Source organism: Pristis pectinata, chromosome 4, assembly GCF_009764475.1.
Source record: "Pristis pectinata isolate sPriPec2 chromosome 4, sPriPec2.1.pri, whole genome shotgun sequence".
NCBI lineage: Eukaryota > Metazoa > Chordata > Chondrichthyes > Rhinopristiformes > Pristidae > Pristis > Pristis pectinata.
Window position 1 is genome coordinate 14,605,635 of NC_067408.1, and position 144,179 is coordinate 14,749,813.

The 144,179-nt window shown below is 41.8% G+C and overlaps 1 protein-coding gene across 2 annotated transcripts; it reads left to right on the forward strand.

The window, feature by feature from the left end:
• The first annotated feature begins 69,845 nt into the window (after nucleotides 1-69,845).
• slc36a1 (solute carrier family 36 member 1) lies at nucleotides 69,846-116,097 on the forward strand. 2 transcript variants are annotated; one of them, XM_052014816.1, is made up of 12 exons: nucleotides 69,846-69,945; nucleotides 70,970-71,194; nucleotides 74,203-74,386; nucleotides 74,873-74,963; nucleotides 80,805-80,893; nucleotides 86,939-87,034; nucleotides 88,204-88,288; nucleotides 89,431-89,649; nucleotides 91,902-92,000; nucleotides 92,543-92,709; nucleotides 94,797-94,966; nucleotides 113,505-116,097. In XM_052014816.1, exons 3-12 carry the CDS (start codon nucleotides 74,232-74,234, stop codon nucleotides 113,762-113,764), a joined length of 1,431 nt encoding a protein of 476 aa, XP_051870776.1. In that variant the 5' UTR covers nucleotides 69,846-69,945; nucleotides 70,970-71,194; nucleotides 74,203-74,231; the 3' UTR covers nucleotides 113,765-116,097. The 2 variants fall into 2 exon arrangements, with proteins under 2 accessions (XP_051870776.1, XP_051870777.1); XM_052014817.1 differs by lacking the exon at nucleotides 70,970-71,194 and having other exon boundaries at nucleotides 69,863-69,945.
• Nucleotides 116,098-144,179: the final 28,082 nt, after the last annotated feature.

The window sequence follows — 144,179 nt, forward strand, 5'->3', positions numbered from 1 at the left end:
ACCTTAAAGGTTAACCACCAGGTCAGATCGGTGGTAAAGAAAGTGAATGCTATGTTGGCATTCATTTCAAGAGGAATAGTGTATAAAAGTAAGGAAGTGTTGATGAGGCTCTACGGGGCACTAGTGAGGTCTCATCTGGAATACTGTGCACAGTTTTGGGCACCATATCTTAGGAAAGATGTGCTGATGTTGGAGAGGGTTCAGAGGAGATTTACGATGATGATTCCCGGAATGAAAGGGCTTACGTATGATGAGCGTTTGTTGGCTCTTGGACTGTACTTACTGGAGTACAGAAGAATGAGAAGGGACCTCATAGAGACATTTAAAATGTTGAAAGGACTGGACAGAGTAGATGTGGCTTGGCTGTTTCCCTTGGTGGGTGAGTCCAGGACCAGAGGGCACAATCTTAGAATTAGAGGGTACAGGTTTAAAACAGAGATGAGGAGAAATTTCTTTAGCCAGAGGGTGGTGAATTTGTGGAATTCCTTGCCAGATACAGCAGTGGAGGCCAGATCATTGGAGGCGTTTAAGGAAGAGATAGATAGATATCTAAATAGTTGGGGTATCAAGGGATATGGGGATAAGGCCGGAAATTGGGGTTAGAATAGTTTTTTTTCACCTGCCCCCCACCCCAATTTCTCATTTCTTTTTCTTTTTTCCCTTTTCCTTGGAGCAGACTCGATGGGCCAAATGGCCTACTTCTGCTCCCTTGTCTTGTGATCTTGTAATATCCACAAAAGGGACAGAGGTATTTAATTTGCAGTGTTTTTGCCACTGTCTCCTTCTGTGTTGAAAAGCAATATATTATACTGTACATCAGTTCAGCCATACTATGCTTTTTCAATGACTTGGGTGCATAGGCTCCAATGCTTAAGGTCTGATGTTAGGAAGGCCTGAATAAAAATTATTATTTAACAAAGAAAGACTTTCCTTTAAACAATTGGGCAATGGGTGACAGCTCACAGGCATACAGAAGTCCTGCTTTGAATCCAGTCACGATTGGGCGGTGAGGCGGTGTTGCCCAAAATGATTCCCTCCATAAAATGCTGCTGGTATGAAGAGTTGATATGGAAAGTAACAAGTGCCAGAGCTAAGAGCAAGATCAGACAAGCAGCTCACCGGGAAATCTCCAAGTTTCAATATAATTTAAGAAAGTTCATGGGACTATGGAGAAATGATCACAAACTCATGATTATTCAACTTCTAGTCTGCATGTGAACACCCACATCTCAGGCCTTTCAGGGTGTAGTCTCCAATTGGTCCAAGCAGTGGGGAGGTGGGGCTAAGCATGGACCAATTGGAACAGGTGGACTCAGAGACAACATCACCAGCTCACTGACCAAATACCTAGGTATACACAACAAATGAAGAATGTTCCTCCATATTCTGCTGCAATTAAACCAACTGACAGAAAGTTTTGAATAAAATCTTTCTCATGTCCATTTTTTCATCCTGAAGCTATTCTTTCTCTCAGATGGTTAATACGAAAGGTAGACTGTTGCAACCATTTTGTGAACTCATTAGTGGAAGACAGGAAGCCAGAGTTATTGAGGATCTTTAAGCAGAATACCCACACAGGTAGAATTTTGTGATAAAGAGAAAGCTGCAATTTGGAGCATGAGAGATATTAGTCTCACCCTTCTAATCTGCACTCTGCAGGATGGAGGGGTGGCAGAGAGGGGGCAGCAAAGAGAAGCTTGTGTGAAATGAACGCTTAATGTAACACAAAGGAAGAAGAGTATAGAAAGTGATGAAGTAAAATTAAAAGAGAAATGAGGTAAACAAAGAGAGGGTATAAATATACATGGCCAAGTCAATTCAGAGAAAATTCAAGTGTGTTTTATTTGTATGAAGGGCATAAGGATAAGAAAGTAAAAAGTAGATCTTATTAGGTACCATGTCACCTTTGTGAATTGGTGGTGGGTGTGGTTCTCATTGCACACCATGTGCCTCTCAGTGTGACAGGGGTGGAACATGAGCTAGTTATGGTAGAATGGCAAATTGAGTGAAACATTGGCACTGTGTCAGGAGGCAAAGGGTAACAGGTTGACAGGTGCTTCTGTGACTGAAATGTTGCCAGCAGAGTTCCACAGGCCTCAGTACTGACCCTTTAGTTCTTGTTATATAAATTCATGATTTTGACTTAAATTTAGGGAGCATGTTAAAGGAGTTTATAGATGATACACAGATTGACTCTGATGCACCTGAGAACATTTCTATCACATACAAACCTTTGATTTCTGTCTATACCTGCAGTCCTCGCATGACCTTTATCCTCCTCCACCTCACTATCTGCTCTAACACTCTGGTTCCCCTCCCCCTGCAAATCTAGTTTAAACCCCCTGGAGCAGCACTAGCAAACCTACCTGCAAGTATGTTAGTCTCCCTCCAGTTCGGGTGCAAACCGTCCCATCCGAACAGGTCCCACCTTCCCTGGAACAAAGCCCAATTGTCCAGAAGCATCAAGCCCTCCCTTCTGCACCATCTCCTTAGCCATGTATTTAGCTGCATTATCTTCCTATTTCTGGCCTCACTAGCACGTGGCACAGGCAGTAATCCTGAGATTGCAACCTTGGAGGTCCTGTCCTTCAACTTTGCACCTAATTCTCTAAACTCTCTTTGCAGAACCTTCTTCCCCTTCTTATCCACGTCATTGGTCCCTACATGGACAACAACATCTGGCTGCTCACCCTCCCTCCTGAGAATATTGAGAACTCGATCCAAGATGTTGCAGACCCTGGCACCAGGGAGGCAACAGACCATCTGGGATTCCCGATCTCTCCCACAGAACCTCCTATCTGTCCCCCTAACTATCGAATCCCCTATCACCACTGCTCTCCTCTTTTCCCTCCTTCCTTTCTGAGCTGAGGGTCCCATCTCGGTGCCAAAATACGCGACCACTACAACTTGTCCCTGGTAGGTTGTCCCCACCAGCAGTATCCAAAATGGTATACTTATTGTTGATGGGAACGGCCATAGGGATGCTCTGCTCTTTCTGTCTATACCCCTTCCCTCTCTTGACAGTCACCCAGCTACCTGCCTCATGACTTTTAGGGGTGACTGTCTCCCTGAAACTCCTGTCTATTTCTGCCACTGTCTCATGAATGATCTGAAGTTCATCCAGCTCCAGCTCCAGCTCCAGTTCCCTAACTCAGTTTGTCAGGAGCTGCAGCTGAATGCACCTTTTACAGGTGTAGTCATCAGGGACAAGTGTGCTGTCCCTGACTTCCCACATACTGCATACGGAGCACATGACTCCCTTAAATGCTGCATTCATTACCTACTCCTAAGTTAATTACATTAATTTAAAAGAACTTACCCGGCCTTACCTCACTGGGAGCAAGCTCGTCCTCAGCCTCTGCCTGCCACACTAATGTGTTCACGGGTTCATGGACCATTTTGAAATCTGATGGCGGAGGGGAGGAAGCTGTTCCTGAAACATTGAGTGTGGGTCTTCAGGCTCCTGTACCTCCTCTCCGATGATAGGAACAGCAAGAGGGTGTCCGGAACGGTGAGGGTCCTTAATGATGGATGTCCCCTTCTTGAGGCACCGCCTCTTGAAGATGTCCTCAATGGTGGGGAAGGTTGTACCCGTGATGAATCCGGCTGAGCCTACAACACTCTGCAGCATCTTTTGATCCTGTACATTGGAGGCTCCATACCAGGCAGTGATGCAACCAGTCAGAATGCTCTCCACCATACATCTGTAGGAATTTGCAAGAGTCTTTGGTGACGTACCAAAGATCTGCCTCTTAAAAACTGAAGGAACTTCATGATTCCAAATGCATTTCCAAGTGTTTCTTTCTTGATAGGTGCATAATTCCATTGTGTTTTGTCAGAGGGTGAGAAGAGAAGTCTTGTTCCCTTGTCAAACGTCTGTTGTGTGGTTTATCACCACTTCACATGCTAATTTCAACAGGCACATACAATTTAACATCACAAACAAGGAGAGTTTCACTGGCTAATCGTTACTCACATTCAACATATGCACTTTGTGTGTCACCTTCTCCACATCCATTCTGCATCCTTTTCAACAGGTGATGCAATGTTATGTGCACTGCTACTGCACTGCATTATTTGCATCAGACTAAACACAAGGTTAGTCTTTTGTCCAAGGTGAGCATCTTCTAAACAGTCAAGTTCAGAATTAAATAGATAGGCCAGAACAAAATGATACAATGTGAGAACTGAGTAAAGTGAGGGGGCAATGTCAGTAGTGGGATGTGTTTAAGTCATAGAGTCATAGAGTACTACAGCACAGAAACAGGCCCTTTGGCCCATCTAGTCCATGCTGACCTGATCTTCTGCCTACTTCCATCTACCTGCACCCGGACCATATCCCTCCAAACCCCTCTCATCCATGTACCTATCCAAACTTCTCTTAAATGTTACAATTGAACTCTCATCTACCACTTCCGCTGGCAGCTTGTTCCACACTCGCACCACCCTCTGAGTGAAGAAGTTACCCCTCAGATTCCCCTTATATATTAGAGAAACAAAGGACTGCAGATGCTGGAATCTAGATGAAAAACACCATGATGCTAGAGGAAGGCCAGGCAGCATAAGGTGCCTGGCCTGCTGAGTTCCTCCAGCATCATGGTGTTTTCCCCTTATATATTTCACCTTTCACCCTAAACCTATGTCCTCTAGTTCTAGTCTCACCCAACCTTAGGGGGAAAAGCCTGCATGAATTCATCCTATCTATACCCCTCATAATTTTGTATACTTCTATAAGATCTCCCCTCATTGTCTTGAGCTCCAGGGAGTAAAGTCTTAACCTACTCAAACTTTCCCTATAACTCAGGTCCTCAAGTCCCAGCAACATCCGTGTAAATTTTCTTTGCACTCTTTCAAGCTTATTGATATCTTTCCTGTAGGTAGGTGACCTGAACAAAAGTGGGCAAAACAGTGTTACTGCATGGAGAGTGCAAAGTCACAAGAAGTAAGACCCGGGTAGTGAACAATATTTGCTCCCTACTTTGCATGACTTGTGCAAAACATTAAATTACCAAAGGCATTCAGAAAATTGGATTTCTCCATTGCCTGCATACAACTGAATGTTAACAAAAGTAATCTGCAATATTGGATCTTCAATGTACAGTAAGGTTACATGAGGTTATTGAGTCTATGGCCAGCATTTTCCAGACCATGATGGATAAAACCTGGACAGAATTAAGATAAGATAAGATAAGATAAGATATCTTTATTAGTCACATGTACATTGAAACACACAGTGAAATGCATCTCTTCGTACAGTGTTCTGGGGCAGCCCGCAAGTGTCGGCACGCTTCCGGCACCAACATAGTATACCCACAACTTCCTAACCCGTACGTCTTTGGAATGTGGGAGGAAACCAGAGCACCCGGAGGAAACCCGCGCAGACACAGGGAGAACATACACACTGCTTACAGACAGTTGCCGGAATTTAACCCAGGCCGCTGGTGCTGTAATAACGTTATACTAACCGCTACACTACTGTGCCTGCCCGTCCCTAGAACTGAGCTTAGCCCTGCTCTATTTCCAGGCTTGAACATATTGATGACTTGCTTAAGGTTGTTGTGATAACCTTCACTTTATGAAACTGTGTCACATGGCTAACCTGCCAACATTGTACAGACCTTCCATCAATCCAGCTTCGAAAATTGGCTGACACAATAGAGAGGTATTTCGTTAAAGCTCTGGTCCAACTGTGTTTATGTTATGTTACTGTAAGAACCCAACACACTATAATCCCAGAAATTAAATGATGTAGATCATACAATCTGCATAGATTTTTTAAAAGAAAGTGCTGGATTTGCCAAAGCACCAGAATGACAAAACTTAAACTTTCCCTCTCTTTTCTACATTTTAGAGGAACCATTCCTGAAACCTTCATCTCTGCTCTTCATTTCTGTACCCTTCCCTTTCTACAGCTCCTTCTTATGTAAGAGATGGCGATGCAGCATCTGCCTTTTTACCTGTTGCAACTACAGTCTCAGCTGCTGTTGCTAATAAATAAGTTACTTCCATTTAAACTACCATCACCAGCAACTCTCGTTTTTGTTTCTTGCCATTACAACTGCATTGTGGCTTTACAAATCATCATTTTCCAGTCAGTCTCTCTTCCTTCCACTGTTCACAACTCTTCCCTTTTGTTCTTTCCTTCCCTTCCACCATTACAACTTTTTAACTTGATAAAATTTGTCAAATCACTAAACTTTTCCAGTTCAAGTGTAAGGATGACAACCTGAATTCTGCTACTGTCTCCACAGAAGCTGCCTGACCTGTCGATTATTTCAAGTATTTTTTGCTTTTGCAATGACTGATTAATTTTTACTTTCCTGGTCTAGATTTTTTGTTTGACTGGGGAGGATTTCTACCTTAGATTGCACTATGACATGGATAGCATTTCAAGGAAACATTCCAAGCTCAATATAGAGAGAGAGCTATCTGTTGATTATTTTGAGATAAAATTCCTCTCGACTTTCTCGTGATTGTAGCTTTGGAAGATTGGCACAAGTGATATAAATGAAGCTTCGGTGAGAGATCTTGAAAGCCCCTTCAGAAACTGTAGTTTTTCTTTCTTCCAAAAGTATATTTCATTCATGAAATAAATATTTAGACAAATAAGACATGATATCGTCTTTATTTACTTCACCAAGCATATCCTTGCAATATTACTGCTACGTCAACATATCATAGAGTCATAGAGTTATACATCACGGAAAGAGGCCCTTCGGCCCAACTCCCCCTTGCTGACCAAGATGTCTACCTGAGCTAGTCCCGTTTGCCTGCATTTGGCGCATCTCCCTCTGAACCTTTCCTATCCATGTACCTGTCTAAATGTCTTTTAAACATTATATTTGTACCCAGCTCTAACACTTCCTCTGGCAGCTCATTCCACACACCACCACCCGCTGTGTGAAAAAGTTGTCCTTTAAATCCCTTTTAAATCTTGTCCCCCTCACCTTAAACATACGCCCTCTAGTTTTAGACTCCCCTACCCTGGGAAAAAGACTGTGACTCTTTACCTTATCCATGCCCCTCATGATTTTATACACCTCTGGAAGATCACCCCTCAGCCTCCTATGCTCCAGGGAAAGAAGTTAAGGTCAAAGTCAAATTGAGTTTATTGTCATGTGCACAAATACATGTGTGCACAGGTGCAATGAAAAACTTACTTGCAGCAGCATCACAGCCATGTAGCATCATATAAGCAGCATTCACAAGAAAAACATAAATAAATTATATACAATTTTTACAAGAAAAGAACACAATTAGAACAAAAAAAAGTCCATTTTAATGCAAAGTGATCAGAGTGGTCATAGTATTGCTTAACTATAGTGGTGATTTGGGTTTTGCAGGTTGGTTCAAGAACCAAATGTTTGAAGGAAAACAACTGCTCTTGAACCTGCTGGTTTGGGACTTCAGGCTTTTGTACCTTCTGCCCAATGGTAGCTGTGAGAAGATGGCATGGCCCAGATGGTGGGGATCTTTGATGATAGATGTTATCTTCTTGAGGTAGTGCCTCCTGTAGATACTACCGATGGTCCCAGCCTATTTAGTCTCTCCTTGTCTCCTCATAACTCAAACCCTCCTGTCCTGGTAACGTCCATATGAATCTTTTCAGCATCTTTTCAAGCTTAATGGCATCCTTCCTAGGGCTGGGCAACCAGAACCACACACAATACCCCAAGTGTGGTCTCACCAATAGCTTGTACAGTTGCAACATGGTGTTCCAACTCCTCTACTCATTACCCTCACTAATGAAGGAAAGCACGCCAAAAGACTTCTCTACCCTACCTACCTGTTTCACCACTTTCAGGGAATTATGTATCTGTACCCCTACATCTCTCTGTTCTACAATGCTCTCCAGTGCCCTATCATTTACAGTTTAAGTCCTGCCCTGTTTTAACTTACTAAAATGCAACACCTCGTACATGTCAGAGTTAAATTCCATCGGCCATTCCTTGTTGATCTCGATCCTGGTGTAATCTTAGACAACCTTCTTCACTGCCCACTATACCACCAGCTTTGGTTTTGTCTGCAAACTTATTATCCACGTTAACTACATTGTCATCCAAATGGATGAACAACAGTAAACCCAGCACTGATTTCTGTGGAATACCACTGATCACAGGTCCCCAATCTGAAAAGCAACCCTCCACTACCACCCTCTGACTCCTACCATCATGCCGACTTTGTAGCTAATTGGCTAGCTTACCCTGGATCCCATGTGATCTAACTATCCAGACTAGCCTACCATGTGGCACCTTAACAAAAATCTTGCTGAAGTCCGTGGAGGCAACACCTTGGTCACCATTTCAAAAAATTCAATGGATTGAATTAACTTCCTCATAACTTATAACAAAATATGGATACAGTAAATTTATATCCATATCCTTCTTGGATATATTTGCTGACTTGGCCTCCACTGTTTCTGTAGCGGGGAATTCCTTAAGTTTCCCACTCCTGATCTTGTTTCTAAATGGCATATCTTGTGTTCTGATGCTTTGACCCCTAGCTCTGGAACCTGCATCCCTCAGGAACATCCTCCCTGTATCTAGTCTGTCTCGCCCTGTTAGAATTTTTTGGTTCTCTATGAGATCCTCTCTCATTTATCTTTACTCTGGTGTAGGACAAATTGTGCTCCATTTCATTGCCTGAAATAAAAATGAATGCTGCTCAATCATCAGTGAACATCCCCAAAAGATCATTAATGAGCACAAGACTGCTGGACCTCAGATACTATCCCAAAGATCAATGTCCTGGAGCTGGGATGATTGATCAATAATAACCACAGAAAATTTCTTTTATGCTGGTTTCACCTTTGATAAAGCTCCTTCTTGCCACGCTTGTTTAAATGCTGCCTTTATGTCTCATTTCATGTTTAGGAATTAGCTCTGTTGTCCACGTTTGGGCCAAGACTGCTAGAAGGTCCGAAGCCAAATTGTCCATGCAGAAACCAAATGAAGCATCAGTGAGCAGGCTACTGGGGTGTAAATGTTGCTTGACAAAACTATCAATGCACCTTCCTTTACATTGTATCTAGGTTGATGGAGACAATAATTGCTTCATTACGTTCATCCTGCATTTTACTGAACAGGAAATTCCTGGGGTAATTTTCACTTTTTTTGGCAGCAACACTGGCAAGGCCAAGAATTATTGTCTATTCTTTCTTGTCCTTGAACTGAAAAACTTGGCAGTCCACTACAGAGGTCAGTTAAGTGTTGACTACATTGATATGTCTGGAGTCACTCATAGGTCAGACAGGGCAGTGTTTCTTCTTAATGAAGCAGGCAGATTTTTCATAGTCACTGTTCTTGTTACTGTCTATTTTGACTTCAGATTTTAAAATGTAAAATCCTTAGCTACTTTGGTGGTATCAACACACCAGAACATTATTCCACCTCTGGATTACAAATGACAAAATAACAATGATATTGTGCTCCTGTCCCTGTGTTGTAGTGACAATAGCGTAGCTTGGCACAAGATGCAATATAGTCTGGAGCACAAGTCTTAACAGAATGTTTTCAGGGTCCATTAACCTTGCTATAACCAACACATTTAGCTGTTTCTTGACATCATGCAAATTGGTTCAAAAGTGGCTTCTGAAATGTTGAAGAACTCAAAAGCATACTGAAAAGGAGAAACACTTCAGCACTTTTGGCTAAAAGTGGTAGGAGTCAAAGTTCAGGTGGTAGAGGATCTTGGGAAAGTGGAACAAGGGTCTTGTTCTATTGTTTCAGTAAGACTTTTTCCTCAATATCATCATTATGATTATTTACACATCAAGCCCCATCATTTCAATTTTCTTCCATCCTTTCTCCCCCTTAATCATTTACTCCCTCCTTATAATCGGCTTTCCCATTTCCTCTAATGAATCATCAGGAAGGATGGCTCAAGCTAGATTGTGCATGAAAGAATGGAAGAATGGTGAGGGAGAACTTTGATAAATTAAAGACCAGAAGGACATCTCCTCTGATTAGATGTCAGTCATGTGGGGCTTAAATTGCTAACTAAGAGTAAATGGAAAGGTTAACAGGAATCTTTTGATGGAGTGAGTTTTTGGAAAGTCAACTGCTTTTTATAAGGAAATGGTAGATTAACAATTAAAGCAGGGAAAAAAAAAATAACAACAGGGGTCTTTGGGATTGACGATGACAACAGGATTCTTTTAAGATGTTTCAGCAAACCACAGGCATAGACACAGTGACCAAACGACCATGTATACTATTAAGATCTTTTCTTTTAAATTGGCAAACCATTTTCACTGAACTTCATGTTGCAGCATGCTCGGAACTGAATGATGGCGAGGAGTTTTTTTCAGTATTCAAAGTACTGGAGACAGTTTTCTTGGTTAGAATGCTATTACTTTAATAAGGTTATAGGTACATTGGTAAAGAGAATTATGCACAATTTATTAATTATCCTTTCACAATTAATGTACAGCAATTAACATGTGAATGAAAGGATTTCAGAATACAGGACAGATCAATGAACTAAAAAAAATTGGTAATATTATAGCAAGAACCTAATGCATCCTAAAGGTACGTTTATAAGGGTTGTAAAAGTTTTAAGTGGTAGAGTGGGGGCTGGACTGCGCAGGCTCAGCGCGGGCAGTTTAAAAAGCCAACCGCCGTATCCAGCGGGCAGCGTCAGAGCGGGCAGCAGAGTGAGAGGGAGCAGAGTGTTCTAGGCTTTGGCTCAAGGGGCTTCAGCATAAAGGGGAGAGGAAAGGTAGGTAACTTGAGTTAAGGAAGGAGTATGAGTGCGGTTTCCTGTACTCAGTGTCAGATGTGGGAGTTCCCAGAGTCTCCCTGACTCCGGGAAGGCTACATCTGCACCCGGTGTGTCGAGCTGCAGCTCCTGAGGGACTGTGTTAAGGAACTGGAGATGCAGCTCGATGACCTTCATCTGGTCAGGGAGAGTGAGAAGGTGATAGAGAGGAGTTATAGGCAGGTGGTCACGCCGGGACCATCGGAATCAGGCATTTGGGTCACAGTCAGGAGGGGGAAGGGAAAGGGAAAGGGGAAGAGGTCAGGTACTAGAGAGTACCCCTGTGGCTGTACCCCTTGACAATAAGTACTCCTGTTTGAGTACTGTTGGGGGAGACAACCTACCTGGGGGAAGCAACAGTGGCAGTGTCTCTGGCACAGAGCCCGGCCCTGTGGCTCAGATGGGTAGGGAAGGAGTGAGGAGGGCACTAGTGATGAGGGACTCTATAGTTAGGTGGGCAGACAGGCGATTCTGTGGACGCAGGAAAGAAACTGGGAAGGTAGTTTGCCTCCCAGGTGCCAGGGTCCGGGATGTTTCTGATCGCGTCCAAGATATCCTGAAGGGGGAGGGAGAACAACCAGAGGTCGTGGTACATATTGGTACCAACGACGTAGGTAGGGAAAGGAATGAGGTCCTGAAAAGAGACTATAGAGAATTAGAAAGGAAGTTGAGAAGCAGGACCTCAAAGGTAGTAATTTCCAGATTACTGCCTGTGCTAAGCAACAGTGGGTATAGGAACAGAATGAGGAGGAGGTTAAATATGTGGTTGAGGGATTGGAGTCAGGAGCAGGGATTCAGTTTTCTGGATCTTTGGGGCCTCTTTTGGTGCAGGTATGACCTGTTCAAAGAGGACAGGTTGCACTTGAATCTCAGGGGGACCAACATACTGGAGGGGAAGTTTGCTAAGGCTACTGGGGAGAGTTTAAACTAGAATTATTGGGGGGTGGGATCCGTACTGGAGAGACTGGGGAAGAGGTGTTTGGCTCTGAAATAGAGGAGGCTAGGAGTAAGTACCATAGGCAGGTGATAGAGAAGGGACGTGTTCAGACAGGCTTGAGATGTGTCTATTTTAACACAAGGAGTGTTGTGAACAAGGCGGATGAGCTTAGAGCTTGGATCGATACTTGGAGCTATGATGTGGTGGCCATTACGGAGACTTGGATGGTTGATTCAAGTGCCGAGTTTTAGATGTTTCAGGAAGGACAGAGAGGGAGGCAAGAGAGGTGGGAGAGTGGCACTGTTGATCAGAAATAGTGTCACGGTTGCAGAAAAGGTGGACGTTGTGGAGGGATTGTCTACGGAGTCGCTGTGAGTGGAGGTTAGGAACAGGAAGGGGTCGATAACGGTGCTGGGTGTTTTTTATAGGCCGCCCAATAGTGACAGGGTTATTGAGGAGCAGATAGGGAAGCAGATCCTAGAAAGGTGTGAGAATAACAGAGTTGTTGTGATGGGGGATTTTAATTTCCCAAACATCGATTGGCATCTCCAGACAGTGAGGTGTTTAGACGGGGTGGAGTTTGTTAGGTGTGTTCAGGAAGGGTTCTTGACACAGTATGTAGATAGACCTACAAGAGGAGAGGCTGTGCTTGATCAGATATTGGGTAATGAACCTGGTCAGGTGTCAGATCTCTCAGTGGGCGAACATTTTGGTGATAGTGATCATAATTCTATCTCCTTTACATTAGCACTGGAGAGGGATAGGAACAGACAGGCTAGAAAGGTGTTTACTTGGAGTAAAGGGAATTATGAGGCTCTCAGGCAGGAAATTGGAAGATTAAATTGGGAACAGATGTTCTCTGGGAAAAGTACAGAAGATATGTGACAAATATTCAGGGGATATTTGTGTGGAGCTCTGCACAGGCATGTTCCGATGAGACAGGGGAGTCATGATAGGATACAGGAACCGTGGTGTACGAAGGCTATAATAAATCTAGTCAAAAGGAAAAGAAAAGCATACAAAAGGTACAGAGAGGTAGGTAGTGTTAGAGATCTGGAGGAGTACAAGGCTAAAAGGAAGGAACTTAAAAAAGAGATTAGGAGAGCCAGAAGGAGACATGAGAAGGCCTTGGCGGGCAGGATTAAGGAAAACCCCAAGGCGTTCTACAAGTATGTAAAGAGTAAGAGAATGAAATGCGAAAGAATAGGGCCTATCAAGTGCAGCAGTGGGAAAGTGTGTATGGATCTGGAAGAAATAGCGGAGGTACTTAATGAATACTTTACATCAGTATTCACCATGGTAAAAGATCTGGGGGATTGTAGTGGGGACTTGCAGTAGCCTGAAAAGCTTGAGCATGTAGATATTAGAAAAGAGGTGGTGCTGAAACTTTTGGAGAGCATCAAGTTAGATAAGTCGCCGGGACCGGATGAGATGTACCCCAGGTTGTTGTGGGAGGCGAGGGAGGAGATTGCGGAGCCTCTGATAATGACCTTTGTGTCGTCCATGGAGACGGGAGGGGTTCCGGAAGATTGGAGGGTTGTGGATGTTGTTCCCTTATTCAAGAAGGGGAGTAGGGATAGCCCAGGAAATTATAGACTGGTGAGTCTTACCTCAGTGGTTGGTAAGCTGATGGAGAAGATCCTGAGAGGCAGGATTTATGAACATTTGGAGAGGTATAATATGGTTAGGAATAGTCAGCATGGCTTTATTACGGGCAGGTCCTGAGTTACGAGCCTGATTGAATTTTTTGAGGATGTGACTAAGCATATCGATGAAGGGAAAGCAGTAGATGTAGTGTATATGGATTTCAGCAAGGCGTTTGATAAGGTACCCCATGCAAAGCTTATGGAGAAGGTGAGGAGACATCGGATCCAAGGGGACATTGCGGTGTGGATCCAGAACTGGCTGGCCCACTGAAGGCAAAGAGTGGTTGTTGAAGGGTCGTATTCTCAGTGGAGGTCGGTGACCAGTGGTGTACCTCAGGGATCTGTACTGGGACCCTTACTATTTGTGATTTTTATAAATGACCTGGATGAGGAAGTGGAGGGATGGGTTAGTAAGTTTGCGGATGACACGAAGGTTGAGGGTGTTGTGGCTAGTTTGGAGGGCTGTCAGAGGTTACAGAGGGACATAGATAAGATACAGAGTTGGGCTGAGAAGTGGCAGATGCAGTTCAACCCAGATAAGTGTGAAGTGGTTCATTTTGGTAGGTCAAATATGTTGGCGGAATATAGTCTTAATGGTAGGACTCTTGGCAGTGTGGAGGATCAGAGAGATCCCTGGATCTGAGTCCACAGGACGCTCAAAGCGGCTGCGCAGGTTGACTCTGTGGTTAAGAAGGCATATGGTGTATTGTCCTTCATAAATAGGGGAATTGAATTTAGGAGCCGTGAGGTATTGTTGCAGCTGAATAGGTCCCCGGTCAGACCCCACTTGTCGCCTCACTACAGGAAAGATGTGGAAGCCATAGAGAGGGTGCAGAGGAGATTTACAAGGATGCTGCCTGGAATGCAGAGCATTCCTTATGAAAGCAGGTTGAGGGAACTCGGCCTTTTCTCCTTGGAGAGACGGAGGATGAGGGGGGACCTGACTGAGGTGTATAAGATGATGAGAGGTATTGATAGGGTAGATAGTCAAAGGCTTTTCCCCAGGGCTGAATTGGTGGCACAAGAGGACATAGGTTTGAGGTGCTGGGAAGTAGATATAGAAGAGATGTCAGGGGTAAGTTTTTGACTCAGAGAGTGGTGAGTGTGTGGAATGGGCTGCCGGAAACGGTGGTGGAGGCTGATATGATAGGGTCTTTCAAGATACTGTTAGATAGGTATATGGAGCTGAGTAAAATAGAGGGTTATGGGTAAGCCTAGTAATTTCTAGGGCAGGGACATGTTTGGCACAGCTTTGTGGGCCGAAGGGCCTGAATTGTGCTGTAATTGTTCTATGTTCTATCCTAAATGGGTGTGTCAAGAACTATTGCCTCAAAGAGAAGACAATAATCAGCCTGTGAATTTTTGGTTTTCTTCTGTATGTTATGCAGCTTGAAGGTTAAAGTAGACATTAGCACAGCCAACTTGTTTCCCACCACTCGACAGGATAACTGTTGCAGAGTAATAGCCATTTATTAGAAAGGATGCGAAAGGTGGTTGGACAATCTCATACGTTGCTTCTTGGGAAGTTTCCTGAAATACAAATGTTTTGTTTAAAGACAAATTAATCTTTTGATTTGTCTGGGACACTACTTTCAGTATAGACATGACTGTTTAATTCATTTCTATCCTAATTTCTAATTCAAATATCAATTCTTATGGCCCTCCAAACATTAACAATCATTATTATTACTCAACAATATTTTTGACTTGATATTGACATGAAATTCCTCTTTTTTGATCCGGGTGCCGAGGGAGAGACTTGGACCCTTTGACGAAGATTTTGTGCAACTTAGCCGGTGACATTGATAAGAATAAGTACTGGCAAAAAACAAACTGCAGGAGGAATTCAACAGGTCTGGCAGAAACTGTAGAGGGAATGAGTAGCAGCATCTGTTTTTGTTTGAGACCCTTCATCTGGACTGAATGAGTAGAAGGGAGATAGCAAGTATAAAGAGGTGAGGGGAAGGGGTGAGGCAAGAGCTGGCAAGCAATAGGTGGATCCAGGTGAGGAGGGGTGATTGGCAGATCGGGGGAACAGTGGAAGTAGTGGCAGGAAGTGGGAGGTGATAGCTGGAGGCAACTAATGGCAGCAGATGATGAAATATGATTGGAAAGGAAGGTGGAGCAGGTAACTAAGTAAGGGAGGTGGGGTGGACAGATGGGAACAGTGTGGGGAGGGGACCCAGTGGGAGGAGTGTGCGAGTGATGGGCAGATGGAGTGGATAGAGGAGGAGAAAGAAACAGGGTGACCAGGAGCTTGGGGGTGGGGTTGGGTGTGTGTAGGAGGAACTGAGTAGTTCAGGAGGAGAGGGAAAGGGACTGAGGGGGAGCGGGTTACTCTCAGTTGGAGAATTCAATGTTCATGCTGTCGGGTTGTAGACCACCCAGGTGGAATAGGAGGTGCTGTTTCTCTAGTTTGCGTTTGGCCTCACCCTGGCAGTGGAGGAGGCCGAGGACAGACTGGTTGGTGTGGGAACGGGGAAGGGAATTGAAATGGCTTACAACTGGGAGCTCCAGAATGTCCTCGCGGATGGAAAACGGGTGCTCGGCAAAGTGGTTGCCTAGTCTGCGTTTGGTCTCACCAATGTAGAGACCACATCAAGAGCACCAAATGCAATAAACAGAGTTGAAGTATGTGAATCTCTGCCTCACTTGGAAGGGCTGTTTAGGTCCTTGGATCGTGGTGAGGGAGGAGGTGTAGGGACAAGTGTTACACCTTCTATACTTGCAAGGGAAAGGGCCTGAGGAGAGGGAGGGATGGGTTTGGGGGAGGGTGGGGGGATAAATAGTGGCTTTAGGGGACCTGAGGGGGAAGATAGAACCTCACTTCAAAATCCCATCTGAAAGATGGCATCTCCACTAATATATCAGCTCCTCAGAAGTAACACTGACATATCAACCTAAGCTTCTCTGTAAGATTTTCGTATTTACAGATTGTGCAAACATAAGCTCATGACTGAAAGGTAAGAGTGCTCTTGAACTCTATCAGAAATGTATATTCAACAACAAAAAAAAGGAAATTGTGATTTGAACCCCTCAGCCCTTTTGGTGTAATTGCGCAGGGCATGTGGTAGTGCATCTTACAGATATGGCTCTTTTATGTTGTGATCATAAATCATAATACATACAAATGTAAGCAGTGATTTATTGGAACTTATTCTGAGCCTATAGCTTCCATTAAACTGTGCATCTTGGCAAGACTGTGCATCCTTTCTATGCATATATTTCAAAAGCTGCATTACGTGCATAGAATTTTATCTGGCGCTGAGGGGATCAGACCACGACCTGCAATTTGTTTGCAGTTATGAGGCAAGTACGAGCAGATTCATTGATAGCAATTAATCTGCTGGTACTTGTCTGATAACAGCAAATGAAAGACAGATTGTGGGGGAAAGCAACTAATGGGTTTTGGGTTTTAATCCATAGTTCTACTCTCATTTGAAAAGTACATTCGAAGAGGCACTGGTTTGAGAACAATACCAATTACCCTTTGTAGTATTTACCTGGGGAAATGTTCAATGCTAGGAATTATAGTTGCAAACAGAAAAATACACACATTTTCTGTGATTGACCTGTGATTCACTTTCCTTCAAAATGTGACTAGGATTCTGTGGTGTACCAAAAATGGACTCAATTTTGTAATGAGTTAGAGAGCCACTGTCTTCACTGATCATATTTGTACCAACATGTTGTTATGTAATGGATAGTGGAGATTCCTTTAGATCTGGGTATGAGACTGGAGCCAAACCAACACAAACGCTCTGCAAGACCAGCAGGATCTGGTGAAGTTCCATCGTTATCCATTGCAAACACAGCATTGCCCTAAGCCACTCAGCACCGCCACTACCCCTTCCGCTCCCCACTGCCCCTCCCCCTGCCTCAATGAACCTGAAATTTCTGTGAGGGCTTTTCAAATGTTTGACCAGTTTTCCTTCCGCTTTCACTGGTCCCCTTCCAAAACTGTGCCACAGCACTGCTGTGGAAATTCTACTTGATTTTCACATAATCTTTTTCTCTGTAGGTATAAGTCACAGCTGTGCCAAATAGGGAAAAATAATGTTGAATAAAAACGTTCCGTAACACTCACTGGACTGAAGAGAATCAACTCCATTCAAGTTGTACTTGCGGTACGAATATATACCCCATCGATAATCAAACTTTAATTGGGGTTGCTCCATGCATTTTTGTCATTCCAGTGTAATGTAGTCTATGATGCTCTTGGTGAGTTGCTTTATTATGGTTTGGTATAACCTTAATCTTTACTTAATTTTTGGCATCTGTCTTGTTGGCCATGTATGAATGAAATATTGTAATAGTCCCAGTTTATGGTGCTCTAGAGTTAACTGGAGAACATGTTATTACTTTAACAATTCCACTTTGTGGGTGCTGCAATACAGTTTTGTTAATCGAATTGAAAGTTGTTTTATTAGAATCCTACCGATTTATTCCAGTGAGGAAAAAAGCAGAGAACATAATAGAATATACTTTGCACAAAAGACTTTGACATTTGTATCATGTTAGCAAACTGTACAGAACATATTGTTTTTGGTTAGTTGGTACAGATGTTGCTATGGTTCTAATTGACTGAAGATTAGATATGATGTTTGAAATATTAATCCAATGAATTACTCAAATTATGACAATTATTGGAAATTTATAAGAGTTAAAGTACATAGATTGACCAATAAGTTTTTTTATACTGTAGCTGGTTATGTGAAAGATTAATTTTAGGTCGAGTATGATAACAATGCAGGCAAAGAGCAGATTTTTTGATAATCCCCACGTCGATCATATTTGTCAAAGTCAAAGTCAGAGTTTATTGTCATATGTACAAGTACATGTATGCACAGGTGCAATGAAAAACTTACTTGCAGCAGCATCACATGGACTTAGACTGACTTTATGTGCATAGGTTAAATATAACTATCCTCTGCTCATTACAGTTTTCTGGAGAATTCTCCTTTCTCTTACATGAGGCTGTTGTAGTTTTCTGTTTCTTATAAATACACCATTTTTTTCAAAGAAGTATGCCCCAGCCCACATCCACTTCATTGGTAGACGCTGTGATACATTTGAATATAAGAGTAGAACAAGAAATGAACTTATTGATAGATCCATCCTAATTAGAATAGGCATTAATTCCTAGAAGACATATAACCAGCACTTTGTTCCATACTGACAAGTATCATCTTAGATTAGTAATATCCAAACACGAGGACCTTAACATTTGTATCATGTTGGAGGAAATATTAAACTTACAGTATTGATGTAACAAGGTGACTCACGATTCAGCGTTTGCATACATCGAAATCACATTGGAAAGAAGCAGGGCAGGAAACCGCCACCAAAAGAGAAATTTCTTATAAAGTCTTATTTCAGCCTAAGACAATTAAACATAAAATAGCAGAAGTTATTCTTAATACGCTTCACTGTTAAATGAAACCCATTGAAATTTCAATTCAACTTCTTCCTGCGGTCAACGTACTGAGCAAGAGAGTGGAGGTCATCTCACAACTCTTAACTAAATCATAGACACTTTTGAAACATGAAAAATGGTGCCACACAACGTAGAGGGTGTTGTCACTGTGAATTCAGGACTTCCTTGCCACAGCAAACTGTGCAATGGTCACTTCTACCAATGTGGCATCTGCCACAGGTAGATTGGTGAGGGACAAAGTCTTATAGATTCACTCACCACCTACAGACCCAGTCTGTCCGCTGTGTTCCATGTCTTATTCAAGGGTGAAGCCACTCTTGGTCCTGGATGTTGAAGCCACCCAGTCAGATTACATTCTGTGCCCTTGTTATTTTCAGTGCTTCTTCCAAGTATCGTTCAACTTAGAGGAGCACTGCTTCATCTGTTGAGAGAGCGTGGAAGGTGGAAATCAGGAGGTGGTTTCCTTGCCCAAGTTTCACCTGATGGCTTGAGATTTGAGGGCACCATGGCTACTCACGGCTGCCTGTATATCATTGTGCCATCCCTTTGGTGGGTCTTCCTGCTGATGGGGAAAGACGTATCCAGAGAGATGGAGAAATCTGTCCATTAGGTTTGCTTCTGTGTTAGAAAACTGCTTGACTGGTCTGTGAATCAGTAGCCCCAGTTTAGTACCAGTTCTCTAATGTCTGTGAGAAGGACTTTGCAAGGTTGAATGGGCTGGGAGGGACTTTGCTGTGTCCAAACTCTATCCCTAGTGGACAACTGATTTTGTGCCTCCTCTGACCATAGTAGTCATTGTATAGCCCAGTGACTTGCTAGAGTTCTGTGGAAGGGTCTTCAACCTAAAGTGTTAACATTGTTTCTCTTTCTATAGATACTGCCTGACCTGCTGAGTTTTTCCCACATTTTCTATTTTTATTTCAATCCCTTGTTTGATAGCTATCTCATGATACACATGTTGAATTTCTCAGAATCACATAGAAGTTACAACATGGAAGCAGGCCACTCGGTCCATCAAGTCCTTGCTGGCTCCATATAAAAGCAGCCCAACTTATCCCACTCTTCCATCCTGCAATTTTTACTTTTCAAGTACTCTTCCAGTTCTTTATTGAATGGCCTGGTTAAATCCACCTCTATTGCCAGGAGTACATTGCAGATCCCAAGCATCCATAAAACCATAGAACCATACAGCACAAAACAGGCCCTTCGGCCCACCATGTTGTGCCGTCCATCAAACCACCCTCACACTACCTAACCCCTTCCTCCCGCATATCCCTCCATCTCACATTCCTCCATGTGCTTATCCAACAAACTCTTGAACCTGTCCAATGTATCTGCCTCCACCACCACCCCAGGTAATGCATTCCATGCACCAACCACTCTCTGGGTGAAAAACTTCCCCCTGACATCTCCCCTGAACCTCCCACCCATAACCTTAAAGCCATGACCTCTCGTCTTGAGCATTGGTGCCCTGGGAAGGAGGCGCTGACTGTCTACTCTATCTATTCCTCTCAATATTTTATATACCTCTATCATGTCTCCTCTCATCCTCCTCCTTTCCAGTGAATAAAGGCCTAGCACCTTAAGCCTTTGCTCATATTCCATACGCTCTAATCCAGGCAGCATCCTGGTAAATCTCCTCTGCACCCTCTCCAACGCCTCCACATCCTTCCTATAATGAGGCGACCAGAACTGAACACAGTACTCTAAGTGTGGCCTAACTAGAGTTTTGTAAAGCTGCATCATCACCTCGCGGCTCTAAAACTCAATCCCACGACTTATGAAAGCCAACATCCCATTGACCTTCTTAACTGCTCTTTCCACCTGTGAGGTAACTTTCAATGAACTGTGAATATGAACCCCCAGATCCCTCTGCTCCTCTACACTGCCAAGTACCTTGCCATTTACCCTGTACTCTGCCCTGGAGTTTGTCCTTCCAAAGTGTACCACCTCACACTTCTCCGGATTGAACTCCATCTGCCACTTGTCAGCCCAGCTCTGCATCCTATCAATATCCCTCTGTAAGTTCCGACAGCCCTCCACACTATTCACAACACCGCCGATCTTAGTGTCGTCCGCAAACTTACTAACCCAGCCTTCCACCCCTTCATCTAAGTCATTAATAAATATCACAAAAAGTAGAGGTCCCAAAACCGATCCCTGTGGGACACCACTAGTCACTGCCCTCCAATCCAAGGGCACTCCTTCCACCTCAACCCTCTGCCTTCTACATGCAAGCCGATTCCTAATCAACACAGCCAAGCTTCCCTGGATCCCTTGGCCTCTGACCTTCTGAAGAAGCCTACCATGAGGAACCTTATCAAACGCCTTACTAAAATCCATGTAAACCACATCCACCGCACTGCCCTCATCAATCTTCCTGGTCACCTCCTCAAAGAACTCTATCAGGCTTGTGAGGCAAGATCTTCCCTTCACAAAGCCATGCTGGCTGTCCCTAATCAGTCCATGATTCTCCAGGTGTTCATAAATCCTATCCCTTAGAATCCTTTCTAACAGCTTACCCACCGCAGACATGAGACTCACCGGTCTATAATTCCCTGGCCTATCCCTATTACCTTTTTTGAACAAGGGGACAACATTTGCAAGCCTCCAATCCTCTGGCACCATCCCCATGGACAACGAGGACTCAAAGATCCTTACCAGCGGTTCAACAATCTCCTCCCTAGCCTCTCGAAGCAGCCTGGGGAAAATCCCGTCAGGCCCCGGAGATTTTTCTGTCTTAATATTACTTAACAACTTCAACATATCCTCTCTCTTGATATCTACAACCTCGAGAACATTACCCTTACCAGCACTCCCTTCCGCGTCATCAAGACCCCTCTCCCTGGTGAATACCGAAGAGAAGTACTCATTGAGAACTTCTCCCACTTCCGCCGCCTCCAGGCACATTCTCCCACCTTTGTCTTTAATTGGACCTACCTTTACCCTAGCCATCCTCCTACCCTTCAAGTACGTGAAAAAGGCCTTGGGATTTTCCTTAACCCTACTAGCCAACGCCTTTTCATGTCCCCTTCTAGCTCTCCTCAGCCCATTCTTAAGTTCCTTCCTCGCTACCCTATATTCCTCACGGGCCCTGTCTGAACCTTGCTGCTTATTCCTCATGTACGCTACCTTCTTCTCCCTAACTCGTCGTTCCACCTCTCTTGTCACCCACAGTTCCTTCACCCTGCCATTCCTTCTCTGCCTCACCGGGACATATTTATCCCTAACATCCTGCATAAGATCCCTGAACATCGACCACATCTCCATGGTACATTTTCCTTCAAAAAGGACATCCCAATTTACACTCCCAAGTTCTCTCCTTATAGCCTCATAGTTTGCCCTTCCCCAATTAAAAATCCTCTTGTCCTCTCTGCACCTGTCCCTGTCCATAACAATTTTAAAGGTTATGGAGCAATGGTCACTGTCCCCCAAATGCTCACCCACCAATAGATCCTTCACCTGTCCCGGTTCATTTCCTAAAACTAGATCTAGCATGGCATTCCCTCTAGTCGGCCTGTCAACATACTGCGTCAGGAATCCCTCCTGGACACATTTAACAAATTCCGTCCCATCTAAACCTTTGGCACTAAGCAGGTTCCAGTCTATATTTGGGAAGTTGAAGTCTCCCATTATAACAACCCTGTTATTTTTGCTTCTCTCCAAACACTGCCTGCCAGTCTGCTCCTCTATATCTCTACTGCTACCGGGGGGCCTATAGAATACTGCTAGTAGAGTAACTGCTCCTTTCTTGTTCCTTTATTCCACCCATACGGACTCTAGAGATGATCCTTCTACAACATCCATCTTTTCCACAGCCGTGACAGTGTCCCTGACCAGTATCGCCACCCCTCCTCCTCTTCTCCCCCCTTCCCTATCCCTCTTAAAACACCGAAAACCAGGAATATTCAATATCCACTCCTCTCCTGACGTCAGTCACGTCTTAGTAAAAGCCCCACAATATTATAATCCCCCATACTTATCCAAGCCCTCAGTTCATCTCCCTTATTCCTGACACTTCTTGCATTTAAGTAAACACACTTCAGTCCATCTACCTTACTACTTTTATAGCCTGTATTCTGCTTCTCCTTCCCCAAAGCCTCTCTACCTGTTTGATCTAACTTTTCCCCATCCCCTTCTTCCTCTGACCTACTCCTCCGGTTCCCTTCCCCCTCACAAACTAGTTTAAACCCTCCCGAACCGCCCTAGTAAACCTAGCCGCAAGGATATTGGCCCCCTTCTGGTTCGGGTGTAACCTGTCCTCTCTGTACAGGTCCCACCTTCCCGAGAAGAGATCCCAATGATCCAGAAATCTAAAATCCTCCCTCCTGCACCAGCTTCTCAGCCACACATTTATCTGCCACCTCCTCCTATTCCTACCTTCACTATCGCGTGGCCACTGGCAGCAATCCCGAGATTGCTACCCTTGAGGTCCTGTTCCTCAATTTTCTGCCTAGCTCCCTGAACTCACTCTTCAGGACCTCATCCCCCTTCCTACCTCTGTCGTTGGTGCCAACATGGACCACAATTTCTGGCTGCTCTCCCTCCGCTCTAGAATCCTGTGGACCCAACTCAGTGACATCACCAGACCCTGGCACCTGGGAGGCAACATACCATCCGGGATTCATGCTCACTGCCACAGAACCTCCTATCTGTTTCCCTGACTATCGAGTCCCCTATCACTACCACATGTCTCTTTCCCATCCTTCCCTTCTGAGCAGCAGGACCAGTCCCAGTGCCAGAGACCTGGTAACTGAAGCTAGGCCCCTGCAGGTCATCCCCCTCAACAGCTTCCAAGGCAGAAAACTTGTTACTGAGGGGAACAGCCCCCGGGGTTCCCTGCTCTGTCTGCCTGCCTGAATTCTTCTTCCTCTTCCCTCCCCTGACAGTCACCATTGAAAAATCATGTTTTTCTTTCTTTTACAACTCAACATTGTGCATGCTATTTCATAAATCATGTACTCCAAGAAATCCATACATAACTATCTTGTAAAAGTTGGGAGAATTTAGCCACATCCCCAGTGGCTGAATAATCAGCAGCACAATTTATAAGGCAATCAGCTCAAAAACCACATCACATATGTGACATTAGACGTCAACCAACCTGCCAGAATGAATGGGATAAATATTCACTTACCTTCATTCCCCAGAGGAAGCTTTTCACTTGAGCAGACCATTTAACAGTGACTTTTCCTGGTAACTTAATAGGATCTGGTACAATTGAGAGTGACTTGATCTTAACTGGGTCATGGTTCGTGCTGCAGTCATCCCAGTATATGGCATTTGACTAAGAGTAGGATAATAAATACAAACGGCATAACTGACTCTGATCATAAGCAAACTTGTTTTTACTTCTAATCGAACGATAGATTGTATTGAACAAACCACTACTAAGCCCTTTGCTGTTTTATTCAAGACTTCATAAAGGTACAGTATCTCATGGAAAGAACAAAACATCAATACAAGATAAATAAAAGCTTAATTTAACATGTTTTTCTTGTCTGACGTTTCACACCTTGATTTTTACATATAATGATACATTTCACATGTGATACATTAAGTATAGAGGACATCTATTTCCAGAAAGCAGTGAGAGCAAGATGTACAAAATACCCATTCCAAAAATAAAAGCAGAGTACACGAGATACTCACATAGGTAGGATGTAGTTGTACACTCTCTGTACAAGTAAGAGCATAATTAGCACTTTATCTTTTCCAGTCAGAAAAAAAACTATTCTAAGCATATCCATTCCCAATTTTCATGAGCACACTGGTAGGGCTTTTTACTTAATAAGTCCTTTTAATTTACCAGAACCAGTTTATCATTCAGTGACCTCATTTATCGACCAACAAGATTGTACCAACCATGGTCCATTTGTTATTTATACAGATATCCCCTGTTCTACGTATGTCTAAATTTTTTCTAAAATTATAACACAGTATTCACAAATATTCCTAAATTCTGATTCTTAACACCATCTGATTGGAGCCCTTAAACAATGAATTGGCAGTGATGGTAGTTACAGAAGGTTGAAGTCCATTTAGATAAATTTTAGGAACAGTTTCAAATATATTTCAAGTAGTATGTACCCTTGCTTATTAATTAATAAAAACTTCAACAGGTAAGTGTGTTGAAAGATAGAACTATAATGAGAGCCTGCTTTTCTCCACAGATGTTGTCTGGCCTGCTGAGTTCCTCCAGCATCATCGTGTTTTTCATCTTCTTCCAGCATCTGCAGTCCTTTGTTTCTCTACTATAATGAGAGCCTTTATCTTACATGCAGAATGGATTTTCTTTGAACTACCTGGTTGTGCGATATTTTACAACAGTTGTCAATTTCAGTCATTCATTTGCTTTTCTTTAATATTCATTCATTTTTCAGGTTTGAAGTGTCACTGGCAGGATAGCGTTTATTGCCCATTCTTATTGACATTGAACTGTCTGGCTTTCTGGCCATTGTCAACTACATTAACTGATGAACCACATTGATGAGAATGGAACCACATGTAGGTCTAATGAGGTAGCTTTGTGGTCATCATTACTAGCAACCAGTTTAAACAAAAAAAAATTATTAATTGCATTTAACTTCCACTTGTGGGATTTAAACCTGGATCTCAAAAATACCACATCACCAAGTACTAGGTCAGTAATTTAACCACTGTACCCACCACCATTCTAGTATTACATGCTAACCAATGGAATGCTGTGGTCTCCTCCTGAACTGCTCTTGCTACATGGATTTTATAATCTTTTTGGATCACTCTGTCTGATTTCAATTTATCTTCAGAGTCCCTGACAGGATTCCAACAGCTTTCTGACCTCCTGATTTCTTTTAATAAAAAACTTTAAGTGGCTTCAGGAAGCAAAGAAATGTTTCTTTATTCCTTTACACTTGACTCATAACACCACCTTATACTCCAAGTACTTCCATACTGAGCTCTAGAGTTACAAAAGTTCAGGCTTCCGTGGAAATAGATTCTTCACCTCCTATCCTGAGCAAGCTACCTATCAACAAATGGCTTCTTAATCAAAGAGACAAGCTTCCAGACACAATCCTTTTATTTTTGATGGAATACTAACCACTTTGTTGAATCGATTACTTACAGTCCTCATCTGGCAGAGCAAGTAAATGACCAGGAAAATGACATTGAACGAAGAGCCATCTTCCTTTGACTTCAGAGATTGTTGGTTTGTTTGGTTTGCTGGCCTGTTTTATGCCTCATTGTGAATGGGTGTCATTTGGGGTGTAACCAATAGTCATGAAGATGGTTTTTCATTTCCTTGTTGATTCAAGTTTAGTCAGTGAGTAGGTATTTAATATATATTTAGATTCCAAACCACTTTTCTACACTGCCAATATTTTTTTCTTGACACTGTACTTAAACTTATTCAATTGCTCTAATTAAAGTGTTCCCATCCTCCCCCAAAACTCTTGTGGCAGACTGACAAACCACCTCAGATAAAACTGTATGAAATGCTGCACATCATTATCAATGCATATAATCTGGGGATTCACCTATCTCCTGCTGGAGTTACAGAGAAAGGCTCAAAGGTTTATAATATGTTCTGAGCCAAGCTACTTAAACAAATACTATGTGATTGTTGTATGCTTTTTTGTGAGTTTTGTGGTCAAGGTGATGAATACGTCTTGATTTAGGTGATGGAAATTAGGGATGATTAAGTTAAGAGGTGAAAAATGTATTGGTCAAGGCTGGGGAAGATGAATTGATTAAGGTAGTGGGCTGGGTAAAGTCGAGGACTTCCAGAGAACATTGGAAAAGTTCCTCACAAGAACTTGTTGAAACTCACAGATTGAAGGGAGCTTATTTTCTTCATCCAAAAACTGGCTAAGTGACAAGGAAGAAAGAGTAGATATGAAAGTTAGGTACTTAAAATAGCAGAATGTTTCTACTGGAGTCCTACAAGAAGTTGTGTTGTCACCAGGTCTATTTGCTATGTTTATAAATAACTTGATTAATGAGATATAAGGACCCATATTTAATTTATACATAATTTTAGAAGGTAAGGAGATCAAGGTTTAGACTGATGAAGGCTTTCAAGACATTAAAGGAAACTAATAGAGCAGATAGGGGAAGAAGTAATTCTGTTGCTCAGGAAATCTAGAACTAGAAAACATATTCTACAAATTATTTAACGTCTTCAGGAATGAAATTAGGAAACACTTCTACACTCCAGTGACTTGGATGGTAGATATATGGATCTGTCCTGCAAGTGGTAAATGATACAAGGGCTGACTGTTTTTCCTTCAATCTGAAATTAACAAACTTTTGTAAAGGTATTAGGGGAAATGGGGTTTTCAGGAGTTTGTTATGCTGGCATTTGTTACAGCATCTCCTGCATTACAAAGAGCCTTTCATTGGCTTTATTTTTTTTCAGATCAATACAGTTTATTTTAACACAGTTTTCCTTTTAATCATAGTGACCAAAACCTATGTCATCAACTGATCTTCAGACTCTTCGTACTTCTGTTCTATCTTCTCTTGCCAACTGTGGCACCTGCGATACTAACAGCAATGCATCTCCAGTTACCTGCAGTGATGACATTGTCCACATTCTTGTCTTTCAGCTCACTGTTCACCTTATTCATTCAATCATCATTGGCTTCAGTCCCAAAGCTGTCAAGTACTTTCTTGATGTCCTTTGAAGTTGGGTCTTGATTGCTACCTAAGCCAGTAAGATGTGACATAATGCATTGTGAGGAATGAGGCAGGGAAAGCGCTTGCATTTCCTCAGGCACACACTCGGCAATAAAAAGTGAAGTGCTTTGAGAAGTGCATTGCTCAACAACCTTTCAGAGTCAGCGATTAAATAAATCCAACAGTTAAATACCTGCATTTCTGCAGGGGCTTTCGTGATTCCTCATTGCAACTTTGTCAATATTACTTGTGCCAATTTTCCTCCAAACATACAATCAGAAGAATTCCACCTCAAAATAATTAATGGAATAATTTTTCCATAGGTTGAACTCAGAATGTAAATGGAGATACTCTTCAGGTCATTGCTCATTCTGGGATGTGGACTTATCTGTAGGAGTGGACAAAAAGTCAAACACCTATGATGTTATAATAAAAGCAGAAATTGCTGCAAGTACTCAGCTAACGTTTGTGAAGGGTTTAATGTAATTAGGATCAGGTTGACGTCCTTTCACCAGAACTGGAAAACTTACAGATGTGACAGATGGTTTTCCAGGTACAAAGTTGTTAGGGTTGGAAGGAAGAAAGAACAAGAGAGAAGGTCAGTGAATGGGTGGAAGGAACAAAAGACCAATTGACAGAAGCAATGGTGGTGCAAAGACATAAAGCAGTGGTAATGGCAAAAGTAAAGAAACACAAGATGAGTTTTGGTGACAATGGTAATGTAGATGGCCATAACTAATTAGCAATAGTGATAGTTGATGTTTGAAAATGGCTCTGATCTGAAAATGTGCAAAGCAGCAGCGAGTTCAGAGACTGCAAAGTGCTTAATCGAGAAACAGGACGTTGGTCTTTCAATCCAGATTGATCTTCGTTGGAACAGTTTAGGAGGCCAAGGATAAACAATTCAGAGGTCAAAGAGAGACTGGTGCATTAAATTAAAATGACAGGTGACTGAAAGCTTTTGCTTTCATAGACGTAATAGAGGTGTTCATTACACTATAACCCACCCATATTTCATCTTCCCAGGGGAGAAATGTTATCATGATCAGGGAAAACATTATCGTGAATTGAATGAAATACAAGTAAATCACAGTTTCACCTGAAAAGAGGGTTTGGAGCTTGCACGGTAATTGGGCAGTAATGTAACATGTTATAACTGCTACTTCTGCTCTCACCAGCCCCCTCTCCTCAGACACAACAGAGATAGAGTTCCCTTGGTCCCCACCTTTCAACCAATCAGCCTCCACATCCAGCACATCATCTTTTGTCACTTCCGCCGACTCCATCAGAATACCACCACCAGTCGCATCTTCCCCTCCCTGCCCCTTGCTGCATTCCACAGGGAACATTCTCTCTGTGACTCCCTGGTTCGTTCATCCCTTCCTACCCACCCCTCCTCATCCCCTAGAACTTTCCCCTGCAACCATAGGAGGTGCAACCTCCCTCACCACCATCCAAGGACGTAAACAGGCCTTCCAGGAGAACATAGAACACTACAGCACAGTACAGGCCTTTTGGCCCACAATGTTGTGCCGACATTTTATCCTGCTCTAAGATCTATCTAACCCTTCCCTCCCACATAGCCCCCTATTTTTCTATCATTCATGTGTCTATCTAAGAGTCTCTTAAATATCACTAACGTATTTGCCTCCACAACCTCTGCAGGCAGTGCATTCCACACACCAACCACTCTCTGTGTAAAAAACTTACCCCTGATATCTCCCTTATACCTTCCTCCAATCACCTTAAAATTATGTCCCTTTGTGTTAGCCATTGTGGCCCTGGGAAAAAGTCTCTTACTGTCCACTCGATCTATGCCTCTTATCATCTTGTACACCTCTATCAAGTCCCCTCTCATCTTTCTCTCCAAAGAGAAAAGCCCGAGCTCACTCAACCTATCCTCATAAGACAAAGTCTTCATTCCAGGCAACTTCCTGGTAAATCTCCTCTGACCCTCTCTAAAGCTTCCACATCCAGGCAGACATTCATGTGAAATTCCTCCAAATAGGTCTATTACATTTGGTGCTCTCAATGTGGCCTCTTCTACACCAGCGAGACCAAACATAGACTGGGCGAATGTTTTGCAGAGCACCTGTGCTCTGTCCTCAAGGGCCATCTTGAGCTTTTGGTTACATGTCATTTCAACTCCCTTTCCCATTCCCACACCGACCTGTCTGTCCTTGGCCTTCTCCACTGTCACGCTGAGGCCAAACACAAACTTGAAGAACAGCACGAATGGGTAATCTCCAACCCAATGGTATACATAGAACATAGAACATCGAACAGTACAGCACGGGATAGGCCATTCGGCCCACGATGTTCTGCTGATCTTGATGCCCATTTATACTAAATGTCCTCCTCCTGTGTATCATCCATATCCCTCTATTTCCTTCACATTCATGTGTCTATCTAAAAGCCTCTTAAACTCCACCAAACTACCTGCTTCCATTACTACCTCTGGTAACCTACCCCAAGCACCTACAACTCTCTGCATAAAACATTTGCCCCTCATGTCACCTTTAAATTTCCCACCTCTAACCTTAAAAGCATGTCCTCCGGTGTTTGACATTTCTGTCCTGGGGAAAAGATTCCGACTGTCTACCCTATCTATGACCCTCATAGTTTTAAAAACCTCTATCAGGTCTCCCGTCAGCCTCTTGACACTCTAGGGAGAACAGCCCAAGTTTGTTCAACCTACGCTCCATCCATAACCGCGATCTGCATCTCCCCATTGCCAGTCACTTCAACTCCCCCTCCCACTCCATCACTGCTATTGTCAGTGCTCGACCTCCTCCACTGCCGGGAGAAATCCAAACACAAACTGGAGCAACAATGCCTCATTTACTGTCTTGGGACCTTCCAGCCTAATGGGATGAACATCGAATTCTCCCACTTTAAGTAAACCAATCACCCCCTCCCCAACTTACCTCTTATTTTCTTCCTTCCTAGCCTATCTCTCTTTTATTTCCTTGCCTTTTTTGCTCTCTCTCCTTTTCTTCTCCTCCCCTCCCCCCATGCCCCCTTCCTCCATAACTTTTACCCATCCCCCAGTGCATCTGCTCTCCCTTCCTCTCCAGTATCTGCCCATCACTATCTGTTACTTGCACCTATCACCACCCTGTACCCACCCCGCATCCCCTCTTTTGTCCACCTATCACTGCTCTGTTTCTCCCCCCCCCCCTATAGATTGGGCTTCCCCTTTTCCTATCTGCAGTCCTGAAGAAGGATCCTGACCCGAAACGTTGACCGTCTGCTTTTCCCCACGGATGCTGCCTGGCCTGCTGAGTTCCTCCAGCATCTTGTTTTTCTAGCTTAAGAGGTTAATGCTTATGGACTATAACCAGTGAAGGAAAAGGTAGAAACTATCCCCCAAAGCCATAAAGCCTGGGATATGGCACAGCCCAGGGTTGGTGCATGGTTCCTTCCCAGTTTTGTGATTGTGCTCACAGCATTGTATCACTAACTGCAAAGCTCGTGAAAAGGATGTGGAACAAGGAACCGCAAAGTACCCATGATGAACACAGGAGAAGATTGGCCTGTGAAGGTCTCCTTTCTGATTACATTGCCACATGCATGTTGTAATTGTCATGTGAAGTTCCGTTGTGATGCAAAAGCAGTAAGAAGCCACATGATGGATGGTGGATAAGAAAACAACCAATGCTTTTGTTTCTTGAGCAACACACACAAAATGCTGGAGGAACTCAGCAGGTCAGGCAGCATCAATGGAGGGAAATAAAAAGTTGATGTTTTGGGTTGAGACCCTTCATGCTCTCCCACAAAGAATAAACCCAATTTTCCACAAATCAAGAAGGAGAACTTGGAAGAATGTTTGGAATCATTAAATTTCATGAGTCTTTATAAGACATCTTCACCCCAGTAGCTCATCAGAAACTGCTGATGACATTCAGTTTCAAATCATCAATATTTAAAATAACAGTATCAAAAGTTCAAAGATGGGCAATGCTTCTACTGCAGGAGACCAATACAATAAGCATCAGAAGTTCCAAGCAGAAAGCTGCTGAGGATGTTAGGTCAAGGCTACCTACCTTTCACCAAGCTGCTTTTACCTATTATCTCTCCCCTCACTGGCCTCCATTACCTTCAGATCAAGAAACTGCTCTCACCCCCATGACTCCATTGTCTCCTCGCCCCTCAGATATGAGTTATACTGAAGATTTAAGTTTTAAAAATATACTTTAATCTCATGGAAACAAAGTGCTTACAATCAGATGTATTCCAGATATGATTGTTTAATTTCTGCTGCCTTTATAAAATGTACAAAGGAATCCTTGTTCTAATGAATTCCAAAGGTTACCAGAATTTTTCCTAGATATTCCCCTAAGCTGGTTGAAAGCTGGGAATTGAGATGATGTCTCTTTCATACACCACCCTTAGTTGAATTTGACATGCATAATGCCACAGTTTGAATTACTTCCCACTGACTTTTAGAATTCTGACTTTCTGGCTTTCCTTCTAAACTCTTATTCTTGCACTAATGGAAATGTGTTTTGATGTTTTATTTTGTATCTTCCCATGTACTAACTACTATTGATCAATTCACACTTCTGAAATCTTGTTTATAATTGCATGTGAAAAGTCCTACATGCCCTCATGATTTGTCTCTTCTTTCTCCCTCTCTGCTTTGAACAAGACATTTCTGTTCATTATTGCAGCCAGTTCCATGCCAACTCGATGAACTAATTGTGATTTCAGGCAAATACAGTAACTGCAATGGGAGGGGGATTCCAAATATATTTTTTGAGTGAGAGAGCTCATTAAACTGAGACAAACTTCCTGGAGTCACTCATGAGTTTGCAATTTTTAAATTCATTTACAAGATCTGGATGTCATTGAGAAGGCCAACATACAGTATGTTGCCCAACCCTAATTGCTCTTTTGAAGGCAGAGGTGCACAGCTTTCTTGAACTATCTGAGCCAAGTGCAGCCCTGAAAATAACTAAAACATCTGTATAGTCTAAGTAAGTAATTGAAGCAGTAAAGCCTCAACTTCTTACAACTTATTTAACTAAATCAGAATCAGGTTTATTATCACTGAAATATTTCATGAAATTTGTTGTTTTGCAGCAGCAGCACAGCGCAAGACATAAAAATTACAGTAAGTTACAAAAATAAATAAATATTGCAAAAGAGGAACATTGAGGTGGTGTTCACGGATTCATGAACCATTCAGAAATCTGATGGCGGAGGGGAAGAAGCTGTTTCTGAAGTGTTGGGTGTGGGTCTTAGTCTCCTGTACATCTTCCCTGATGGTAGTAAAGTGAAGAGGGCATGTCCCAGATAGTGAGGGTCCTTAATGATATATGTCGCCTTCACGAGACACTGCCTCTTGAAGATGTCCTCGATGGCAGGGAGGGTCAAATACTTTTGATATTATAAAAAAAGCAGAAATTGCTGCAAGTACTCAGCTAATGTTTGTGAAGAGTTTAATGTAATTAGGATCAGGTTGACGTCCTTCACCAGAGTTGGAAAACTTACAGATGTGACAGATGGTTTTCCAGGTACAAAGTTGTTGGGGTTGGAAGGAAGAAAGAACAAGAGAGAAGGTCAGTGAATGGGTGGAAGGAACAAAAGACCAATTGACAGAAGAAATGGTGGTGCAAAGACATAAAGCAGTGGTAATGGCAAAAGTAAAGAAACACAAGATGAGTTTTGGTTGCGACGGTAGTGTAGATGGCCGTAACTAATTAGCAATAGCGATAATTGATATTTGAAAATGGCTCTGATCTGAAAATGTGCAAAGCAGCAGCGAGTTCAGAGACTGCAAAGTGCTTAATCGAGAAACAGGACGTTGGTCTTTCAATCCAGATTGATCTTCGTTGGAACAGTTTAGGAGGCCAAGGATAAACAATTCAGAGGTCAAAGAGAGACTGGTGCATTAAATTAAAATGACAGGTGACTGAAAGCTTTTGCTTTCATAGACTCAATAGAGGTGTTGATTACACTATATCCCACACATATTTCATCTTCCTAGGGGAGAAATGTTATCATGATCAGGGATAACACTTTAGTGAATTGAATGAAATACAAGTAAATCACAGTTTCACCTGAAAAGAGGGTTTGGAGCTTGCACGGTAATTGGGCAGTAATGTAACATGTTATAACTGCTACTTCTGCTCTCACCAGCCCCCTCTCCTCAGACACAACAAAGATAGAGTTCCCTTGGTCCCCACCTTTCAACCAATCAGCCTCCACATCCAGCACATCATCTTTTGTCACTTCCGCCAGCTCCAGCAGAATCCACCACCAGTCGCATCTTCCTCTCCCTGCCCCTTGCTGCTTTCCACAGGGAACATTCTCTCTGTGTCTCCCTGGTTCGGTCATCCCTTCCTACCCACCCCTCCCCATCCTCTGTCACTTTCCCCTGTGAGCATAGGAGGTGTAACCTCCTCAGTCACCACCATCCAAGGACCTAAACAGTCCTTCCAGGAGAGGCAGAGATTCACGTGCAATTCCTCCAAATGGGTCTATTACATTCAGTGCTCTCAATGTGGCCTCTTCTACACCAGCGAGACCAAGCATAGACTTGGCGAATGTTTTGCAGAGCACCTGTGCTCTGCCCTCAAGGGCCATCTTGAGCTTTTGGTTACATGTCATTTCAACTCCTCTTCCTATTCCCACACTAACCTGTCTGTCCTTGGCCTTCTCCACTGCCACACTGAGGCCAAACACAAACTTGAAGAACAGCATGAAAGGGCAGTCTACAATCCAATGGTAGACATAGGACATAGAACATTGAACAGTACAGCACTGGGCAGGCCATTTGGCCCATGATGTTCTGCTGATCTTGATGCCCATTTATACTAAATGTCCTCCTCCTGTGTATCATCCATATCCCTCTATTTCCTTCACATTCATGTGTCTATCTAAAATCCTCTTAAACTCCACCAAACTACCTGCTTCCACAACTACCTCTGGTAACCTATTCCAGGCACCTACCACTCTCTGTGTAAACATCTTGCCCCTCACCTCACCTTTAAACCAACCCTGTCTATCCTTAAATCATGTCCTCTGGTGTTTGACATTTCTGTCCTGGGGAAAAGATTCTGACCGTCTACCCTATCTATGACCCTCATAGTTTTAAAAACCTCTATCAGGTCTCCCGTCAGCCTCTTGACACTCTAGGGAGAACAGCCCAAGTTTGTTCAACCTACGCTCCATCCATAACCGCGATCTGCATCTCCCCATTGCCAGTCACTTCAACTCCCCCTCCCACTCCATCACTGCTATTGTCAGTGCTCGACCTCCTCCACTGCCGGGAGAAATCCAAACACAAACTGGAGCAACAATGCCTCATTTACTGTCTTGGGACCTTCCAGCCTAATGGGATGAACATCGAATTCTCCCACTTTAAGTAAACCAATCACCCCCTCCCCAACTTACCTCTTATTTTCTTCCTTCCTAGCCTATCTCTCTTTTATTTCCTTGCCTTTTTTGCTCTCTCTCCTTTTCTTCTCCTCCCCTCCCCCCATGCCCCCTTCCTCCATAACTTTTACCCATCCCCCAGTGCATCTGCTCTCCCTTCCTCTCCAGTATCTGCCCATCACTATCTGTTACTTGCACCTATCACCACCCTGTACCCACCCCGCATCCCCTCTTTTGTCCACCTATCACTGCTCTGTTTCTCCCCCCCCCCTATAGATTGGGCTTCCCCTTTTCCTATCTGCAGTCCTGAAGAAGGATCCTGACCCGAAACGTTGACCGTCTGCTTTTCCCCACGGATGCTGCCTGGCCTGCTGAGTTCCTCCAGCATCTTGTTTTTCTAGCTTAAGAGGTTAATGCTTATGGACTATAACCAGTGAAGGAAAAGGTAGAAACTATCCCCCAAAGCCATAAAGCCTGGGATATGGCACAGCCCAGGGTTGGTGCATGGTTCCTTCCCAGTTTTGTGATTGTGCTCACAGCATTGTATCACTAACTGCAAAGCTCGTGAAAAGGATGTGGAACAAGGAACCGCAAAGTACACATGATGAACACAGGAGAAGATTGGCCTGTGAAGGTCTCCTTTCTGATTACATTGCCACATGCATGTTGAAATTGTCATGTGAAGTTCCATTGTGATGCAAAAGCAGTAAGAAGCCACATGATGGATGGTGGATAAGAAAACAACCAATGCTTTTGTTTCTTGAGCAACACACACAAAATGCTGGAGGAACTCAGCAGGTCAGGCAGCATCAATGGAGGGAAATAAACAGTTGACGTTTTGGGTTGAGACCCTTCATGCTCTCCCACAAAGAATAAACCCAATTTTCCACAAATCAAGAAGGAGAACTTGGAAGAATGTTTGGAATCATTAAATTTCATGAGTCTTTATAAGACATCTTCACCCCAGTAGCTCATCAGAAACTGCTGATGACATTCAGTTTCAAATCATCAATATTTAAAAATAACAGTATCAAAAGTTCAAAGATGGGCAATGCTTCTACTGCAGGAGACCAATACAATAAGCATCAGAAGTTCCAAGCAGAAAGCTGCTGAGGATGTTAGGTCAAGGCTACCTACCTTTCACCAAGCTGCTTTTACCTATTATCTCTCCCCTCACTGGCCTCCATTACCTTCAGATCAAGAAACTCCTCTCACCCCTGTGATTCCATTGTCTCCTCGCTCCTCAGATATGAGTTATTACTGAAGATTTAAATTTTTAAAATATACTTTAATCTGATGGAAACAAAGTGCCTGCATTCAGATACATTCCAGATATGATTGTTTAATTTCTGTAGCCTTTATGAAGCGTACAAAGGAATCCTTGTTCTAATGAATTCCAAAGGTTACCAGAATTTTTCCTAGATATTCCTCTAAGCTGGTTGAAAGCTGGGAATTGAGAAGATCTCTCTTTCATACACCACCCTTAGTTGAATTTGACATGCATAATGCCACAGTTTGAATTACTTCCCACTGACTTTTAGAATTTTGACTTTCCGACTGTCCTCCTAAACTCTTATCTTTGCTCTAATGGAAATGTGTTTTGATGTTTTATTTTGTATTTTCCCATGTACTACTATTGATCAATTCACACTTCTGAAATCTTGTTTATAATTGCATGTGAAAAGTCCTACATGCCCTCATGGTTTGTCTCTTCTTTCTCCCTCTCTGCTTTGAACAAGACATTTCTGTTCATTATTGCAGCCAGTTCCATGCCAACTCGATGAACTAATTGTGATTTCAGGCAAATGCAGTAACTGCAATGGGAGGGGGATTCCAAATATATTTTTTGAGTGAGAGAGCTCATGAAACTGAGACAAACTTCCTGGAGTCACTAGTGAGTTTGCAATTTTTAAATTCATTTACAAGATCTGGATGTCATTGAGAAGGCCAACATACAGTATGTTGCCCAACCCTAATTGCTCTTTAGAAGGCAGAGGTGCACAGCTTCCTTGAACTATCTGAGCCAAGTGCAGCCCTGAAAATAACTAAAATATCTGTACAGTCTAAGTAAGTAATTGAAGCAGTAAAGCCTCAACTTCTTACAACTTATTTAAATAAATCAGAATCAGGTTTGTTATCACTGACATATTTCATGAAATTTGTTGTTTTGCAGCAGCAGTACAGTGCAAGACATAAAAATTACTGTAAGTTAAAAAATAAATTAATATTGTAAAAGAGGAATAATGAGGTGGTGTTCACGGATTCATGAACCATTCAGAAATCTGATGGCAGAGGGGAAGAAGCTGTTTCTGAATTGTTGGGTGTGGGTCTTCAAGCTCCTGTATATCCTCCATGATGGTGGTAATGTGAAGAGGGCATGTCACGAATGGTGAGGGTCCTTAATGATGGATGCCACCTTCTTGAGACACCGCCTGTTGAAGATGTCCTCGATTGTGGGGAGGGTATGCCCATGATGGAGCTGGCTGAGTCTACAACCCACTGCAGCCTCTTTCAATCCTGTGCATTAGAGCCTCCAAACCAGGCAGTGATGGAACCAGTCAGAATGCTCTCCACTGTACATCTGTAGAAATTTGCAAAAGTCTTTGATGACATACCGAATGATTTGAATGAACGTGCTAAGGGTATGGTTGATAAATTTGCTGATGACTTATTGCTAGGTTGGAAATTACAGAATGAAAATGACATTAAGAGGCTACAAAGGAATACAACTCTGATAAGGTACATCAAATAACTGGGAAAGGTGACAGAGTATCATTGTACATTGAGAGGGAAGTTGAATACAAAAGTAGGATAGTTATATAGTGCATTGTTGAGACTGTCAGGAGTATTGCACACAGAATTAATCTCCTTATTTAAGGAAGGATGTAAATACACTGGAAGCATTTCAGGAAGATTTATTGGACTCATAACTGGAATGGACAGTTTGCTTTATGGGGGAAGAATGAACAGCTGCTGGAGTTGAGGATAGAGGGAGGCAATTTGATTGAAACAGGTTAGATATAAGGTGGATGTCTCCTCTTGTGGTTGAACCTAGAACAAGGGTTACTGCTTACAAATAAAGTGTTACCTATTAAAAAATTTTCTTTTTTTTCCCCAGTTCTTGAGTCATAGCACATGGAATATGGAATAAAGAACATTACAGAACAGGACAGACCATTTGGCCCACGATGTTGTGTTGATCTTGATGCCAATTTATACAAAATAGAGAGTCTTTAGAACTCTCTTTTTCAAAGGGTGGTGGAAGCAGAGCTTTTGAATATGTTGTAGGGGAAAGAATAGTGAGGGCTAATAACTAGTAAATAGGGAGGTGGATTGTGCTAATGTGGTAACAGGGAACTGCAGACAAGTTTAAGAGTAGCGTCATGGGCTGCAGCAATAACAACACCAAATTTTCAGGATCTTCATTAGTTATGTTATAGCGTGCACCTATTGTTGTAATAGGAAACTGGATTTACTGTTAGACTTGTGGATAATCATTTTTTATCAATCAAGGCAATCAAGGCTGCGTTTGCTCCTTCATTGTCTTTCTGTAGTCTCCGTTCTGTTATCCAAACCCAGTTTTACTATTAATCAAGTTTCTGTGTAATCTTGTCAGCTGAGAATGTAAAAGCTGTACCAAATATGTGCTTAGGTAGATCAGCTTTGGCTGGTCTCCTAGTGTGCACCAGATTTTGATAAATCGTCCGTTATTTCGAACACCAACTCCGTGTGTTCTTTCCATTTGCTCCTACAAATATTTTTAAAGCACTATTAGATAGATTCTTCATAAGCAAAAGGTGAAAGGTTACCAGGGGTAGAAGGTAATGTGGAGTAAGGAGTATAGTCAGATCAGCCATGAGCTTATTATATGGCAGAGCAAGTTTAAGTGGCCCACTCCTGCTCTCCTTATGTAAGTTGAATATTTAACTGATGTTCTAAAAACGATCATCCTTTCTATATAATTATTTGACATTCAAGTAAAGAAAGTTTAATGAAATCAGTCAATTAGAACATAAGAACATAAGAAAATAGGAACAGGACTAGGCTACTTGGACCCACCATTTAATAGGACCATGGCTGATCTGCCCCAGGCCCCATCTCCTCTTCAGTGCCAGTCTCCCATAGCCCTTAATTCCCTGATCTTTCAAAACTTTGTCTACTTCCTCTTTAAATACTGTTAATGATCTGGGCTCCACAACCCTCTTGTGCAGAGAAATCTGAATATTCACCACCCTCTGCAAGAAAAAGGTCCTATGTACCCTAGTTTGAATGGCTGCCCCCTAACGTTGTAACTATGACCTCTCACTTAAGATTCTCCTACTTGTGGAAGAACTTAGTTCTGCCTCCCCTTGTGATCTTATATGTTTCAGTAAGATCACCCCTCATTCTTTCAACCCCTGAGAACTTCGATCCAATTTCTTTAGCTGCTGGTGATAAGACATCCCTTTTTATCCTAGGAATTAGCCAAGTGAATCTCTTTTGGACACTGCCCAAAACCAAGATCGTGAATGATACTTCAGGTGTGGCTGCACCAGTACCCAGTATAATTATAGAACATAGAATATAGAACAGTACAGCACAATACAGGCCCTTCGGCCCACAATGTTGTGCCGACCTTTAAACCTCGCCTAAGACTATCTAACCCCTTCCTCCCACATATCCCTCTATTTTAAATTCCTCCTTATGCCTATTTAGTAATCTCTTCAATTTGACCAATGTACCTGCCTCCACCACCGCCCCAGGCAGCGCACTCCATGCCCCAATCACTCTCTGGGTAAAAAACCTTCCTCTGATATCTCCCTTGAACTTCCCACCCATTACTTTAAAGCTTTTGTATTGAGCATTAGTGCCCTGGGAAAGAGGCGCTGGCTGTCTACTCTATCTATTCTGCTTAATATTTTGTACAGCTCTATCATGTCTCCTCTCATCCTCCTTCTCTCCAAAACCCTAGCTCCCTTAGTCTCTCCTCATAATGCATACTCTCTAAACCAGGCAGCATCCTGGTAAATTATAATAATATTTTCCTATTTCTAAACCCCAACCCTCTTGAAATGAAAGCCAATATGCTGCCATTTGCCTTCCTAACTACTTGCTGCACCTGCCTGATAATGTCTTGTAAGAACACCTACATCCCCAATATTCCGCTCATCTGCAATCATTCTCCATTTAAATAATAGTCTGCCTTTAGGTTCCCTATACTGAAGTGCATGGCCTCACGCTATCCCACATTAAGCTCCATTTACCAAGTTTTCACCCACTCATTTAACCTATTTATATCCGTTTGAGGTTCCAAATACCCTCATTGTAACATGCCTTCCTATCTGTTTTCATGTCATCAGCAAACTTGGATGATTTGCACTCTACCATCCTCCAGGTCATTATTATTAACCATCAATCTTACCTCATATGCTTGTAGTTTTGGCAATGTTTCCCCAGTGTTTTGTAACCATGCCAACTTTGCTTCATCAAAGTTAATTTTATTGTGTCAAAATCATAAGACAGTTTGTGAAGAATAGCTTCAAAATATACGCATCTTTCCAGAGCACATCACGGGAGGACAAAATAAGGCATGGAGATTAGGTTGAGACCTAGATCCATTGGGATTCAGCCTCTGTTATCTTTTTGAGGGGCTTTACTTATCCCAAACATTACTAGTGCAGTGAGGATATTCAAGCAAAATTAAATCAGAAGTTTTCCCTTTCTTATGCACTAAGTGAACTAACGTTAAAACTGACAAGATAAAATATTTCCTATCTTGGGCAGCCAGTTCTGTCATCAAATAATTCACAAGTTAGATTAAGCTCTTTCAAGGACATCATAAACTTTTCTCTAAACTTGCACAGTAGTTTCCCTCTGTCCCAGACTCAGAAGAATCTCAAATTGATAACCGAAGCAGGTTGTCGACTCTGATTTTGATTTGTCCTGGAGATTTGACCATATGACATCTGATAATATGACATAGTCTACAAGATGCTTAAGTACATGGCATTTGATCACTTGACATGTGCTGATTTTATTATTATTGCACTTAACTTAGTTGTTATGTTTTGTTACAGTATTATCCTTTTCAAGTTCCCAACCAGACATTTGACATTTTATCACGTGATAAAATCTTCACTTGAGACGTGTATCATTGGTGGCACAGTGGTATAGATGGTGGAGCTGCTGCCTCATAGCACCAGAAACCCAGATTCAATCCTGACCTTGGGTGCTGTCTGTGTGGAGATTATATGTTCTCTCTGTTACTGCATGGGTTTCTTCCAGATTTTCTCCTACAGCCCAAAGGTGTGCAAGTTGGAAGGATAATTGGCCACTGTAAATTGTCCCCAACAGGTGAGTGGTAGAATCTGGGCAGAGTTAATGAGAATGTAGGGGGAATAAAAAAGAAATAATTGGTGCAGGATTAGTATAAATGAGTGGTTGATAGAATGATTGTGGTGGACTGAAGAGCCTGTTTCTGTGCTGTTTCTCTCTGTGACCCTATAACTATGACATTATGTGACTCTTAAATCACAGGAACATAATAGAATGATTAATTTAGCTGAAGACTATTTTTACCAAGTTTCTACATTATTGACAGTAATGAGAAATGCTCAGCTTGAAGATACTCTGTGTTGTTTATTTTGGCATTAAAAGAACATTAACGCTGATTGTGAAAATTGCATATGGTGCAAGACCTCCTCACGCAAAGTTCACAGAAAGGCTTTGTTGAGTTTTGTCACATTGAAACTGATATTACTGGTTTTGGCATGACACGCCCTATTGCCAACAGATAGCCCAGTACATGTGACACTTGCAAACAACCTTCAAAAGGACATAGTATATGGAAGCAATACTCTTCCAGCTGCAGGGGAGTGTTGTCACTGAATGAGAGGATGCTACAATGATGGGAATGAATGGAAAATTTTCCCAAAGGATCAGAAAGACTCAGGCAAGCTAGTGAAGCTAGGTTCTCCAGAAGGCAAGTTCTTTAAGAAGGAGCCATAATCACCCTCCAGGACTACAGCTATGTGATCCTGTCAGTAGGTCACTAAAGAGGTCTTTGTGGAGACATGAATGCATTTCTATGATTGTCTCCATTTTGGGGCAGCCTGCTATATAGTCAAGTCCCCAGGCCCATTCTGTCTGTTTCTGTTGGTTGAAGACAAAATAGATGAAGTCTCCTCTCCTCAAGCGTGGAACGTGGGTGACTTCCCTAGTGAAGTGAGCACCAGAAATGTGAGATGTAACGGAGATCATCAGCAATAACTTGCGATGGCTAGAAACCTGAGAGTGAGAACAACCCTGACCTCCAGAAGCAAAGGAGTCAAGCCACACAAGTGAACTTGTATCTAGGTCACAGTCAGGGCAAAGAATGCAATTTGAATGTTTGTCTCAGGGAAAATGAGGTTAATAAAAATTCTTCAGATCAGTGAGGTTGAAAATTTCATGTAGATGAATTTTCATGTTTCACCTCTGTTTGCACCATTTTTGGGGGTGGGGAGAGTTAAAAGCTGAAATAAAATGGATAAAGGGATAAAACACCATTGAAAAATGGGAGACTAGTTTCTTAATAGGTGCTAAGACCTGGAGATGTGAGCAAAACTGATCTACTCTGGCTTGACAGACCAACCTCCCCTCCACTCAAACCACTAATTCTGTCTCCACTTCCCGCTATCTCAGGAAAACAGCCAACTTAATCAAGGACCTCTCCCACCCCAGACATTCTCTTTTCTCCCCTATCCCGTCAGCAGAAGGTACAAAAGCCTGAAAGCGCGTCCTCTAGGCTTAAGGACAGATTCTATCCCACCATTATCAGACTCTTGAACGGACCTCACGTACTCTAAAAGATGAACTCTCGAACTCTTGATCTCCCAATTTCCCTCATCTTGGCCCTTGGACTTTACTTATCTACCTGCACTGCACTTTCTTTGTAATTGTAACACTATATTCTGCATTCTGTTTTCTTTTTACTGCCTCAATATAATTATGTATGGCATGAACTGTCTGGATCACACACCAAACAAAATCTTTTCACTGTTTCTCGGTATGTCTGACAATAATAAACCAATACCAATAGTAAAAGTCATGCTTTAACAAGTGCTTTGCTCAATATTTATTTTAATACAACTTTGTCCATTTTAAAATACACAGAATGTTATACAAATTATATAGAACCAAGACAAAAACTAAGGCCTCATCCTGTCAACAAACAAAATAATTCATTTCACTGATTTCAACATGCCATCACATACTCTTTCCCTCCCCCACACCCTATAGTCTCACTTCTCCCATTATAGTCTGATATTTTCTCTTTCCCTCACTTGGATTCCTTTGAATCATGAAGTTACAAGATGAGTTTCTTCATCTGTGATGCCATTTGCTTCTCGCCCTCTTAATGAAGTGGTGTTTCCTGAACATGGGACGAATTGGGATCATAGATCCAGAGGAAATTCATGATATGAAATAATGCCACCATTTGACACATTGTGTCCATGCTGGTTGAAATAGAGCTACCCAGCTAATTCCACCTTCCAGTACCGGGTCTGCATCACTGCAGTGCATGGCTCTTCAAATATATAGCCACTGACATTTTAAATGTGGTGAGGGGTTCTACTTCAGTCATCCTTCCAGCCAATGAATTCCAGACCTCCAGCACCCTCTCCCTACTAATCCTTCTACCAATTACTACATTTCCACAAATCCTGGGTTGTTGTTCCTCTGCTAAGAGATTATTTCCTATTCTGGTCAGACCATACTTGAAGTATTGTGTTCAGTTCTGGTCGCCTCATTATAGAAAGGATGTGGAAGCTTTCAAGAGAGTGCAGAGGAGATTTACTTGGATGTTGCCTGGATTGCAGACCATGTCTTATGAGGATAGGTTGAGCAAGTTAGGGCTTTTCTCTATGGAGAGAAGGAGGATGAGAGGTGACTTGATAGAGGTGTACAAGACGATAAGAGGCATAGATTGAATGCACAGTCAGAAACTTTTTCCCAGGGCAACAATGGCTAACATGAGGGGACATAATTTTAAGGTGATTGGAGGAAGGTATAAGGGGTACGTCAGGGGTAAGTTTTTTACACAGAGAGTGGTGGGTGCGTGGAACGCACTGCTGGCAGTGGTCGTTGGGGCAGACACATTAGGGACATTTAAGAGACTCTTAGATAGACACACAAATGATAGAAAAATAGGGGGCTATGTGGGAGGGAAGAGTTAGATAGATCTTAGAGCAGGATAAAATGTCAGCACAACATTGTGGGCCGAAGAACCTGTACTGTGCTGTAGTGTTCTATGTTCTATGTATTCTACCTGTACCTGTCACAATCTGTATGCTTTCACACACAATCATAATTTTGTACACTTCAGCCAAGTCTCCCCTCAGCAATCTCCATGCCAAAGAAAAGATCTCCAACATATCCATTCTTTCCTTAGAGTTAAAATGACCCAATGCAAGCAATCTCCTCATACATGTGCTGTGCACAGTCTCCAATGCAATCACATTGCACGTAGTACTCAAGCTGTAGTCTGACCAACGTGGCATCCGGTTCTAGCAAAACCTCCCTGCTTTTATTTTTTATGCTTTGGTTAATAATCACCTTATCACCTATTGCCCTGACCTACTACCTTTAAGAATCTGTGAACTACAAACATGTTATTCTGCATCCTCTGTGTTTAAATCTAAATCATGAATATATATTACAAAAATCAAGAGACTGAGTACTGTGCCGTGTGTAACGCCATTGGCAACAGCCTTCCAGTGACAAAAACTCTGTTAGTCTTTATACTTTGCCTCGTGCCACAGAACCAATTTGGAATTCACTTTGTCACTGTCCTTGTTTAATTGCATGACTGGTCTATCATGTAGCACCTTGTGAAAGGTCTTGCTGAAATCCATGCAGATAACATCAAACGTACTGTATTCGTTAATTTTCCATGTGTTGACATAGGATGTGTTGTCAGTTTCAGTGTGTCAATACACAGCAAAACTGAACAAAGCTGTTCTGTGCAGCTTGCAAGAAAACCTTTGTCAAGTTTCTACCTTATTGACAGTATCGAGAAATGCTCAGCTAAAATTTCCAACATGCTGCTTATTTTGGGATTAAAACAGCAAGATAGATTACCTTATTGCTGATTGTGAAAGCTGTACATGGAGCAAGATCTTTGTTGCAAAGTTCACTGAAAATCTTTGTATTGTTTCACTCTGTAATGTCAAACAGGAGACACAAATGGTTGCAGATGCTGGAATCTGGAGCAAAAATAAACTGCTGGAAGAACTCAGTGGGTCAAGCAGCATCTGTGGAGGGAAAGAAATGTTCAACATTTCGGGTCGAGACCTTCTTTCAGGACACTTAACCTGAAATATCGACTCTCCCTTTACCTCCACAGATGCTGCTCGACCCATTAAGTTCTTGCCACAGTTTATTTCTTGCTCCAGATTCCACCGTCTGTAGTCGCCTGTGTAATGCCACACTGAAACTTACATCAATGGTTTCGGCAAGATGCATCCTATGGTCCATGTGTAGCCCAGTACTTGCAATATTTGCAACCGACTTTTATGGGTGCATACTAGATCGAAGCAACACTCTTCCAACTACAGGGGAGTGCTACTTCTGAATAAATGGATGAGGCGATGATAGGAATGATTGGAAAGTATCTGGCATGCAAATGACATGAGGTTCCACATAGTAGGTTGCTCTGAAAGGTTAGATCACATGGAATCCAGGGAGAGCTGGCTAATTGGATACACAATTAGCTTGATGGTAGGAAGCAGAGGGTGATGGTGGGAGGTTGTTTCTCAGACTGGAGGCCCGTGACTAGTGGTGTGCCTCAGGGGTCAGTGCTGGGCCCATTGTTGTGTGTCATCTATATCAATGATTTGGATGAGAATGTACAGGGCATGGTTAGTAAGTTTGCAGATGACACTAAGATAGGTGGTATAGTGGATAGTGAAGCAGGTTATCAAAAATTACAGGGAGATCTTGATCAGCTGAGTAAGTGGGCTGAGGAGTTTAATTCAGATAAGTGTGAGGTGCTGCATTTTGGAAAGTCAAATCAAGGCAGGACTTTCACAGTGAATGGCAGGGCCCTGGGGAGTGTTGTAGAACAGAGGGATCTTGGAGTTCAGGTACGTGGTTCCCTGACAGTGGATTCACAGGTAGACAGGGTGGTGAAGAAGTCTTTTGGCACGCTGGCCTTCATCAGTCAGGGCATTGAGTATTGAAGTTGGGAGGTCATGGTGCGGTTGTACACGATGCTGTTGAGGCCGCACAGGGAGTATTGTGTTCAGTTTTGGTCGTCCTGCTATAGGAAGGATGTTATTAAACTGGAGAGAATGCTTAAAAGATTTACAAGGATGTTGCCAGGATTTGAGGGACTGAGTTATAGGGAAAGGTTGGACAGGCTACAACTTTTTACCTTGGAGCATAGGAGACTGAGAGGTGATCTTATTGAGGTCTATAAAAATCATGAGGAGCTTGGATACAGTGAATGACCTCAGTCTTTTTGCCAGGGTTGGGGAATCAAGAATTAGAGGGCATAGATTTAAGGTGAGAGGGAAAAGATTTAATAGGAACTTGAAGGCCAACTTTTTTACACAGAGGGTGGTACATATGTGGAATGAGCTGCCAGAGGAAGTGGTTGAGGCAGGTACAATAACAACTTTTAAAAGACATTTGGACAGGTACATGGATAGGAAAGGTTCAGAAGTTTATGGGCCAAATGCTGTCAAATGGCACGAGCTAGCATGGCCATCTTGGGCAGCATGGACCAGTTGGTCTGAAGGGCCTCTTTCCATGCTATATGTTTCTATGACTCTATAACATGGCCTGCCAAATGGAGCCAACTGGGTGTAGTTGGGAACACAGTGCCACAGATGTGAGCCTGTCAAAGGATACCAACATTGGTTCACTTATTCTTCAGTGAATTTGGAGGATTTTGTAGACAAATAGTCAGTGGTGCCTTTCAACTGCCTTGAGGAACCTCCTGTAAGTAGTTCAAGTGTCAGAAGCATATGGAAGGGCAGGGATGTCTCAACCTTGGTTGTCATCTTTATGCCTGGTTGTCTGAGGTTTTGACTTTCAAACATCCCTTTCCTCAAGCGACCAAAGGCTGTGCTGGAGCATTGAATGCAATGGTGAATTTTGTCAGTGGTGTCTTCCTTTGTCAACAGGTGACTCCCAGGATATGGAAAGCATAGAACATAGAATATAGAACATCAAACAGTACATCACAGGAACAGGCCCTTTGGCCCACGATGTTGTGCTGAACTAATTAGCTAATGACACCTAATCCCTTCTGTCTGCACATGGTCCATATCCCTTCATTCTCTGCATATTCATTTGGCTATCTAGGAGCCTCTTAAACACCTCTATCATGTCTGCTTCCAACACCACCCCTGGCAGTGCCTTCTAGGCACCCACCACTCTCTGCTTAAAAAAACTTTCCCCCTCTCATCTTAAATACATGCCCTCTAATATTAGACATTTCAACCCCAGGAAAAAGATACCGGCTATCTACTCTATCTATGTCTCTCATAATTTTATAAACTTCTATCAGTCCTCCTCTTGGCCTCCAATGCTCCAGAAAAAAACAATCCTAGTTTGTCCAACCTCTAGTCCAGGTTTTCCATATTTTCCCCATGAGAAACATGACAAGCAGTCTATGTTTTCATAGTTTCCCCATGAACCTTCATTTTTGGAGGGTAGTGTTGTAGATGGAGGCAGGTAGGTGGAGAATCTTGGTCTTGCAGATGTTGCAGATGCTGTGAATGTGTCCTATACTTCATGTACTTCAGTGACAGAGTCTCAGCAAACGCAAATGCAAGCAAATATCGTGTCCTGCAGTTCGTCTGCTGAAGGTCAGGTGCCCTTCATTTTGGAATGCAATTGCCAGAACTTAAGTTGAACAAGTTCCCATTAGACCTGATGAATAGCTCAATCCCTGTGAGCAATTAGCCAAGCAGATGCAGCCTGGTTAATACTTGCATAGAAGGCCATCTGGAAATAGCAGTTGCGGTGGAAAATATGATATGAAATTATTGAGAAACTCAAGTGACATTTTCTGTGCTTTCAAAAAAGTAATTCTGTAGGGGGAGTCCTGGGGAACCTACCACCATGTAACCTTTCTCATTGTGGGCAGGCAGGGTGCCAGCTCCACTGGAAGTATTGCCAAGAAGTTTGCTAAAAGTGACTGCTTTCAAGACAAGTCAGCTGTGTTGACTGCTTTTTTATTTGCTTTACGATAAAAATGCATTTATATTGGAATAATTGCTATGGTGACATTTTGCCTACCGGAGACATGTTTTGCCTTAAAATATATAAAAAGCGCTCATGATAATAATCACATTTAATGTGACCATTTGAATCTTATAAATAGAAATCAAAATATATGTATATACATAGATTTGCATTGTGCTTTTCAGGACATCAGGATGTCTTTGGATGTTCTGCACTAATGAAGTTCTTTCTGAATTCTACCCAAGGTGGCTCTGTTGGAATTATGGTTGTCAATTTACACTCAGCAGGCATCCATGAACAATAATATCTCTATAGGCACATGGGACTAGCTCAGATAAACATCTTGATTGGTATGGATGAGTTGGGCTGAAGGGCCTGTTTCTGTTCTGTACAACTCTATGACTCTGTAATAATGTCTTGATAATGACCTAGAAATTGTATTGCAGCAAAAAAGGCACGATATGACTGCGCTGGAGAGAGTGCAGAAGAGATTCATCAGGATGTTGCTTGGAACCTGTGGGGAGATAGGCTGGGTTTGTTTTTCCTGGAGCATAGGAGTCTCAGGAATGAACTGACAGAGGTGTATAAAATTATGACAGGGATAGATAGGGTAGATAATGGGGTATTGGTATTGGTTTATTATTGTCACTTATACCGAGGTACAGTGAAAAACTTGTCTTGCATACTGATCGTACAGATCAATTCATTACACAGTGCATTGAAGTAGTAGAGTCCATTGAGGTAGTAATAGTTAGTGACATAGAATTTAAATTTAAAAGTGTAGAATGATTATAGAATGAGTAGATCTGCAGAGAGCAGCTTGCAATGAGTGGCCACGCTCCAGCACCATCTTGCTACCAACAGGGCATAGGTTTTAAGGTGAGAGGTAGGAGGTGCAGAGGGGAATTTTCTCATACAGAGGGTGGATGGAATCTGGGAAATATCTCCTGAAGAGGGGTTGGAAACAGATACCCTCATGACCTTTAAAAACATTGAGATAAGTACTTGAATTGCCAAGACATGGAAGTCTATAGACCTAATTCAGGTAAATGGGATTAATGCAGATTGGTACATGAAAATTATGGGCCGAAGATCCTGTTTCTATGATGTACGATCCTATGAGCTTATGGCAAGCTTAGCAATAGTTGGTAACTCAACAAAAAGCAAACTGCTGGAAAAACTCAATGGGTCAAGCGGCATCTGTGGAGGAAAATGGAAGGTCAATGTTTTGGGTGGAGACCCAATGTTTGGGTGTAGAGGGAAGATAGCCAGTATGTAGGAGTGAGAGGGAGTGTTAAGACATAGACGATAGGTGGAACCAGGTAAGGTAAAGAAAAATTCGGCAGATGGAACCGGGTGGGAGAGGGAATAAGAAGGGTGAACCAAGAGAGAAGCACAGCTGAATAGGCATGTGGGTGAGGAGCAGAAGGAATCATGTGCGGAAGGGTAATGAGAGGGGGAAGCATGAAAAAGGTGAATAAAGGGGGAGAGAATCTTGGTACATTGGTGGGAGTGGGAAAGAAACACAGGAGGTGTGGGTTAACTGAAATTGAAAGATTCAATGCACATACCATTGGGTTGTAGAATACCCAAGCGGAATAAGAGTTCTAGTTTGCATTTGGCCTCATGCATGCAACCAGAAGCTCAAGATGGCCATTGCGCTGAGGGTGCAGGTGCACTGCAAAATGGTTGCCTAGTCTACGCTTAGTCCCGCTGATGTAGAGGAGGCCACATCACGAGCAGTAGGCCAGGCTGGAGGAGATGCATGTAAGACCCTGCCTCACCCGGACGGCTGTTTGGGTCCCTGGATGATGGTGAGGGAAGAGGTGAAGGGAGAGGTGTTGCTCTTCAAACGGTTGCAAGGGAAAGAGGAAATGGGAAGGGATGAGTAGGAAGGGACGAGTGAACCAGGGAGTCACAGAGAGAGTGGTCCCTGTGCTAAGCAGAAAGGTGGGGGGAGAGGGGAAGATATGTCTAGTGTTGAGATCCCGTTGGAGCTGACTGGAATGGCAAAGGATGATATGCTGGATGCAGAGGCTTGTGAGTGAAAGGTGAGGACCAAGGGAATTCTATCTCTATTCTGTTTGGGGGTGGGGGTGGGGGTGGTGGTGGGACGGGGTGGTGTGGTGAGAGTCGACCGTCTTCCCATTGCCACCATTGGGGAGGAGATACAGGAGTCTGAAGACTCACACTCAACGATTCAGGAACAACTTCTTCCTCTCCACCATCAGATTTCAGAACAGTGCATGAACACTACTTCGTTATTCCTTTTTTTTGCACTATTTATTTACTTTTGTAATTTATAGCAATTTTATACCTTTGCACTGTATTGCTGCCCCAAAACAACAAATTTCACATCATGTAAGTCAGTGATAATAATTTTGATTCTAATTCTAGTTCTTATGGGAAATGGAGGAGATGCATGAGAGGGCTCTATCCACTACAGCAAAGGGGAGTCACATTTCCTGAAGAAGGATGACACTTCCGAAGTCCTGGTGTAGAAAGCCTTATCTTGAGAATAGATGTGGCAGAGAGATGGAAAAGAAACTGAGAGAAAGGGATGGCATCCTTACAGGAGGGTTGGAGGAAGTGTAGTCAATGTAGCTGTGGGTTTATAACAGATATTGGTGGATAGTCTGTCGCCTGAGATAGACACAGCGAGATCTGCAAATGAGAAGTATCAGAAATAGTCCAAGTGAATTTTAGGGCAGGTAGAAGTTGGTAGCAAAGGTTGTTTGTCCCTTTGATGAGGGACAATTGATGAGTTTTGACAACCGATGAAGGAAACTTATGAGTCCTGAACGGATTAGGAAGCAGCACCAATGAGTTCATCGATGTAGCAGAGGAAGAGTTGGGGAGTGGTGCCAGAGTAGGTTGGAACAATGACTATTCCACGTAGCCAACAAAAAGAGGCACAGCTGGGGCCCATATGAGTGCCAATGACTACATGTTTGATTTATGAAAAGTGGGAGGAATTGAAAGAGAAGCTGCTGAGGGTAAGAACAGGTTCTGTCAGGCAGATGAGAGTATTAGCAGAGGGGAACTGTTTGAATCTTTGTTCCAGAAAGAAGCAGAGGGCACTAAGATCCTCCAGATGGGGGATGAAAGTGACGTGGTTGTGGTGGGAATTGGAACTTATCAAAATGGTGCAAGGCATGAGAGTTGTCCAAGATGTAAGGGATAATAAGTCCAAGGGATTTGGAGCAGGACATTTGAAAAGACGTGAGTCTCTATGCATGAGCTTGTGAGTTTCACCTTCCAAGAGTCTAAACGAGGCACATTTGCAAATTGTTACCAGTTGATTGGCTTATTAACAGCAGCAAATAAAGGAAAGGCATGTATCAGTAGAGTAGCTATTGTGTGAGTGGGCCAGTGTTAAAGTGGGGACTGAGGCTTTGGCTCAAGAGGCTTCAGTGAAAAGAGGTGAAGGTAAGTCCCTGGTAGGTTCCTTTCTTTGCTTTGGTGTTCCCTTTAGTGCCAGGATAGAGTAGTGAGAATGTAGTATGTTCAGCTTGTGAGATGTGGGAGTTCTGGGAGATATCCAGTCTCCCTGATGACTACATCTGCATGCAGTGCATCCAGCTGCAGATCCTTACAGATGGTGTAAGGGAACTGGAGCTGCAGCTGGATGACCTTTGGCTCCTATAGGATACTGAGGAGTACATAAATAAGAGCTACAGGGAGGCAGTCACTCCTAAGCTGCAGGAGGCAGGTAGTTGGGTGATTGTCAGGAGAAGGATAGCGAATAGGTAGGTAGTGTAGAGTACCCCTGTGGCTGTTTCCCTCAATAACAAGTATACTGCTTTGGGTGGTGGTGGTGGTGGTGGTGGTGGTGGTGGGGGGAAATGACCTACCAGGGGAAAGCTGCAGTGACCAGGTCTCTGGCACTCAGTCTGGTCATGCTGTGCAGAAGTGGGGGAGGGAGGGGATAGAAGAGGAGGGTGGTAGTGATAGGGGATTCCATAGTAAGGGGAGCAGACAGGACTTTCTGTGGATGTGAAAGACTCCTGGATGGTATGTTGCCTTCTAGGTGCCAGGATCAGGGATGTCTTGGATTGGGCCCACAGCATTCTGAAGGGGGTGGGTGAACAGCCAGAGGCTGTGCTACATATTGGTACCAATTATATAGGTAGGAAAAGAGATGAGGTTCTGAAGAGGGAGATTAGGGAGCTAGGTAGGAAACTGAAAAGCAGGACCTCAAGGGTAGTAATTTCTGGACTGCTGTCTGTGCCAGTGAGGGTAAGAACAGGATGATCTGGTAGATGACTATGTGGCTGAGGAACTGGGGCAGGGCTTCAGATTTGTTGATCATTGGGATCTCTTCTGGGGAAGGTACAACTTGTACAAAAGGAGATGGGTAACATCTGAACTGGAGGGAGACCAACATTCTTGTGGGCAGGTTTGCTAGAACTGTTGGACAGGGTTTAAACTAGTTTGGTAGGGGGATGGGATCCAGAATGATAGGTCAGAGGTTGGTGCATCTACTGTACAAGTAGATGTGGAGTGTAGAAAGACTGAGGAAGGATAGGCATTTGAAAGGGTAAAATTGCAGTCAGTTGGATGGACTGAAGTGTGACTACTTTAATGGGAGAAGTATCAGGAAGAAGGGTGATGAACTTAGAGCATTGGTAAGCATGGAACTATGATGTGGTGCCATTACAGAGACTTGGCTGTTGCAAGGGCAGGAATGGCTGCTGGATATTCTGGGTTTAGATGCTTCAAAAGGGACAGGGTTGGAGGTAAGAGGTGGGGGAGTGGCTTTGCTGATCAGGGACAGTGTCACAGCTGTAGAAAGGGAGGATGTCCTGGAGGGATCGTCCACTGAGTCAGTGTGGGTGGAAGTCAGAAACAGGAGGGGAGTGATCACTCTATTGGGAATATTCTACATACCCCCTTTCTTCCCCCCCCCCCCCCCCATAGCAGCAGCAGACACTAAGGAGCAGATCAGGAATCAGATTTGAGAGGTGAAAAAATAACGGTTGTTGTCATGGGTGATTTCAACTTCCCTAATTGATTGGCACCTCCTTAGTGTAAAGGGGATAGATGGGGCAGAGTTTGTTAGATGTGTCCAGGAAGGATTCCTGACACAATGTGCACAGGCCAACTAGAGGAGAGGCCATACTGGACTTCATATTAGGCAATGAGCCTGATCAGGTTTCAGATCTCCTGGTGGGAAAGCATTTTGGAGATAGTGACCATAACCCCTTGACCTTTACCATAGCTTTGGAAAGGGATAGGAGCAATGATATGGGAAAGTATTTAATGGGGGGGGGGGAGGGGAGGAAGGATGGTGAAATTATGATGCTATTATGCAGGAACTTGGGAGTGTAAATTGGGAACAGATGTTCTTGGGGAAGTGCACAATGGAAATGTGGAGGTTGTTCAGGGAGTACTTGCATGGTGTTCAGGATAGGTTTGTCCCATTGAGGCAGGGAAGGGATGGTAGTGAAGGAACTGTGGTTGATGAGATGTAGAATATCTTGTCAAGAGGAAGAAAGAAGCTTACCTGAGGTTTAGAAAGCATGGACCAGATAGGGCTCTGGAGAGTTACAAGTTAGCCAGGAGGGAGCTTAAGAATGAGCTAAAAGGGGTCATGAGCAGGCCTTGGCAAGTAGGATCAAGGTAAATCCCAAGGTGTTCTACACATGTGAAGAATAGGAGGATAACTAGAGTGAGGGTAGGACCAATCAGGGATAAGAGGAAACAGTGCCTGGAGTCAGAAGAGGTCCTTAATGAATACTTTGCTTCAGTATTCACCAGTGAGAGACCTTGATGATTGAGGATGGTGTATAACAGGCTGATATGCTAGGGCATCTCAATATGAAGAGGATGTGCTAGAGCTTCTGAAAAACATAGGTAATTCTCTGGGGCTGGATGGGATATATCCAGGTTATTATGGGAAGTGAGGGAAGAGATTGCTGCACCTGTGGCAACTATCTTTGTCTTCACTGGCCACAGGAGTAGTGCCAGATGATTGGAGGGTGGCAAATGTTATTCCTCCTTTCAAGTAAGGGAGTAGGGACAACCCTGGGAATTACAGACCAGTGAGTCTTCAGTGGTGGGCAAATTACTGGAGAAGATTCTTAGAGACAGTATTTATGGTCATTTGGAGAAGCATAGGCTGATTAGGGACAGTCAGCATGGCTTTGAGGGGCAAGTCATACTTCAAGACCTTGAATGACTTCTTTGAGGATGTGACAAAGCACATTGAAGTTAGAGCAGTGGATGTTGTGTACATGGCTTTTAGTAAGACATTTGATAAGGTTCCTCATGGAAGACTCATTCAGAAAGTCAGGAGGCATGGGATCCAGGGAAACTTGGCTGTGGATTCAGAATGGATTCACTCATAGACAAGGTGTTGTTGAACCTTGAGGTGTAGGTCTTCAGGCTCCTGTACCTCCTGCCTGATGGTAACATTGAGAAGATGGCAAAGCCCAGATAGTGGGAGTCCCCAATGATGGATGTTGTCTTCCTGAGACATTGCCTCTTATAGATGTCCTCAATAGTGGAGAGAGTTATACCTGTGATGGAACTGGCTAAGTCCACCACACTCTATAGCCCCTTGCATTCTTGTGCATTGGAGTTTCCATACCTGGCCATGGTGCAAATAGTTTGAATGCCTTTTACTGTACACATGGAGGAATTTGCCAGAGTTTTTGACATGCCAAATTTCCTTCTACTTCTAAAAATAGATGCTGGTGTGCTGCCTTAATAGTTGCATTTGTGTGTTGGGCCCAGGATCAATCCTGAGATGTTGACACTAGGAACTTGAAGCTGTTCACTTTCCACCACAGACTCCTTCAATGAGGACCATGTGTTCTCCTGACTTCCCCCTTCTTAAAGTCCACAATCAGTTCCTTGGTCTTGCTGACACTGAATATGAGGTTGTTGTTACAACACCACTCAACCTGCTGACCTATATCACCCTTGTGTCATTCTGCCAATAAACAATCTGATTCTGACTGCTTAGTGTCAAAGGGAAGTCAGACAGGATGGTAAAGACATGGCAGGGGTGGGAGATGGGGTGAACTGTGGGGCCAGAGGAGGGTAGTGGGGGAGAGGGCTGGGGGGGGAGTGTGGGAGAGAGGGTAATGGAGTGGGGGAAAGGAGGGAGTCAAGGGTGATGTTGGTTCAGGGCATGGGATATGGGATCAGAGGAGGTGGGGGGGGGGTGGATTCATGGAGGATGGGTTAGAGCAGGAGGGCCCCTATGGAGCCAGGCAGGAAAGTGAGGAGACCCCTTTTGTGTCTAATTAGAAAAAGCAAGGCATGGAGTTGTGGAAGAGAAAGGGACAGAAGGTACTGACATCTAGTGGACCTGGTAGAATAGAGGATGCAAGGGAAAACTCTGGGGAGGACTGGTTAACTCAGACTGGGTTAACAACTTCCAGCATTCAATGTCAATTTACATGTTTGCTTATTGCCACAATTCAGCTTGAACAAGGGCAATTTGCTAATATCCACCACTATTGCTTCAGTGGGTAGGGAAATGCCCTGGGCTGTTGATTAGTTTAGGTGTAAGGTTTTCCATATTGCAATAATTCAGTAAATTACATCATTCAATGGAACTTTCAATATGTTATTTGAAACATGAACAGTTCAAGACTGGAAATGATTCACTTGACAGTGAGTCAAATTCTCCTGAAAGCAGAATAGGAGTAAATGGGTAAATTTTGGATGGGGAGGTACCATGAAGGTTGGTGCTGCAGCTCCAGCTGTTCATAATCTATCAATGATTTGGATGAGGAGATTAAGCTAGTGGATCCAAATTTGCTGATGATACTAAGCTTGGTGGCTCAAAGATTGTGGGAGGATTCAAAGCCTTCAGGGTTATGTCAACAGGATAAGTAAATGGGGGAGGGCATGCCTGGTGCAATACAATGTTGGAAGATTTGAAGTCTTCCACTTTGATAGAAAAAAATAAAATGGCAGAGTATTTTTAAATGGCAAGATTGAAAGGTATTGGTGCTCTGAGGAACCAAGCTATCTTTGTAAACAAATCATTTAAACTTAACATGCAGATATGGCAAATAATTAGGAAGGCAAACAGTATGTTGGCCTTCATTGAAAGGTGATTAAGAACACAGATGTCTTACTAAAATTGTATAGGGTTGTGGTGACACCACACTTGAAATGATGGCTACACAAGGAAGGATATACATGCAGTGAAAGCTTCGCAACAGGTTAAGCAGACTTGGTCTACACTCTGTAGAATTCAGAATGAGAAGTGATTTCATTGAAAATGTACACATTTTGTAATGGGACAAGAGGGTCAATGCTGCAGTGATGTTTCCTCTGACTGTGGTGTCTATCTCAAAATAAAGCCATTCCCCCCATAGGATAGTGAATCTTTAGAATTCTTGACCCAAAGGAATATGGGATTTGTGCAGGAAAATTGGATTGAGGCCGTAAGCTGAGGTATAGCCATGACATTGATGAACCTCAGTGCAAGCATGAGGCACTGAATGGGCTATTCTTGCTTCTGCTTATGTTCTGACATCATGTAGAGCAAGTCAGCTAATGATAAGGTAAGTTAATGTTTCAGGAGTAACCTCTTTAATGATCTAGCTCCAAAGTTTTGGCTAGTTCTTGGGTGCCTTTCATTGTTCTGATCTTGATATTAATCTCTAACCAAACTGAATTTATCTGATCAAGGGCAGATCTCATGAACAGTACCTGTAATTATATTGAGTATAGGTAGCAGAATAGAGTCTAACTTCAGAATTGGGTTTATTATCACTGATATGTCATGAAATTGGTGGTTTTGTGGCAGCAGTACAGTGCAAGACAAATTACTATAAAGTCACAAATAAATGGTGCAAAAGAGGAATATTGAGGTAGTGTTTGTAGGTTCATGAACCATTCAGAAATCTGATGGCAGAAGGAAGAAATTGTTCCTGAAAAATTGTGTGGGTTTTCAGGCTTCTGTACTTTCTCCCTGATGGTAACAACCTAGAGGGCATGTTCTGGGTGATGAGGGTCCTTAATGATGCCACCTTGAGGCACCACCTCTTGAAGATATCCTCTATGGTGGGGAGTGTTGTGCCTGTGATGGAGCTGGCTGAGTCTACAACTCTGCAGCCTCTTTCAATCTCCACTGCATGTGGGTAGCCAAGCCTGGGGTTAACATGGAGGAGGCAACTACATACTATCACTCCCTGATTTGGTTGGCAAAAAATGTTAAGTACCATGTCAGATAGGTATAAAAATGCAAATCAATCTCCAATGATGTAATTGCCATTTGATCTGCTATTCTGGCCTCAATCTTGAGATTAATAGTAACAGCTTCCCCCATGAGGCCAAACATATTGGACAGGAATTGCATTCATAAGTGTTTAAGATATTGTAACCTTTTAATGGATCAACTGTCTCTGGTTTTGCCTCCCCACACCCACCCCAGTAGTGTATTCTATTTGCTGGTATTCCAGTGCATGGAGTTCTCAACTCAATGTTGGAGACTGCATGTTTTCTGGCATTTTGGAATGTGCAGAGGTACAGACTGAAGCTCAGTGCAGCCACAGCAGGGACTGTAACAGGAATGCCTCACTTTTGGGTCCTTCCACATTCAATGCTGAGGGGCTGGAATCTGCATAAAACCTCTCTCATTAATCACTTGGGGGGGGGGGGTGGGTGGTGGTGGTGGGGAAACACCACTGGGTTTAGGAACAGCTACTTTCCTACAATCATCAGGTTCTCTAATGGGCCTGCACAACTGGAATCCTACCTCAGCAACAGAAAACTACAGACCCCCTCTTGCACTGTTTCAAATTGTGTTTTTGTACTAATGCCTTGCAGGTTTTCTGCATTTTCTTGTATAATTTGTATATAACTTGCTATCTGAATCTGTCTGTGATGCTTCCGCAAGCAAGTTTTTCATGGTACCTGAACCTCAAGTTGTGCATGATAATAAACTTGACTCATAAAAGCTGATGTCATACCTTAATCTAATTCTTGTAAGCAAATATAATGTTTGAAAATTTTATGTAAATTTCTGGAAAAATACATTCAATTTAGCTTTGTCTTATTTAAAAACCTGGCTTCTTCAAATATTGGATCTGTGGAAACCACCTCTTCAAATCTAACTAAACAATTGATTCTCCCTTGTTCCTGCCAAAGTTACCTTGGACATTCTGATACCAAAAAGTTAGACTGTGACCTTTAAGGACATTAACTTTCAATTTTTAATATTTTACCTGTTCACATTGGAGGTTGAATGTGAAACTATGACAGCCTGTTTTCCACATTGCCCATTGAGAGACATAATGGGCAGAAGAAAGGTAGCCTGAAAACTCACTGGACATGCTTCCTTGCAATCCTGACATTGGTAGTGACTTCCATTGTGCTTCCTGACCAATCCCCATTGGAATTTAGAACAGAACTTAAGGCAGCAAAGCCCTTGATCCAATTTGTGCTTTGTAGCAAAGGGCACATGTGTTCCCTGCTCTCTCTGGTCCTAGTTATACAGCATGGAAACAGGCCCTTGGGCCCAACTAGTCCATGCCAACCAAGATGCCCCATCCAAGCTAGTCACATTTGACAGTATTTGGCCCATAACCTTCTAAACCTTTCTTATCCACGTACCTGTCCAACTGTCTTTTGAAAGTTATTATTGTACCTGTCTCAATCACTTCCTCTGGCAGCTCGTTCCATATACATACCATCCTGGGTGTAAAACAAAGTTGCCTCTCAAGAGTTGATTAAATCTTTCTCCTCTTGCCTTAAACCTATGGCCTCTAATTCTTGATTCCCCAACCCTGGGGGGAAAAAGACAGTGTATTCACCCTATCTATGCCTCCCATGATCTTATACACCTTGATAACATCACCTCTCAGTCTCCTATGTTCCAAGGAATAAAGTCCCAGCTTGTCCAACCTCTCCCTATAATTCAGTCCCTCAAGTCCTGGCAACATCCTTGTGAATCTTTTTTCTGTACTCCTTACCTTGTGAATCTTTTTTCTGTACTCCTTACCTTGTGAATCTTTTTTCTGTACTCCTTACCTTGTGAATCTTTTTTCTGTACTCCTTACCTTGTGAATCTTTTTTCTGTACTCCTTACCTTGTGAATCTTTTTTCTGTACTCCTTACCTTGTGAATCTTTTTTCTGTACTCCTTACCTTGTGAATCTTTTTTCTGTACTCCTTACCTTGTGAATCTTTTTTCTGTACTCCTTACCTTGTGAATCTTTTTTCTGTACTCCTTACCTTGTGAATCTTTTTTCTGTACTCCTTACCTTGTGAATCTTTTTTCTGTACTCCTTACCTTGTGAATCTTTTTTCTGTACTCCTTACCTTGTGAATCTTTTTTCTGTACTCCTTACCTTGTGAATCTTTTTTCTGTACTCCTTACCTTGTGAATCTTTTTTCTGTACTCCTTACCTTGTGAATCTTTTTTCTGTACTCCTTACCTTGTGAATCTTTTTTCTGTACTCCTTACCTTGTGAATCTTTTTTCTGTACTCCTTACCTTGTGAATCTTTTTTCTGTACTCCTTACCTTGTGAATCTTTTTTCTGTACTCCTTACCTTGTGAATCTTTTTTCTGTACTCCTTACCTTGTGAATCTTTTTTCCTTCCTAGAGCAGAGAGACCAAAACTGAATGCGATACTTCAAGTGTGGCCTCACCAGCATCCTATACAACTGCACCATAACCTAACTTTTATACTTGATGCCCTGACTGATGAAGGTCAGCGTGCCAAAAGACTTCACCACCACCCTGTCTACCTGTGACTCCACTTTCAGTGAAGCATGTTCTTGTACTCCAAGGTCCCTCTGTTTTACAACACTCCCTAGGGCCCTGTTGTTCACTGTGAAAGTCCTACCTGGATTTGACTTTCCAAAATGCAGCACCTCACACTTATTCAACTTAAACTCCATTTGCCATTCCTCAGCCCACTTACTCAGCTGATCAAGACCTCCCTGTAAATTTTGATAACCACCTTCATTCTCCATTATACCACCTATTTTAGTGTCATCTACAAACTTACCAACCATGCCCTGTACCACCTTATCCAAATCGTTGATATAGATGACAAACAACAATGGACCCGGCACACTACTAGTCACAGGCCTCCAGTCCAAGAAACAACCTTCCACCATCACCCTCCGCTTTCTACCATCAAGCCAATTGTGAATCCAATTAGCCAGCTCTCCCTGGATTCTGTGATCTAACTTTCCAGAGTAGCTTACCATGTGGAACCTTATCAAAGGCCTAACTGAAGTCCATGTTGACTACATCTAATGTCCTGGCCTCATCAACCTTCTTGGTCACTTCATCAAAAAAACTCAATCAAATTCGTAAGACATGATTTCCCACGCACAAAACCTTGCTGACTAGCCCTAATCAACCCTCGTCTTTCCAGATGCATGTATATCTTATCCTTCAGAATCCTCTTCAGTAACTTACTCGTCACAGTTGTTAGACTTACTGGTCTATATTTCCCAGGTATTTCTTTGCAGCCCTTCTTAAATAAAGGCGCAATATTTGCTACCCTCCAGTCTACCGGCGCCTCACCCGTGGCTAACGATATGCAAATATCTCAGCCAGGGCTCCTACAGTTTGTTCTCTAGACACCCACAGTGTTCTTGGATATACCTAGTCAGGCCCAGGAGATTTGTCCACCTTCATACCTTTTAAGATACCCAGCACAACTATTCCCAAGACCTCATTTACTTTTCCTAGTTCTGAAGTCTTCATGTCTTTCTACATGGTAAAAACAGAAGAGAAATATTCATTAAGGACCTTGCCCATTTCCTGTGGCTCCACACAAAGGTGTCCCCTTGAGTTTTTGAGGGGTGCTATTCTCTCTCTAGTTACTTTTTCCCTCAATATACATAAACTCCCTGGATTTTCTTTAATCTTCTCTGCCAAAGATATCTCATGCCCCTTTCTGCCCTCCTGATTTCTTTGAGTACAGTCCTGCTTCCCCTTACTTCTCCAGGGATTTGCTTAATCCCAGCTGCCTGTCTCTGACCCATACTTTTTACTGGCCAGGCCCTCAATATCTGTCGTCGTCCAGGGTTCCCTAATCCTACCAGCCTTGCCCTTCACTCTAACAGGAACATGTAGACTTTGGTCTAGAACAACAGTCCCTTGTGTAATGTGACTGAGCTGAAAAAGGCTAATCCAAGCTAAAACAGGGCCATAATACTTATTTTTTCTCATTTTGTTTAAAATGAGCCATTACTTACACAGTCACCTCATATATGATTGAAAGACACTCATGAAAGTTACTTTAATAAAAGTACCATTGGTATAAATACAGTAGTTAAAATGATTCAAATTGCAAAGTGAAATGTGGTGCTCATTCATGTCTGCTGTATATAATGTTTCCACAAGGTCTTTTAAGATATCTCTAAAGCTTTGTGGTCACTGTTGCTTCAAGGTCATGACTACACAGTTGCTGTCCAGTCAGAATATCGTGAGTCATGGTTCAGGGTTCTAGTTAGATTGATTTGAGGAAACTGAGTTTCTTTTCCTCAGTTCACTTCAGAACACATGCAAAGATTGTCTTGTCTAGGATCCAATTTTCCTTTTACTTGACTGCAAATTCTAAAGCAAGTCTTCTGAATGTGTTTGAGCTGTAAGTGAAACTAGTTAAAATATTGCCAGAGCATATGAAATACTACCATCTGTCTTTTCAGGCTAATGTCTCTGCTAAAATAGTGAACAGAGATAACAGTCAACAAGAGAATTAGCATTCATCCACTTGTAATCTTTAGGTATTGATCAGAGATAATGAACACCTTTTTAAAAAAAAATCCAATATATTACAGATCAAAATTAAGATAAGATTTTTGAATGGGATTGCAGAAATGTATTTTTAAAAGTCAAAATTTGGCAGTGGCTACAATTTCTCATGTACAACATTACAAAGAGAAGTGAAAGCCTTTTATGTTCCATATTGCTGACTTCCAGTGCCAAAAAGGGGATTTATCTTGCTGTGGGAGTATCATAATAGGAGAAGCAATCTGACTGAATAATCTGACTCCGTTCTGCTATTCAATTAGACAGAATTCTAGCTTCATCTGTACTGGTTTGGTACCTCTTAATAAAAATTTATAAATCCTACATTTGATGTTGTCAACTGAGCAAACCTCAACAGCATTTTTTTTTGTGGGGAGTGGGAATCCAAGATTTCCACTGCTGATTGTCCTCTGGCTCCTTGTTAATTGACCTTACAAAAGCAGGTGAGACCCCTGGCTTAATGCAAAATGCCTCAAATATCACTCACCACAACAGAACCACACAGCACTTCCTCAAAATACTCAAGGGTAAATGGAATCTATTCCCATTAGTGAATGGTTCAAGGACCAGGCAATATACAAAGTGGATTTCAGGGAAAACTTTTTTACTCAGAACATTGTTAGGATTTGGAATTCTCTGTCCATAAGGAAACAGAATCAATGCCTTCAAAGGACATTGGATAAGTACTTAAAAGAGAATAATTTACAGAGTTATGGGGAAAGAATTGGGGAATGGGAATGAGGGGATTGGTTTATAAGCAGAGAGGGTTGACTCGGTAGGTCAAATGGCTTCATAGAGTCATACACCACAGAAACAGGCCCTTCAGCCCATCTGGTCCAAGCTGCCCATCCAAGCTAGTCCCATTTGCCAGCATTTGGCCCAGAACCTTCTAAACCTTTCCTATCCGTGTACATACCCAATTGCCTTTTAAACGTTCTTTTTCTTGTAAAAATTGTGTATAATTTATGTTTAATATGTCTTTTTCTTGTGAATGCTGCTCATATGATGCTAAGTTTTTCATTGCACCTGTGCATATGTGTACATAGAACATAGAACAGTACAGCCCATTATGGGCCCTTCGGCCCACAATGTTGTGCTGACTTATATAAACCTTATCCCCGTTTAATCTATCCCCCTCTCTACTCCACCTCCCATAACCCTCTACTTATCTTTCATCCATGTGCCTATCTAATAGTCTCTTAAATGACCCTATCGTATCAACCCCCTCCACCTCTGCTTCCACCCCCCCCCCCCCCCCCCCAGCAGTGCTTACCAGGCACCCACCACTTTGTGTGTGTTTTAAAAAAAAACCCTACCTCTGACATCTCCCCTGAACTTTCCATCATGCACCTTAAACAGGTGACCTCTGGTATTGACTAATGCCACCTTGGGGGAAAAGATGCTGGCTGTCCACTCTGTATATGCCTTTTATAATCTTATATACCTCTATCAAGTCTCCTCTCATCCTCTGTCATTCCAAAGAAAAAAGCCCTAACTCGCTCAACCCAGGTAATATCCTTGTAAATCTCCTCTGCACCCTCTCCAAAGCTTCCACATCCTTCCTATAATGTGGTGACCAGAACTGAACACAATATTCCAAGTGTGGTCTAATCAGATTCTTTTTGAGCTGCAATATTACCTCTCAGCTCTTGAACTCATTCCCCGACTAATGAAGGCCAGCACACCATACACTTTCTTAACCACCCTATCCACTTGTGCAGCAACTTTGAGGGATCTATGTACTTGGACCCCAAGCTCTCTGTTTCTCCACACTGCTAAGAATCCTGCCATTAACCTTGTAATCTGCCTTCAAATTAGATCTTCCAAAGTGTATCACTTCGCACTTTTCCAGGTTGAACTCCATCTGCCACTTCTCAGCCCAGCTCTGCATCCTATCAATGTCCCGTTGTAACCCTTGACAACCTTCTACACTATCCACAACACTACCAACCTTCATGTCATCTGCAAACTTACTAACCCACCCTTCCACATCCTCATCCAAATCATTTATATAAATCACAAAGAGCAGGGGTCCCAGAACAGATCCCTGCAGAACACCACTAATCACCAACCTCCAGGTCAAATACTCTCCTTCTGCAACCACCCTCTGCCTTCTGTGGGCAAGCCAATTTCAAATCCACAAAGCCAATTTTCTATGCATGTCATACGTCTTTCTGAATGACCCTACCATGGGGAACCTTGTCAAACGCCTTGTTAAAATTCATATATACCACATCCACTGCATTACCTTCATCAATTTGTCTTGCCACTTCCTCAAAAAACTCTTAGGCTCGTGAGACACCTTTCCTTCACAAAGCCATGCTGACTATCCCTAATAAGAATTTGCTTCTCCAAATGTTCATTAATCCTGTCCCTATGAATTGTCTCCAACAGTTTGCCCACCACTGATGTAAAACTCTGGTCTTTAATTCCTGGGATTATCCCTTTTATCTTCCTTGAACAATGGAACAACGTTTGCTATCCTCCAATCCTCCGGTACCACTCCTGTGGCCAGGGAGGACACAAAGATCATTGTTAATGCTCCAGCAATCTCTTCCCATAGTAACTTGGGTATATCCTGTCCGTCCCCAGAGATTTATCTGTCCGAATGCTTTTTATTAGCTCCAACACTGCTTCTTCCTTAACCTCTACATGCTCCAACACACTTGCCTGTTCGGCGCTAACCTCACTTTCATCTAAGTCCCTCTCCCTAGTGAACACTGAAGCAAAATATTCATTTAAGACCTCCCCTACCTCCTTCGCCTCCAGATATATTATCCCCCCTTATCCCTGAGCGGTCCTACCCACTCCCTAGTCATCCTCTTGTTCCTCACGTGTGGAGAATGCCTTAGGGTTTTCCTTATCCCTACTTGCCAAGGCCTTCTCATGTCCCCTTCCAGCTTTCCTAAGTCCCCTCTTAAGCTCCTTCCTGCCCATCTTATAACTCTCAAGAGCCCTATCTGATCTTTGCTTCCTAAACCTTATATTTCCTTCTTCCTCTTGACTAAAGCTTCCACCTCTTGTTAACCATGGTTCCTTCACCCTACCATCCTTTCCCTGTCTGTGGGACAAACCTATCTAGAACCCCACGTTAGTGGTCCCTCAACAACCTCCACATTTCTGCAGTGCATTTACCAAGAACATCTGTTCCCAGTTTACGCTCCTGAGTTCTTGCCTAATATCATCATAATTTGCCCTCCCTCAATTAAATATTTTCCCATAATGCCTGCTATCTTTATCCATGGCTATGCTAAAGGTTATGGAGATGTGGTCACTATCTCCAAAATGCTCGCCCACTGAGAGGTCTTTCACCTGACCAGGTTCAATGCTCAATACCAGATCCAGCATAGCCTCTCCTCTGGTCGGCCTGCCTACATACTGTGTCAGGAATTCTTCCTGCACACACCTAACAAATTCTGTCCCATCTGAACCTTTTGCACTAAGGAGGTGCCAATCAGTATTAGGGAAGTTGAAGTCACCCATGACAACAGCCCTGTTATTTTTGCACCTTTCCAAAATCTGCCTACTTATCTGCTACTCAGTGTCCCAATGGCTATTTGGAGGCCTACAGAATACTCCCAATAGAGGGATTGCTCCCTTCCTGTTTCTGACTTCCACCAACGGTGACTCAATAGACGATCCTTCTATGATCCTGCGATTCTTCCTACAGCTGTGATATTATCCCTGATGAGCAATGCCACCCCCCACCCCTTCTACCCCCTTCCCTATCCCTTTTGAGACATCTAAACCCCAGAACCTCAATCAGCCACTTCTGCCCTTGCGACAGCTAAGTCGCTGTAATGGCCACAGTATCGTAATTCCATGTACTGATCCATGCTCTAAGTTCATCCCCCTTATTCTTAACACTTCTCGCATTAAGGTAAACACATTTCAACCCATCTAACTGATTGAATTTATACCCTATCCCTTGCCTATCCTTCCTCACCTTCTCTGTACACATCACATCTATTTCGACGCCAACTGATCCATCTTCTAATCTAACAATCTGGTTCCTATCCCCCTGCCAACCTAGTTTAAAGCCTCCCTAACAGCTCTAGCAAACCTGCCCGCAAGGACATTGGTCCCTCTCCTGTTCAGATGTAACCCGTTCCTTTCCTGCAGGTCATACCTACCCCAGAAGAGATCCCAATGATCCACAGATCTGAATCCTGGCCCACTTCCCACCCCCCCACCCCCGGCACCAACTCTTCAGCCACTCATTAGTCTGACGTACTTGTGCATATGACAATAAACTCAACTTTGACTTTAACCACTTCCTCTGGCAGCTCATTCTGCATATGTACCACCCTTTGTGTAAAAGAGCTGCCCCTCAAATCCCTATTTAATCTTTGCCTTCTCATCTTAAACCTATGCCCTCTAGTTCTTGATTCCCCAATGCTGGGAAAAAGACTTAAGTGCATTTACCCTATCTATACCACCTCTATAAGATCACCTCTCAGTCTCCTGTGCTCCCAAGTCCTAACTTGTCCAACCTCTCCTTATAAGTCAGTCTCCCAAGTTCTGACAACATCCTTGTAAATCCTTTCTGCACTCTTTCCAGTTTAATAACATCTTTCCTATAGCAGGATGACCAAAACTGAACGCAATACTTCGATTACGGCCTCACCAGCATCGTGTACAACTGCACCATGACCTCCCAACTTTTATACTCAATGCCCTGCCTGATGAAGGCCAGCGTGCCAAAAGCCGCCTTCGCCACCATCTACCTGCACCTCCTGTATTGAAACAATTCCATGACTCCATGATTTCCTTTTGTGCTTTGGGCCACATGCTCTGCCACTTCACGAGGCACGGTGCATACATCACTGGTCATGCACTTGGTTAGTGGGTGTAGATGTAACGTGTGTGCGCACGACTACGTGACGTGTATTTGTTGATTTATAGTTTTCTGCTTTTGAGTAAGTTCAACAAAGCCACTAAGTTCTTGAAGCCATCTATTAAGGTGAGCACCAACCTGTTATTATGTGTGGCCACTGGTAAAGCCCCTGACAGCAGATATTGTGATCGGGGCAGATGGGCACAGAGTGCTGGGTACATGTGATGCAGGAAAGATTCCAGTCTCTGTGAGCCTGGCACTACGGAATGTTCTAATCTCTATAAACCATGTGAAAACATTAAAAAATCCCTCTCTCTGTGCTTGTTGTTTCCAGAGGTCACAGTTTATTAATGCATTTTAAAACTACAGTATTATGTGCCTCTGCCACACCGTTTACATTTTATTTATTAATTTATGACGTGGATGTCTTTGGAAAGCCAGCAGTTATTGCCCATTCCCAATTGCCCCCAAGAAGGTAGTGGTGAGCTTGAAGCCCTGCAGGCCTCCCACAATGTCTTTGAGCAAGGAGTTCCAGAATAGTGGGCTATGTGGGAGGGAAGGGTTAGATAGATCTTAGAGCAGAACAAAATGTTGACACAACATTGTGGACCGAAGGGCCTGTATTGTGCTGTAGTGTTCTATGTTCTAATTTAGACTCAGTGACGATGAAGAAACAGCAAAATATTTCCAAATCAGAATGCTGTGCAACTTGAGGGGAACCCTGCAAGGGTGATGTTCCCAGGTACCATTTTGGTGTTCAAGGCAGTGAGTTTGGAAGGAGCTGTCACTGTATCCACTGTGTGTTGATGGTGAAGGGAGTAAATGTTTTTAGTGCCACCAATCAAGCGCTGTCCTTTCTCTTGATAGTATTTTGTTGACCTTCTTGAACCGTGCCTTACTTCCAGTTTATAGTAATCTGTTAATTTTAAGAATTCAGACACTGCCAAAGTTCCATTTTGCAGGCTGTGCATTATTTTTAACTCTGACTTTGATCTCGTCCAGGGTCAACTGGTTCTTTTGTTGTGGTTTCATGTTGCAAGAAGGCTGTTTTGGTTTCATGAAGCTCTTAAATTCAATCACATGATTTAAAATTGCATTGAGGCAAGACACAGAAGTAGGCCATTCAGCCCAGCCAATCGGTTTTACAAAAGCTTACCCCTGCTCACTGACCCTTAAGCTGTATCATATGATTCTGATATTCCATTTTCCTTCTCTTCCATTCCTTTAAATATGTTTCTTTAACCATGTTTTTAACCATCTTTCCCAATTTCTTCTTACGTTTGAAGCATCAATTTTTTTTATATATAAGTCAATAATCTGCAGATGTCGGAAATCTGAAGTAAAAACATAATACTGCAAACACTCAGCTGTTCAGGAAGTGGAATGGAAACAGTTAACGTTTCAGGTTGAACATCCTTCATCCGAACATCAGAGGATTTTTTCACATACTCCTCCACTGAAATATCTTGTTATACTAGAAATGCCATGTGAAGAATGCAGCTATTTGTTGTTAGTGATAAGAGATCAAATTTCTGGCCTGAAAGATTTCAAATTCACCTAAATTCAAAAGTCTCAGGTATGAACATTCAATACTTATATTTTGCATAGATAAATTAGACCATACAGATCTCATTTAAAATACCAAAGTTGAAAGTCAAAGTCGAGTTTATGGCCATACGCACAAGTACATGTCTGCACAGGTGCATTGTAGAGCTTACTTGCAGCAGCATCACAGGCACATAGCATCAGATACACAGCATACACAAGAAAAACAACATAAATTATACAAGAAAGAACACAATTAGAACAAAACGAAGTCCATTGTAGAGCAAAATGGTCATAGTGTTGCTATACTCAGGAAGTGATTAGGGTTGTGGAGGTTGGTTCAAGAACCCAGTGGTTGAAGGGAAATAGCTGTTCCTAAACCTGGTGGTGTGGGACATCAGACTTCTGTACCTTCTGCCTAATGGTAGCTGCGAGAAGATGGCATAGCCCAGATGGTGGGGATCTTTGACAGATGTTGCCTTCTTGAGGCAGCACCTCATGTAGATACTTTTAATGATGGGGAGAGATGTGCCAGTAAGTTATTGGGCTGAGTCCACTACCCTTTCAACAATTCCTTTCCCCCACAGATGCTGCTTGAGCAACTGAGTTCCTCCAGCAGATTGTTGCACTGGAACCTTCAATGTGGTGAATCCAGAACTTTGGGCTGTTACTCCAGTTACCTGCCTCTGATGTCCATAAGGTAGAGGGGCAGAATTAAGCCATTCTGCCCATCAAGTCTGCTCCACCATTCAATCGTGGCTAATTTTTTTTCAACCCATTCTCTCACCACCTCCCTGTAACCCTTAACCCCCCTGCCAATCAAGAACCTTTCAATTACTTGGCCTCCACAGTCCTCCACGGCAACATATTCCAAATTCACCACCCTCTGCTTCCTCCTCACCTCAGTTTTAGAGGGTCATACCTTTATTCTGATGCTGTGCCCTTGGATCCTAGACTCTCCTACTGATGGAAACATCCTCCCCACACCCACTCTACCAAGGCCTTTCCATATCCGGTAGGCTTCCATGAGATCCCCCCCCCCCCCCCCCCCCCCCCGGCAGATCTGTCTCGCAGAAGCCGGAGCGATCCCGGAAGAAGAATAACTGGTGATCATCAGTGCCGAGGCAGTCAAACCTTTCCTGCTCGGTCTTTTTGACGCTGGAGCCACTGTGTCTGCCCAACCCTTCCAGGGCACATCCCTCCAGGAGTAACACGATCACGTCATTACTGATCCATTTCTGGGAATTGTATTGGTTTATTATTGTCACTTGTACCGCAGTGAAAAATTTGCCTTGCATAGTGTTCCAACAGATCAATTCATTACACAGTGCATTGAGGTAGAACAGGGTAAAAACAATAACAGAATACAGAGTAAAGTGTCAAAGAACATTATTAGGAATACTTACTGACATAGAATTTAAATTTAAAAGAGTAGAACGATTACAGTAAAAGTAATGAGTGGATCTGCAGAGACGCTCCATTGTGAGCCAGGGGAACTCAATGCTCCTTTCCCCCAGTCACATTTAACCAAGACTCGAGTCCTGGCGAAGGGCGCCGACCCTCCACAGACGTTGCCTGACCCGCTGAGCCCCTCCTGCACCTTGCCCATCCCACCCCCACCATCCACACACGGCCCCCACTCCCCTCCCTCCCTCCCTCACCGCCAGTTCCGGTCAGCTGACCGGCACGTGACAATGCGCGGCACGTGACCCTCCCGGCTCCTCGCCGGGGGTGAAGCCGGTTCTGCTGAGGGCGATGCCGGAGTTGGGGCTGAAATGAGCAGAGAGGTGAGTACTGTGGTCACCCCCCCCCCCCCCCTTCCCTGCAGGTGAGGGGCTGCACAGCACCGTCTGGCTGAAGGGCTCTGATAGGTTTGCTGTTTATCCCCTTCCTCAATCTCCTTGCCCACTGACCTCCCCTCCTGGCGTTGTTTCACTTTCCACAGTTCTCAGGCTAAAATTTAGATCCTTTCCTCGTCTCCATCCTCCCATTTCCTTCCTGTTTAAACCTATTCAAATCCGTGCTGTCATCCTGATTTCCTTTGCTCCAATGTTGACGGCTGTGTCTTCAGCCACGAAGTGTCCAAACACTGGAATTGCTCCTAAAAACCTGCTCTCTTCCTTCTGAACGATCCTGAAAAGTCTCCACAGATTGTTCTCCTGTTTTAATATTTGCTTTAAAGTGTTACATTCAGAAGACCAACCTTCACTGATATTGTACCAAATAATACTACAGCAATGTTTGATAATGCTGTAGTATCATTTGGTACAATATCAGTGAAGGTTATCTTAATGTAAATGCAATGTTACAAGACGCAGACGTTATTTAGGGGAGAAACAATGAACACTTTAAGTTATTAATGTATGTTTTCTTGATTTCAAATTGTCAAATCTTGAATTTCACAATTGGTAATGTACCTGAGGAGGGCTTACAGAACACAGATTGAGTTTGCAGTTTTTGTTTTGTCTCCAGTTATTGTATGATTTCTTTTTATCTCGGACTTGCCTCTAGTTGCCCTCTTATTTACCTTCCTAGATTTGTCCATTGAATTACCAGTATAAATATAGCAAAGAGAACAGACAAAGCTATCCATGTGGTTACAGTTCTTGTCTTAGTTTTTGTTTTGAATATAGGATCAGAAGAATTGCTGACGCTGTTAATGTCAGTTGTCTGAGGCAGAAGGTTGTGGGTTCACAGCCCATTGCTGACATTTGAGCATGAATCTCGGCTGCACCATATTGGAGTGTTGCATTGTTGAAGGTGCTTTCTGTCAAATGTGATGTTAAACTACAATTCTATATGCCCCCTCAGGTGAACTAGGATCCTCTGGAACTATTTTGAACAGGATCAGGGGAGCTGGCTGAATACAGTTGGAGAGCAACTCTCATATTGTTTTTAAAGATGTAGTATTCCTCCATAAGGTTCATTTAAAGTAACCTCTCGCTGTTTGGTTCATTCTACAAATACATAGAACAGTGCAAAGTTCCTGTACTGTGGACAAACTGGTTTGAAAAATTTATTCTTGGCTACTCCAGTGTAAGTATTCTTTCAAATGCATGCTAAGGCTTGTGACCACTGAAATTACTTCTACCTGTCTACAAATTTGTAAACTTATTCTTTTGCTTATTCTGTAGTTCTAAAGTTTTTTTCATTTTATTTACTATCAAATTTTTGCATTCTATTTGCCGTTCTAAAATTTGTCAGTTGCTTAATGCTCCTTGATAACATTTTTCAATAGTTTTTATTGTAGAGATGTAGTTGTTAACCAAACTATGTTCAGAGGTGCCAGATATCTCGTATGGTAGTTTGGTTAATAGTAATAGGCTGCATAAAATCCTACCAAAAGTTCTAATGCTGTTTGAGCTCCTGTGAGCAGTGAATTTTGTATTCTCGTGATATAACCTCTACTTGTTTATTGATTTGTTACTTTTTTTTGCTTGTTTCTGATCTTCTAAATCATAATCTCATTTTGATTCTTGGCTGATTTAAAGTCTATTTGGAACAATATCAAACTGGAAGATTATTGTAAGAGGTACCATGTAAATTCAGTTTAGAGCTGTATTAGAAAGTGATCTCTTGCTGTTAAATTTCATTTCTCTAGATTTTTTATGCCATATGGGGGGGGGGGGGGGATCTTAATAGCAAGAGACCATATTTTGAATAAGAGTTTAAAATGAATATAGCATGGTTTCTCTTCCATCTTAAAATTGTTCCAAATGGACTTCAATAGGCCAAGAATCAAACTTGGACCTGTAAGAAAAAAATTATTTGAAGAAATATCCAACTTTATGCAAGTTAAATAGAAATCAACTTTAAATCTGGCTAAGCAGAGGTTTATTGACAGGGTAGTGGTGAGGAAGGAGGCAAATGCACAGGTGTTGCAGTTCCTACGGTTGTAGGTGAAAGTGCTGGGGATGAGCAGGAGGGGTGGGTGGGAAGGGATGAGCAGACCAGAGAATCTGAGAGTGGTCCTTGTAGAAAGGGGGAGAGGGGAAAATATGGTTGGTGGCAGGATCCCGTTGGAGCTGGCAGAAGTGGCGAAAGATGATGTGCTGGATGCAGAGGCCAGTGGGCTGAAAGGTGAGGATCAGGCGAACTCTATCTCCGTTCTGTCTGGGGAGAGGTGTGGTGAGAGCAGACACACAGGAATTGCCAGTGAGGGCTCCATCAACTACGGGAGAGGGGAATAGAACCATAGAACAACTACAGCACAGAAAACAGGCCATTCGGCCCTTCTAGTCTGTGCCGAAACATTATTCGGCTAGTCCCATTTACCTGCCCCCAGCCCATTACCCCTCCAGACCCCTCTCGTCCATGTATCTATCCAATTTACTCTTAAGAGCGAGCCCGCATTTACCACATCAGATGGCAGCCCATTCCACACTCTCACCACTCTTTGAGTGAAGAAGTTCCCTCTAATGTTCCCCCTAAACCTTTCCCCTTTCACCCTAAAGCCATGTCCTCTCGTACTTGTATGTTTCCTGAAGGATGGCATTTCGGAATTCCAAGAGTGGAAAGGCTCCTCTTGCAAAGAGATGTGGTTGATGGGGAGAAACTGAGAGAATATATCAGTGGATAGTTTATCTCCTGAGATGGAGACGAAGATCCAGAAAAGGAAAAGTCTCAGAAATAGTCCACGTGAATTTAAGGGCAAGGTGGAAGTCGATGGTGAAGGTGATAAAATTGACAAGTTCTGCAGTAAGCAGCGCCAATGCAGTCGTCCATGTAGTAGAGAAAATGTCAGGGAGGGGTGCCTTTATCTTTACCCTTTCCCCTCCTGGCTCCATCTGGCTAATTCATTTCTACTTAATGCCTACCTGCCTTTGCCTCACCCCTCCCTTTTACTTCTGCACTGGCTATCTTCCCTCTGAAATGTCGACCATCCCTTTTCCTCCACAGATGCTACCTGACCTGCTGAGTTCTTCTAGCAGTTTGCTTCAGATTTCAGCATTTGCTGTGTCTTATCTCCATGTTGGAGGGTGTTATTTATCTAGACTTCAAGAAGACATCTGAAAATCCCCTTGGGATACCTTAAGTGAAAGCTTATGTACTTAAAGGCAATTTATTGATCCATTTGGGAAATTGATAATGGCAGGGGACAGGGTAGGATTAGTGGGTTAATTGATTGCCTTGTGCCTCTCACTTCTACTAAATTTTGAAATCGCTTTGATGATGACATGGCATATTTTGAAATTTGCCAGTAAGTGCAGAGACGAAATGAGGTTATCGATTGTGAAGAGCAAATTGGATCAGCTGTACAGAAAAAGGATACTGAAAGGTAGAGGAATGGGGACCTTGAAGTGCATGACCCCTCAAGGTAGAAGTATAGACAAATGGCATGTATAAGATACTCATGGTACTTCATTGGTGGAAATGTGGAATACAGACGTGGAGCGATAATGCTAGAACAATTTTTTTTTAAAAAGGCATAGTTAGCGAATTGTTTACATTTCTAATAATATTATAGGAATCTGATAATACTGGAAGGATGTTAAACTTTAATTTTACATGAATATATTAGGCCTGAATTCCACTGCTTCAATACATGACATAAATATTCATGCAGGAAGATGTGAGAAACCATCATGGTGAGTTTGGAGGAATAATGGCTAATTACGCGAATAATGAAGAAAACCTGGAAATGAGAGACAATGCAGTGTCTCATTTAAATGAATGCTATAAATAATATAGAAACGGTTAGGAGTTTTCAACATGCATTTTCTTTTGTGGTGGCAAGGATTTGGAAATACATTTTGCAGTTAATCTGAAATGTTGCATGAATACCATCATATTTATATCCCCATATCCCCTCAGAACTTGTATTTCCCACCCCTACACTTCAAAAGAAAATGGGGGTGGGGGGGAAGTGGGCCTGATGAGTTTGCTCTGAGACCTGGCATACACTTGATTAGCTAATTGGCCACCTTTGTCTTGAGGAAAAAAATGCAATACTGAAACACTGCTCAGTTGGGGAACAAAGTGCTGTGTTTTCCGATAATAAATTTAAAGCCACACATTCTATAGTTACATTCAAATATCTTTAGCTTTCAGCAGTTACCGAAAGGCTATCACCATGTCGACCAAAAGGCTGAAAAATGAAGATTACAATGATTATAGCTCAATGGAAAACAGCCCAGACAATGACAGCTTGCATTCTTCACCTGACATTTCAGGATCACAACATAATCTGGGAAATTACCAGCGTCTAAATGAAAAAACTGGCACAACGTAAGTGTCACAAATGTTTGAAACAAACCCCTATGCCTTGTATCTCCATTCTATTTGTCAATCGATTTTTGGGTAGGAGAACTCCTTTTCTTTCGTCTGTGGGTGATCTGTTTGGTTTGATTGGGGGGAAAAATAATATTTCGCAGATTGTTTTTGGGACTAGACTTGCAGATGACTGGTTAGCTAATTAGAAATTGGGATGATGGATGTGAATGAGAATAAGCTTTGACGAGGCTATTAGAACTGAGTGTGAATGTTTCAGAGGTTTATTTTGAAACAATTAACAAAATGAGTTTGTGTAGTTTGAAATCTTTTCTTACATTGTGTGATCTCCTGTGAAGAAATTTACATAGAGCTAAGCAACTGCAATTTTGCTTTTGAATTGTGGATTCACTTTGTTTCTGAAGGTTCAGTTATGGCTGGGCTTTGTGATCAGAGTAAGGTGAATTGTATGGAAACAGCTTAGTCATTTTCTTACCTTTTCAGGTGCACTGAGACGTTAATTCACTTGTTGAAAGGCAACATAGGAACAGGGCTCCTCGGCCTTCCTCTGGCTGTGAAGAATGCGGGTATTGTGGTGAGATACTTTTTTTTTGTGTGGTATTACCTGAATGGCATTCTGTAATTCATTTTATGCCCAGTACATTCTTGGTATTAAATGCAATAATCCTGATGTGTAAATGTTTTGGGATTGTTAATTGTATCTTAGAATCACATTATGATCTGAAATTCCCCGATACATACTGTGCATGTATGTGAAGTTGTTACTTGTAGTAAGTTTGTCATTTTTAATGCAGAAAGGAAATTAATTTGAGCAATGAGCGATGGGTGGTCTGCAAGGAGGAAGTCACCTGAATATGTAAATGACAGAGCTGAACCAGCAAGCAGACAAAGAGTACATAGAATCTGAATAATTTCTGAGATCGTTACAATGATTTATTTCACTTGCAAAACATGAGTCACTGGTGTTCATTAAAAATGGCTACTGTTTAATCAATTACCAGTTATTTACTTATAATCAATTACTTATCAATTTGTATGCAAATAAGCTGGACAAATTTCTGCTTGGGTTCCTTCATTTCCCTTTTGTGACTTGGCTTTCTGAAGTTAACCCATTGTTGAAATTCTTTGCCATTGTATTTGTATTGTTTATTTGGTGGGAGGAGAAAAATGTTTCACTTTATTGAATGTTGAGAGTGTTGTGGCCAATATCTAAATTAAGAATTGTTAAAGCCACATTGACCTCCAGCTTCCAATTTCACCACTCCTCACTTGAGTGGGGTGGGGGGGGGGGGGGGGCGTGTGTGTGGGTGAATAATGTTGTTTTTTCCTTATTCTTCAATTGTTTAGGGCTCACTTGTTCTGATTGACAGTCTGATCCTGGTCCAGCTGTCTTTTGTTCACCACGGTTTTGAAGAGAGATGAATGCCAGGTGAAAGCACATTGAGGACAGAAACATTCATCTAAGGCTTTCAATGTGGCAGTCCAACTTTGTAAAGAACACAGCACACCTTGCTCATTTCCATAACTTAATTCTGCCAGTTTGTTGCCTGATTCAACATATTTCAAAATGATGCTATTCTTCCATACCAGCCTCACATCCTAAAGCCTTTGCCCAGTAATCCTGGCTGGTTTTATTAATTCTACATGCTTAAGTTGGCCTGGAAGTGGTTGTGAGCTTTGAACTAGTGTGGTTCTTGCTCTTTTCGGACTAGATAAGGCAGTTTGACCTGTTAATGATATATACAAAGAGAATGTAGTAGCAGTGGTAAGTTTGTGTAGTTGTCTTTTTGATCGTAGAAGTCCCATTGCCAAGAGTTGTTATCTATAAGTTTGATTTGCATCTGTGCATTTTAAAGAAATTGCATGTTGCAGCTTTTGTTTTGGAGCAGATGAGTGACAGACTTTGTCAGTTGGGCCTATTACTGTCCTGGATGTTTTGCATCAAATCCCCAGTACAGAGAGCACTTGGTTCAGCTGGTCTATTGTGTTCTTTCTCCCTCGTGTTTACCTAGCTTTTGAATTAGCCTCAACCACTTCCAATTGCATATTCTACTTCTCATCACTCTTTTTGACTAGGAAAATGATGGGATCTATTATATGGAAGTGGTAATAGGGAGAATAATAGTAGGACTGGGCAGAGTCAACATAGACTTACGGAAGGGAAAGCATGTTTGATAAATATTTGTTTGAGATTGTAGCTAGCAGAATAGGTAAAGCTAGACAACCTAGTTTAAACCTTGAAGGCCTTAAGCTCATGTGGCACCTTCTCAAACAAAATTAGAGTGCATGGTATTAGGAATGCCACCACAGATGGAGGGTTGGTTGATGGATGGAAAAACAGTGGGAATAAACATGTCTTTCCCAGATTGGGAAGCTGTGACACAGGGATCATTACATCCCAGTTGTTTACAATCTACATTAATGATTTGGGAATGGGGATCATGTTTATTGATGGTGCAAAACTAGGTGGCTGTAAGAAAGATGCAGCGAGGACTATCAGTAACTTTGAGTGGCAAGGACATTATAGATGGAATATAATATGTTAAAATGTATGATCATCCAGTCAAAATAGTAAGGTAGGGCACTTTTACATGGAAAGAAATTTGAAAGGTGTTGACCTAAGGGTCCTTGTACGCATGAGTTAGTTGATATTTCTAATTCAGCAAGTAAGTAGAAAGGCAAACAGACATTGCAAGCAGATTTGAGAGAAAAGTCGATGTATCTTGCTCCTTTTTATATCGACCCCATGTGAAATGGCATCTGAAATATTGTATATGGGTCTGACCTCGAGGAAGGATATGTCAACAATTGCAGTGAAAAATCACAGGATTTATTCCTAGATGGTGGATTAGAACATGGAACAGTACAGGACCAGGCCCAGGATGTCTGTGCTGACCATGGTGCCAGTCTGCCTGCATGTGGTCTATATCCATCAATTCCCTTGTTCATGTGTCTATCTAATGCCTCTGAAATGTTGCTCTCATATCTAAGATAAGATATCTTTATTAGTCACATGTACATCGAAACACACAGTGAAATACCTCTTTTTGAGTAGTGTGTTCTGGGGCAGCCCACAAGTGTTGCCATGCTTCCGGTGCCAACATAGCATGCCCACATCTTCCCAACCCGTACGTCTTTGGAATGTGGGAGGAAACTGGAGCACCTGGAGGAAACCCGTGCAGTCGAGGGGAGAACGTACAAACTCTTTATATACAGTGGCAGGAATTGAACCTGGGTCGCTGGCACTGTAAAGCGTTATGCTAACCGCTATACTACCATGCCTGCTTCTGCTACTTTCCCTGGCAGTGCATTCCAGGCACTTGCTACTTAGTGTTTGTAAAAAAAAAAAACACCTCATTTGGTAAATCTCCTTTAAAGTTTCCCCCTCTCGTCTTTTAAAGCTATGCGTTCTAGTATTTGCCGTTTCCATCATGGGGGAGGAGGTAGGCTCTGACTATCCACCTTGTCTATGCCTCTCATAATTTTATATCCTCCTATCAAGGTATTGGTGAGGCTGCATTTGCAATATTCAGTTTTGCTCACCCTGCTATAGGAAAGATGGCATTAAGCTGGAAAGAGTGAGTGCAGAAGAGATTTACAAGGATGTTTCCAGGACTTGAGGGACTGAGTTATGAAGAGGTTGAACAGGTTGGGACTTTATTCATTGGAGTGTAAGAGAATGAGGGGTGATCTTAGAAGTGTATAAAATCATGAGGGGCATAGATGGGATGAATTGCCCAGTCTTCTTCCCAGGGTTGGGGAATCAAGAACAACAGGACATGGGTTTAGGGTGAGAGGGGAGAGATTTAATAGGAATCTGAAGGGCAACTTTTTCACCCAGAGGGTGGTCTATATATGGAATGAGCTGCCAGAGGAAGTGGTTGAGAAAGGTACATTAACAACATTTAAAAGGAACTTGGACAGGTACATGAATTGGAAAGGTTCAGAGGGATTTGGGCCAAACACTGGCAAATGGGATTCATGGTCAGCATGGACCAGTTGGGCTGAAGGGCCTGTTTCTGTGCTGTATGATTCTGGCTCTATCAGAGTCATACAGCACAGAATACAATACAAGTCTGTGTAACCATTCCTTGTAGTTCATGCTCTCCAATCTAGTCAACATTCTGGTGAACCCCCTTCTGCACTCTCCTCAAATCCTCCACATCATTCCTGTAATGCAGTGACCAGAATTGTACACAATGCTCCAAATGTGGCCTTAAAGTTTTATACAACTGCAACTTGATTTCCCAATGTTTATACTCAACACCCCAAATGATGAAGGCACACATGCTTTGTGCTGCCTTTACTTTTCCTATCTACTTGTGCAGCCACTTTCAGGGAGTTTATGGACTTGCACTCTGAGATTCCATGCTCCTAAGGGCCCTGCCATTTACTGTGTCCTTGCATTCGACCTTCCAAAGTACGACACCTCGCACTTGTCTGGATTAAGTTCCATCCACCATTACGTTGCACACATTTCCAACTAGCCTATATCTTGCTGAATCCCTTGACAACTTTTCTTACTATCCACAACTCTGCCAATTTTTGTGTTGTGTGCAAACTTGCTAATCAGCCTACCTACATTTTATCACAAACGAGAGATCCCAGCACTTATCCTTGCAGAACACCACTAGTCACAGTTAGAATAACACTACCCTCTGTTTTCCATGGCCAAGCCAGTTTTGAATCCAATCTATCAAGTCTCCATGGATCCCATGTGCCTTAATCTTCTGAATCAGCCTACCATGAGGGACCTTGTTGACAGCTTTACTAATGTCCATGTATACAACATCCACTGCCCTACCCTCATCAATCATCTTCGACACCTCCTCAAATAACTCAATCAAGTTATGAGACGTGACCTACCCCGTACAAAGCCATGCTGACTATCTCTAACAAGTCCATGCTTTTCCAGATGTGAATATATCCTGTCCCTAAGAATTTTCCCAAATAATTTCACTATCACTGATGTAAGGGTCACCAGCCTATAATTTCCTGGTTTGTGTCTCCTGCCCTTCTTAAGCAGAAGAACTATATTAGTTCTTCTCCAGTGCTCTGGGACTTTGCCTGTGGTTAAAGATCTCTGTCAAGGCCCCAGCAATCTTCTCTCTTGCCTCTCTCATTAACGGGATAGATCCCATCCGTCCCTGTGGACTTGTGCGCCTTAACACTCTTCAAGAAACCCAACACTGCCTCCTTGATATCAACATACCCCTTCCTGATCTCGCTTTCCTCCGTGTCCTTGTTGGTGAATACTGATGCAAAGTACTCGTTTAATACCTTGCCTACTTCCTCTGGCTCAAGGCATAAATTCTTGCCTTTGTCCTTGAGTGGTCCTACCCTCTCCCTAGTTACCCTCTTATTTTCAATGTATGTATAAAATGCCTTGGGATTCTCCTTAAACTTTCTCACTAAGGACATTTCATGGCCCCTTTTAGTCCTCCTGATTTCCTGTTCAAGTTCTCTCCTGCTTCCTTTATATCCTTCAAAGGTCCTGTCTGATTTCGGCTTCCTTTTCCTTGACTAAATTTACAATATTTCTCATCGTCCTAGGTTCCCGAACCTTGTCATCCTTGTTCGTCTCCCTCTTGGGAACGTGTTGGCCCTGGATCCTGACCAGTTGGCCTTCAACCAACTCCCATTTGTCAGATGTGGACTTGCCCAATAGCAGCTGCTCCCAATGAGGAGAGATTAAAGAGACTGGGTCTATGCTGTTGAATCTAGAAAAATGGTTGGTGATCTCATTGAAACATGCTCTGCCCAACTCTGTAGCCTTTGACAACTCTCCTTGTTATCTACAATTGGTACTTTAACAATCTGCTGTTTTGGTTTTTGTATTATTGCTTCATATTTTTGCAATTGCATCCATCCAAATGAATGAAGATCCGTAACAAACTCACTTGAGTTGTAAAGGATGGAACGGTCTTATTAAAAGCTTACAAGGAATGGTCATTTATTGATGTTTTGGTACTGTCACCTCCATGTCAGTCCAAGCCTGTTGTCTAGATCTGTTAGCTCTTAGTGCTACGGCAAATGATTATGGTCATGCAATGTAACTGAAAAGTGCAAATTTCATTTTCATGGTTACTTATTACTTTGTAGAATACTGACAAATGGGCTGCCACAGAAAGTGAGTTGGCCACAAAAAAGCAAGTGACAGGAACTAGAGATATGAGATTGACCCACTTCTTGATTCAATTTAGAACAGGCACTGAGTAGCATTGAGTGATTAACTGTGCCTCTCCTTTAAGCCTTTTCTTCAATCATGTTGCTCCTTTTGTACTTCAACACAAGTTGTTTGCTTGAAGGTTTGAGGAGATATGTACCTAATGATATTCTAAATCTCATAGCACTTGTCAGCAGATATGAGGCTGGTGTGTAATTTGTTTTAATTCCCTTTTCTGTTGGTCCACAGCTTGGTCCAATCAGCATGATTGTCATGGGAGTGGTGGCTGTGCACTGTATGCAAATGCTGGTCAAATCCAGTCACCATCTATGTGCTAAGTAAGTTGTGGTTATATTAATGTTCTCCTGCAATGGGCATGTTTCTGATCTGTAATGCTTTTGATTTGGAGATCTATAAAAGAACTCTCATTTTAAATGCAACACTAAAATGATTTTGAGCTAATTATTATAAATGAGTTCATAATTTTAATGGTGTGGGACGCATCTGTCTTGTAGATTGAAGTGAGGTGAGTCACTTGCTCGGTGCTTAGCCTCTGATCTCCAAGTAACCATTACATCTTGTAGCTGAATGGTAGACCTTGGACTTCCCCTGCTCCTCACCCTGCCCACTCAGACTCTCTTGTGGAGATAATTGCCCAATACCTGTTTTTCTTTCATCGGATGTGGGTGTCACGGGCAAGACTGATGTTTATTTCCTATTTGTTCACCCCATTTTTAGGAGTTCTACATTTTTTTTTGCCTCACGACGTTCCTTCATTATCATCGACTGGTACAGGGGTTGCTGACAAAGACCTCCATTTAGATGCATTTACCTGACGGAATCTTGGTGGGCCTCTGTATCCTGGAGGTGCCCAGTAAAGTGTGGCAGGGTCTCTGCAGTGAGTGGGCCTCTGGTGGAGTACTGTCAGGCCCTGAGCCTCCTCCAAACCTGACCAGTCTTGGTAGAAGGCAAAGTGAATGCAGAGCTGTCGCTTCGCTCAGAACTATCGCTGAAGCAGAGCTTTGCATCAAAGCTGTTGAGGGATTTTGGTTCTTTAAATGCTTGAAATTCAAAAAGCATATCCTTTAATAATTGTGTTTTACTGATTTTAAAAATTTAAACAGAAAAGAAGAATAATGGAAAATAAATCTACCTTCCCATTCCACAGGCTAGGAATACCATTGAAATGTATTACATCTTCCGTTCTGTGTCACATTTGTCCTGGCATGAGATCTGATGGTCAGGTTTTCCCTGACCTGTGCTAGGAATATCCCAGCAAAACTGCTACGCTGCTGGAATCCAACGATGGGGAATAGTGGTACAAGGCTGGTAGATGTGGCTGAATGCCAGCAGTCCCAAAAGGAAACTTCTGGCTACAGTCAACAGAGATGGTCCAATTATATTTCCAAGTGAGCATTGTGCAGGAGAACCTGTGGGTGGTGCTGCCCTTGCCCTTCTGATTGGTAGAGGTCATGAATTTGGGAGCTCTATTCGAAGTATTGACAAGTTACTGTAGTGCATCTTGTGGAGAATACTGTGGTCACATTACAGTGGAGCATTGGGATTAGAATGGTGGATGGTACCGATCCAGCAGTTGCTTTGTGCTCATAATATTGAGCTGCTTCAAGATGCTGCATTCATCCAGAGAGATGCAGAATATCTGTTCACATTTCTGGCTTATACCTTGTAAGTACTGAAAAGGTTTTGGAGTTGAGAGGCAAGTTTGTAAAATTTTGAGAAGCAGAGAGAGGATAGCCAGCCGGTATCTTTTTCTCCAGGTTGAAATGTTTAATACTAGAGGGCATGCATTTAAGGTGAGGGAGGAAAGTTTGAAGGAGATGTGCAGGCAAGTTTTTTTGTGTGGTGGATGCCTGGAATGTGCTGCCAGGGCTGGTGGTGGAGGCAGATATGATAGAGGCACTCAGGCACATGAATATGCAGAGAATGGAGGGATATGGACCATGTGCAGGCAGAAAGGATTAGTTTAATTAGGCATCATTAGCTTAATTAGTTCAGTACAACTTCGTGGGCCAAAGGGCCTGTTCCTGTGCTGTACTGTTCAATGTCTGTCCTATAAGTCGCCTAGTGTGGAATGTCCAGCCTCCGATTTGCCCTTGTGAATGACTAAATGATGGTCCAACTAAGTTTCTGATTAGTGGTGATCTTTCGTAAGCCCATTCAAATATTGAAGTCATGGAATCACACAACATGGAACCAGTCATTTGGTCCACCAGTTCCAGATTGAACACTAAGCAACTGTCTCCTCCAATGCTGCAATAATCCTGTTCTTTTTCCCCCTCTCACATCAATTCCCACCCACCTGACTCTCCCCTACCAGCCATCCACAGCAGGGATGATGTACCATGGCCAATTAACCTGCCAGCCAGCACACCTTTGACATGTGGGAGGTAATTGGAGCACCTGGAGGTAGCCCATGTGAGAACACATATACAGACAGCAAGCTCTGGATTTGAGGCTGTGCCACTATGCTGCATTCAATGAATAATTTGCCATTGATAATCCCTATGAGAGAAAGAGGTTAGATTATGTTTCTGTAAGTGGGCAGAATAAATGGGGTAGATGGAGTCAAAAATTTCACTTTGAAAGAATAGTATAAGGATTGTTGGAAACCATTTTGGCTTTTGATCAGGAAGTAGAATTGGTTTGCATGGGGTTGAAAATAATGAGCAGAAAGCATCAGTAAGAGTAGTATATTGAGGGCAATTGGCATGGATGGAGGATAGCTTCAGCAAATATATTAGGGATGTCTTCAAATTAGCTGCTCTGGACATTGTCAATTAAGAAATAAAGGGTTGTAACAAAATTGACCTTGATCTTTATTAGCCTCTTTATTATCAAATCTTTGTTATTAGGGAAAATCAAATTGTCCAAGGCAGACTTGAGGATGAGTCCATGGAATACATTTAAATTTCCCAGAACATTACATTATGGCCCTAATTGGGAAACAGGCTATTTTAGATGTGTTCATTTGTTAAGGAATTAATCGGTAATGTCACAGTAAAGAATTCTCTGGGGAAATCGTGGAGATTTTCACTTTTGATTCAGTAACAAGTCCAAAGCAGCTGTCTTAAATGTAAAGACAATTACAAAAGTGTGATGAATGAGTTAAAGGAGATGGGGATATTTAAAGATATGATGGTAGATGAGCTGTGAGAGATGTAAAGAAATACTTAATTCTTAATGAAATGTAATGGATCCGAGGGAAAAAATTGATCTGTGCATGGTTAAGGATGTTGCATTGAAAGGAAAGAACAGTCAACTTGCAGGGAATAGTGGTAGGCCTAAGGACTGAAGAATTTTAGAAACAGGGTGACTTAATCAGCACCTAGAAAGATGTGATCAGGCAGAGTCAGCAGAGCTTTATCAAAGGGAATTCTTTTTTTTAAAAAAAAATTAAGACGGGAGTTCTTTGACAATTTGAATGGCAGGTTGAAACAGGGAAGCATGTCTGTGTATTTGGATTTCTGAAAGTGTATGTAGAAATTTACCATTCCTAATAGAGGCTCATGAGGTGAGGGTAATTAAAGTAGACAGCAAATATCAGGGATAAATGGGCCATCTTCAGGTTGAACACCTGTAACTGGAGTGCCACAGGAATCAGTGCTGTGGCCTTGGCTATCAACAGTCTCTCTAGATGAGGACTTTGAAGAAACTGAATGTAATGTGTCCAAAGATAGGTGGGGAAAATAAGGATTTGATCTTCCAAGTGATATAGATAGGTTTAGTGGGTAAAATGATAGATGAATTGTATAGTGAAGTGTTATCTGTTTTGAGAAAATATAAATAAAGTTTAAATGGCAGGGGACTTAAATGTTGGTATTCAGAGAGTCTGATTCCAGAAATAGCTTTCAGGTATGGCAGGTAACTAATGAGGCAAGTGAAACCTTGGCCTTTGTCACGTGAGGGATGGAACACTGGAGTAAGGAAACCCTGTTGCATCTGCATTGGGAGTGTACCAAATTTTGGAAAACTCCTTGCAGTTTTGCTTGCCTCAATTAGTGATGGATTTACTTTAAACTGAATATTTGATACAATCTTGGTAAAGTGGTGTTCTGTGTAGAAAGATAGAGCAGATTAGGCCGGTGATCCTGAGGTTAGAAGATGCGAGGTGATCTCATTGAAATAATATTCTGAAAGGGTTTGACAAAGTAATTGTTATGCAAATGTTTCTCTCGAATCTCTTTAGATGGGGAAGAATTTCTTTGGAGGTTGTCAATCTTTGGAATTCTGTACCCTGGAGAGCTGTAGATTGAGTCATTAATTATATCCGAATCTGATATTTTAAATTGTAAGAAAGCAAGGGCTATGTAGATTGAGCTGGAAGGTGTCGATATAAATATCACATTGGTCACAATCTGACTGTTGATGCAGAGCTGAGAGAGTGTTTCTTGGGTAGCTTTGTAACTACTCAGTCCCCTGTCTCGATTGTTGCTCATCCACTTTGCTCATTGATTCCCTCGGTATCTGCAGATCTCTGCCTTGAATGTACCCCGGGTGTCAGCAAGGCTCGACATGGAGAATTCTAAAGATTTGCACCCCTCTGCATAATTTTTCTCATCTTGGTGCTAAATGAGCACCTATTTATTCCGAGGGCGAGCTTCATACCTCTGCTCCTTATTTAGAGGAAATGGTTTGCCATTTACCCTGCATCTCAAAATTGTATACATCTCAATTGTATTGAGTGTCACTGCCCTCTTAATAACCTGAATGTTTGCAGCTATTATTGCTTGGATTGCTTAACTATCTAAAGAATGAAAATTGGACTTAAAAGCTGTAATTATTAATTGCCTGAAGACAATAGAGGTGAAGTTAATCTTCAACAATTAAAATCTTTCTTTCTAGTAGGTATGATTTGGTGGTCACATAGAAATTTCTTCAGCCAACTCATTGACTTTCTAATAGACTGTTTGGTGCCAAATATTCAAAATACTGCTGTGATATATTATGGTCAGCAGCTCTGAAATTGCAGGACTTGTGGAACTTGAGGGGACATTAGAATTTAGTACTGGTTCAACACATGGTTTTTATGTACAGGATTAGGATCAGTATCTCTGCAGTCACTGAAAGTTAGCTGACTGGTCACTAGAGATAAGCTGATGCCTCCAAAATTGGATAGAAAGAACAAGAAATGTTAGACCATAAACCAAATCTGTCTGCTTCTGAATTGCAAGGACATTGCAGCCTTTATTGTTTCTCATTTCCCAGCCCCAGCTGCTCCCCCCCACAACCCCCCCCCCCCCCCCCCCCCCCGAGTTAGTACTTCTAACATCTATTGTGATTACACATAAGGGTTTGGATGTTCTTCAACACATTATGCAGTGTTGTACAGGTTTGAAGAAATGTTAGTATCTAAAACTGTATCATGCTGGGTGATATGGGATTAGTTGTTTAATTCTTAAGTGAAAATAGCATTGAAATAAGGAGGTAAATCCATACAGCTCTCAAACCTGATATCAAGTCTTTGGCTTTAACTTGCTATGATTCAATGGGATGTATTTCAGCTCAACTGAATACTAACTTTCCCAATCATTAATTTGAGTTGTCAAAAGCTTGTACTAAAAGTCATTTGTTTTTGAGTGTAACCTTCAGGAAAAACTACACACAACTTGAAGTTCATTTTGAGGGTGGTCTCTTGTACTAACCAAGATGTGCTGCTAATGCTTTTTTAATTGCTACCTGAACAATTGTTTGGAATGGTTTTGTTCTTTTGAGGCATTTATCTAAATTTTTAAAACACTGTTCCAGTAAAGTTGCATGAATTCTCATTTTATTTTGTTGATGTGTATTGCTTGCAGTTTGCCAATGTGAAAAGCATAGTTATTGGAGGTGCTATTTTCTTGGTTGTGTTAATGGAAGCCAGCCTCCCCTCCATGACCTATGACTATACTTCTCATTGCCTCGGTAAAGCAGCCAGCAAAATCAGACCCTACCCACACCGAACATTCTTTCTTCTCCCCTCTCCCATTGGGTAGATGATACAAAAGCCTGAAAGCACGTACCACCAGGTTCAAGGAGAGCTTCTATCCCACTGTTATAAGACAACTGAACCATTCCCTAATATGATAAGATGGACTCTTGACCTCATAATCTACCTCATTCTGACCTTGCACCTTATTGTCTACCTGCACTGCACTTTCTGTAGCTGCTACACTTTATTCTGTATTCTGTTATTGCTTTCCCTTGTACTATCTCAATGCACTGTATTGAATTGATCTGAACAGTATGCAAGACAAGTTTGTCCACTGTACCTCAGTACATGGGACAATACTAAACCAATTCCAAAAGGGTCTTCTGTTGAAATTGTATTAGGAATGTATATTTGGGATACTGTTTTTCTAAATATTGTTTCTAAATGTATATAGATTACATAAGCCATTTCTGGATTATGGAAATGTTGTGATGTGCAGTTTGGAAGAATCCCCCAACTTGTGGCTCCGGAAGTATTCAAATTTTGGAAGGTATTTAAATCTATTGAGAAAATTATTGGAGCTCATTTGTTAATGCAATGTGAAACAAGTGGTAGCATGCAAATAAGATTATTGGGCCAGACTTGATGCCAGCAGCAAGCTACTCCTGTTTACTGCTGACATTGGGTAAAAGTATTGGTCTGCCTTTGATTCCTGAGGTCCTGTTTTAAATATGCAAGTAATACAGTCACATAAATGGGCCACAATATCAGGGGTACAAAAGCATTCCAAAATCTGTTAACTCAATAAAACCAAGATTTACATTATTACTCTTAAGAGATTGTCTTAAATGTTGACTTATTTAATAGCTTAAAACTATAAAAGCATCTCAAGTAGTTTATAGATATATATAGATATGTATTCAGAGTTAACTTTGCCCATTCCAATAATGGATTGAGTTTGCTTTTCCATGCTTAGCAAACAGATTTCCCCATCATAAGTACTGCAGAATTCAGCAAGTTTTAAGCTCTGGAATCTGACAACAGAGCTTGATCAGAATGTCCTGTACTTATTAAGCAGAAGGAAGCCAATTGGCCCATGTTCATGCCAGTTCCCAACAGAGGAATCCTGTTAGTCCCATCTTCAGTCCCTTCCCACTTCTGTCACACTGCAACTGTTCTCTCTCTCATGCCCATCAAACCTCTAATTCTTTTGCCATTTACCTACACTGAGGTAACTTGCAGTAACCATTTAACTTACCTACATATCCTCGGGATGTGAGAAGAAGCGGAGCACCCAGCAGAAACCCATACGGTCATTAAAGTAATTGCAAACTCCACACAGACAACACCCTAAATCAGGATTGAACTTGAATCCCTGTAACTGTGAAGCATGTTTCCCAGCAAGTTCCAGGCCCCAAGTTTTTTTTTTAACTTGATGCTGAAAAATGTTTGTTCTTGCCTTGTTTCTCACCCAATCCCGTACTCCTTGGATACTACTATTTTTCCCTGCTTCCCCCATTGCGAGCACTTACGACCCATATTTTGTAATACATCTCCCAAACTACCAAACAGTTAAGGGCTGAGTTACTAGTCCCCTTTTGTGGGGATAGGGGGTGGGAAGTGGTGAGTGGGTAGTCTCATAGTTACATTAATACTTTTGGTTTTAAGTGCAATTAGCCAAAGCACTTCCTGTTAATAGTTGCTTGTATTGTCTGGCAGGTGGTTCGTGGAGTTCTTCTTGATTCTAACTCAGCTGGGGTTTTGCTGTGTTTACTTTGTATTTCTTGCTGATAACATTAAACAGGTAGGTGTTACTTTAAGGACTACTTAAAATATTACAGTGAAGCCTTTGTTTATCATTGCACAAGAAGCTGTTTAGCAGCTTGGATAGCATATGGTATGCCTGCCTTTATTAGTTGAGGTATTGAGTTCAAGAGTTAGGTTATATTGCAGCTTCATAAAACTTTGCTTAGGCTGCATCTGAAGTATTGCATTCAATTCTGGTTGCCCCATTATAGGAAGGATGTTTAGGCTTTGGAGAGGATGCAAAAGAGGTAGTGCATTGAAAATCACAACTTGCTGCATTATTGCCCCTAGTATTGGTGACCTGGTAAAGCAACTCAGTTTCTCATCGTTTACTGTGAAGGGTCTTCAAAATCATGAATTTGTTTTATCAAGTCTTTTAGCTTCCTCTGCTATGAAAAGAGCAATGCCAGCTTTCCCAGTCTCTTAACATAAGTCATTCCTAGTGCCATGCTTGTGTCCTCTCTGTGACCTGTAGAATAGAGAGAGGGTGGTGGTGGAGTCAAATATGATAGGTTTTTAAGAGGCCCTTACATAGGCACATGAGTATGCAGAGAATGGAGGGATAATGATTATATGCAGGCAGAAGGGATTCCATTTAATTAGGCTTCATTAGCTTAATTAGTTTGGCACAACACTGCACTGAAGGGCCTATTTCTGTGCTTACTGTTCTATGTAATCAATGGCTATGGTGTATTTGGATATTCGGAAGGCTTTGATAGTCCCACGCAGGAGGTTAGTCAAAAAGTTAAAACACCGAGATGGGCATACGTTTACTGACGTGAAAGCAGAGTGGGAATCAACAGATCGTCCTCAGGCTGGGAGGCTATGACTAGTGACATAACGTGGAGATTGGTGCTCCGGCCCCAGCTATTCACAATCTATATCAATATGGCAGGGGGACCAAATGGTATTTCCAAGACACAAAAAATGTAGACCCTTCCATAAATATAAAGTAGGTCCCTGAGAGCAAAATTGATATAGATTGCCTCACAAACAGCTCCTTGCACTGGATTTCTGCGTGGTCCTCTTACTTGGCCATGAGGTTCTCATTACCATGAGAAGTGTCTCCTCCACTGTAGAATAGTGCAAAACAAATGTACATTAAATGTTTGACTTTAAAGTCTAACTTTTTACTTTTAGGTGGTGGATGCAGCAAATATTACAAGCAATGACTGTAGTCTAAACATCTCCACTATTGAATATGGAAGTATGGACAACCGACTATACATGCTGAGCTTTCTGCCATTCATCATTCTGTTGGTCTTCATTCAAAACCTGAAGTACCTGGCTCCTTTGTCAATGCTAGCCAACCTAGCTATGCTTGTGAGCCTCATTTTGATTTATATCCACCTCTTTGCTGTGAGTAGTCTGAATTTATTTTCCTACACGTGACTTAATTTTACTTTTGTCGTGGTTTTAAAATAACCCCATGGTTCAAGTGTCTAGGAATCACTTTTTAAAACTAAGTGGTAAAAATCTCAAACTTCTGGTAAAACTTAATATGAAATGTTAGTGTTTTAATCCTACTGTTGCTTGGTTTAACCGTATTTGTACAAACCTCAGTGTCTTTGTTTTCATTGTTTGCCACTTGAAATTGTGGCCATGCCCAAAAAAATATTTCATTGTGTATCAACTGTACTATTTTACATTTTGGAATCAAGTGCTAATCCAAATAGATAATTTTGGCCAAAGATGCAAGTTTGGAATAGTTGGGTTTCGTAGCTTAAAGATTTTTTTTTGATACATGATCAAATGTATTTCTGAGTTCATTATCTTATATAATTATGTTTTCAGAAGTACAATTTGCTTCAACTGAGTTAAGTCAAGTTTTGAAAATTTAATGTCAATAAAATATTGAGGTGCATGTGGGGTTTTTATTTGGGAAAGCAGAAGTTGCAAAGATGCTTGGCTGCAGTATCATTTTGTCTCTTGGGACAGAACTAGCAAAACATGCTTTAACAGTTAACTTGGTAAATCAAAGTAAACTATAGGACATTCTTGTAGGAAATTGCATAATTTGATTCATTTTAAATTGGTCCAAATGGGGCAACCATCTTGGCCTTCTATATGATTTAACTAGAAATACAAGGCCTCATATAGACAGTTGATAGCACAGATACAGGCCCTTCAGCCCACCGACTCCATGTCGACAACATTGTCCACCTGGCTAGTCCCAATTTCCTGCGTTCGGCCCATATCGCTCCAGGTCCCTCCTTTTATCTGAATAAATTTAATATTCACAATAAGGTCTTGCCAACACCCTGTACAAATGCAACAAAACCTCCCTATTTTTAAACTCCAACTTATTTGCAATAAAGGGCAAAATGGCATTTGCCTTTTTAACTGGTTGGACTGCCTGTTAGCTTTTTGTGATTCATGCACTAAAACACAGATCCCTCTGTGCTACATTCACTTGCAGCCTCTCTCCATTTAGATAATCTGCCTTTTGATTTATCAGAGTGCATGACCTCACTTCCCCACCTTAAACTACATATGTCAGTCTTTTCCCCACACAATCTACCTAAATCATTTTGCAAAATCACTATCCTTATCACACAAGCTTTTCCACCTACTTTCATATCATGGGCAAATTTGGACACCTTCCAAACTGTCCTTCCTCCAAATCCTTAATGTAAAAACTAAACCGTTGTAGGGCAAGAACTGATTCCTGCAATACTCCACTAGTTATCTCCTTCCAATCTGAAAAGATTTATTCCAACTCTTTTTTATGAGACAGCCACCTTTCAATCCATTCTAACACACTTCCTCTGATACCATGGGCTTTTAATATATGGACCACCCTCTTACATGGCACCTTGTTAAATGCCTTTTGAAATCTAGATACACTGCATCTTCAGGTAGCCCTCAATCAACTCTCCCTGTTATATCCTCAAAGGATTGGAGTATATTTGTCAAACTTAATTTACCTTCCATAAAAGCATGTTGACTAGGTTTAATTATATTCAGCCTTTCTAAATGATTAGATATTTCCTTTGATCATTGACTCTAGCATCTTGCCAAAAATGGCTGTTAAACTAACTGACCTGTAGTTCCCTGCCTTCTGTCTTTTTTTTGAACGAGGGAGTCATGTTGGCTGTTTTCCAATCTTCTGATACCCTTGTGGAGTTTGGCGATTTTATGAAAAATTTGAACTAATTGGTCTATTATCTTTGCAGCCACTTCCTTTCACACCCTAGCATGCAATCCATTGGGTCCTGGCTACTTGTCTGCCTTTAGCCCTTCCTGAGTTTTTTCCAATACCTCATCCCTTGTAATTTGGATGTTTGTAAGTTCTACCATGTTGTTTGAAATTAGCCAGTCTGATATCTTAGCAAAGTCTTCCATGGTATTCAACATATCTGCCATTTCTTTACTGTTATTAATTCACCAGCCTCCTCCTCTAGAGGCCCCATATTTACCTTAATCACCTTCTTCCTACTTGTATGTTCATAGAAACTAATGCTATTTGTTTTAATACTACATCCATCAGCATCTAACTGTCCTTCCTTGCATGACGATCCTCTTTCCTGAATTTAATCTTGAGTATGAATTTATGAATGTTGTGAAAATTATAAGCATTAAATCTAATGCATCATTCTTAATTATTGCAGAATATTTCTCATACGACAGATCTGACAAAAGTGGGTGATTGGAAATCTTTTGCAATGTTTTTTGGGACAGCTATATTTGCATTTGAAGGCATTGGTGTGGTGAGTGAAAGATAATTATGTCAATGGTGGTATTGCTAGTCTCTTCAATATATGATTGATTGAAATTACATATCCTATTTCTATAGTTAACCCTGCAGTTAACAAAACTGTAGCCTGAGCAACTGCTTCAGTAGTCATTGGTTTGGTACACTTTGCACAACCTTTCCTAAATTTAGAGTTTTGTATCCATTTGATAAACACTACTATCAAACTTTTTTGTCTTGGCTTAAGCATGTCTAACTAAAGTAGCGTAAATTGGGCTGACCTGATGCACCAGATATAATGTACTTAAAGGCCAGGGAGGGACTTCAAAAAGTGTGGCTACTATTGTAATGTGGAAAACACAATGTGTACATTACGAAATCTCGGCAACAATGTGGTAATTGACAAACCAGCTGCAGGGTGTATTTAAGATTTTCCACCATCAATGATTCGTCAACATTTACGACTATTCTGTCCCCACCCCAATTAAGAACTTTTGCAGCACTGGTAGTGACTGTATACTGAACTTGTCTAAGATGTATTTTCATTCATTATTTAAGGTACTTCCACTTGAAAACCAGATGCAGAGACCACATAAATTTCCAGCAATTCTGTATTCAGCTATGTCATTTGTGACATTGTTGTATGTAAGCATAGGAATTTTGGGATACACTTGCTTTGGAGATGAAATTAAAGGAAGCGTAACACTCAATTTGCCACCCTGCTGGTAGGTGATCATTAGCATTGCCAGTCTTGGGCTTGATGACTAATTATTTTGATCTCCTGTTTTTAGTCTAGAAGATGCATTGTATTTTTGTTCAGTATTTTGATGGCTTCCCTTTGTTGGAACATTTTATGGACAGATTTTAACAACCAGATTGGTGTATTTTTTTCCTATCCAAAATGGGACTTCTGGGCAATTTTCAAACTAAGACTTCTGGATTGTTTTTTTTTTTGAACAGGTATTTGCATGTGAAGTCAGTTATCTAAAATTTCTTGTTAGTTTTGAAATAGATGCCTTTCTTTTGAAAAGGCTATTGTAGATCTGAGTAAACCTGTAACAGTCTGGAATTTAAAGTTTTTTCATCTAAGGTTTTTTTTCACTTAAATGCTCTTAGGCTGTCAGGTCTTTCGAGCCTGCCCCACCATTCAATATGATCATGACTCATTAGTGTCGCATGGATTGATATGAAATCTTGTTTATTGGTGATGTGGCATTGGGCAGTTGAACAAGGACATACAGACATTGCAAAATAACAAATTGCATATTCCATAAGTTATTGAATTATGTTTAAATTGCATCATTCAAGATTTATTCTTAAAGCTTCTTGCCTATTCCAAAGAGACGTGGCCTTGAAGGTGATATTTTTGTCTAGAGATGTGGCAGACTGAAATTTTCTGCCCATCTTTGTATTGTTGCCACCTGGTTAATCAAGATCTATAAAATGTAATTTAAAATGTAACCATTGTCTGACCGTTTCCTATATCAGTAATGTTAGACACCTGAACTATAAATAGTGAGACAGATTTAAATTGTACCATCATAGCCAGAGAATTTAGTTTTGCTTGAATTATCACATCTAAATAATCACCAATAGTGGTCATGAAACTACCAGATTGTCATAATGACCTGGATAGAAGAAATCAGTCTTTCCCAAAGTGAGCTTCGTGTAACATGGACCCATAATGAAATGACCTTGTGGGAAAATTCAATTCAAGGGCACGTGCAATGAATTAAAATAACTGACCTGTGTGAAAGCAACAAGATGATATGATATTTGCTCCTTGTGCTGTTTAATGCAGTTACATTTTGAAGAGTTAAGATTTTAAGTGCTGGCACCTGACAGATGGACAGAGGGTAATCTTTCCACATTAAAATTCTAGTATTAAAGAAAATGGCCATTTAAACAAAAATGAGGTGAAAGTAGCTCGATGCTCATCTTAACACCCCTTGTAAGAAGGGTGGATGGAGAATTCGCAGAAATGAGTGTCAGCTAATATGGTATTCATTTGATCCTACAAACAAAGGAACTAGGAAGTGTCAAGGGTGTTAAACTTGCTAGTTAGTTTTCACTGACACTGGTATTTTGGAATGCAACATTCAATATATGTACAGCCGTGATGGCACACAGTTGGTACTGAAAGTTAAAATTCTGTCACAACCCTACATTGGCAACCACCTGAGGGAGCTATATCCCATACAACTGACAATCGTGCTGAGCTATTAACTGTATCGCTAGTCATTCAGTATTCCTGTGCAGCTGACATTCAACCCAATATTGTGCATAAAGGGCTGCTCAACCAAGACTGACTGGCAAACCAATGATATATATTATGTTTGTATTGATGAGAACAAAAACAGTTCTGCCATTCATGCTGTCTTTATGGCTGTGATGTTCTGTCCATTATGTTGTTCTTCCCTCAACTTGAATGGCCAAAATTAAAAAAAGATGCTGAATTAAATAAATATGGAGGGATTGTTTTAAGTGCATGGTACCCTCTTCATAACAGACCAGAACATACCAGCAGTAGGATGGTTTGCCATATGCTATACCAGGCATCATTACATAAAATATGGAGTATATTTACAGATGAATATTGCAATGCTTGAATTAAGATGAGATGGAATTCACTACCTCATGTTTAAAATAACACAGAAAAAGTCTTCTGGATGCTTTCCTGTGCCAAATAATACTGCATCCAGTTAAGTGGTATTGTTCCTACTTCATTGTAACAATTATATTGGGAAGTGGGGGGGGGGAGGAGAAAATTGAAAACTCCACTAGAGTTTAATTGTTTACCTTTTTGTGCTAGGTTGTACCAGTCGGTGAAGATTTTGTATTCTTTCGGAATCTTCATAACCTATGCCGTCCAGTTTTTTGTTGCAGCAGAGATACTTGTCCCACTTGCAGCAGTCAGGGTCTCTGAACGCTGGAAGTTGTGGGTCAACCTGGCGATTCGAACTGCTCTCGTCATTCTGACATGTAAGTAAATTTCTTTGAAGGGGAGGGTTTACAAGGTGTTTAGAAACATAGAAAGTTGGAGCAGGAGTCGGCCATTTGGCCCTTTGCAGCTGCTTCCCCGTGTAATGTGATCATGGCTGATTATCCACCTTCCTGAAAATATTTAATGACAACCTTTGCTGCCTTCTTGGTAGAGAATTCCACAGGTTCACCACCTTCTGGGTGAAAAAATTTTTCCTGATCTTTGACATAAATGGCATCTGTCCAATTTGTAAAAATCACATCTAAGCCTCTTTGTATCCTCCTTGGAGCTCATATGCACTTATCCCTTTTGTTCCACACTGTTCATTACCTACCACCTAGAAAAAGGCCCTTTGTTTCCTAGAGCAACAAACAATCTGCTGGAGGAACTCTGGGTCAAGCAGCATCTCTGGGAGGAGAGGAATTGTCGATGTGTAGGGTTGAAACCTTATATCAGGACCAGATTCCAGCATCTGAGGTCTCTTGTGTCTCCTTTTGTTTCTGAAACCACTTTAATCTCTTAACCAATTCACACTGTGCCAGTCTAAAACAACATGCAGATACTGGAAATCTAAAACCAAAAAAAACAAAATGTTTGAAGTACTCAGCAGGTTAGGCTGCATCTGTGGGAAGAGAAATAGTCAATGTTCTGACAAAGGGTCTCTGACCTGAAACATTGACTCTTTTTCTTCCCACAGATGCTGCCTGACCTGCTGAGTACTTCCAGCATTTTCTGTTTTTGGTTTAGATTTCTATCATCTGCAGGTTTTAATTTTTCACTTGCCTATTACCCTTACCACAACATGCCCTGCCACCAAATTGCATATTATCAGCAAACTTGGAAACCTTGTGTTTTCTTCTCAGTCATTGATGTAAATGGTAAACCATTGAGGGCCAAGAACTGATCCCTGGGGTACTTGAGTAGTTACAATCTTCCAGCCTGAAAAAGACCCATTAACTCTAACTCTCTATTTTTTTTGTGACAGACAGTTTTCAGTCCATGCTACGCACTTCCAACAATACTCTGGGTTCTTAGTTGATGCACCAGACTCTTGTTTCTTTTCTGCTAAAGAAAATTGCAAAAGAGCATAGTGACACAACATCAGGGCAGTGTTAATTTTGTTTAATCTTGAAGCAGGCACAAATTCAGCTTGGCAGTTTTGGATGCGTTTGTATTATATGAACCTGTTATTTTCCCTTGCAAAGAATTAGCAGGTAATAAACAGCACTGGTTCAGAAAGACAGTACAAATTGGACAGAAGGACCTTCAGAAGGAATAGGAGTAAATTTTGCATATGGAATTTGATTTTTAAAAAAAGACTGCAAATTTTTGGAATTTAATATAACTATGGATGAAGCTGAAGTAATCAAGTGGTGAGCTATAGTTCTTCAATAAATGGGCATGCTATCAATTGAAAAGTGAATGGAGAGTTATATTATTCAATACTTTAATCTTTACACTGGTCCTTATGGAGAACTAAGACAAAAGAAAGCATTCAAAGTCCAGAAGCAGTGCAGATTAGATGATCCCCAAATGAGGAGATGGTTGTGAAGGAGAGAAATTTTGCCTGTGTCCACCTCCCTTTTCTCATTTTCTAAAACTTTGTTCAGATTTCTTGCAGCTTCTATGTCTAAAACCAATTGGGTTTCCATATTTGCTACAACAGTATAATGATACTTGGTCAAAATGATGTCTATGGGTTCTGGGTCTCCAAGCCTCTGTCCAGTTAAGTAGGTCTGACCTTGCCTGATTTTTTTATATTGTTGCTCTTATAGCACAGATTGCACCCTCCCATGGGTCATAAGGTTTTGGGCTGAAGTCCTGCTTGAGTACTTGAGAGCATCCAGTGTGGCATTGAGGGAGTCTGCATTGTTGGAAATGCAGGTCTTTTAAGTAAGGCTCTGCCCACCTCCTTTGGATAGAAAAGATTTCTAAGGAGTTAATTTCCATATTGACAGTTATATAAAAACCATAATTAATATTTTGGTGCTCGGAGAGCACCTTCTCACAGTTCCAGTGACCTAGATTCGATCCTTACTGCAGTGCTGTCTGTGAGTTTGCACATTCTCCATGTGACCACTCAGGTTTTCCTTGAGTGCTCCAGTTTCCTTCCACATCCCAAAAATAAGTGGTAGAATAATGGGAATGGAGGGGGGAGAGGGGCATTTGATGGGAATGTGAGGAGAATTAATGTAACGTGGGTAGGGTTAATATAATGGTTGGCATGGACTCAATGGGCCAAAGGGCCTATTTCTGACGTCAGTGATAATAAATTTGATTCAGTTGTTTGTAGCTGTGATTTTCTACATTACAACAGACACTGCATTTAAGAGCATTTCAGTTATTTGTAAAACACATATGGATTTCTTTGGGCTATGAAAAATGCCCTATAAATACATATCTTTGTCTTTTGAGTCGGTTAGTAAACCTCCTGAATTGGAACTCTCTCACTCCTACTTAAACTCTAGAGCCCTCTCATCCTTGGCCTATTATTTTTATCTACATATTGTCTTGTGATAGAAAAATAACTATTGAAATTTAAGAACAAGTATCTAAGTTATTATGAGGTTGTTAAGATGGGAAACTTGAAGACTGAAGTAAGAAAAATGGGTGTGTAGAAAGCTTTCTTGAGTCCTAACACCTTTTTGTAATCTTGACCCAGTTGTGCCATATTTTGCTTTGCTGCAGAGCTGTCACCTTGCATTGGTTGCAAGGCCCTCTAGAAGGCACTGTTGTACTGTTTAACTGCAGTTAGCTATATTTTGCAGTTTAAAACTGTACTAGATTTTCTTTGGTGATTAGTAAAGAGCCAACTGGATAAACAATATCAGTGTTATTCCTGCTTCATTTTGAAAGTTAGCTGAAGCAATATAAACAAAAAAAAATCCTTCAGCAAAATGATCAGAAATTAGTCAGTTCCCAGGCTGCTTCAAAATTTCCTGCCATGTGTTGTGAGAGCACTTCAAATGCTTGACAGGTATTTATTTTGTTCCTTGGCAAGACAAGCAATTATTATCCATTTTTAATTAATGTCAGAGTTAGTGGTAGTTTTTCAAATAGTAGTATGAGTCAACCACATTGGATCTGGCATCTCAGCTCAGACTTTGTAAAGGCATCAGATTTTCTTCCTTGTAGGACATGGGTGGACCAGACTTTAATTTTAAAATAATTACACTGTCAACTTGGTGGTTATGATTACTAATGTTAGTATTTAATTCACTTTAAGTTTCTTTTCCCTTTTGTAGGGCTTTGAACTCTCGAAGCCCAGCTCTCTGGAAACTTGTCCAGTGATTTAACCACTGTACTACCATGCTTTCTTTGTTCTTGTGATTATATATCTAATTGGTGCAGAATATAGCAATTTTGTCTTTGCAAATTATTTCAGATCTGGATTCTCTTTTTAGATGCATGCAGGTGTTGGCCTCACCTGGCCCAGATCTGTTTCACAAAGCTCCATTGTGGTAGGCTGCCTTCAAGAAATGCTGCAAATTATATTTTGCATAAATGGTTGGAAAGTTGGAACAGTCAAAGTGCAGTGAGCTTGACATGGGGAGATGTAGACTCAACCAGTGCAACGGGAGCTTTGTTTAAAAGCCTGGTCAATTGAGTAGGAAATGAGTGGTATGTGGCAGCCAGGGCTAGGGGATCGATGAAGGGAAAGTTTAATAGGTCTATGTTGTTTGGTTTTGTCAGTATGGTTATACATTGGAGACAAAAAGATATTTCCTCATAGGATTAACGAACCTAGGGTATGATTAGTAAATAGTTGAACTAAAACCAGATTAAGCCTCCTGGATTGCCTTGGTGATTCTTCATGGTTAGCTTAACTTGAGCTATGTAACTATTTTACATTATCTGGGGTTGAAGGAAAGAAGCAAGATATCAATGTTTTTATCGGATGAGGGAAATTTAAAAAGACTAGAGTGAACTGTAGAAATTTATTGAAGACTTTAAGCCTAGTAGTGGTAGTGTTGGAGATGTTGAGGATGGATTTCAAAAACTAAGCTAATTCTTTTAGCCTTCTATTATGTTATAGAAGCACATGAAAATCGGCAGTGAGAAATGTTCACATCTGGACAGAGAGCAGAACTAGTACTAGTCAAAGTTTGGCATTTCAATTGTGATTTTAATCAGAATATTTCAAACACATTTGCTGTCAGTGGTAGATTGTTTTATTAAACTTCTTTTACGATATTGTAGCCACTCTCATCAGGAGAAAACAATATTTTGAAGCTAATTTGTTGCAAAAGTCCAAAGTGACAAAATATTTAAAACTGATGTGTGATTAGTTTCGGAAAGGTATTTTAAAGTTATCTTTGGTATCCCCTGCAATTAAATCTATTCTATGTGTGTAATATCTAGCTTGCTTATGTCTATTATTGCAATATCCACTCCTGAAGTGAAAGGCTAGAATTCCTGGCAGTTTAGTTTACTTATTTATAAATGGTGAATTTCTGCTCATCTAGCTTGGGTAGTACTTTTGAACAAAAATGAACTATGTTGTACAAAAACAAGGTCAATTTACTGTGAAATAATTGACGCACTGACCTGCCAATATTAATCCCTCAGTAAAACCATTTTGTTAATTTGGTTTCATTTTGGTTTAGTATTGTCACATGTACCGAGAAACAGTAAAAACTTAGTTTTGCAAGCCATCCGTCCAGATCATTTCAAAATGTAAGTACTTTGAGGTAGTACAAGGGAAAAGCAATAACAATATAGAATAGTATTACTGTTACAGAGTGGAGTGCAAGTAGGCAATAAGGTGCAAGGACCATTTCGAGGTAGATTGAGGACGAGTTCCTCTTTAACGTACAAGAGGTCCATTCAGTAGTCTTATAATAGCAGGATAGAAGCTGTCCTTGAGCCTGGTAGTGCATGTTTTCAAGCTTTTGTATCTTCTGCCCGATGGAAAGGGGGGAGAATAAAGAATGTCTGGGATGGGAGGGGTCTTTGATTATGCTGGCTGCTTTACTGAGGCAGCGAGAAGTGCAGACAGAGTCCATGGAGGGGAGGCTGCTTTTCATGATGGACTGAACTATGTCCCCGACTCTGAATTTCTTGCAGTCTTGGGCAGAACAGTTGCCATACGGATGTGATGCACCCATATAGGATGTTTCAGTGGTTCATCTATAAAAATTAGTGAAGGTGAATAGGGACATGCTGAATTTCCTTAGCCTTCTGAGGAAGTAGATGCACTGGTGTTCTTTCTTGGCCATAGCGTCTATGTGGTTGGACTAGAACAAGCTATTGGTGATGTAATTATTGTTTGATGAAACTTATTGGGCAGAAAGAGGATGTTGTTCATTCTCTGTTATACATAATCCCCACCCATCCCCATGCAGGTAAGGCTGACTATTATTTTCAATAACTGCAACTTTAGGAACTTCACACAATTCCTTTGGAAAGATTATGAACAAAAAACATGTGATCTGATGCTAGATTTAGTTTTTGGGAAGAAAACTAAGCAAGTGGAAGGGTGTATTTGTGGGAGTGATCATAATTCAGTTTGATTTAGCATAACTATGGGAAAGGATGAGTAAAAGCATAAAGGTTCTTAACCGATTGAGGTGATTTAGTAAAATTGCCAAGAAAGGGCTACTTCAAGACCAATGTCTTGGAGTAGGACATTTAAGGGTTCAGGATAACATATTTCCACAAAAGAACAGCACTGCCAGATCTAAATTCATCAAGATGACAGAGCACAATGGAATAAGACAAAGAAGGAAAGCTTATGTCAGACACAAATTTAATGCATTGGAAAACTTAGAGCACAGAAAACTTCGCAGTGAAATCAGAAGGAAAGTTTGAAAACTGAGGTATGGATTAAAATCAAGATTAAAAACAAAGGTTTCAGCACAAAGAACAAGAGGGTAACCAAAGACACGGTCTATTAGGAATACAAAAGATAGGCTCCATGTGAATGCAAAGGCTGTGGAAAAGGTTTTTGAATATTTTGAGACCTTTTCAAAAAAAAGTGATAATACTGATGTGGGTTAAAGTGGATGATACTGAAACTGGTGAGGTAAAGATGGCAAAATGAAGTGTTAAGGGATTTAACATCTCTGAAAATGGGTAGAAATGAGTTCCAAACCTGTTAAAAACAAAACAAGGGAGGAGATTGTTTGAGTTTGCTCTGGATACAGGATTGGTGTAAGAGGATTAGATCACTAATGTTGTGCTGTCTTTTAAAAAGAGGAAAGGATAAGCCATTCTGAGAACATACCCATCCTCAAGGATGGTAAGACCCAGCATGTGAGTGCTAAAGAAAAGACTCAAGCATTCACAGTCATGTTCAGCCAGACATGCCAAATAGAGATCCATCCTGGCTTCCTCTTGAGATCCCCACAATCACAGAAGTCGATGTCAGCCTATTCAATTTACTGCACGTGATATCAAAAAATGGATGAGAGCATGAGATACAGAAAAGACTGAGACAGAACAACATCCCGGTTGTGGTACTGAAGACCTGTGCTCCAGAACTATCCAAATTGTGCATGTACAGTTACAATACTGGCATCTGCCCTGCAATGGGGAAAGCTGTCCAGCTATTCAAAAACAAAAGCAGGGTGAGTCTAATATGACTATCACCCAGTCAATGTACTCAATTATCAACAGTGTTGGAAGCCATCAAGGAGAATGCTCACAGGTGGCACTTACTCACCAGTAATTTATTCACCAGTGTTCATTCCAGACCTTGACGCAGCTTTGGTTTTAACATGGACCACAAAGCTCAATTCCATATGAGAGTGAGTGCCCTGACTTTGAAGGCATTGGGTGTGGCTTCAAAAAACCCTGTTTAAAATTGAAGTCAAGGAACATCAAGGAGAAAACATTCCAGTTAGTGGCACCATACATTGACTACCATTACTATCCTCTTGTTATGCAGAGGCCAATTATCCCAACTCCAAGATATCACTACAGGAGTTCCTTGGATAAGTGTCCTAGGTCCAGCCATCTACAGCTGCTTTATTATGGACCGACCTCAACAAATAAAGCAGTCTATGCCTGCATGCAGCAGGACCTAGACAACATTCAGACATGGGCTGGTACATGGCAAGTGATTTGTGCCGTAGGAATGTTGGGCATTTACCATTTCCAGTAAGGGAGATTCTAATTGCATACCCTAGATGTTCAATTGCTTAGAAATTTCTAGTGGTTTGAATTTCTGCAGTCATCTTGGTCAGTAACTTCAGCCATGTCAAGTGTGCCAAAGCCAATAGCACCTGTCTTATTGAGGCATAGAGATGCTGAATTTTTATAATTTTTACATTTGCACCAAAAACAAGTCATAGCATTTGCTTGCTCTCCAACCCTCGCTTGTATATTAAAATTACATAGCCATATCTGCAGGAAGATATGAAGGTTGATTAGTTTCTAATGTAATCATATGTTGAATTAGTGGACAAGATAGAAGTGACAAAGTGGCAGTGGCTGTACAGTAAGGACATTTTGTGGCTCACATACCTGAGATCAATACATTTAATATTCACATCATCAAAGAATCAAGAGCTTTGCAAGTCCACAGGCTGTGAGAAAAGTCAGCAAGAGGCCTGCATTTGCTAAATTTACCCATGTCGTCTTGTCTGGCTACCCTCTTTTTACCCCAGACTCTTTTCTAATTATCTGCATATGTATAACATTCACAATAAATTGAGCAACAATCGTCCAGAATTTGCACTCAGTCTTAAAAGATGCCAATAATCAGAAGTTACGTTTAAAACAAAAAACAAAATGATGGCATCAGTTATCCAAGCATCAAAGCTACTAAAATTTAAAACTTCACTAGGTGTGTAGGCCTAGTTTGTTTTTATATGGCACTTCATGTCATTAATACAATCTCATTTTAATAAAAGATCAAGGATCCAGCAAGATCTTGAAGCTTGTATTTTCCCATCTAAAATACAACCTGATTGTAACTTCTGAAATTGTTTGACATCTGGAATGCAATTCACAATTGTGACTGAGCCAGTTTTTGTAATTTACACTTTGGATATGAACACCAGATAGGAGGGGGAAAGAATTTAAGTCCTCTTTGTTCAGGATGGTTGGGTGTAAAAAAGATCAGGGTGGGGGTGGTGGGGTGCGGGGGAAGAAACACTGATTTCAACTGGTAATGGTTAGCAGGTTTTATATGTAAAATAAAATCTCTCAGCCGCAAGGTCAATGCAGAAAGGTGACTTGGTCAATCTCCAAGTGAACTGCTGAGAGAGACTGGGTCAATAAGAAAAAGTTGTCTCATCAGCAGACTGACCCCTCTCAAGATGGTCATGAAGATACAGGGTACAGCTTGTAGCATAGAGGACTTGAGAGAAAAGGCCTGAGTATCATGGTGTCAGTTATCATATTAAGTACGCTCTAATCTCTCAATCATAAGTAAAGGCATATTAAATTTAAATTTTATTTACAGCGTGGTAACAGGCCCTTCTGGCCCAACGAGTCCGCGCCGCCCATTTTAAACCCCAAATTAACCTACCTGTACATCTTTAGAATGTGGGAGGAAAACCGGAGCACCCGGCAGAAACCCACGCAGACACGGGAGAACGTACAAACTCCTTACTGACAGCGACGGGAATCGAACCCCGATCGCTGGCGCTGTATCACCACAGTGAGTCTCTTGTCTTTGTTAAATATCTGTATCAGGCTTTTGTACAATTGGCAATAATTCACTGCAGCTGTGGTAAATGTAGATAGGGGAGGGGGAGACACCAGTTTTAGAATAGATATTCCACTTGAAGAACATAGAACAATTACAGCACAATTTAGGCCCTTCGGCCCACAAAGCTGTGCTGAACATGTCCCTGCCCTAGAAATTACTAGGCTTACCCATAGCCCTCTATTTTACTCAGCTCCATGTACCTATCTAACAGTCTGTTGAAAGACCCTATCGTATCAGCCTCCACCACCGTTTCCGGCAGCCCATTCCACGCACTCACCACTCTGAGTAAAAAAAAACTTACCCCTGACATCTCCTCTATATCTACTCCCCAGCACCTTAAACCTATGTCCTCTTGTGGCCACCAGTTCAGCCCTGCGGGAAAAGCCTCTGACTATCTACCTTATCAATACCTCTCATCATCTTATACACCTCAGTCAGGTCCCCCCCTCATCCTCCGTCTCTCCAAGGAGAAAAGGCCGAGTTCCCTCAACCTGCTTTCATAAGGCATGCTCTGCATTCCAGGCAGCATCCTTGTAAATCTCCTCTGCACCCTCTCTATGGCTTCCACATCTTTCCTGTAGTGAGGCGACCAGAACTGAGCACAATACTCCAAGTGGGGTCTGACCAGGGACCTATACAGCTGCAACAATACCTCCTGGCTCCTAAATTCAATTCCCCTATTTATGAAGGACAATACACCATATGCCGCCTTAACCACAGAGTCAACCTGCACAGCTGCTTTGAGCATCCTATGGACTCGAACCCCAAGATCCTTCTGATCCTCCACACTACCAAGAGTCCTACCATTAATACTATATTCTGCCAACATATTTGACCTACCAAAGTGAACCACTTCACACTTATCTGGGTGGAACTACATCTGCCACTTCTCAGCCCAACTCTGTATCCTACCTGTGTCCCTCTGTAACCTCTGACAACCCTCCAAACTATCCACAACACCCCCAACCTTTGTGTCATCTGCAAACTTACTAACCCACCCCTCCATTTCCTCATCCAGGTCGTTTATAAAAATCTCAAATAGTAAGGGTCCCAGTACAGATCCCTGAGGTACACCACTGGTCACCGACCTCCACTCACCCTTCAACAACCACTCTTTGCCTTCAGTGGGCCAGCCAGTTCTGGATCCACACTGCAATGTCCCCTTGGATCCCATGTCTCCTCACCTTCTCCATAAGCTTTGCATGGGGTACCTTATCAAACGCCTTGCTGAAATCCATATACACTACATCTACTGCTCTCTCTTCATCGATGTGCTTAGTCACATCCTCAAAAAATTCAATCAGGCTCATAAGGCAGGACCTGCCCTTAACAAAGCCATGCTGACTATTCCTAATCATATTATACCTCTCCAAATATTCATAAATCTTGCCTCTTGGGATCTTCTCTATCAGCTTACCAACCACTGAGGTAAGACTCACCAGTCTATAATTTCCTGGGCTATCCCTACTCCCCTTCTTGAATAAGGGAACAACATCCACAACCCTCCAATCTTCCGGAACCTCTCCCGTCTCCATGGACGACACAAAGATCATTGTCAGAGGCTCTGCAATCTCCTCCCTCGCCTCCCACAGCAACCTGGGGTACATCTCATCTGGTCCCAGCGACTTATCTAACTTGATGCTTTCCAAAAGTTTCAGCACCAGCTCTTTTCTTATATCTACATGCTCAAGCTTTTCAGGCCGCTGCAAGTCCCCACTACAATCCCCCAGATCTTTTTCGTGGTGAATACTGACCTAAAGTATTCATTAAGTACCTCCGCTATTTCTTCTGGATCCATACACACTTTCCCACTGCTGCACTTGATAGGCCCTATCCTTTCGCATTTCATCCTGTTACTCTTCACATACTTGTAGAACGCCTTGGGGTTTTCCTTAATCCTGCCTGCCAAGGCCTTCTCATGTCTCCTTCTGGCTCTCCTAATCTCTTTCTTAAGTTCCTTCCTTTTAACCTTGTACTCCTCCAGATCTCTAACATTACCTAGCACTCTGTACCTTTTGTAAGCTTTTCTTTTCCTTTTGACTAGATTTATTATAGCCTTCGTACACCATGGTTCCTGTATCCTGTCATGACTCCCCTGTGTCATCGGAACATGTCTATGCAGAGCTCCACACAAATATCCCCTGAATATTTGCCACATATCTTCCGTACTTTTCCCAGAGAACATCTGTTCCCAATTTAATCTTCCAATTTCCTGCCTGAGAGCCTCATAATTCCCTTTACTCCAAGTAAACACCTTTCTAGCCTGTCTGTTCCTATCCCTCTCCAGTGCTAACGTAAAGGAGATAGAATTATGATCACTATCACCAAAATGTTCACCCACTGAGAGATCTGACACCTGACCAGGTTCATTACCCAATATCAAATCAAGCACAGCCTCTCCTCTTGTAGGTCTATCTACATACTGTGTCAAGAACCCTTCCTGAACACACCTAACAAACTCCACCCCATCTGAACCCCTCACTGTCTGGAGATGCCAGTCGATGTTTGGGAAAGTAAAATCCCCCATCACAACAACTCTGTTATTCTCACACCTTTCTAGGATCTGCTTCCCTATCTGCTCCTCAATAACCCTGTCACTATTGGGCGGCCTATTTTAAAAAAAAAACACCCAGCGCTATTATCGACCCCTTCCTGTTCCTCACCTCCACCCACAGAGACTCCGTAGACAATCCCTCCACAACATCCACTTTTTCTGCAGCCGTGACACTATCTCTGATCAACAGTACCACTCCCCCACCTCTCTTGCCTCCCTCCCTGTCCTTCCTGAAACATCTAAAACCCGGCACTTGAATCAACCATTCCAGCCCTGGAGCCATCCAAGTCTCCGTAATGGCCACCACATCATAGCTCCAAGTATCGATCTAAGCTCATCTGCCCTGTTCACAACACTCCTTGCATTAAAATAGACACATCTCAAGCCTGTCTGAACACGTCCCTTCTCTATCACCTGCCTATGGTACTTACTCCTAGCTTCCTCTGTTTGAGAGCCAAACACCTCTTCCCCAGTCTCTCCAGTATGGATCCCACCCCCCAACAATTCTAGTTTAAACTCTCCCCAGTAGCCTTAGCAAACCTTCCCGCCAGTATGTTGTATGAGGTTAAGTCTGGTTACAAGCAGGGTATTAGTTTACTGCTCAATACTTAAATACCACAGTGCTTTGCTTTCAGATTTGAGACTTTTTCCAATTTTGTTGCTGTTCAAAGGGAAACTTTAAACTGTTGGGCACATGGTTGTTAGTGATGGATAGTGAGATTTGTTGAGAATACGGCTATGAAAAAATGTCTCATTTTAAAGCAATAAAATTCATTGATGTCTTGTTCCAACAATGTTTTATCAATGAACCAAAGAATACAGTTTTTGTTGCTGGGAAGTGATAATGTATTGGAAATTATTTCTACTTTCCATAATCCTATCCTGTCACACACAGGAATGTGGTGATGTGAAGTCTCCCCAAATGATCCCAGTTTATGTCAAATTCTTTTCACCTTATTCCAATGCGCTTGGGATTATTAGTCTCACAAATCCCTGTCAGTGACATTTATGGAGTAGTTGAGTGTTATTGTACCTTTTTTAAAAGGATATGTTTTGTTCAAAATCACTGGGACCAACTTGCATCCTATTGTTTGTTGTCCTGTCATTTTACTTCATCACTATCCATTTTACAATGGGACCTTGACAATGAGAGGTTTGACAACCAACTAGACCAAGATCATGGAAACATAAATCTTTTAAGTACTCTGGGAGTGGGCATGTGAACCCAAAATAAACCCAATACTTCTAATTAAAGCAAATCCTAATCCAACTGGAGTATTTTGGACAGTGCGTTATTGGTTGAGGAAGTAATGCCAAACAAGGGATGTATGATTTAACATTTCTGAGATATTGGAAAAGTATGTTTCTCTAGTCAAAATTGGAAGTTTCTAATCCTTGGTGCAATTTATTCAAATCCTTAAACCAGAAACAATAGTCACACTTGAGGCTGAGAGAAACCATTGCCTTCCTTCTGTCATTTCTTGTTTGGATGAGTTACAAGGTAGTGAAAGGGGAACTTTGAATACTTGTTTCCCAAATAGATTGGAAGTGCACTTTTAATTTTCATTTTAAAATGATGAAATTGTAGTGGCTGGAAAAGAAAGAACATGCTCTACCAACAATTGCAGAATATGTAATGTTATCCAGCCTATTCAAACCAGGGAGGAAATTTTCATGTCTGCTGCAAACTTACTAATGAATTGAAAGAGTAAACAACTGCAACTGCCATTGCCCTTGAAGGTTTGATCAGATGGTTGCTAGTCAAAGGTTTTGAGTCAGCTGCAGATCTTCATACCCTCACTCTAGTGTTTTGCTTTTGATGTGTCTTTGTAAGTCAAGAAGTTGTCCAGCTCTGTCTCTCAGAAGCTGTACACCGATTTATAACATACCACGCCAGCCAACTGTGCAGTGCAAAGGTGTGTTATGTCTGGGGAGAAAATGCGATTGCCTGCAATCCATTCCATTTCACCTCAAGTTCAAGCACGTGCATCTCTCTTCTCCAGAGTTATAGAGCTGAAATCTTCTATCTGGGGTCATTTCACTGAGCTGGCAGCACCCTGGTGAAAGTGTCTATGGATGTTGAGCAAATGAAGCAGCCCATGCTTGCATGCGCCATGACCTAGATAGCATTTAGCTATTGGCAGATAAATGTCAGGTAACATGTCACAAAAGTGCAAGGTGGTTACAGTTACCAGCACTATAGAGTCTAACCACCAATCCTTGATAGTAATTGCATTACTATAGCAGAGTTCCTCCATCACCAATGTATTGGAGGTCACCATTGACCAGAAACTCAACTAGACCAGCCACACAATGACAGTGGCTTTCAGTGCAGGTCAGAGTTTAAGTATCCTGCAACAAGTGACCTCCCTCCTGCCATAACCATAAGACAAAGGGGCAGAAATCGGCCATTCAGCCCATTGAGTCTGCTCCGCCATTCTATCATAAGCTGATCCATTCTCCCATTTGGCCCCACTCCCCTGCCTTCTCACCATAACCTTTGATGCCCTGGCTACTCAGATACCTATCAATCTCTGCCTTAAATACACCCAATGATTTTGCCTCCACAGCCGCCCATAGCAACAAATTCGTCTCAGGGCCCTTCCATTATCTACAAGGCACGAGTCAGGAGCATGATGTATTCTTCACTTGGTTAAATGATTGCAACTCAAATAAATCTCAAGAAGTTTGATACCATCCAGGGCGAAGCAGCATATTTGATTCAGATCTCATCTGCTGCCTTCAACTTTCATTCCCTCCTCCAATGGGATGCAGTAACTACATTGGTACCATCTACAAAATGCACTGCAGTTATTCACCCAGGTCTCCAGGTGCACATTCCAAACCCACTCCTTCCACCACCAGGCAGAACAAGGGTAGCATTAAAACACCACCATCTGTCAGTTGTCACGCTATCTTGATATAGAAAGACATTAACAGTCCTTCTATGTTGCTTTGTGTAATTCTTGGAACTCCCTACAAAGCAACAGAGTGGGAGTAAATTCACCAGAAGAACTGCAGCAGTTCAAGAAGACCTGTCACTGCCACTTTCACAAAGGCAGATTAGAATGGACAATAAATGCTGGCCTTGCTAATTGATGACCAGATCTCAGAAAACAAATGAATAAATAATAAATATCCAACACAATTATTTGGAGGCATTTATGATGTGGATTCAGGTCTACGCTGCTTCAATAGAAATAAACCTTGAGCTTATCTGTGCATTGAATAGAAAATCAGGGTTAGAACATTAAATCATTTCAGTATATTGTAAAGAGCCTGTATTTTAATTCTGGGCAGTTAGTAAAGCAGAGCTCCTCTGTTGTTATCCTTCCTGCAGCCTTGGTCAAATTGCTAGCTAAGGTGGGGTCATTAATGAGAATTGAGGGAGCTTGTCAAATATGGTGGAAATGGGAAAGGTGTGTGTAATCCTAATGTCTTGTATGAACTCGGTTCCACGTGGCAACCCTTAAAGCTTTAACTCAGCTCCTGGCTCCATCTTTCCCCTCCCTCTCTTTTTCCTTCTGTCTTTTTCATTGTGTGGGAATGGAACCAGAATGTTAAACCCCTCCAGCGCTTTTCAGCATTCAGTGAGTTCGTATCTGATCTGTAACCCAATTCCATTTAGCAGTCTTTGTCCCATCTCCTTTCATGTTTTTGGTAAGTGGAGTTGATTGATCTTGGATTTAGAATTAACCATTGACTCAGAATAAGTTGCTATTGAAGAGTGTTTTAAACCCATCATATTTTCTAAGAAGTGCTTCCTAATTTCAAAGCACTGGGGGAAAAAGTCCTCATCCTCATCCTCATCTGCACACACTTGATCATTTTGTCTTACTATTTTGAAATCTTCAATCAAATGACCTCTTAATCTTCTAAATTCCAGACAATATAACTCTGGAATATGCTATCACTTTTACGGTATATTACTCTGCACTGCCTTCTATGACAAGTATTTTCTTCTTAATAAGTGGTGTCCAGAGCTCCCACACAGCATACCAGAGCATTTTTGCATGGCTGTACCTTAATCTCCTTGTTACCAGTCCTCCTAAATGCAAAAACTCATTCCATTTTTTAAAAAAAAAGACACATGCTGGAAATACTCAGCAGGTTAGACAAACCTGTTGAGTATTTCCAGCATTTTTTGACTTTGTTTCTGATTTCCAGCATCTGCAGTTTTTTTTATTTCTAATTAGCATTCCATTAACATTTTGACCATATTTAATGATCACAAAATTGGTGGTCCAGATTGTGTTCAATGTGTTCCATGCCTTGGGTTTGCTGCCTATGACTACATTAATCCTTTGTGGCTTGCTGTCCAATTGAGCTGGAGGCCTGGTGTGGATGCCACAAGTGGTGAGTAGGACCCTTGTGGTGGAACTTAACTCTACCACCAGCTTGATGGTGTCAAAGTCCTTTTCAACTGTTCTGCTCACAGATGCTGCTCGACCCACTGAGTTCCTCCAACAGATTGCTTATCGCTCCAAATTCCAGCATCTGCAGTCTTCTTGTGTCTCCTAATTAAATTAAGACAAAAACATGCAACTTAACTTTTCCATCCAGTTTGCAGTAGATACTTCAGCTGATGTGAGGCTGACAGGCCAGAAGTGATGTATTCCAGCCCGTCAGCTCAGCACAAGTGAACACTACCCCTGGGCCATACCAGGAGGTTTGATAAGGAAGCATTGGATCTTAAACGTGGTCAGTGCTTCTGTGTTGCAGTGCGCAGGTGTGGAAGTCAGGATTGTGTTAATCAGCCAAAGCTGAGCATAATTGGGCCATTAAATTTGATTTCATTGTACATCCCATTTGAGCAATTATTATAGATTATGCCCCTGATCTTTTTGGATCTTCAGTGCTTCTGGCCTTTCACTATTTAAAAGGTAATGTCTATCCTTTTCTTGCCTCCAAAACAGTCTCATTTGCCTACATTGAATTTTTTTGTTGCAGTTTTACTGACTTGCTTAATCTATTAACTCATAATTCAATGATTCTACCTCCACTTAAAGTATCGCCAATCAATGTTGTTGGCAAAACTGAATACATTGGTTGACAAGCAAAAGGACGCAGAGGCTAGAAATCGGAAATGGATGTAATTAAAATTTAAAATAAATTTAAATGGCCTATAAATTATGGGACATTAATATATCAATTGACATGAAGAAAGTACAACACAGTATGCCAGCCATGGCTGGTATTAGGCTAAAAGGGCCAGAAACTGTGTATTCCACTTTCCTCAAAATGACTGAGCATTACCCCTGGACTCAGTTCTGATCCCAATGACATAACAGGAGGCCAACATGGTATTTGCTCTCAAGCACATTCCAAATGTTTGTGCTGCATTGTGCATGTATAGAAATTCAGAACGTGCTGGACCACTCTATTTCTGATAATTTCTGTTCCATCATCTAATTCTTTGAATATTTGTGATTTGTTATTGTACTAAGTAATCTTCTATAATTTTGTCTTCTGCCTGGATCTAACTCAATTATATTTTAATGCTTGGTATGAAATTCAAAGTAAATAAAAGTGCTATTTGAGTGATCAAAATAACAGTTAGTCAAAAGAGGTTTTAAAAAATACTTCATAGTCATATGCACAAGTACATGTATGCATAGGTACAATGAAAAACTTGTAGCATCATCATGGGCACATAGCATTAGATACACAATATTCACAAGAAAAACATAAATGAAACAATTTTTACAAGAGAATGCAATTAGAACAAAAAAAAAGTCCATTGTAGTGCAAAGTGATCAAAGTGGTTATAACATTGCTACACTGAGGTAGTGATTAAGGTTGTGCAGGTTAGTTCAAGAACCGAATAGTTGAAGGGAAGTAGCTGTTCTTGAACCAGGTGGTGTGGGACTTCAGGTTTCTGTACCTCCTGCCTGATGGTAGCTGTGAGAAGGTGGCATAGCCTGGATGATGAGGATCGTTAATAATAGATGATGCCTTCTTGAGGCAGAGCCTCATGTAGATACTACTAATGGTGAGGAGGGATGTGCCTGTGATGTATTGGGCAGAGTCCACTACTCCCTGCATTCCTGCACATTTGAATTGCTGTACCAGACCATGATGCAACCAGTCAGGATACTTTCAACCGTACATCTGTAGAAGTTTGTTAGAGTATTCAGTGATTTACTGAACCTCCTTAACCTTCTAAGAAAGGGAAGATGCTGGTGTGCCTTCCTTGTGATTGCATCTATGTGTTGGGCCCAGGACTGATCATCTGATATGTTAACGCCCAGGAATTTAAAGCTGCTGACCCTCTCCACCTCAAATCCACCAATGTAGACTGGCGGATGTTCGCCCTCCTTCCCCTTCCTGAAGTCAGCAATCAATTCTTTAGTTTTACTGACGTTGAGTGAGAAGTCATTGTTTCACCACCACTCAACCAGGTGTCCTTTCTCACTCCAGTATGCTAACTCATCGCCACCTTTGATGCCATTGATTACTTCCAGTCTGTGTTTAAAATTGGGACATCCATTAATTGTTGTGGTTTTGGAGCTCAGAGTTACAAACCTGAAGTTAATTCTTCAAACCTTCAAGCTACCATATTTACAACCTTCTGGATATTAACTTCTCTGCCTGTGATCTGATCTCATCCAAACTCTGTCTGGTCATAATTTGGAAGAGGCTATTACATATCGTATTCTAACAGTTTCACACTGAGATACCTTTTCTACAAAATGAGGAAACATAAAACAAGGTCATCTAGCTAAGAAAAGCTTTATGGCATTTGGTTTCCAAAATCGACTTCACTTTTAGGACACCATTATTCATTGCATATGACATTTTTGCTAGTTGTTAACCCCAATTCCAGTAAATTAAATGTTAGACTTAAAATGACAATTTTAGGTATATTTTCTTTCCTCAACTTTGTTTTTGTATTTGGATCAGCTAAATAGCAGTACTTTTGTCTTTGGCGACAAACTCAAGCTCCACTACTCAGCCTTAAGCATGTGACCTAGGTGATAATCGATGCGGCTAGAGTATTACCAGAAGAGTCACCTTTCAGATAAGTTGTCAAATTGAGACCATGCCTATCTTAAGTGAATATAACTTTCTGAGACACTGTTCAAAAAGCTGAGTTGTCATCATCTCATCCCAACTAGAATTTAATTTCCAAGAAGTGCAAGCATTATCATTGATTGTGGTGGGCCCACAATATGTTTAAATTGGCTGACATATTTACCACACAACAGACTGCACACCAAAAGTAGTTACATGGCTGCAAAATGATTTGTCCTGTAGGTGTAATGATGTATATTAAGCTTGTAACTTCTCTCCCTTTATTCTCAATGTATTTTTGTTTTTACAGGTCTCTTGGCAATCCTGATACCCCGTTTGGAAATTGTTATCTCATTAGTTGGGTCAGTTAGCAGCAGCACTCTGGCATTAATCATCCCCCCACTTCTCGAAATTATTACTTTCCAAAGTGGAGGTATACACTGGTGGATCATTACCAAAAACATCTTGATCAGCGTGGTGGGCTTGTTAGGATTTTTGATGGGAACCTATGTGTCTATTGAACAGCTGCTTTTTCAAACAGAAGCTATGACCAATGTCACTCATAGTTAGTTAGGTTTTATTCCATTACTTTGTGTCCTAAATCATCTGGATTTGTTTTCCAGAAGCACTTTACTATGAGTTCTGTGCAGATTAATAAGTAACAATATGCACATAACTTATCTGGTTTTTAAGGCAGGAGCAAAAGTTGTTTTGGGGGAAAATGTATGTAGTTTTATTTTCCTGATTTTAGTTTTTGACAGTTATAGATGGAAATTTCCATGCTCATAATTCTAGCTGAAGTACTGTAGCAACTGAAAACTCTGCAGAATGGGTAATGCATAGAGCAGGGAATTAAATCATTGTGGTAGTTCACTCAAGGAGTAGCCAAGTTCTAACTTGGGAATGGGCATTTGCAAGTTCTTATCTGGGGAGAAGTGGATTGTTTCAATTTGGTTTTGCATGCTTGAATTTTAACCAGGAAATTATTTTTCAGTGTATCTTGATATTGTCTTTCTATGGTAGCTTTTACAACTTAGTTTTAGTGTGAAGGAAAATTCTGTTTTACACTCGGGTGAAGGAAAGTTCTGTATCTATTTCAGCCTTTATTGTTAAAATAGATTTCAAATGCCACAAAGGGATTTCCATTTCCATAAATCAGGTGCAGAAGATAGCCATTCCTAGGCTAACCTCTCAATTGTGTCAATTTAAAGCATAGCTAAATATCAGAGGAGAATCAGATTCAGACTAATTTCCTGATGTACTAATTCAAACAAAGTCAAGTTCTGTTAGTCACAATTCCAAATTGGATTCAGGATGGGCTGTATCCATTTCCTGACCTCTGCTGGCAGGAAACATGGTGAAAAAACAGTGAGATATGGGTATTTTTGAATTTAGTGAGATCTGGTTGCAACCTAGCAACTGCCTCCCTCTAGTACAAAGGAATCAGGTTGACCAATTATTCACTTATTTTTGACCAATTATGTGCAATGAATTAAGTGTGGCTAGTTTTCAGGATTTTAAAATCTTACCTAATCCAGAAACCTCAAATCAATCTGGAGTGAATTCTGTCATAATTCCTTCTGAGGTTGGTTTCTGTCTAGTTGAATTTGCCTGCTATGTGTTCAGTTGTATTTGTGACCATCTTTGACCATTGGTAATTTAATGTTAGGACAGAAAGCGCATGGTTTATTTTAATTTCCTACTGAGGTAAAATAGTTAAACAAGCTCAATGGTTTTCAAAGTGAAATTATTGAACATTGCCAAGCTATCAGGCACGCACCTGGGGTTTATTCCATTCTGGAAAGAAAATCAAGGTTTCAAGAGAAGGAGTGAAGTAAAGTCATTTGTACAAAGGGGGAGTTTGGTTAATGCCAGTTTTAAAATTTCTGATTCTGTGGTGCAATATTATTGTTTACACAAAAGAGGGTCTTTTTGATGGAGTAATTGAAACTTTGGAAAAGTAAATGGATGCTGCATGAACTCCGATTTGGGCTTATGCAGCACGCCTACTGCCACCACTTTAGACTGATGGCCAAGTAGAGCAATCTTCATTTTAAATGTATTGTACAGAGATTTTATGGTTTTTGCACTTCATTCAAACAACACTTTCAAAACTATTTGCATAAACTCTAAAATGGCTTGCATTTATAGAGCAGCTTTTTAATGTAACAAATCATCCCAAGGCACTTCACGAGAGTCTTATCTAAAAATAATATGGTAAATTATGTAGAATGTTGCCTGCTTGAGCTATTAGCATTGCATGATGTAACGATTATACAAGTGTTCTAAGTACATTAGCAGAGACTCTGGCTTTAGCCACAACTCATTGTAAATTAGTCTGATAATATGTATAAAATTTATTGTGTTTTGGTGCTGTACAGGCTATTATAAACTGAATAACTATTTCTGAAAATAATGAATGTCTACCTTGACAGAATAGAAGTGCAGGTCTAGGTTTGTACAATCCAAAGTATTAACTGTTACTATATAATTGTTTCAACTGTTGTTTTGTAATAAAGAATTACTGTGTGATAGAGTGGGTTGATGGAGAGAATGAAAGGTATATATGGTGAACCAAAGTGTAGGAAATACTCTTATTCTCTTCTTGCTCTCTCATCTCCATCCTCTTGTTAGATAAATGATTGGCAGTCTTTTAAATAACCGGTTCAAGTGTTAAACTGTACTTGTATGTTTTGGGGATTATTTGAGATCAGCAATTCATGGTGTATCTAACTAGAACCTCCTCAGGGTAATATATACAACTTCTGAGAGGTCCAATGCTATGGTGAATTCCAAGCAACCTCTAGTTATACAGTTACTTCCTATGTTGTACTGATTTTTATGAATAATGTGCAAAGTAAAGCTTGTTATCTTTTTATTGCTAATTAAAGTTGTATTCAGTATTTGGTCTTTTTGTATTTATTATTGTCTCAGTTATTAGAATAGTAATCTTACAACACAAGGAGACAATTTGGCTTGCCCTTGAAAGTATTATTAATTACTTTTGTGAGTATTATGCCTGCCATTCTAAGGAATGCTGCATCAAGACATGAACTCAATAATAGCAACATGAGTGAATAAACATAATTTTAATAAATAATAGTGTCAAGGAATGACAATGCCCAGAGCATAATGACTTCTATCCTAGTGTTTTAAAGAAAGTAGATTAGAAAATGGCAGATGCCAGAGGCATAATCTTACAATCACATTCAGTACAGGAACTGGTCTTCCAGTTGCAAATGTATCCCCAATAGCCTGATTTTTTTTCTCTCTCTCTGAGAATTGCCAACAGTTCCATATTCTGTACGGAGCTGCCGGTATTTTCCTCCATAAATTGAGATGCTTGAGACTCCAGGACCAGCATGGATGTATAAGAAACTCCCAATCTTCTTACCAGATGCACCCAGGAATTTTCTGACTGTGCTTCGGTGTTGAGTTCCAGTTCTACTCACTGGCAGAGTGCCAACTTCCTGCAGTTTCCCAGCACTTACCGTGGGAAACCTGTCTATTGAACCTGTGGCATGTTAAACATCAGCTCACTTATTTCAATGAGGAGAAGAAAATGGAAAAGAAGAAACATTAAGTAATTTATATATTTTTGAAATAATTAGGTTATTTTTTAGTGTATTCAGTGGTGCAAAAGTTCACTTTTAAATTTTGAACCATGTCCCTCATTCCTAGTATCATTTGAGTAAATCTCTTCCCAAATTTGGCTCTGCCTCCTTCCCACCTCCCACTGCACCCCCCCCTCCTGCCCCCCCAGTGTGTCTGCCTTCCTGAAACCAGCTACCATCCCCACTTTGCTACCTTTTTATCATCTATGAACTTTGTTACTAACATATAGTCAATAGTTCTAATAGTTTTAAAATAGTTGTGGAAAGGAACAGAACCAGTCTGCAGATTCAAATTCTGAATTGGGGTAGGGCAAATTTTGACAGTATTAGGAACTTGCAAAGGTTGATTGGAATAAGTTGTTTGCAGGCAAAGGGATCTCTGGTAAGTGACTTTTTTAAAGGTGAGAAAGAGTGCAAGTCTACATCTTCCTATTAGAGTGAAGGGTAAGGCTGGCAAGAGTAGGGAACCTTGGATGACAAGAGATATGGAGGCTCTGGATAGGAAAAAAAGGTGGCATGGGTCAGGTACAGACAGCTGGGATCAAGTGAATCCCTGGAGCCTTATAGGGGATGCAGAAGTATACTCAAGAAGGAAATCAGAAGGGCAAAAAAGGGGCATGAGATAACTTTGGCAGGGAAGATTAAGGAGAATCCAAAGAGATTTTATTTTTAAGTATCTTAAGGGACAAAGAGTAACTAGGGAAGGAATAGGGCCCCTCAGAGACCAAAGTAGACATTTATGTGGGGAGACACAGGAGAAGGTGCTCAGTGAATACTTCTCCTGTTTTTACTGTGGAGAAAGACATGAAGACTTGGGAAAGTTAATGAGGATGTCTTGTAGATAGTCTGCATTACAGTGGAGAAGGTGCTGGATTTCTTAAAATGTATGAAGGTAGAAAAATCTCTGAGGCTGACCAGGTATATCCAGGAACACTGGGAGGCTAGAAGAAAATGCTGCAGCCCTGGCTGAGATATTTGCATAATTATTAGCCACGGTGAAGCGCCGGTAGACTGGAGAGTTGCAAATGTTATTTATTTAAGGACTGCAAAGAAAAACCCTGGGAACTATAGACCAGTAAATCTAACATTTGTGGTAGGTAAGTTAATGGAAAGGATTCTGAGGGATAAGATGTACATGCATCTGGAAAGAGGGTTGATTAGGGGTAGTCAGCACAGCTTTGTGCATGGGATATAATGTCTTATGAATTTGAGATTTTTGATGAAGTGACCATGAGTGTTGATGAGGGCAGGGCATTAGATAAAGTCTATATGGACTTCAGTAAAGCCTTTAATAAGGTCCCACATGATAGGCTTCTCTGGAAGGTTAGATTACACGGAATCCGTGAAGAGCTGGCTAATTGGATACACAATTAGCTTGATGGTAGAAAGCAGAGGGTGATGGTGGAAGGTTGTTTCTCGGACTAGAGACCCGTGGCTGGTGGTGTGCCTCGGGTCAGTGCTGGGCCCATTGTTGTTTGTCATCTATATCAATGAGTTGGATGAGAATGAACAAGGCATGGTTAGTAAGTCCGTAGATGACACTAAAGTAGGTGGTATTATAGACAACGAAGAACGTCATCAAGAATTACAGCAGGATCTTGATCAACTGGGTAAGTGGCGATGAATAGCAAATGGAGTTTAATTCAGATAAGTGCGAAGTGTTGCATTTTGGAAAATCAATCAAGGTAGGACTCTCTCAGTGAATGGTAGGGCGCTGGGGAGTGTTGTAGAACAGAGGCACCTTGGAGTGGAGTCACAGGTAGATGGTGGTGAAGAAGTATTCTGTCATGTTCAGGGATCTTATGCAGGATGTTAGGGATAAATGTGTCCCGCTGAGGCAGAGAAGGAATGGCAGGGTGAAGGAACCGTGGATGACGAGAGAGGTGGAACGACTAGTTAGGGAGAAGAAGGTAGCATACATAAGGTATAAGCAGCAGGGTTCAGACAGGGCCCGTGAGGAATATAGAGTAGCGAGGAAGGAACTTAAGAAAGGGCTGAGGAGAGCTAGAAGGGGACATGAAAAGGCGTTGGCTAGTAGGGTTAAGGAAAATCCCGAGGCCTTTTTCACGTACGTGAAGGGTAGGAGGATGGCTAGGGTAAAGGTAGGTCCGATTAAAGACAAAGGTGGGAGAATGTGCCTGGAGGTGGCGGAAGTGGGAGAAGTTCTCAATGAATACTTCTCTTCAGTATTCACCGAGGAGAGGGGTCTTGATAACGCAGAAGGTAGTGCTGGTAAGAGTAATGTTCTCGAGGTTGTAGATACCAAGAGAGAGGATGTGTTGAAGTTGTTAAATAATATCAAGACAGATAAATCTCCGGGGCCTGATGGGATTTTCCCCAGGCTGCTTCGAGAGGCTAGGGAGGAGATTGTTGAACCGCTGGTAAGGATCTTTGAGTCCTCATTGTCCATGGGGATGGTGCCGGAGGATTGGAGGGTGGCGAATGTTGTCCCCTTGTTCAAAAAAGGTAGTAGGGGTAGTCCAGGGAATTACAGACCGGTGAGCCTTACGTCTGTGCTGGGTAAGCTGTTAGAAAGGATTCTAAGGGATAGGATCTATGAACACCTGGAGAATCATGGACTGATTAGGGACAGCCAGCATAGCTTTGTGAAGGGAAGATCTTGCCTCACAAGCCTGATAGAGTTCTTTGAGGAGGTGACGAGGAAGATTGATGAGGGTAGTGCGGTGGATGTGGTCTAAGTGGATTTTAGTAAGACGTTTGATAAGGTTCCTCAATGTAGGCTTCTTCAGAAGGTCAGAGGCCAAGGGATCCAGGGAAGCTTGGCTGTGTGGATTAGGAATTGGCTTGCCTGTAGAAAGCAGAGGGTTGTGGTGGAAGGTGTGCCCTCGGATTGGAGGGCAGTGACTAGTGGTGTCCCGCAGGGATCGGTTGTGGGACCTCTACTTTTTGCTATATTTATAGGTGACTTAGATGAAGGGGTGGAAGGCTGGGTTAGTAAGTTTGCGGACGACACTACTATCAGCGGTGTTGTGGATAGTGTGGAGGGCTGTCAGAATTTACAGAGGGATATTGATAGGATGCAGAGCTGGGCTGACAAGTGGCAGATGGAGTTCAATCCGGAGAAGTGTGAGGTGGTACACTTTGGAAGGACAAACTCCAGGGCAGAGTACAAGGTAAATGGCAATGTAGAGGAGCAGAGGGATCTGGGGGTTCATATTCACAGTTCACTGAAAGTTGCCTCACAGGTGGATAGAGCAGTTAAGAAGGCCTATGGGATGTTAGCTTTCATAAATCGTGGGATTGAGTTTAAGAGCCGCGAAGTGATAATGCAGCTTTACAAAACTCTAGTTAGACCACACTTAGAGTACTGTGTTCAGTTTTGGTCACCGCATTGTAGGAAGGTGTTGGAGAGGGTGCAGAGGAGACTTACCAGGATGCTGCCTGGATTAGAGCATATGGAATATGAGCACAGGCTTAAGGTGCTAGGGCTTTATTCACTGGAAAGGAGGAGGATGAGAGGAGACATGATAGAGGTACATAAAATATTGAGAGGAATAGATAGAGTAGACAGTCAGCGCCTCCTTTCCAGGGCACCAATGCTCAAGACGAGAGGACATGGCTTTAAGGTTATGGGTGGGAGGTTCAGGGGAGATGTCAGGGGGCGGTTTTTCACCCAGAGAGTGGTTGGTGCATGGAATGCACTGCCTGGGGTGGTGGTGGAGGCAGATACATTGGACAAGTTCAAGAGTTTGTTGGATAGGCACATGGAGGAATGTGAGATCGAGGGATATGCGGGAGGAAAGGTTTTGATAGTGTGAGGGTGATTTGATGGATGGCACAACATGGTGGGCCGAAGGGCCTGTTTTGTGCTGTATGGTTCTATGCTGGCCTTCATCAATCAGGGTATTGATTAAATAAGTTGGGAGGTTATGTTGCAGTTGTACAAGATGTTGATGTGGCTGCACTTGGAGTCTTGTATTCAGGTTTGGTTCCCTGCTCTGAGAAAGATGTTAGTAAACTGGAAAGAGTGCAGAAAAGATTTACAAGGATATTGCCAGGACTTGAGGGACTAGGATATAGGGAGAGGTTGGACAGGGTAGAACTTTTTTCCATGAATGTAGGAAACTGAGGGGTGACCTTATAGAGGTGTATAAAAACATGAGGGGCATAGATGGGGTGAAATTCTCCCAGGGTTGGAGAATCAAGAACTAGAGGGCATGGGGGAGAGGGGAAATATTTAATAGGAACTTGAGCAGCTTTTTTTACAGGGAGGGTGGTATGTACAGGGAGGGAAGCCATTGAATGAGCTGCCTGAGGAAGTGGTTGAGGCAAGTACAGTAACAACTTTTAAAAGGAGGTTGGACAGGTACATAGAAACGTTTTATAAGGATATGGGCCAAATGCAGGCAAATGGGACTAGCAGATGGGCATTTTGGTCAATGGACCATTTGGAATGAAGGGCCTATTTCCATGCTGTATGACTAATATCAAAACTAGCAGTAGTTCCAAGTTCTAGCTTAGGGGAACACTGCTGTTCTCTGCTTTTTATTCTTTAACTAAGTTTGTATTCACTCCATTACTTTATCCCTTTTAATCTCATGAGCTTCAGTTTTACTAATGGGCCTATTATGTCGGTACTTTATCAAACAACTTTGACAATCCACTGAGACGATATAAGTTTCACTAATGTCAAGCACCCTCAAGTGTTTTACAAAACAGCCCATCAAATGCAAATCAAGTGTATAAAGCACAAAACCTTCCAACACACCTTAATTAATACCCATATCTCACTGTGTGTTTCTGAACAACAAGAGCATTTGAATAATCTGGAAGCAATCTTGAACTGTTTACTGCATTTTTCCAAAATATTGTTGCTCTTGAATATCTTTTGAAAATGCATCAGATCCCTATTTGTTTACAAGATGTGGGTATTACTGACAAGAGCAGGATTTATTGAATTGTCCTCGAAACAAGTGGGCCACCTTCCGGAAGCCCTGCAGTCCTTTGTGTAATCTATTGAGACCGAATTCTACCTCAGTGCCATTCTGCTCGACCTTTGTGATACACCAGGGTGCTTGTCCAACAACTGCTCTTGGGTAAGTAGAAAATTCCACCATCTAAATGTTGGCTAGACTGAAGCCATTGCCTTAGATCTCTGTCACAAATTCTTAATCAGTGACCACATTCTCCAATGCCCTTTTTGGCATTGAGTTAGAGTCTAGTTAAATCCTATCTTGAGTTTACAGCCCCATATCCTCCTCATCACCCAGATCTCCTATTTTCATCTCCCTAGTTAGGTCAGTTTCTGCCTTTGAGCTCACCAGACTTTGTTACTTCTGGCCTAATCGTCACTTCCATATCCATAAACCTGAGCTCTAGAATCCTGATGTTTGTCACCGAGTACCCACCAGGTCATCTCCAACCATTCACCCTTGTGCTGGTTGACCTGAAGTGGCTCCCCGTAAACCACTGTCTGATTTTAAACATTTTTAACATAATGCTGGAATCTCTCCTTCATCCCTAACCACCTACAGTTTATGTGTCTTAACCTGTATCATGGATCTCCTAGACCATAAGACATAGGAGTAGAATTGGGCCATTCAGCCCTTTGAGTCTGCTTCACCATTCGATCATGGCTGATTTATTTTGCCTTCTCAGCCCCATTCTCCTGCCTTCTCCCTGTAACCTTTGATGCCTTTACTAATCAAGAACCTATCAACCTCCGCTTTAAATATACCCAATGACTTGGCCTCCACAGCCATCTGTAGCAATGAATTTCACAGATTCACTACCCTCTGGCTAAAGAAATTTCTCCTTATCTCCATTCCAAAGGAACGACTTTCTATTCTGAGGCTAAGCCCTCTGGTCCTAGACTCTCCAACTACTGGAAACATCCTCTCCATGTCCTCTCTATCCAGGCCTTTCAATATTCAGTGGGTTTCAATGAGATCCCCCTCATCCTTCTAAACTCCAGCAAGTACAGGCCTAAAAACACTCCTTATGAGTTTAACCCTTTCGTTCCCAGGATCATTCTTGTAAACCTCCTATGGACCCTCTCCAATGCCAGCACATCCGTCTTTAGATATGGGGCCCAGAACTGCTCACAATACTCCAAATGTGTTCTGACCAATGCGTTATAAAGCCTCAGCATTACGTCCTTGCTTTTATATTCTAAATGAATGCTAACATCGCATTTGCCTTCCTTACTACCAACTCAACCTGCAAGTTAACCTTTAGGGAATTCTGCACTGGAACTCTGAAGTCCCTTTGCACCTCCGATTTCTGAACTTGCTTCTCGTTTAGAAAATAGTCTACGCCTTTATTCCTTCAACCAAAGTGCATGACTATACACTTCCCTACGCTGTATTCCATCTGCCACTTCTTTGCCCATCCTCCCAACCTGTCCAAGTCCTTCTGTAGATTCCCTGCTTCCTCAACACTACCTGCCCCTCCACCTATCTTTGTATCATCCGCAAACTTGGCCACAAAGTCATCAATTCCATCATCCAGATTATTAACATATAACATGAAAAGTAATGGACGCAACACTGACCCCTGTGGAACACCACCAGTCACTGGCAGCCAACCAGAAAAGGCCCACTCTATTTACACTCTTTACCTTTGCTACTCAGCCAATCTTCTATCCATGCTAGTACCTTTCTTGTAATACCATAGACTCCTATCATGGGCAGCACCTTGTCAAAGGCCTTCTGAAATTCCAAGTAACGAACATTCACTTACTCACCTTTGTCTATCCTACTTGTTACTTCCTCAAAGAATTCCAACAGATTTGTCAGGCAAGATTTCCCCTTAAGGAAATCATGCTGACTTTGGCCTATTCTATCTTGTGCTTCTGAAACCTCATCCTTAATGATGGACTCTAACCTCTTATCAACCACCAAAGTCAGGCTAACTGGCCTATAATTTCCTGTCTTTTGCCTCCCTCCCTTCTTAAAGAGTGGAGTGACATCGGCGATTTTCCAGTGCTCCGGAACCATTCCTGAATCTAGTGATTCTTGAAAGATCACTACTGATGCCTCCATAATCTCTTCACCTCCCTCTTTCAGAACCCTGGTGTGTAGTCCATCTGGTCCAGGTGACTTATCTACCTTCAGACATTTCAGTTACCCAAGCACTTTCTCCCTAGTAATAGTGACTACACTCACTTCTGCCCCCTGACTGTCCCAAATTTCTGGCACATTGCTGGTGACTTCCACGGTGAAGACTGACACAAAATACTTATTCAGTTCATCCGCAACTTCTTTGTTCCCCATTACTACCTCTCCAGCGTCACTTTCCAGCGGTCCAATGTCCACTCTTGCCTCTCTTTTACTCTTTATACTTGTAAAGCCCTAATCTAGCAGTTACAGCAATGAATACAGTTCTGGAATTCCCTCCCTAAATCCATATATTTCTTTTCTTATGTCACTACTTCAAACTTCTGACCCAAATTTTAGTTTATCTCCTCGTGGCTTGATATTAAAATGTAATTATACTCCTGTGAAGCAAATTAATGCATTCTATCACATTAAAAGGCATCTCATAGGTAGCTATCATGAGAGAAACTGTGGACCATCAATACAGTGTGTGACCACAAGGCATAGGACAAGGAGTGGCCCATTCAGTCTTTTGAGTCTGCTCCACCATTCAATATCAAACTTTTTCACATCCATTTTACCAACCTTCCCCCCCATAACTTTTGCTTCCCTTACAAATTAAAAATCTGTCTACCTCAGCTTTGAATATATTACAATCATAGAACACTACAGCACAGAAAACAGGCCATTTGGCCCTTCTAGTCTGTGCTGAAACTTTATTCCGCTAGTCCCATTGACCTGCACCCAGTCCGTAACCCTCCAGACCTCTCCCGTCCATGTATCTATCCATTTATTCTTAAAACTTGAGTGAGCCCACATTTACCACGTCAGATGGCAGCCTGTTCCACACTCCCACTGCTCTCTGAGTGAAAAAGTTCCCCCTAAACCTTTCCCCTTTCACCCTAAATCCATATCCTCTCGTACTTATCTCTCCTAATCTAGGTGGAAAGAGCCTACTCACATTTACTCTGTCTATACCCCTCATAATTTTGTAAACCTCTATCAAATCTCCCCTCATTCTTCTACGCTCCAAGGAATAAAGTCCTAACCTGTTTGATCTTTCCCTGTAACTTAACTCCTGAAGACCCAGCAACATTCTAGTAAATCTTTTCTGCACTCTTTCAATCTTACTGATATCCTTCCTATAGTTAGGTGACCAGAACTGTACACAATACTCCAAATTTGGCCTCATCAATGTCTTATACAACCTCACCATAACATCCCAACTCCTATACTCAATACTTTGATTTATGAATGCCAGGATGCCAAAAGCCTTCCTTACAACCCTCAAGGACTCAGCCTCCACAGCTTTCTGGACAATGAATTCCTAAGACTCGCAACCTTTTGAAATTCTTCCTCAGTTCAGTTTTAAATAGGTAAACCCTTCAGCCCCTTGTTCCTCAACTTTCCCAGGAGGAGAGACATGCTCCCAGCATTTACTCAGCCAAACACCTAAGAACCTTGTATGTTTCAGTAAGATCACTTATTGTTCTTCTGAACTTATTGTTCATCTGAACTCCAGTGAATACTGACCTAACTTGTTCAGCCTTCCCTCATAAAATAATCCCTCCATAACCAATATCATCCTGCTGGATCATTGTATTATCTCCAATAATGATACTTCTTAAATAAGGGGACCAAAACTGTGCATAGTACTTTAGATGTACTCCCAGTGGTGCCTTGTGTGTTTGCCATAAGAATTCCCTACTTTCATACTCCAGTCCTTTTGAAATAAAGGCCAGCATTCCATTAGGCTTCCCAATTAAACTGCTGCACCTGTATGTTAGTTTTCTGTGTTTCATGTATGAGGATCCACAAGTCCTTTTGTGCTGCAGCCTTCCGTAGTTTTTTTTTCCCACCTGAATAATAATCGGTTTCATCATTCTTCCTTTCAAAGTGAACCACTTTACATGCTCCCCATTATAGTCTATTTGCCAACTTCCTCCCTCCTCCTAGACATGGAGTAATACAGCATGGAAACAGGCCCTTTGGCCCAACTCATCCATTTCGACCATGGGTCCCCAACAAGCTAGCCCCATTTGCCCACGTTTGGCCCCTACCCCGCTAAACCCCTCCTATCCATCTACTTATCCAAATGTCTTTCAAATGTTGTCATTGTACCTGCCTCAACAACTTTCTCTGGCAGCTCATTCCATTATACACACTACCCTCTGTGTGAAGAAGTTGCCCCTCAGGTCCCTTTTAAATCTTTTGCCTCTCACCTTAAACCTATGTCTTCTAGTTTTCAGTTCCTCTTCCCTGGGAAAAAGACTGTGTGTTCACCCTATCTATACGCATCATGATTTTATACACCTCTATAAGATCACTCTTCAATCTCATACATTCCAAGGAATAAAGTCCTAGCCTGTCCAAACTCTCCCTGTAACTCTGGCCCTCGAGCCCTAGTGCCATCTCATAAATCTTCTTTGCACTTTTTCTAGTTTAATAATGTATTTCCTATAACAAGGTGACCAAAACTGTATACAATACTCCAAGTGCCGTCTCACCAATGTCTTGTACAATGACAACATAATGTCCCAGATCCTATACTCATTGCCCTGACTGATGAAGGCCAGCATACTCATTTAACCTATCAATATCTCTCTGTAAACTCTCGGAATTCTTCTCACAGCTTGCCTTCCCACCTACTTTAATATCATCCACAAATATGGCAATGGTACATTTGCTTCCTTCCTCTAAATCATTGATATATATTGTAAGCAGTTGTGGTCTCATCACTGATCTGTGTCAGACCCTACTGGCTTCAGGTTGCCAACCTGCAAATGACCCCCTTATGCCTTAATCTCGGTTTCCTTTTAGTGAGCCAATTTTCTGTTCACGCTAATGTATTACCTCCAACCGTGTTTTGTACTAGAAGTCATTAATTTCCATTTCAAAACAAACTGGATTAGTTTCAGAACATGAACATTTAAAAAATCATGCACTGGCGGATGAAATTGGATCAGGTGCCTAGGGTTTTCTGGCCCAACAGTATGTTTGTGGAAGTGAGATGAGTGAGCACATGCTGCTTGCAAAGAATAATTTTCACTTTATGCTGGTTAGAATTAAGCCCTGAATTTCCATAGCAACTTCATCTTTAATTTACACAGTAACTGCTTCTGCAATATAGAAGTGTATTGGTAGAATCCCTGGAGAAAAGAGGAGTCGGGAGCTACCTAATGCTGTTTCACCAGGTAACCGGCTGATTTTGCACTGGAGAACACCCATGAGAATTATGCACTGCAGTTTGGGAAATGTCTGTAATGATCAGGAGAAGAGAAAATGTTCAGTGCTCCTTCTGTTGACCTTCCAGTCCAATTCATTTGTCGTGTAAATGATGGGCAGTTATGACATGAATCAACATCATACCAAATGAGTGTAGAAGATCCTGGAAATTCATATTTGACCATATCGAGCTACAGCCAGAGTAAAGATTCCATTTCCATTTACCTGCAAACATGAATGTTTAACTGCAAGGTCTGCAACACATGCCTAAATATCAGATTTCACCCATTTTTTGATGTGCTAAATGAACGTTACGTTTTTCCCTCATGCCAAATGGTGTGCCATCAAATAAAAAAAACAACAAATTAGGATCTTTAATTTAAAAATAATCCTAATTTCCTCCCTTTAAGAAACATTAAAAACACAACCTGTGCAATTAAGTAGCTGCTGCCTCAGCATTTGTGAACTGACTTGTGGGAAGTGACTAAGCGCTATGAAGGAGTTAATGTTACCTGGTGGCTGGTATGACGATGATGACGGATGGGAAATTACAACAAATGAGGGGAATTAAAGAAAAAGGAAGATGGAAGGACAAGTAAAGACAGCAATTGTACCTCGTGCCATGTGGGGCTCAGAGAAAGATCTGCATATAATTTCAATCCTGAATAATTAGTGACTCTATGTACATTTGATCACTTCTAGCCTGAATATTATGAACTTTGACAAATCCACTTCCTGATGGGGGATGAAGAGTCTTAAGCCTGCTGCCTTGTTACTGTTCCAAGATAATTATTGCCCTGATCTCTTTGATATATAAATCAAGTGCATTTGGAATTATTAATGAATGAAATGTCTCCTTTTTTCCCACAAATGTGATGTGTTTAGGGTAATGAGATTCTCAGGAGCAGAATTTTGATTCTTACAAATTAGTTTCAATCTTATGACATCTGCTTACTTCCTCTAGATCAGAGGAATGTTCTTTATCCTGTTGAACAGCCAAATAATTCAAATGGAAAGGAAGATAAAGTTAGTGAAAGGTCTGATGTTTACCCCAGATTCTAAGGATGAAGGCGATACACTCTTATCCATAAAAGTCCTTTAAAAAATCACCAACCTGAATTTTAATTTTCCTTCCCCTATATTATTTTCTCCAGTTCTTTCTTACTACTCTGTCAATTGCAAGCACATAATGTTCTATTTCTCTGAAAAGCTTGCATCAAAATAAAAAAATTCTGTTTTTTCTCTGCTTCCCTGATTAAGTACTCAATTCCAAATGATTTAAAATTCAATAGATCTTCAAACAAGAAAGGCAACGTGGCGCAATGTGGTGTCATCCCATGCTAATTTTAAATCATCTTCATGCAAAGTAAGTACATCCACAAAGTAGATAAATATACTGAAAAGACCTTAGAGAAAGCCATGTCAGCGTTAGTGAGTAATAGTGGATCCAAAGTGTAAAGTAACGTAATCTTAGCCAGTCCTTCAGGATCAAGAGTGACTTGCTTCTGTGGATTCTGAGGAAACTGATGAGGCCAATGTGGGACACAGGAGCTCTACCACAGATGAGTCAGAAGGCTCCTGATGGGATGGGTTGGTGGTGCTCTCCTTCACCATTGATGCTGGTCTACCAAGTGCTCCCGACACATGGACTAGTGGCTTTTGGTACTTCCCCAAATTCCCAGGGATCCCTAGAAGTCAATTGGATTGGTATACGTTTTCAAGGAGGATTTGAGAACATCCTTGAACCCTCTTCTTCATCCACTTACTAATTCCTTCCTGTGACAGAACTCAGAACAGAGGGTCTGGTGTTGAGCATGCAAATAACACAGTCTTCTCAACGTAGCCAACCAGGGCCTCGGTGCAGGGGATGTCAACTTTGCAGGAAGACTTGGAGGACTTTCCAGAGACAGCATTGGTGGTATCACTCGAGTGCCCTGAGATGACTGTAGTAGGTAAACCAAGTCTTGGAAGCATAAAGGAGGGTAGGGTTCATTGCTGTCCAGTGTAGTACACAGGAGGAACACAAGAAAATAGGAGCAGCAATACGCCACTGGCCGGTCAGACCTGCCCTGCCATTCAATATAATCGTGGCAGTAGATGAAGAAATCTCAAGAAGATCCATTATGCTCAGAAGCACTGGTAATTTCAATGGTCACAAGAATTGGGAACAGGAGTAGCCCTTCAACCCTGCTCTATAATTCATCAAAATTATGGCTGATCTTCCATGTCAATCTCATTTTCCTGTACTATCCCCATATCACTTGATTCCCCTAATATCCAGAAACCTCTGTTTTGAATGAACCCAGTGACTGAGCCTCCACAGCCCTCCAGAGTAGAGAATCCCAAACATTCACCACCTTCTGTATGAAGAAATTTCTCCTCATCTCAGTCCTAAATGGTCTACCCCTTATTCCAACACTATGCCTCTACTTCGAGACTCTTCAGCCAGTGGAAATATCCTCCTTTGCCTTCTTTTGTGAATTTCAATGAGATCTCCTCTCATTCTTCTAAAGTCTACAGAATCGAGGCCTGGTCATCTTCACATACAGCCCATATCCCCAGGAACTGGTTTAATGAGTCTTTGCTGCTCTGCTCCTATGGAATGTTTTAGGCCAGGAGACCCAGACGTGATCACACCACGGCCCTACATAGTTGCAGCAAGATGTCTTTAGTCCTGTGCACAGATCTTCTCGTAATAAAAGGCCAACGTACTCTGACTTCCTAGTCACTCGCTGCACCTGCACGTTCACCTTCTGTGACTTGTGTACGAGGACACATAAGAGTTCCTTTGAACATCAACATCACCAAATCTCTTGCCATTTAAAAATATACTCTGCTTTTCCGATTTGTGAACCCAAGTGAATAACACATTTTTCTGCTTTATATTGCATCTGCTGCATTCTTGCCCATTCAATCGGCCCCTTTACTTCCTCCTCTATATTCATAATCTCAGCTAGTTTGGCACCATTAGCAAATTTGGAATTATGAGATTTGGTCCCCTCAGACAAATTATTGTTAGAAATCATGATTAGCTGGGAACTAAGCATTAATCCATGTGGCACCCTACTTATCAAGGGAGACTGCAGATGCTGGAATCTGGTGCAGAAAACTAACTGCTGGAGATACTCAGCAGGTCAGGCAGCACCTGTGAAGGCAAAGGGATTGTCGACATTTCAGGTCGAGACTGTTCATCTGGAATGAAAGATAGAGGAGAAATGGTCAGTATAAAGAGGTGAGGGGAAGGGGTGGAGCAAGAGGTGACAAGCGATGACAAGAGAAGGGGTGATAGGCAGATGGAAGAGGGAAAAGTGGAAATAGAGACGGAGGCTGGGAGGTGATGGGCGGAGGCAACAAAGGGCTGCAGATGATGGAATCCGATAGGAAAGGAAGATGGAGCGTGGAACCAAATAAGGGAGGTGGAGAGGGCAGATGGGAACTACGAGGGGAGGGGACCCAATGGGAGGAGTGTGTGAGTGATGGGCAGATGGAGAAGGTAGAGGAGGGGAAGGAAACAGGGTGAGAGAGATCTGGAACGGGTGTAGGAGGAACCTGGTAGATCAGGAGGAGGACGGAAAAGTGACAGAGGGGGCAGCAGGTTACTTGAAATTGGAGAATTCAATGTTCATATGCCATCGGGTTGTAGACTTAGCCTGCCACCTGAGAAAGGCTTTACGTCTGATAACAAATTCTCGATCCATGTCAGTATATCACCCGCAGCTTTGACTGCTCTAACCCTTCTGAACAATCTCTTGTAAGGGGACCTAGCTGAAATCTATATAAAGTCCAGGTATACAATATCCATTGTTTCTCCTTATCTGTTCTTCTTGTTACATTGTCAAAGAAACTCCAGTCGGTTAGTTTCCTTTCATTAATCAATGTTGACTCTACTTAATCCTCTTATTCTTTTCAAGATATTCCGTTGTTACATCCATGGTAGATTCCAGCATTTTTCCTAGCACTGATCAGTACTTCCCTGTTTTCTTTCTTAAATTATGTGGTTATGTTACTATCCCCCGACCTGTAAGAATAATTCCAGATTCCATCAGATTTTGGAAGCCGGTAATCGGAGCATTCATTACCGCTATAGACACCTCTTTCAAAATACTGAGTGTAGATCATCATTTTGGTATATTAATGGCATTTATTCTCACCAATACCCATAACTTTTTTTAAAACTAACACTTCTCTCCTCCAGTGCCTCATTGTCCCTGGACCCTTGGTTCTCTGGGGTTTCTGGCAGTTGTTTTTCCCATGAAAACAGACTCACATAGTTGTTTAATTCCTTCATCTTTTCCTTATCCCCTATTATAAACGCTACTGTCTCTGCTTGGAAGTGACCAACATTTGCTCTTACTGGTCTGTTCCTTCTTACAAACCCATAGAAGCACTCAAGAAGCATTTCAAGCCTTTGTGCCCTGTTTAGCAAAGTGATTCAAATGCAGAACAAATTGCTGCAGACTTCAAAGTTAACACTTCCAAATGAAAAAAATAACAAGAAATTGGTTCTGCACACTTAGTGAAAGGCTGAGGTTTAAACATACAACTCCATGTAAACACGAATACATACAGAGAGAGCCATTAAATAGACCAATAAACAAACTTTCCTGGAACTTGTCATGCTTCTGAATCTTGGTCAGTCTTTACATATCATTCTCAGCCCTTTATTTCCCTCTTACTCTTAATTGCCCCTTTCCTACACATATTCCCACTATTTCCACCTCGCTGTTCCTTCACTCTCCCCATTTTATCTCTCCTCTGATCCTGGAATTGTGAACTTTGATCTCATTTTCTGTTATCTCTGTTCTATGCTAAACCCATTTACTATCTCTCACTCTCAATTTCATGCTTTGTCTCTCTCAGTCCTTCTTGCCGTTGTACCTCTGTGTTACCTCTACACTTTGGCTGATTGAATTTCTTCAAAAGAAAGTGAGAACATTAAGACAGATGTTGGGAAGGTAGATTAAGAGAAAGTGGAAATGAGATATTGGAAAGAATAATAAAGATACAAAGAAAGATACTAATCATGTGCAGACAAATCAATAGAATTCATCAGACCCTGCAGCAAACAGCATGTGTAATATTATGATACCCTTTGCGAAGCTCTTGAATTCACAGAATGCTATGTATTGGGTGACACTGGTAATATTCGTAGGTAAATAAATAAACCATTAAAATTGTCTTGTTAGAGCATGTTCACTTAACTTACTATTGTTTAAGATTCCCTATCAAGCCTTCAATGCAATTGCCTCACTGAGTTTGCAGGCAGATTAAATAATTGGAACATGAATGCTAGATCAGGGCAATGCATATAATAGATAAATGAGATTGCAGATGTTGGAATCCGAACAAAAAAAAACAGAACATTGGAAGAACACAACAGGGAAAGTAGGATCTGTGGCTGCAAAAGGTGTAAGTCGACATTTTGGGTTGATACCTTGCATCAGAACTAAAAAGGAAGAGGAAAGATTTTCCAGTATACAGTAGGGGGAGGGATAGGGGCTGGTAGGTGATAGGTGGAAGCAAATGAGGAGGGGATGATGGGTGGATGGAACCAGGTGGGGGGGCAGAGGTGAACAAAGGGAAAGGATAATTAAGCGGACAAGTGAATGGGTGTAGGAGGAGTACATTAGGGGGTGTGGGTAACCTGAAAATTCAATGTGCATACCACTGGGCTGGAAGCATCTCCAAGCGGAATATGAGATGTAGTTCTTCCAATTTGCGTTTGGCCTCTCTGTGACAATGGAGAAAGCTGAGGACAGACAAGTCAGTGTGGGAGTGGGAAGCAGACTTAAAATGACATATAACTAGCAGCTCAGAAGCTCAGGCCATTGTTGACAGAGTGCAGGTCCTCTACGCTTGGTTTCATAAGAGGAGGGCCACAGCTTGAGCACCAAATACAGTGGACCAGGTTGAAGAGATGAGGGTGAACCTCTGCTTCTCCTGGAAGGGCTGTTTGGTCCCTGGATAGCGGTGAGGGAGGAGGTGAAGGAGCAAGTGTTGCACCTCCCACGGTAGCAGGGGTAAGGTGGGTGGGAGGAATGAGCGGACCTGGGAACCATGCAGTGAGTGATCCCTTGCAAGGCAGAAAGGAATGGGGTGGGGCAGAGGGGAAGATGTTGCTGGTGATGGGATCAAGATGGAGCTGGTGGAAATGGCAGAGGATGATGTGTTGGATGCGGAAGCTGAGTGAAAGGCGAGGACCAAGGGAATTCTATTGTTGTTCTGTCTGGGGAGAGGGATGGGGGTGTGAGCAGACCTGTGGGAAATGGAGCAAATGTGTGTGAAGGTTGTATCAGCAATGGCAGAGGGGAAGCCACATTTCTGGAAGAAGTAAGACATTTCAGAAAAACCATCTCCCCAACCACCGTCCTGCCTTGTTCATCTCTCCCATCCCCCTCCCCCCACCTGGTTCCATCTGCTCAGCATCCTCTCCTGGTTCCATCTAACGCCTATCAGCCTCCATCCCACCCCCCACCCCCATACTGCAATAAGCTGGCCATCTTTCCTCTTGCCTCTCAGTCCTGATGCAGGGTCTCGACTCAAAATGTCGACTTACATCGCTCCTCTATCCCACCTCACCATTACTTCCGCAGGTGCTGATGGAGCCATTGACTTCTTCTGTTTTTTGTTCCATATATAATGCTTGCTTGGCAGGTTCCTCACTAAGGGATTCTTGTCTCTAATCCATTGGAGTGCTTTGGAAAAATAGCCATTGATATAAATCCGCCCAAATATTTATGTACTTTCCAATTAAATGCAACATCATCTGAATCAGGGACAGCTGTCACTGAACTGCACCCAAGTTGATCCTCATGGGCACCTTGGCCAACTCAATCCAGACCTCAGTAAGAGAGGAGAAGTGAATTCCAGTACCCATCCTGCCAATCAAGTGGCCATCATCCAGCAGGACACAAATCAGTGGTCAAAAGCCAAATGGTGATCTGCAAATCTCAGTCACACACTGACTAAAGATATTGGAAGATATGTTAATTGGGTTAATTAAACAAGAGTGAGAGAAAGCTCCTACAGCACAGAAACAACTGCATTAATAACGTGGGCCAATTAGATTGCCTGTCAGTTGTGTATTTTAAATAATCAGTACATTTACTGTCCTCTCAATCGCAACCATGCAGTTTTAGTTTTCTGCAAAGCTTTGATCCTGCAAAATAAAAGAAAATCTATTTAAGTCAATTTCTCTCATTAAGTACTCTTAAATTCCACATGATTTAAAATCTGACATGACTGCAAGCATGAAGAAAGGCAGTATGATGCAGCTTGGTGTCATTCGATGCTGAATGCTAATTTTAGAACAGCCTCTTGTTAGAATAATCTCCAAGATTAATGTGTTTGGTTAGTGGTAACTTTTGCCATGTTTTTGGTTTTGTACTTTTAAAGTATGAGAAAGAAGGATGTCAGTACAGAGTAGTGGAGCCCATCTAACCCAAGGTTTAAACTAAACATCCCCTCCGCTCCTCCATCCCCTCTCGCCATTACCCACCATACGTACCAGATTTCCATTGTCAGTAGCAAAATCAGACTGCTGGAGGAACTCAGCAAGTCAGGCAGCATCTGTGAAGGGAAATGGACTGTCGACGTTTTGGGTTGAAACCCTTCATCTGTCATTCCAGCATCTGCAATCTCTTGTATCTCCTTTGTCAGTAATCTTTCTGATTTCTCAAAGTGGGACTAAGATCTCAGTTTTGAGCTTTCTTGCCCACAAATGTGTAGCAAGGTTAAGATTACACTGAATTGACCTTGATATCAGACTTTCACACTGAATAACATCGAACCTTCAACAACTTTCACATGAACAGAGATTTTCCCTATTAGCTGAGTGACAAAATGTCATGAGTGACCCAGCAATATGATTTTAACATTGTGTGAGGATGGTCCCACACTCTGAGATGCCCAACAATGAGAGTTATGGCTTATTTAGAAGAGGCTATGGTAAGTTTTTGAACTCCTTGAACTCCTGAGAAGCAGGAGTCCCAAGAGTTGGTCATATCTATGAATTACAGAAACTCCAGGTCAGGTCCTAGAACACTCACAGGAAAGCCACATCAGTCCTGTCGGTTTGTGGCAGGTAACTAACCTGTTTTATTTCCATGTGGTTCTGGTGATCCAGGCCTCACACGAAGAAGCCCATGACGGAATGTCTTCTCTCCTGACCCCACCCATCTCAAATACATCAGCCAGCAAAAACTGAGGTGTAATGGTCCAATGCCAATTGTGCAAAACTGCAAGTAACATTCACACCACACCAATGCCAAGCAATGACCATCTCAAATAGAGTCTAACCACCTACTCAGCAGCATTACTATCACCATATCCCCCACTAACTAGAAACTTAACTGAGGCAGCCACTTAACACTACAGCTACAAGAATAGGTCAGAGGCTAGGTGTTCTGTATTGGATGACTCACCTCCCGAAGTAAGGCCTTTCCCGTCTCTACAAAGTATATGCAGGAGTGTGATGGAATTCCCTCCATTTACTTGGCTTGCAGCCCCATTACACACAAAAAGCTCAGCACCATCCAAGATAAAGTAGGCTGCCTACCTACCATTATTTCCAATGTTTTGTAGTCCCGCTGTAGGTAGTCCATGTCTCTTAGGCGTTCATTAGGCCAGGGATTGCTGAAAATTATTCCTGAAATTTGCCTTCATTGAAATCAATGAAGCTGAAAGTGGAAATTCATACAAATATTTTTATGTTGCACATTTAACACATTAGACTGAAGACAAATTCTTGCTCCAGTCCAGGAGAAATTTATTCTAATTTACAGATACAAAATAGAAGCAAAAATGCCGCAATGAGTATCATTTCCATATTTACAAACTTAATCTGTCTGATGGTTTCCTTGCTCATTGTGAACAACACAGCTCAATTTGCAGTAAATCATCTTCTTCTCTACATGTGTCCTTCATTGCTACATTAGCTTCAGTAGCAGGTGAGGAAACGTCTGGTCCCAGCAAATCCTCAAGAGATTCAATTGATGACTGTGATTTATGATGCCTTATGTGATCTTGAGGATGTTTCATCACAGAATCATCATCCAGATAAACCACAAATGAAACAAGTCCAGTTTCAATTATATGTCCTGATAACCAGCTATATTGTATGATGTCTTGGACAGAAATAGAATCAACTATTGCAAAAAGCCAAGTCTAAGCTTCAATGTCATGCTTTATTTGCTTGGAAACCAGAATAGCATTAAGATTTGGCTTCATCAAATCCAAATGCAATTTAAAACATCTGTCCATCAGCAACTCAGCAGATACAGGTCGTGCAGTTGTATGTAGTGTATTCTGGTAGTGAAAAAAGAAATGAGCAACTCTTGTCTCAATTTAAATGCCTTCCATTTCCTTTGGTCAACTTTGCATTTCCAAAGTGTTTCAGGTTGGATGGTATGGAGCCGAATGCACAAACCTAACTGAGTCCTTCTGAAGCATTCCAATAAGCACAAGTGAAATTGCTTCATATCTGTCAGAAGTAACTCCAAATGGCTATGTGTAGTGAAGATCATTCCCAACTTTGAAACAGTTGCCTGAGATGTAGACCTATCCATAGGAACTGTTCTACCCACATGCAAAGTGCATCTGCTACAATCATAATCACTTTTCCCATAAATGGATCTGCAAAAGTTGCACATGTAATCTCAATCAATCTTTTTCTGATCAGGACCCTGGACTTTAAGAGGTTCTAGTGGATTCTTACGATACTCTTTACATTGTGTACATCCCCTCACAGTGTCCTCCAACCACTTGTTATTCCTCATCATCAGACAAAATTTCTGGTGACTTGCTTGATACGAGATACACCTAATTGTCCTTTATAGGATTGTTTTGAAGTAGCTGGTCTTCCTTGTTGTGGAATAATCCTGGATCCCCAAAGTACCACAGCGTTCTGAGTACTTAACTCGTACCTGATCCTGTAATATGGCAGGAATGTATCATCCTCACATTCTTCTTCCCCTCCATGCTGGATGTGTTCATATACCTACTAAAGGTTAAGGTTATGTCTTTTCTAGATAGGATGCTGTTGGGTTGTGACTGGACAGCTATTCTTGTATTGCAGCAATGACATAATCTCAGCTTTTCTTTGTGTCTCACATAGACGTGCATCAATTGGCCATGAGTTCAGAGTATTAACATTCTGATTCAATTATCCACTCTTGTACACCATAGCATAATTACACCTTAACACACATCTGCACGCTCTATTTGAGGCCATCTGAAGTATCCTCTTGGATCCACCAAAATACTGTACTAAAACTTGTGGTCATAAAGATCTGGCTGTACAGGTAGCTGTGAAACTTCTTCACTCCATAAATAATAGCCAAACTTCTTTGTCTAGCTATGAGTCTGATTTGGAGAGGGACCTTGATGCAAGGCAGATCAGTTGCTGATCTCTATTCTCCATCTGGTGTGTCAAAACTATACCATCATGACAAGGTGTCATCACAGGTATACCATCACAGGATAGCAGACAGGATCACAATGAACAAGAAACTGTGAATTCAGCAGCAACTGTTCAACTGTCAAAATGCAGTTACTTGTTTCCTTGTCCATTTCTACTTTGCTTTGTGATTCAGCCACTACATAAAGAATCTCAAACTTTATTAAAGATGACACAAAACATCCATGGTAGTTATGAGGCCCTGAGTGGGCCTTTAACCTCATCTCATTGGTTGGACTCGGTGCATCTAACATTGGTCTAATGCTGTTCCTAACTGGTGGAGTCCTTCAGCATATTTTGACCAAGACAGACCAACTCTGAGGCAGCAAGGACATATTTGTCTTTCTTCAACTATGCTGCCATTTCTTGAAATCATCAAAGTATGCACTCTAGATTCTCCTTGTATTCCTGGCCCATCTCTCCAGAACCAAGACATCAGCAAGGTTGCCTACTACACCATTCAAATTATCCGCTGTCCTTTGGAAAATGCCTGGAGCTGGTGTTATTTCAAATGGAAGTCTGTTGGAACAATACAGGGTGACTACTAATTACTGAGTTTTCCCATGAACTTTGTCCAACATGATCTACTGGTGAGCATGTGACATGTCAAGTCCTACATCCTCTGACCAAAGTGTGTGAAGTCTTTTTATTTTGTTTTCATCCAATCACCAGAGGGAGTTGAACAATAGAATCACAACAATTCTTAAAGTCACCTTCAGTATATTACAGAAACCATCCATGTCTATCTTCCTTGCGCATACTCTATGTTGTTTTTGTATAATGTGGCTTCCAAAGCTACAAACCATTTTAACTTCCCTAATTAATATCTTTTTATAAATTCATAATTTCAGATAAACTCTTACTTTATTCCAAAAATTTATTAATCCTGTGTTTTCAGGTCTGAAATCTAGAATTTCCTTCCCCTCCAGTCATACTAGTTCAAAGCAATAATTTATTTATCCCAAGGGAAATGGTGTTTTGTTTATTCTTTTCTGGAATCTGGACACCCCTAATTGCTCTTAAGAAGCTGTTGATGAGCCATCTTCTTGAATGGCTGCCAGTCATTTGGTGTAAGTATTCCCACGGTGCTGGTAGGTAGGAATTCCAGGATTTAGACCAGCGATGATGGAGGATCAGTGATATATTTCCAAGTCAGGATGGTTTCAACTTGGATGGGAACCTGCAGGTAGTGGTGTTCCTATGGACCTGCTTTCTTATCCTTCTTGGAGGGAGAAATCCTGGATTTAGGAGGCGCTGTTGGAGTACCTTGGTGAGTAACTGAAGTACATTTTCTGGATGGAAACACTGCAGCCACTGTTTGCTAATCGTGGAGGGAATGAATATTTAGAGTGGTGGATGGGGTGTCAATCAAGCAGGCTGTTTTGTCCTTGGTGGTGTTGAGCTTCTGGAGAGTATTCCATCATGCTCCTGACTTGTTCCCTGTAGGTGGTGAAAAGACCTTGGGGTGACAGGAGGAGAGTCACTCACTACAGGATATGCAGCCTCTAAACTGTCCTTGTAGCCATATTATTTATGTGGCTGGTCCAGCTGAGTTTTGAGTCAATGTGGTATTGATGGTGTTCTTTGCAATGTTGATGTCACTGAATGCAGAGTGCTCTGTTATCACTTGCAAAGTGGCACAAATTGCTTCACTGTCTTCAAAACATGAACAATGGCCTTCTTCCCAGTAACGCAAAAGAAGCATTTCACTGTGTGTTTTGATGTACATGTGACTAATAAATAAATATCTTATCTTGAATATGTGTTGGCTTCTAAGCGTCCACTGCTTAATCAGCATCAGAATCAGAATCAGGTTTATTATCACTGATATATATGTTATTTTGCAGCAGCAGTACAGTGCAAAGACATAAAATTACTATAAATTACAAAATAAATAAATAGCGCAAAAAAGAGGAATGTCTGGTACTGTCCATGGGTTTATGGACCGTTCAGAAATCTGATGGTGGAAGGGAATCCACCAATGTACAGCACAAAAGATCATTCAGAGATTACTGTGCTTGAGATCCTATTTCTTGCTCTCGTGCTTACTTCCTTCAAACTCCCTCTGCAATTCCGTACTTAACGAAGTGAACCTACCTGGTCGCATTGAGCAACACTAGATCAGTGACATCACAAGATCACAAGATCACAAGATAAGGGAGCAGAAGCAGGCCATTCGGCCCATCGAGTCTGCTCCAAGGAAAAGGGAAAAAGAAATGGGGTGGGAAAAAAAAGAAGAAAAAAAAACTATTCTAATCCCATTTGCCAGCCTTATCCCCATATCCCTTGATACCCTGACTATTTAGATATCTGTCTATCTCCTCCTTGAATACCCCCACTGATCTGGCCTCCACTGCTGTGCGTGGCAAGGAGTTCCACAATTTCACCACCCTCTGGGTAAAGAAACTTCTCCTCATCTCTGTCTTGAAACTGTACCCTCTAATTCTAAGATTGTGCCCTCTGGTCCTGGACACGCCCACCAAGAGAAACAGCCTAGCCACATCTACTCTATCCTTACCTGTCAACATTTTAAATGTCGCTACGAGGTCCCCTCTCATCCTTCTGTACTCCAGCGAGTACAGTCCAAGAGCCGACAAACGCTCATCATACTTAAGCCCTTTCATTCCTGGAATCATTCTCGTAAATCTCCTCTGAACCCTCTCCAACGTCAGCACATCCTTCCTAAGATGTGGGGCCCAAAACTGCGCACAGTATTCCAAATGAGGCCTCACTAGCGCCCCGTAGAGCCTCATCAACACTTCCTTACTTTTATACACTATACGTCTCGAGATGAATGCCAACATAGCATTCGCTTTCTTAACCACCGATCCAACCTGGTGGTTAACTTTTAAGGTATCTTGTATGAGTACCCCCAAGTCCCTTTGTACTACCGCACTATCATCTTCTCTCCTTCTAGATATAATCTACCCGCTTATTTCTACTTCCAAAGTGTACAACTGCACATTTCTCAACATTGAATCTCATCTGCCATTTCCTTGCCCATTCTCCTAAACTGTCTAGGTCCCTCTGCATTCTTTCTATTTCCTCTATGCTCCCTACTCCTCCACTTATCTTGGTGTCATCCGCAAACTTAGCCACACAACCATTTATTCCATCATCCAAATCATTGATGTACAAGGTAAAAAGGAGAGGCCCCACACCGACCCCTGCGGCACAACCACTAGTAACCGGTAACCAACCAGAACGAGATCCTTTTATTTCCACCCTTTGCTTCCTGCCACCAGCCAATTCTCCACCCATTTTGCTACCCTGCCCATAATTCCATGACCTCTCATCTTATTAATCAGTCTCTTGTGAGGCGCCTTATCGAAGGCCTTTTGAAAGTTCCTAAATACACAACGTCTACCGCCTTTCCCTTATCCACCCTACCTTGTGATTTCTTCAAAAAAACTCCAATAGGTTGGTCAGACAGGACCTCCCCTTCACAAAACCAATGTTGAACTAGGTCCTATCTTGCCTTGCGCCTCTAGGTATTCGGTAACCTCCTCCTTGAGGATAGACTCCAATAATTTTCCCACCACTGACGTCAGACTAATAGGTCTGTAATTGCCTTTGTGCTGCCTCCCACCTTTCTTATACAACGGAACTACATTCGCTACCCTCCAGTCCTCCGGAACCATGCCAGAATCTATCGATTCCTGAAAAATAATCGCCAATGCCTCCGCTATCTCCACAGCCACCTCCTTCAGACCCGGGGATGCACATCATCCGGTCCGGGAGACTTATCAGCCTTAAGCCCCTTTAGTTTTCCAAGCACCTTCTCCCTATTAATCTCAATTGAAGTCAGCTCCAATTCGTGAGATTCCTGACTAACGGGCACATTGTTTATGTCCTCCACGGTGAAGACCGATGCAAAATATTCATTCAATTCCCTTGCCATCTCACTATCATCCATTATAATACCTCCTGCACCGTTATCAATTGGTCCTATGTCAACCCGTGTCTCTCTTTATTCCTTATGTATTTAAAAAAACTCTTAGAATCCTTCCGAATGTTGTCCGCCAGCTTCCTTTCGTAACTCATCTTTGCTTTCCTAATGACCTTCTTAGTTTCTCTCTGCAGATTTTTAAAATCGTTCCAATCTTCTGTTTTCCCACTAATTTTTGCTACTTTGTACGCCGCCCCTTTTGCTTTTATTTTATCCTTCACCTCCCTCGTTATCCACATCTGTGCCTTTTTTCCATTCAAACCTTCTTTTTTCTTGGAATATATCTGTCCTGCATTGTCCTTATTTCCTGTAGAAATTTCTTCCATTTTTCCTCTGCCGTCCCTCCAGCTAACTTACTCCTCCAATAAATTTGGGCCAACTCATCTCTCATACCTTTGTAATTTCCCTTATTCCACTGAAATATCGATACACCAGTTATCAGCTTCTCCTTCTCAAACTTGAAACTAAACTCTATCATATTGTGATCACTTGTTCCCAGTGGTTCCTTTACCTTTAGTTCCCTAATCACCTCGGGTTCACTACACAGCACCCAATCCAAAACAGCCGATCCCCTGGTGGGCTCCTCAATAAGTTGCTCCAGAAAAACATCCCTTAGACATTCCACAAACTCACTCTCCTGAGTACTACCGCCTTGCTGCATTTCCCAGTCCACCTTCATGTTAAAATCCCCCATAATTATCTTCACATTGTCACTCTGGCACGCTTTTTTCTATCTCAATCTGCAAACTTATGGTCCACTTCCTGACTGCTGTTCGGGGGCCTATATATGACTGCTATTATTGTTCTTTTACCCTTGCTATTTCTTAGCTCCACCCATAGGATTCCACCTCCTCTGACCCAATGTCCTTCCTTTCTATTGATTTTATATCGCTACTAACCATCATGGCCACACCTCCCCCTCTGCCTACCCTCCTATCCTTCCTATATACTGTATACCCCTTGACATTCAGTTCCCAATCACATCCATCATGAAGCCACGACTCAGTGATTTGCAACGATGTCATATTTATTAACCTGTAGTTGTGCCACTAGGTCATCTACTTTATTCCTGATGCTACGTGCATTTAAATATAGTATGTTTAGACTGGTATCTGCTATTGATTTTATTGTACTTCTATTGATCAGCAGATTATCCTGACTTTCTACCTGTCCATCCTCTTACTATCTTCGCTACCTACTATCTTAGACATGTTCGTGTAGACCTCATCCCCTATCCTAACATTCGGTATCCGAAACATCCTCATCCCCGATCCTAACATTCTGTATCCATAACATCCTGATTTCCGGGACATCAGGAAAGGCGATAAAAATATTCATCATGTCTCTGATAATCACCCTTTTGAACAATTAATAGATGTCCCAGTACCAATAGTGTAGAAAAGAAAAATAGTGTAAGATATAAGATATTTATTTATTAGTCACATGTACATCGAAACACACAGTGAAATGCATCTTTTTGCATTACTGAGAACGCGCTGGGGGGCAGCCTGCAAGTGTCGCCACTCTTCTGGCACCAACATAGCATGCGCACAGCTCCTAACCTGTATGTCTTTGGAATGTGGGAGGAAACCAGAGCACCCAGAGGAAAATCCACCCTGACACACAGGGAGAATGTACAAAACTCCTTACAGACAATGGCGGGAATTGAACCCAGGTCACTGGATGATACTGACTGGAAATCTATTTTTGGTTGTTTATCATGGATGCAGTGAGTTCATTAGTCTTCTATGTTCTAAATTTCGATGATTCTTTGAATTTCCATGAGGTCAGGGAGCATATGTGGAGATGGAAGCAGAATTTGTGTTTCAGATTGATCGATGACCTTTCATTAGAACTTGCTTGACAGTGTGGTGTTGGCAACCATCAGCATTACAATTGAAAGCATTCTTGTTAATCAGAGCCGATCCTATCCCTGGTTACAGATTTGTCCTTGCTGCAAATAGCAACCTTAAAACTGCTGGTCTTTATCACAGTGCAGTGGACTCCAGGCCATTGCGCTGGCCTGGAGTCCTGATGATGTGTCTCGACCAGAAACATTGACTGTTTATTTCCCTCCATAGATGCTGCCTGTCCTGCTGAGTTCCTCCAGAATTTTGTGTATGTTGTGGCCTTTAGCACATGAAGTCAATTCCATGTAATTAGGGAAAGGAGATGTACCAATGTTTGAGGCCTGTCAGTCTCCTGAGTGTGAATTCGTTTATCTTGTACTTCTGTCATGAAATTGAGGTGGTATAAAATAAACCTGGGGAGTATACATCAGTGCGACCACATTTTTCCCCTCAGAAGTATAACACTTTAATGGAAATCTCATGAATAAGGAAATGTTCTACAAAAGCCATTGCACTGTCATTACAACTGCAAAGAATTCCAAAGGCTCCTTCAGAACTATGCAGATGTGAAACCTGTCTTGTACCTTTTCTAAGGGAGTAAATCTAGCACAAGTAATGGGAAATCATGTTTAAGTATTTTAAAATAAAGTCTGGGACTTAATGAGGTCAATGCAATAGAAAGGAATTGATTATTTCAGCTTGCAAATAGAATGGTGAATAAGCTACTGGGTTGTTTTCCTGCAATCATAGGACTGGAAAATTTACTCTCGTAAGCATTGTTAAACTTTAAGTATTGATCAATAATAAGACCTTCGGAAATATAAGATAAAAGA

Coding starts and splice junctions, on each gene's coding strand:
- slc36a1 (XM_052014816.1), top strand. CDS start 74,232: ATGTCGACCAAAAGGCTGAAAAATGAAGATTACAATGATTATAGCTCA. Junction 87,035..88,203: donor AAGTATTCAAATTTTGGAAG/GTATTTAAATCT, acceptor ATTGTCTGGCAG/GTGGTTCGTGGAGTTCTTCT. Junction 92,710..94,796: donor CTCAATTTGCCACCCTGCTG/GTAGGTGATCAT, acceptor TTTTTGTGCTAG/GTTGTACCAGTCGGTGAAGA.